This window comes from Cnephaeus nilssonii, assembly GCF_951640355.1.
Source record: "Cnephaeus nilssonii genome assembly, chromosome: 15".
Classification (NCBI taxonomy): domain Eukaryota; kingdom Metazoa; phylum Chordata; class Mammalia; order Chiroptera; family Vespertilionidae; genus Cnephaeus; species Cnephaeus nilssonii.
In genome coordinates, this window is record NC_137086.1 from 42,311,586 (window position 1) to 42,455,764 (window position 144,179).

At 46.5% G+C, this 144,179-nt stretch overlaps 3 protein-coding genes across 4 annotated transcripts; all 3 read right to left on the minus strand.

Annotated features, from left to right (window-relative positions):
* Nucleotides 1–29,122: 29,122 nt before the first annotated feature.
* ADD2 (adducin 2) lies at nt 29,123–69,782 on the minus strand. 2 transcript variants are annotated; one of them, XR_013814645.1, is made up of 15 exons: nt 69,572–69,782; nt 67,300–67,438; nt 61,005–61,156; nt 60,480–60,560; nt 56,758–56,907; nt 55,188–55,331; nt 53,204–53,302; nt 48,530–48,706; nt 46,726–46,983; nt 45,568–45,687; nt 44,604–44,693; nt 42,549–42,696; nt 41,076–41,201; nt 35,130–36,144; nt 29,123–30,363 (listed from the first exon to the last, which is right to left on the minus strand). XR_013814645.1 is itself a non-coding variant. In XM_079792206.1 (14 exons), the coding sequence occupies exons 1-14, from the start codon at nt 69,752–69,754 to the stop codon at nt 35,837–35,839; spliced, it is 2,175 nt and encodes a 724-aa protein (XP_079648332.1). In that variant the 5' UTR covers nt 69,755–69,782; the 3' UTR covers nt 33,783–35,836. The 2 variants fall into 2 exon arrangements, 1 of the variants encoding a protein (XP_079648332.1); XM_079792206.1 differs by lacking the exon at nt 29,123–30,363 and having other exon boundaries at nt 33,783–36,144.
* Nucleotides 69,783–102,599: 32,817 nt separating this feature from the next.
* Nucleotides 102,600–103,817, minus strand: LOC307111672 (aurora kinase A-like; the record flags this gene model as incomplete). Its single annotated transcript, XM_079791650.1, is given in 2 exon segments — nt 102,600–103,712; nt 103,716–103,817. Coding segments are annotated over 2 exon segments (1,215 nt in total).
* Nucleotides 103,818–137,901: 34,084 nt separating this feature from the next.
* On the minus strand, nt 137,902–143,327 carry FIGLA (folliculogenesis specific bHLH transcription factor; the record flags this gene model as incomplete). The annotated part of the gene is made up of 3 exons (XM_079792216.1): nt 137,902–138,129; nt 140,009–140,161; nt 143,127–143,327. The coding sequence occupies 3 exons, from the start codon at nt 143,325–143,327 to the stop codon at nt 137,902–137,904; spliced, it is 582 nt and encodes a 193-aa protein (XP_079648342.1).
* Nucleotides 143,328–144,179: the final 852 nt, after the last annotated feature.

Here is a 144,179-nt window from a genome sequence, read left to right on the forward strand (position 1 = left end):
CTTCTCTCCAGCAGCCAGATGGGGGTTCCAAACATGTCCAGTCATGCCTGCCATTGACCTCCTCATCCATGAAATATTACAGTATCTGCAGAAATTGTGTGTTTTATATACTGATGCCCAGTATGAGCTAACACTAATTCCCAGCCTGTACCTTCTATTTTTTATTGATTTCAGAGAGGAAGGGAGAGGGATAGAGAGAAACATCAATGAGGAGAGAGAATCATTGATTGGCTGCCTCCTGCAGGCCCCACACTGGGGATCGATCCCACAACCCGGGCATGTGCCCTGACTGGGAATCAAACCATGTCCTCCTGGTTCATAGGTCAACACTCAACCTCTGAGCCACACCGGCCAGGCCCCAGCCTATTACCTTTTGGTTGACTTTCTTAGATTCTCTCAGCTTAGCTTACATAAAGCCACATAAGGGTGGTTTACCATTTCACACATCTGGGCCCTAAAAGTCCATATCCTTCCATGGTTCTGATTCTGATTTCAGAATAGGCCCCACCTTTCCTCTCGTTTTGAAGGAGGCTTTCTGAGGATTGTACAACTTCTTTTGGGCCAAGCTTTGCTCCCTTGCACTATAAGCATAACAACTGGATGGTCATTGTGAAAGCTGATTCTTGTCACAGTTCTAGGGAGGTAATTTACCAAAAGTGTGAAAACCCAGACAAGCCACCAAATATGATTTGAACATTCCAGGCTGCCTAGCATACAATTGTCATGATGCAACATTCAAATAAATACAAATCCCCCCCACACAAAAGATTGATAAGTACTGCAGGTCTTACTGAGGTTTTCTTCTAGACCCAAAAGAGAGGGTCACATAGCACATAATTCAAAAATACTTCTAAAATCCTCTCTACACAATTCTTCTTATGCCCAAACTTTGATTTCTTATCAATTTCTTATGGCAAGTGCTCTAAATCGATATATCTCCAGTTTTTCTTCCTATTCTCTGCCTCTTCAGCCCTTGCTAGCCTTTTTTCTGCTTTTCTCTCTCTTTCTTTCCCTCTCTCCCTCTGTTCTGTTATTCCGTTTCCTTAGCATTTCATCAGATCCGCTTCTCTGATCAACAAATCAAAAACCATCTTCCTTGAGGTGATTTAGAGCAGAAAAGACAAATGTTTTTCTGCAATTACTTTTTCAATTAATCCTTTTATTTGAAAACAATCATAGATTCACATGCAGTTGTAAGAAATAATGAAGAAAGATCCCCTGTACCTTTACCCATTTCCCCCAATGGTGACATCTGGCCAAACTATAGTGCAAGTTCACAACCATGATATTGTCATTGACAGTCTAGATACAAAACACTTCCTTCACCACAAGGATCCTTCCTGTTCCCTTTTCAAAGCACCCTCGTTAGCCCCTGACAACCACTAGTCTGTTCTCCATTTCTGTCATGGTGCCATTTCAAGGCTGTTATATAAATGGAATAATTTAGTATTTAACTTTTTGGGATCTTTTTTTTTCACTTTGCATAATATACCTTGGAGATTCACACAGGTTGGTGCATGTATCTGTATTAATAATTCCTTTTATAATGGTGAATAGTTATCTTAGTTAATTTGTGCTGCTATAACAAAATGTCACAGACTGCATAGCTTATAGCTGAAATTTACTTCCCACAGTTTTGGAGGCTGGAAGTCCAAGGTCAGAATGCCAGCACGGTTGTGTTCTTGTGAGGGCCCACTCTCATTTATGGGGTTTCACCTTCATTGTTTCAGTACCCCCTAAAGGCTTCACCTGCTAATCCCCATCACCTCTTGGTATTAGGATTTTAACATATAAATTTTGGGGGCACACAAACATTCAGACAGTGGCAGTAGTATTCCATGGTAAGGGTGTACCAGTTTGTTTAAGCATTCATCCTTTGAAAGACAACTGGGTTGTTTCCAGTTTGGGGCTATTACAAATAAAGCAGCTATAAATATTTGTGTACATGTTTTTTGTATGAATATAAATAATCATTTCTCTGGGATAAATACCTAGGAGTGTAATTGCTGAGTCGTATGGTAGTTGCATGTTTAATTTTTAAAGAAACTGACAAACATTTTTCTAAAGTAGCTATACCATTTTCCATTCCCATAAGCAATGCATTCAGTTTCTCTGCATCCTTGTCAGCATTTTATGGAGTTACTATGTTTTATTTTAGCCATTCTGATAGGTGTATAGGGACATCTGGCTTCACAGGAAAGGCGGAAGCTGGGAAAACAGCTAGATGGTGGGATCTTGTACTCATTTTTTTTAAAGGTAGAAGTGACTTCAGCATTCTTATGGGGTGAAGGGAAAGAGTCAGTAGAGAGGGGGAGTTAGAAAATACAGGAGCGAGAGAGGGGTAGATTAGTGAACCATGCTCCCAGGTGCAAGGGGCAAACAACCAATCAGGAATGTAGTTGGAGGGTTGGCTTTGAGCCCCAGTTCAGACACCTGGTCCTCTTTGAGTCTGGAGGTAAAGAAGGGGGCTATCTAGGAATAAGTTCACAGATAGGAAGCAGGGAAGGGAAGTAGTTTATAGGTGTCTACCCCAATGATCTTGGTCAAGTAGGTGGTGGGTTCTCTGCTGGCATAACACCTAGGTGGTTGATTGAATATGGAGACAGTGCTGAAGACTTGGAAAGAGAGAAGGTGCTGACCATGGACGAGGTAAAGGGTCATCAGTTATTCTACAGACTCAGCTCAGGCTGGACACATGGAGCCTGCAGTGGCAGCCCCACTGATAAGAACTAAGGTGATTTCCAACTGAACTCACAGGCCAATTTTCACTGTATTTTAATTTGTGACATGTGGGCTAGGACTGATATAAACTCTTGGCAAAAAGAAGAAATGAATAAGACATTTGGTGATGGCCTTTCAACACAGAAAAAATGTTAATGTGAAATTTGGTCTGTAAGACATTTATTTGCAAATACCACTGGTAGCAAGCATGCTTGTATAGCTTGTGTTGTGTAATTATTGAGAAAGAAGGAGAGAAAGAATTCCATGAATTGCCTATATTTCGTTTTTTTGGGCACAGAACCAACTGAGGTCAGGTAATGATACGCTGTTCTAATGCCAGCCTTATTCATCCAATCATCTCTTATGTTTCCAGGACAATGCTCCTCTTTATGCCACGTGGAGGCTGAACTCTGTGATTGTAGAAACTTCTGCCAACTCAGCACATGGCTTGGTGACCCAAGGGTTCTCAGGCCACATAATCAGAGACAGCTGGTGCCATGGACACATCCGCTGTCTTGCTCCCCACGCGATGGCCATTGAAAACCCCCGGGGTAGGGATTCACTGCAGAACCCCTATTCAGTCTGTGCAGAGCCCCCAGGAGAACAGAAATGACGTCAGCCTGGGACCTGAAAGGCCCAGACCCAGAGAAGGCAGGCTGTGTTCCAGGACGTGACAGTTTCCACCGAGAGAAGATCTATGGCCTGCATTCTGCTGGAGCGTGGCTCCGGCCAGAGGAGCAATGAAGATAGCCTTCTGAGGAGTTCATGCATTTATTCAGGCAGCTGCTGAGAGAGGCTGAGATGGCAGAGGGAGAGGGAAACAAATTGTATATTTTCAAGCTGAAGGCTCTATTGTGTAATGAAATTCTACTTAGATGAAGCTCTGGGAGTGGCCATCCAAATAAATCCAGGAGTAAGAGGAGCCCAGGGTGGTCAGCCTGTGCCTAGGCAGTGTGAAGAGTCCTCTATTGGTCCTAAATTGGCTTGCGTCATCTCCTCCTCCCACTAAAGAATAAAAAAGAACAGCATTTGCTTAATAATTTGCCATGGACACATTCTTGAATAGGCCTTTTCTAATCTTCACAACACCTGTGAAGCAGGTCTGAGCATTCACCTTTTAAAGATGGGAAAGTGGGAGTCAAGTTGGTTAAGGAACTTACCTGTAGGCCAGTGATGGTGAACCTATGACACGCGTGTCAGCACTGACACGCGTAGCCATTTCTGATGACACGCGGCGGCCGCATGCCGAGGATGAAACATTTGCGAAATAATGTTTTTTCCTCAAAGTGACACACTACCCGAGTTATGCTCAGTTTTTTGGCGAAGTTTGACACACCAAGCTCAAAAGGTTGCCCATCACTGCTGTAGGCCCACAAATCCCAGTGGTGGAGGTGGGATAAGGACCTACACTTTATGACATGGAAGCCTATTAATACTCTTCCCATTGTATCCAAAGACATCCATAAAGCATGTGCTTTGTGTTTCCTTCTGCTCAGAGTACCTATTTAGACATCATAAAATTTTGCAGTTCAAGACTGAGTGACCTCAGAGGGCAAGTGGGTATCGGCCCAGTGGCCTAGGGGTTGGGAGGAACTTTTTTCACTTTTATAGTTTTGGACTAGGTGTAGCTCACTGTCTTTGAACTTATGATGCTCACTGCCAATAGCATCCATGATTACACTTGTTCCTGCCCAGACTCGGGTGAGACCCTGGAGACTGGGCCTCAGTTCTTACATCATTTATATAGCAGGGTGTTGAAGTATTTGGTCTTTTCTGAATCAAAACTCAGGACACATGATCTGACCAAGGCCTTTGTCTAATTTATAAATGTGTATGAATAAAAGGAATAACAACTCAACTCACTTACTTGCACATTTAATCAAGGATTTTTATGGGAGGATTCACAATTATGAGTCATCTTGGCTGCGTCGACAGTGATAACATCATGCTGAGAATAAGGGAGTCCTTGAGACATCTATGCTTAATAGAACTACTTTGAATTGAGCTGCACCACTGCCTGCCACATGGGAATGCCCTCGCTGGCTTTTCAAGTGGACTTCCTGCTCCTTCTGCAGTTGAAAGATGGAGGTCTAAAACCAGTTTCTATGAATAACCATGAGTGGGTGATATCCTGGAAGTTTTTCTTCAGAAATGTTGCTTATTCTCTCAGGAAGTGAGCCTCTTTGCAGCTTCTGAACCTCGTCTCCCAATCCCCAGGGTCTGGTACTGGTGCCCTTGGCACAAGGTCTCCAGGTATATCTCTTTGGGGGACCAGCCTGACCATCCCCTGAAAGCTGCTGTAACCCTGAGCAAAGACTTCATGCTGCTCACCAGGCCCGTGGCCCACGAGCCTTAGCAGGTCTCTGCTACTCCGGCCTATCCACAGCCTTGATGCTCCTTCATCAGCCTTCTCCCTGCCATGGTCCAGTCTCCTTTGCCAACAAAACATTCACTCCTGTCCCTCCCACATCACTCTGATTTCTTCCCTGATTCTACCTACCCTCCATGGATGATGTCCTTTTCAACCCTTTCCAATAATGGGAATAATCCCTTAGAATACTGATCCATAATAAATTGCCTTCCCCTACTCCCATGTCTTCAGGCGCTTCACAGAATCTACACTAATAAAAGAGTAAGATGCAAATTGACCGTACCTTCACGACACTCACCAGCCAACCAGGAATGAGTATGCAAATTAACCCAACAAAGCTGGCAGGTTAATTTGCATACTCAGGCACTGAGCAGCTGGGGCGGTGCGGGACGCTTGCATTCTGCACTGCCCCAGCTGCTCCGGGCCTCTGGGCAGCGTGGAAAGGCTGAAAGGCAGCTCTGGCCAGAGCAAAGGCGGTGCCGGCAGCCAGGGGAAGGAAGGCCCATTCTTGCACGAATCTTTGTGCATCGGGCCTCTAGTATTTCTATATTCTTCCTTGAAAAGCTATCTTTCTCTGAGAAAGCTGGGGCCAGGCACCTCCAGGTGTAGCCTGGGAGGTTGAAAGACCTACCTCCAACATGGTACCTGGGAAGTGCTGTGTTCATGAAAGTGCTGTGAGGCATCTTGGTGTGTGGACTTGAGGACAGTTTCACAGAGGGATATGCCCTCAGTGTGGTTCAGGGAGGTAGGCTAAAGGGTCAGCAGACCCAAAGAGGCCCAGTCCTTGAACAGGGAGTATAAAGGTAATGTGAACCTGACAACTGGTAGCTTCACAACTCAGTAGCAGATGCAGCTGGGAAGCAAGAGGATGTCAAGACCTCATGGACAAGTTTCCTTCTGTTATTGACTTCTAATTTAGTTTCATTGTGGTCAGAGAACATACTTCGTATGATTTTAATCCTTTTAAATTTGTTGAGCTTTTTATGGCCAGACACATGGCTCATCCTAGAGAATGTTCCATGTGCATTTAAGAAGAGTTTATATTCTGCTGTTGTTGGGTGGTGTGTACTACACATGTCTGTTAAGTCTAGTTGGTTAATAGTATGTTCAAGTCTTCTATGTCCTTGATGATCTCCTATCTAGTTGTTCTATCCATTTCTGGAATGTTTTCCAACACCACTAAGGGATTCTTCAATTCTCAGTAGACACTGACTAGGTATCCCACAAATTCAACTCAATTCTGAAATTTTCTATCTGGAAATAATGGCAGATTCCACAGGTTAAGGGCTTAGTCCCTCAAGACTGCTCTCACTTCAGATGCCAATCGCAAGTCCAGGTTGTTACCCGTCCTTCTGACCAACCAGCTATAAATGAGAAGTTCTCATGTCTTCCTCCTCCAGTTCGATTAATTTGCTAGAACGGCTCACAGAACACAGAGAAACATTTACTTACATTTAGCAGTTTCTTATAAAGGATGTAGATGAACAGCTAGAGGAAGAGGTGCACAGGGAAAGGTCTAGAAGGATCCCGAGTGCAGGAGGTTCATTCTACATAGAACTGGAGTGTGCCACTCTCCTAAATGCGGATGCATTCACCAACTCAGAAGCTCATCAAATCTTGTTCAGAATTATTTATAAAACTTTAAACTCTAGCATGCACCTCCTTCCCTGAGATTGGTGAATGGGGTCCAAGTTCCAACCCTATAACAACTTGGTCTTTCTGATGGCCAGTGCCATCCTGAGAAAGGCTATGTAGGGACCCTACCATAAGCTACTTTGTTAACATAAATTCAAGTGTTCTTAAATCATGCGCCTTATGAACAAGAAATGACACTGCTATCACTCAGGAAACTCCAAGGATTTTACTAGCTTTGTGCCAAAACTGAGACAAAACCAAATATATTTCTTATTATACTACACCATTATAAAAAATGGGGGTTTGAAATCTCTAAGTATTATTACTGAATAGCCTATTCTTCCCTTCAATTTAATCACTTTTTGCTTCATGTATTTTGGGACTCAGTTGTTAGGTTCATATGTGTATATAAGTGTTATTTCTTCTTGATGGATTATCCTTTTGATCACTATAAAATGTCATTCTTTGTCTCTAATAACAATTTTGGCCTTAAAGTCCATTTTTTCTGATATTGGTATAGCCACTCAGGCTCTCTTTGGTTACTGTTTGCATGATATACCTTTCCCATCCTGGTACTTTGAGCCTATTTGTGTCTTTGAATCTAAAATGAATCTTGTTTAGACAGCATATAGACACATCTCTAGGTTGTTGTTTTTTAATGCTCACCCGAGGATATTTTTTTCCATTGCTTTTTAGAGAAAGTGGAAGGGAGAGACAGAGGGGGAGAGAGAAACATTGATGTGAGAAAGACACATCGATTGGTTGCCTCCCACACACATCCCAACCAGGGACAGGAATTGAACCTGCAACCCAGATACATGCCCTTGTGGAATCAAACCCACAAGCCCCCAGTGCACAGGCTAATGCTCTAAGCACTGAGCACATCAGCCAAGGATACATCTCTGTCTTTTAATTGGGGAGTTAATCCTTTTACATTTAACATAACTACTGATAAGGTAGAATTTATGTCTGTCACTTTGCTATTTCTTTTTTATATATCTTACGTCATTTTGTTCTTTTTTCCTGTTACTGCCTTTATTTGTGTCAGGTATTTTTTAGTGTAGCACTTTACTTCCCTTGGCATTTCTTTTACAATATATATTTTTTGTATTTTCTTAGTAGTTGCCTTGAGAATTATAATTATCATTTTAATATATAACAATCTAGTTCAGATTAATACTAATTTAATTTCTCTTTTTGCTTTGATTTTTTTTTATTGTGGTAATAGATAGTGACCCTGCCCAATAACACACAAGGCCTGGCCACATTCCGGGGTTTTGACCAGTCAAATTAGAACTTTTCCTTTCTGGAGGAAATAGTTTCGTAAACAGGTTGGCAGAAAAGTGGGTGGGAGTGCAGATAACAATGATGCTCCTGTAATTTGTAGCTGGAGATTGTAAAACAATGGTACAGACCTGGACTGGATATAGGCATGAATATTCGAAAGGAGTAGAGAAAATTGTATTCCTATATGTGACTAGACTCTCTAGGAGAATTAATGGAAAAGCTATTACATTAAGTAGTCATTCTCTGTCCACATTTCAGTTGTTTTTTACAGTAAATTTCAGAGGCTTCAAATGTGTGTTGTTTTTTTATCACAGAAACACAGTTGTTGACTCAAAGTGTGGGATGCAAGGATTTCCAGAGGGCTTGGACTCATGATTATGTGAGACTGGCTTTTCCATAGTAAATGTCCTTTTTAAAAACTTTGCCAAATATGATAGCTAAAGATTAGCATTTCATTGTTTTTATTTGGTGTGTGTGTGTGTGTGTGTGTGTGTGTGTGTGTGTGTGTCTGAGCAAGTGAAGTGAACAGAAGAGGGATTAAGAGCAAGGGCTTCAGAGCTAGAGCTGGCCAGGGCCTGGCTGCCATTCTTCTGCCTTGACTCATCTTTACCCCTGAGTGAAGCAGGGCCTTCCTCCCAGGACTGTGAGGGTAAAGGATGCAACACCTGGGAAGCGCTGAGGAGGGCTCTGAGCTATCAGCCATGCTGGGTAACAGACACTCACAATGAGCACTCCCTTCCCAGCCTCTGGAAAGCACAGTACCGCTTGAGCTGTCTCAGTCCTTCCATTCTGACACCACCTCTGCAAGCTGCCATTAGATGTCTTGTCTCCATTCTCCCTCCCACCTGTATATGCACCCAACTTTGAGAAGTCCTGCCCAGAGGGGAGTTTGGTCTCCCTCCCTCCCTCACTCCCTCCCTTCCTCACTCCTTCCCTCCCTTCTGGTTCTGTAGCCCTTCATTTCATACTGCAGCTAAGCAGTGACCCTGGTGGGCTGTCCTGGCCCTGGACACTCTGGTCACCAGTGCAGTGTTGGCCACTATGCGCATCTGATGAGATCAGCCCATCGGCCTTAGTACTCAGCACCATTCCCTTACAGGTGGTCCAAGCACAGTGGACATCGCTATAGTCCATGTTTCTAGACTCCACCACCACAAGCTTTCCCTCAGGGTCTTTGCCTCTTCACTTAAGATGTTTGTGCCCAGAGCCACTCCTTTTGAGGGCCAGGCATATGGAACAGTACCAACTGCTAGGGAACAGGTTGGAACTGAGTTGGGTGAGCCAGTCTGCAGTGTCTCCCATGTCATCCATCATATTGATGCAGAATTATTGAAGACCCAATAATTCAGACTATACCTATCCTGTATCATTGTGTTCTAACATGACTGTCTGCTCAGGGCTCACTGCACAAGACCACACCCTTTGGTATGATATAAGATTTTTCCCTAAAGGGAACAGCATTTTCTATTGTCAACCATCTTGGAGTAGGAAATGAGGAATAGGGAAGTAGACCTCAGAGGGAAGAGATTTAAAAACCCATTCCTCTCTGATTCTTGTGAGAGTTGGTTTGAACTTGAAGGTTCAAGTGCAGGACTGTGGTGGAGAGAAGCTGCCTCTGCCACACAGAGGCATGATTCTGAGCCTGGGCCATAATTGGGGGCAGTTGTCCACTACTCTCTACATTGTCTCCCCCATCTGCCACATCCTACAATATCTGAAACTGTAGTTCCTGGCTTAGCCACTACTCCAAGGAATGAAGGGATGGCTGTATTCTCACACTTGGGAAAGAGTGGTTCAGGCAAGAGCAGGAACAGATTTGGGGAAATACCAGCCAGTGAGCAGTGTGCTGTGGAAGGATCGTCTGCATCAGCTGACTGGAACGAGACTCGGGCTTGCAGCAATCAGCACCCGGGAGAGCTCTGTGAAACATAATTATTGCTGCTTGAGCCTCGGAAGTCCTTGGGGGAAGAAGGACAGCCAGATAAACCCTGAACTTCCTGCAGTAAAGCATCATGGGGACGGAGGACCATTTTAATTTTGAGGATCAACAGAAATATTGTCTCATGGGCTGAGAATGTCTGGGACATACCAGGTACAATGATAAAAGGGATACTTGGAAAATGGATTTTTAAAGTGGTATATTCAAACAGACAAAACACGTTTGCAGCCAAACCTATTCAAAACCTCAAAAATTAATTTCTGGTAATGTGGAAAACTAGATATCCTGAAAAATTCTCGTGGTATATTCACAGTAGTGTTGAAAAATATTAAGTCCCTAGGAATAAATCCAACCAAAGGTATGAAGATATCTATGGAGAAGGTTATTAAATTTTATAGAAAGACATTAAAAAAGACCTAAAGAAATGAGGATTTAAAACACATTCATGGATGAGAAAACTCAAAATCATAAAGATTTCATATGCCTACCTAGATTCTATTATTAATGTTTTATTATATGCATTTTGTGCTTGTCTCTGCATCTATACATCTCTCTATCCATCCATCAATCCATCTTATTTTTTGGATGCACTGCAAAGTAAGTTGCAGGCATCCCTCTATATACTTCACCCTAAATACTATGCATATCATTACTTAGGGAGGCTTGAGTATCTTTGAACCAACCATATGGATAGTGTGATTTCAGGCCCCAAACTATATTCAGGCCAACTTTTATTTATAAATTCTTAGGGGAGAGAAAGTCCTTTTTTCTTTTTCTTTTTCTTTCCCCTCTACCTAGAGCCAAGGCTGACAGACTTATGTTCTTGCTGCCTTCTTTTTTGTGGAATCAAAATTTTCTCTGGTTCTTTCTGTAACTGATGGTATGGCCCTTGGAAGTCACTCCTTTATTTGGATCTCCAACACGATGTCCCAGCACGGGGACATTCTGTCCTACATGTGGCCACAGAAATGAAGTTCCAGGTCACAGGGAATTGTCATATAAGCCCTGGGGCCGCCATAACGTGGATTTCTCACCTCCCTGGATTCCTGCTCCTGTTCGTTTGGGGCCTCTAGGGGCGTTCCTGACTTTCTTGACAGCATGCATTTGAAAACATTTTAAATCCAGCATTTCATGGCGATTTGCATTGTGCTTTGTGTTATACAGCAAATTTGATAGTAAATTCATACACACTATCCATACAGCTGGGTCTATCCTAGGGACTGACCCTGGATCTGTCATTATTTCCATCTGATGCCATCACGAGATTGCCAAGCTCAAGATGTCAACATTGTGTTTAACCAAATTCTAGAAGCCTCTCTTTTCCTTTCCTGCTTCTCTGTCTCTTCCCTCTTTCTTCATGTTGGTCCAACACACAGTAGCAGAATGAAAGAAACACATTCCAACCCTCTGCATAACTAACACTCACAGAACCCTTAGCTCCAGAAAGAGTTATGGGGTCAATCAAGTGATACAATGTCACCAAAACTTTCTCCTAATTTGTGTGGAGGAAGGTATCTGGCCCTTGAGCTGGTGTCCAATGACCTCCACAATGAGTTCACTCAATCATTCAAACTGTACACTTCAGTCCAGCCCCTGCCTATATAGACACTCACAGAGTGTGCTAACTACTTCACATCTTCAGCAAGGCTCAGGCATCCAGTGGTAGGAAGTACCCCAAGAATCCTTCCCTACCTGCATGTTCTGCTGATGACTCAAGAAACCCATACAGGGTATCGCCCAAGGCTCCCCAAACCCATAAAGCATATTTACACACCTGAGCTGCTTCAGCTAAATGCTCTAATTCCACATTAGCTGGAGTCTGGTGATGAAGTTCATGAAGGGTTCTGCTCTGCCTTAAGAAAGTAAGGAAAGAATGAGAGCAGGTGAAAGGAAGCTAACAGGAAGCACGTGGCTTCCCATGAAGGTGAAATCTCTTCTCAGGTAGGCAGCCCTTGCTGAGCATCAGGCTGGAGGTCAGGGTTCCCTTGAGACTTCCCCTTGCTTCACTAACTAAAGGTAGAGGGGTCCTCATGGGGCACTTTCCTGGGGAAGGAGCCAGGTGTGAGCTCTACCTGGCTAGCCACATCCTGAGGTCATGCGATTCATCTGGTGTGAAACCTCTTCTGGGAATATTCTACGAACTCAGCAGAGTGGAATGAGTAGCTTGCTCTCAGATGCCTGCCACAGCTGGACAGGTCAGCCTGACATCACATCTGGAAGCCGGGCAGTAAAGTGCAGGGCGTGTTGCAGCCTCCAGGTTTGCAGCTGCAGCACGTGTCCCGTGTCCCGGTAGACAGAACGGAAGTGCTGAGCCCGATACTCTGCATGGCTCACTCCCCGAAGCCAGGCTGGCCTCTGGGCATGGGAGGTGGTTTCACCCTCTTCTCTACGAAACTGGCCAAGCCTGCCTGTCAGCCACTGCACCCCAGGCAGGGCAGAGCATAAACAGGTGGCCTTGGGCACACCATCATGGAATGCATGGGGGAACTCCTTGGTTTGGGACCCCTGTGCTATTTGTTCTCTGAGAATAGATGATTCAGAAAGTCAAACAGAGCCCTGTACTTTTTACAGAGCGTGGGCATTTCCCAGGTCTGAGCACCACGCTCTATGGGCCAGAACCTGGGCCCCACTAGGATAGAAAGACCAAGCCTCCCTTTTCAAAGAGACATTAGATGCTGGAAAGAATGGCCTTATAGTGTAGTAGTTACTGCAAAATGTCCAGGCTAAGTCTGGGCATCAAATGTGAACCACTCTCTTCAAGATCACATTTTCTGAAACAGAAATCAGCAGATAAGAACTGACAGGTTATAATGTATCAATAGGTCAAGAGGGCAGGACTCAGTACATCAGCACCATCCTGGAAAATTCTGATGCTATAGTAGCTGGCAAAGGAACTTTCTTGTCCACTGAAAGATAACTTGCTAGAGAGATCTGGGGAAAAGGGTGCACCTGGGTGCTAACTTGAGGTAAGTCACAGACTGGCTTAGGGCATCTGTTTTCCACCACTTGGAAGAGGGCTTGATGATACCAACTACTTGGATGTGCACTGAAGTATTTAATTAATGTTTGCAAATCGCTTTGAGATGCAGTTGTAGGGACCACAGCCAAAACCAAGGCCAGCTTGTTTAGATTGGCAGTAAAAAAAGTTAAGCGTGCTTTACTAATTAACACCCTATTAGTATAACAGCAATACCCATGTAGAGTTACTCAAGATCATGTTTATTCTCAACACGCTGTTTAGGTTGGTTTCCAAGCTAAGGAAATCTGAACTTACCTGATGGCATGAGGTAATGAATAACTGAAACCTCGCTTCAAGCCAAATTCAACCAACAAAGAAATATGCTAAGATGGGTGCTTGCCAGGAAATGCCAGTCAAACAGGTGCCTGTTGGGGAAATATGATAACCAGAAATCACAGGCTAATGTTTCTCAAACCAAAGTTCCCCTGGACTCCCGGAATGCACTTCCCAGAGAAGAGTGAACACAATGAGGGCGCCCTCTGCTGGAATAAAAAAGTATTTTCAATTATTTGCTTGCCAACTTGACTGGTGTACAGGAATAGAATCTGAGAGGATTAGAAAAGTTCAAAGGAAGATTATTAGACCTGCCTTCATTTTTATAAATGGTAATTAAATCCATCCATGATGATGAAGTAAAATGTACAAATATAGGTCTCTGTTCTGTAGTGTACCTGGAAAAGTTTAGAGGGGAGCAGAGGTTGCTGTTTGAGGCTAAAAATCTAGCACCAGCAATGGCACATGGATCAGTTGTACTTAATTTGGCACTTATGTTCTCATCTCATTCTATTTAGCAGGTAAATGTATCTTAATTTAAGGCATTGACCAACTAGAAATGTCTACTCTGGATTTGGCAGAGTAATAAATTCTGCTTACATTCATTTTCATCCAAATCCAATTTGGTGGCTTAAAACACTTTTTTTTTGATATAAGATAAACCCTAAAGAATTTATAAGATTGAAGGGAGAACTGTCAACATAGGCATAATCCAATAAGCAAGTAGCTAATCATTGCTGGACAACAAATATATAAATAACCAAGCATTAAGATTAGCGACACACACACACACACACACACCTCTCTGAATCAATCCATTCTCAACCAAGTCAAAGAAGGTGAGGAAGTGAGCCAGGCAGATACTTGAGAGAAAAATGCTCAAGTCAGAAGGCACAGACATGCAAAGGCCATAAGGAGGAAGCACTCTTGACATGTTGAGAAAGAGCAGGGAGGCCAATGTGACTATAGCAGAGTGAGCAAGAAACACACGGAGCAATCCTGAACCCAAACCCAACCAGAAGTCTGCAGTCCAACCAGGCCCAGCTGACCCTTGCCAAACCATAGCCACTCTATAGACTTGAGCGCAGAAATAAATTACTGTGGTTGTAAGTCACAGCAAGAATTGTTATGGCAATAGCTGACAAATGGATTAATCAAGTAATCACACAATTAAGTGTAGTAGCATATGGATCAGATCGGTAATGAGGGGCCAGATTGTGTAAGATTTTACAGCCAATAATGGGGGAGAACAATAGGAGAATGGTATCTAGAGCCAAAGGAAGAAAGTGTGTGTTAAGAAAGAGCAACAAATGAACAAACCAGAAAAACAAACAAACAAACAAACAAACAAACTCATAGACACAGACAACACTATGGTGGTTACCAGAGGGAAGGAGGTGGAAGAGGTAGTAAAGGGTAAAGGGAGTCAAATACATCGTGACAGAAAAAGATTTGACTTTGGGTAGTAAATACACACTGCAACATACAGATCATGTATCATAGAAATGTACACTTGAAACCTGTATAATTTGATTAACCAATGTCACCAAAATAAATTTAATTTAAACAATTGAAAAAAAATGTAAATGGAGTGGTCTTGGGAAATAAATAATTATTTTAAAATATTTTTTAAAATATTGAAAGAAAAAAGCTGTTGATCCAGAATTCTACCAGTGAAAATGTCTTTCAAAGACAAAGTCAAAGTAAAAACTTTTTAAAGAAAAACAACAGCTGAGAGATTCATTGCCAACAGATCTGTAGAAATGTTAGAAAGTTCTTCAGTTAGAAAGAATGTGATACCAGACAGAAACTCAGACCCATAAAAAAAGAAACAAAGAGCTCCAGAAATGCTAAAAAGGAAGCTAAAGTTATTCTTCTTAATTGCTCTAAAAGGTAGTTTTCTAGAGCAAGGGTCAGCTAATGTTTTGTTAAAGGGCTAGATGTTAAATATTTTAGGTTTGCGGGCTATCTGGTCTAGGTTGTAACTACTTAGCTCTGCCATGGCAGCATGAAAGTAGCCACGGACAATATGTAAACAAGTGGGCATGGCTGTGTTCCAATAAAATGTTGTTTACAAAAATGTGTGGCTGACCTGAGAGTTATAGTTTGCTGACCTCTGTATTGTGGGGTTTACAAAATATGTAAGAGTAGAATGTAAGACAAAAATAGCACAAGGGTAAGAGGAAGGAATTGGACGTACACTGTTGTAAGGCGCTACATCATTCATGCAGTAGCATAATATTACTTAGAGGTAGACTGCAATGAATTAAAAACATACATTGCAAACACTAGGACAACCATTAAATATTTATTAAGAAGAGGTATATAACTAATAAGCCAATAGTGGAGATAAAATTAACTCATTAAAATACTCAGTCTCAAAGCAGACAGGAAAAGATGGGGGAAAAGGAACGAAGCACAGATGGGACAAACAGGAAACAACTGTCAAGATGGCCAAGTCAAACCTAACCATACCATACCAATAATTAGATTAGATATAAGTAGTCTAAACACCTCTACTAAAAAGCAGATTTTGTCAGATGGCTGTCCACAGGAAGTCCACTTTTAATGTGAACATATAGATGAGATAAAAGTAAAAGGACGGAAAAAGATATACCAGGCAAACACTAATCAAAAGAAAACCTGTGACTATATTAATACCGAAGAATTCAGAGTAAAGAATATAAGTAGGGACAATAAAGGGAAACATTGCATAATGATAAAGAGTCAATTCACCGTGAAGACATAACAATCCCCAATGTGTGTGCACCTAACAACAGGATTTCAAAGGATACGACAAGAAACTCGAGCCCTGAAAGGAGAAATGGACAAATCCACAATTACAGTTGGAGACTTGAACACTCCACTCTCCGTCACTGATGGAAAAAATGAGCAGAAAATCACTGACAGTCTAGAAGACCTGATCAACACAAACACCAAACTTGATCTAATTGACACTGATAGGAAACTCCATCTGGCAACAGCAAAATACGCATTCTTTTTGAATGACAGGGAACGTTCATCGAGTTATAACATAATCTGGACTGTTGAACACACTTCAACAAATGTAAAAGAATCAAAATTATAAATGCAACCTAAGTCAGCATGGTTTTCTGTTTATATCCAGCCTAAATCTGGTTTAGGTAAAGTAGGCAGAGAATTGGGTTTAATTAGGTTTGGGATTTTTCCAGGTGAACAATGTGAAGAGATAGAGGGTAAGGGAGTTTTAAGGGATTTTAGCATTAGATCATGACATTTACACCAGGTAAGACACAAATTAAGAATATGAGGAGCAGTGAAAAGATAGTATGATCTGTCAAATTTAATACTCTAACAACAATCTTATTTTACCCTGTAAATATTAGTGGAAAGGATTATTTGCCTTCTTGAGTAGGCCCTGAGCATTCCTGGTGGTAGGCTGGATTTAGATATCAAAAACCCACTTCCCCACACCATGGGTACAAGACAACTCAAACAAGTCTTGTTGCAGTGAGAGGACAGCTGCTGTCGGCCAAGTCTCTGTCTGTTACCTGGGTCCCGATTTGAGCTGGGCATGGGAAGCGAAGCAGCCATGGGGGCAGGAGACCTCCCTCAGAAGGGGTGAGGGTTCAGGCCCCTGCAAAGTTGGAGGGGTGAGGGTCTGTGCCCCACCTCTGTTGACCCCCAAGTTCTCTCCTGATGGCATTTGAATGCTAGAAGTAAACTAGATATTTAGATGGTGGTCAAAGAGTAAATTTATATTGTAAAAGTAAGTGAGAAAAGGACCATTGGTAGGAGAGAGGTTTGACAAGTTTCTTGTAGATGAAAAGAGAATGTAAATGGAGTGAAACAAAGCATCCCAGAATATGCAGGAGGAAACAGCAGCAAAGGAGAAAGCCAATGGCTATGAGAAACCCCAGAGAGGCTCCAGGAAGAGGCCAGAGCTGGCAGATATGATGGAGGGCAGGGATAAGAAGGAGATTCCCAATGTGAAAGGGTTAATTCAAAGTGGTCCCTTCTACCTTCCCCTTTTCAGCTCTACTGCCAAGAAATAGATTGTAGGAAGCCCAGCATTTTCCTTCAGGCCAAAAACAATATGCCTCTTCTCTAAAACCATTGAACTTACTTCCAGGGGCCAAATAGGACTGCCAGGGTGGGTCTAAGCACTGGAGAGTAAAGCCCTCCACTGATCATTAGGGGAGTCCCAGCTTAAAGTCTGACAATGTACATGCTAATCCAGTGAGTCTGCAGCTGAGCCTGCCAACACTACAGAGCAGCCAGGTAGCATATCTACTCCTAGGAGACACCTAGGGAGAAAAATAACACACCTCTGCATAAGCAAGGAAACCCATAACAGCTCCGGAGAAAAATCAACACCATTCCCCATTATTAAGTAGGAGTTGACAATCATCAGGTAGAAGACAAACATCTGAGCATGAAATGACAAAGATATGCAAATAGAACAAATCATTTCAAAAGAATCAGGTAACTCAGTGAAGAGAATTAAATATAAAAACAAACAACTCTCTTCACTGAGTTACCTGTTTCCTTTGAAGTTGAGCATTGACCCAGGAAACAAGAGGTCACTGGTTCAATTCCCGGTCAGTGCACATGCCAAGGTTGCAGACTCAATCTTCAGTAGGGGGCATGCAGGAGGCAGCCAATCAATTATGTTTCTCTTTGATGTTTCTATCTCTCTATCCCTCTCCCTTCCTCTCTCTCTAAAAATCAATAAAAGACATATTTAAAAAAAAAACCTCTCTAGTAACTATCCTCAGAGTTTTTGAGATATTGTTTAGATGTGGATAAAAAAAAAGAGCTGGATGCTATTATCAAAAAACAATCAGAAAATTAATTAGAAAAAACTTAATAGAGTAGCTGGAAGATAAAGACAAAGAAATTTCCCAGGACATAAGTAAAAGAAATGGAAACTTGTGGGGGAAAAGATAAAAAGCCTTAAAGGATCAGTCCGGAAAGTGAGTTATGTAATTCAAGTTCCAGAGGAAAAAACAGAGAAAAGTGGATCAAACAAATAATATGAAAACTTTTCGAGGGCTCTAAGGAAAGCATGGTTGTCAGATTTAAGAAGTTCACATAGCACTGACAGCCAAACACATCTTTAACACATTTCTACACACTGAGGATTGGGTATATCCTAAAACAGAGAAAGGGAGAAGAGAAGGGGAATGGAGAGAGGGAGAATGAGAGAGGGAGAGAGAAGGCAGGGGAGAGAAAGTGACATGCTTTAAAAATCCAAATCAGATTGACACCAGACTTCTCATCAACAACTGGATTCTAGAAGACAATTGATCCAATTCCTTAAAAATTCTAAGGGAAAATGATTTTGAATCTAGAATTCTATATCTTGCTAAACTATCAATCAAATATCAGGCTGAAATAAAATGTTTTCATAAATGCAAAGCAAAGAGAGTGTGTCTGTCACAAGAATGCATCTTGTACAGCTCTGATTATGGGAAGTATAACTGACGTGGACCCCACTTTTGTGCCTAAAATCCATCGACACATTTGTGAGCCAGTGACTGAATGTAGCAGAGATACGAAGGCAGATCTGTTTCTATAAGACAGGGAACTCTCCAATATTTCTGCTAAACCTATCCGTTGACTAAATGGCAGCCTGGAACATTTCTACCCAACCTTCTCTCCCTCTCTCCATCACTCAAGGTTCAAACTGCATCGTGGTTTGATAGCTCTCCAGGCCTTACCCAACTTCTTCCCCAGTTTTCCTTATTCAGGAACATTTAATTCTACCTTAAAATCCACTTCTCAGTGGACCCAGACTAATAGAAAGTTTACCTCTTATGCACACTTCTTGAGGAAAAACTAGCAACAACAAGGAGAAAAAGGAAAAGAAAAAAATCAGAATGAGCAATACATGAGATATAAATGGAAGACTAACCAGAGTTCAGTAAATATGAAGTTGTGCAACAGGCCTGGAAAAGGTCTTGTTTGAAGATGGTTGCTCAAAGATACCTTTCCCCCTCTTTCCTCCTGGCATTTATCCAAAAACAGCAAGGAGAATGAGAAACAAAGGTGTAAACTCCATTTAAAGGGAGACTTGGAGACAACTAAACCACCAGGCCATATGATAGGTGAAAGGACTGCCATCACAGGGAGCGCGAGGAGGGTGTTTGGGATGCTGCAGAGAGAAGGTGCCTTGGCCACAGCTCTCAGGAAAAGCCAGCAAAGCACCCTTCTAACGAAGACAGGCACCCTTGACAGTCAATCTCAGGAAACAGCTATGCAGCAGGTCTAGAGAGCAACCAGCCCAGATATGAGAAAACAGGTCTTCATGAAGGATGGTTTCAACAGCAAAAAAGAACAAGCAATTAAGTACCCCCCCCCAAAAAAAAAGTAAATAAAAAATCAAGACAATTATTATCTACAGATAAAACAAAAATTAAGAAAGGAAACATATCTCAGGGCACTACAATGCTCAGCTGTGAATAATATTTGTGTACGCATATCATGTCAACAGCAAATATCGGTCTAAGAACTGTAAGCTAACTCCATGGGGAGGTGCATTGGACAGGAAACAGGCATGGGATGGTGGTGTAAAAGATCTAGATCCTCATCTACCATCAGAGGAAGCCAGTAGACAGCATCTAAAATTGATAAAGTAAAATATAACAGCAAATACTTGTCATTCAGAAACATGGAGATAAACAAGGAAAACAGCAGTTGACAGAAGAGGCCTTTGGGGAGGGAAGCATGTGGAATGGGGGACGTGGAACAGGGAATCATATTTTATTATAAATATTTTAGTCAATTTGATGTTTGAAACTATGTGTACTGTTAAAACAAAAATTAAATTAAAAAACTGATTAATTTCTCCTGGCACCTTTGCTTACAACTCTTGTGGCTGCCTCTCTATGCTGTGATACCTTTTCCTGGCTGCCCTGAACCAATGATAAGTCTTAGAAAAAATAACAATCCCACCTCCCTATCCCCCCCCCCCAAAAAAAAAACAACCCCACACACCTATTTTTCTATATGTGCATGTATCTTAAAGTGTGATGTTATTTCAAAGAACTATGCCTTATATACAATATATGGGAGAATGAAGAAAGGGATCACAGACAAGAAAATTATAAATATAATTATTAAGTGTTTGAAGGAAACACTTACATGCAAGTTAAACACCTTCCTGAACATCAATCTTAATTTATCATGTAGCTAATTTTCTTTAAGTTTTCCCCACTCGCATCTCCTGGGCAGAAGTCCAGCTCTCAGTCTGTTGATGGCCTCCCATCTCCTCAGGACCTGCTCTGGGGAGTTCGCGGGGCCCAGGGTCCTCCTGGCTTTAGCCCATGTCCAGTCCGTTCTAATATACTCATATTCTCTTGGAGAGACAAGGTCATACCATCCCTGAGAGCAGTGGCCTGTTCACCACCCAAAGCGAGCAGATGGGGCTCCAGACATGAAAGCCCACGGTCCATATCAGTTCTGAGCAGAGTTGGTGGGGGGCTAACTGGAAGCCCTCCCACTCCCCCAAATTGCCTTCTTTGTACAAAAGGCTTCGTCCTCCTATGCCCCTCTCATTGCTTTGTTCTTTAATAGTGCAAAGGCCCCTGGGAGGGGTGACAGCAGATAACACAAAGGCGTGGGCTATTGCTTTTTTTAAAATTTATTTTTATTGATTTCAGAGAGGGAGAGAGAGATAGAGACATCAGTGATGAGAGAGAATCATTGATCAGTTGCCTCCTGCATGCCCCACAATGGGGATTGAGCCCGCCACCCGGGCATGTGCCCTGACCAGGAATCAAACTGTGACCTCCTGGTTCATAAGTTGACACTCAACCACTGAGCTACACCGGCTGGTCATGGGCTATTGCTTTCAGAAGGACGGTGCAACTTATGACACCGGGGAAGAAAAAGAGAGAGGAGGGGGAAGTGAATGCCTCAAGACAAATTTCTCCTCCCTCACAATTATGGGGAAGGCTGAATCATTAAAGATGTGAATCAGATTTGTTCTCGTGGCTTTAAAAATAAACACCAAAGGGCCAGCATGACCTGACAGCCTGTTCTTACCCACAGAGGCCTGTGGTCTCAATTTAAAAAAAGACAGCACGTTTCAGCCCCAAACATTATGTCATTCTGAAAGGGTGAGTCCATCATCCTTGCTCTGCCATGGCAAGAGAAGGACCCATGACCCTGGGCTCCTGATTCTGTGTCTCTGTGGGCCTGGTTGGGTCATAGTGGTAACTGGTGGGGAACAGGCCATTGGTGCAGGCCAGGGAGGCCCCAAATGATAGGACGAAGGTGAGCATTATGGGAATGTTGTATTGCCACCTGCTTTTTCCAACCTCCCAGGCATAGCTGGGACCCTGAGATAGTGGGGATGCTGAGGTATGGAAAACATACCTGTGCTCTTAGATGCAGATGAGTGTTTCTATCCTCCAATACCTGCCTTCACGTCTGAACTCATGAGTCGAGGATGGAAACTCACGAAGTGTGATGGAGGGATTTCAGGGGCACCTGTCTTCCACACTGCCCTTCACTGAATTTGAAACTCTATCTCTCATTTATCACTCATTCCATTTATTTCACTCTCAAAGGGAAGGGGCGGCCTGGGGGCCAGCAAGAGCCATGGTGAGGCCAGGACCCAAAGGCTGGCCCCCTGGACTAGATATAGGGAAACCATCGTGTTCTTCCATCATAACAAACTTCAAAGGCAGCGATAAGACAAAAATGCTGGGTAATGACATGTCTGAGCTTCCTTTCATCTAAGCATCTGGAATCTACTAAAAGCATTAATTACGCCCTTCTGGCGGAGAAGGACCCATGTGGTTGTCCCCATGGCAGGACATCTCAGCTCACTGGGAAAGAGCCCTGGGCTGACTGGAGCCAGGAGATGGCCTCTGTCCTGTCAAGGTCGTGGTTTTTAGGCAGATTCCTTCACCGGAATCTTGGTTTCATGAGAAAAATAATAATAATAAATAAATAAAATAATAATAGTAATAAATAGTCGTTTTTATGAAGCACTTGCTGGTACCAGGTATTATGCAAGAGCTGCCTTATCCCGGGGCAGGTACTGCAGTGGAGCCCATTGTGCTGATGAGAAAGCCAAGGCCTGGAGAGAAAGATGGACTTTGCTGGGAAGCTGAGATGCTGCTATGGGAAAGCCAGGGCTGACAGGCTGATAAGAAAACCTAATGAGACACAGTGTGTAGAAGTGTCTGGGAAAGTTCCACGTCGCACAGAGGTGGTGAAAGGGAGTTTCAGGCCCGGCGTTCGGCCTCGGGCTGCCCTCCTGCCTTCCATCCCAGACCGCAGGCTGTTGTATCTGTGGGCCCAGCTTCCCTGCTGCTGGTGCTTGTGCAAGATTTAGTCAGACGTCCAGTGGCTTATGTGGGAGGAACAGCCTAGAACGTCCTAGATTAAAATGTTTTGTTCCTTTCAAAGCCCTCCATATGGCTTCTGAACCCTTCAGTCAAGGAAAGCCAACCCATTGTAGCCTTAATCAGTTCTGGAAAAGCAAGCGTCAAAGTGGGAAGATAACCGAAGAGTATTAGTATGCTGTGTGTTGCTTCCTCCCCCTTCCCAGGGCTTGAGACACATTATCTGAAAGTGGAAAAAATCGGGGGTGGGATGCGAAATGTCTTTTCTGCTTTTGTTCTTGAAAAGATGGTTGACTGTGTAATTAACGATCTTTAAATTAGTGACACCCAGATTCCACAGTACCTGGGCATTAGTTCTCAGCTGAATGCCTACGAATAACCAGCTAGGAGAAACGTCTCCAGGGCCCATCGCACCCCCTGCAATGGAAAAGGCGCACCTCTAAGCACCCCGGGCTCTCAGATCTTCCTCCCTCCACACAGGTTCCCTGGGCACTGTGCTGGGTGCTGCAGTTACAGGGCAAGGAGGATGGGGAGACCCCTGCTTTGGGTGGTGAAGCATAGAAGCACACATTTGCTCTGAGTGTTGAAGGACAAGGTGAAGAGTAGGTGAGGGGCCACAGGATGGTGTCCTGGAACCCAGCAGGTGATGTGAAGACTCTGTTCGGGCCAGATCCAAAAGGTATACTTGTAAGTCATGTGAAACAAGTGGTGTGATCCATGCGGAAAGGGCAGTCTCTCTCAAGCAAGAATGTGAATGAAGGAACTGGATCCATGTGTGGTAGGGCGCCCCCTGGAGACCGCTGGGCAGTACAGCGAGCCCGGGAGGGGTGGGCTGCTTCTCCCAACCTGGGTGACAGGTCTTACCCAACTCACCTGGGACCCAGATGCCTATGCTATTTTTAACATTTTTGTCCAACTTTCTGCAAAAGCAACTGCTGCCTAGTGAATAGTCTATGTAGTTAGTGAGAATTTAGGACATGAAGCAAGATTTCTTCAAAAGTAAGACATGCCCAGCCTGTGTGGCTCAGTGGTTGAGTATTGACCTATGAACCAGGACGTCAAGGTTCAATTCCTGGTGAGGGCACAAGTCCACGTTTTGGGCTCGATCCCAGTGGGGGGCATGTAGGAGAAGCCAATTGATGATCCTCTCTCATTATTGATGTTTCTCCCTCTCTCTTTCTCTCTGAAATCAATAAAAAAAAATACATGTTTATTCAAAGTAAGTCATTTGTGATTGCTATTAGGGTCTTGAATTGCAAACTTGAATAGATGAAATCAAACATTCTTCATGGGATTTTAAAATAATTTTTAAAACATATTGTTGATGCTGTTGTTCTTCATTTAGTGGTTCACTTGGTGATAAAATGACAACAGTGGATACTTATAGAGAGCACTTACTACATGTCCTGCTGAGTCCTAGGCGATTTCAACAAACCACTCATTTAATATTCACAACAGCCTATGAGGTGGCACCATTATTATCTCCAGTTGACAAGTGAGGACATTAATAACCACACAGATAGTAAATGAAAGAGCTGGGACTTGGACCCAAGCAGTCTGGCTCCAGAGCCACCTCTCAGCCACTTAACTGCCGGCTAATCACCTGACATGTTCAACACAGACCAGCATTTAGGGGCACTAAATACAGGTGTGTTCTTTACCTGGGAGCAAATACGCAAGGTTTTGTGTATATGCATTTTTCTGGAGAGAGTCTTTACCCTTGGCACCTTCTGGATCTCCATCACTGAGTAGCCATGTGACCTTGGGCAAGCTGCTTCTCTGTGCCTCAGTTTCCTCATCTGTAGAATGAGGGAGGGGCAGTAAACTATGAGACCTTAGGGGCTTCTTCCAGCTCCGATATTCTACTGCTCTGAGTTAGTTTGAGGGGTATCTGAACCTACATTACATGGGCTGGGCTGCCTTGGGGAGCCCTCGATCTCTGCAGGGATTGGGCCAGTGTCAGAACACCTCTGCAGCTGTGGTCAGGCGTCCATGGGATCGTGTGGGAGCTGTTTCACAGCCACCCTGAGCCTCAGTAAAGTCACAACAGCAGAAGTGGATTCAAGCCTGTCTTCCTAGTGTTTGAATGCTGGGTTCAGCCTAGTCCTCCCCTAGGGGCTGGGACAATTCTAGAGACAGCTGGCAGAGGCCTGAAGACCAGAATGCTGGCCTTTCTGCCAACATGGTCCTAAGTAGACCTAAAAATCAATGGGAAAAAATAAGAGGCGTGATCACATCTGTACCCCGAGCTCAGCTGTGGTTCATGGGTGGTATTTACAGACAATACAGTAAGGCTACCGGCCCAGTACTAGAGGCCAGGTCAGCAAATGCCATGGTCAGGAGTGACACTAACGAGACTTGTGATGCCGAGGCTGGGATTGGAGGCCTGCAGTGTTCTCCCTGGAGCAGCCTCAGTGCTTGGGAGATGGTGCCTCCCTTCGTGTCACCAGGGAGTGGCCACCTAACAGTGCCATCTGTGGGAATAAGCTGTCCTCTTCGCCGGATCACTCCTGGGTGATCTGACAAAGTGAGTTTTCTGGCCCTACAACGGGGGGAGCCAGATGGATGGTGAACTAACCAACAGGCCAGTTTCCTGCCTGTATTTATCATGTTTCAGTGGCCAAGAATGAGGGGGATAGACTAGATATGGCTCACCATTAAGATATTAACACCGTGAGTGGGTTCCATGTCCCGCTCCATTCAGTATCACTGAAAGGCTCCTCCGGTGTTTAGACCCCAGAGAAGGCAAGAGGAGGCGTTGGTTTCTTTCTGCCCCCACTAACTCGGCAAACCAGCCAGCCATCCAGGACCAGATCTTGTTAAGTGTTTGTCTCTCCTGGTTATAACAAAACATGTCCCACCCAAAGCCATGGTGAGCGTTTGCTTCTTAGTTATTGTACTCAGGAACTCCACAGAGGGGAGCCACTGCTTTCCAGCTCCTCCTTCAGACTTAGGACAGCAATACAGCCCTGGGCGCTGCACCACAGAGGGTCCTGCTCTGACCCTTTCTCTGGCCACACCTCCATGGGGATGGAGTTAGCAGGGCCAAGGGGACATGCCCACCTGGTGCTGCCCCACGCTCTGGCTATCCAGGACCCCAGGATGCCCTGCCCAAACAGCCCCTCACCTGCTTCTAGTATCTGTACAGGCTCTTCTTGGTGTTGATATTCCCAAGGACCCAGAGTGGCCCAAGGACAGCTGTTTGTATTGGGGGGATGGACAGAGCCTGGACATGAGTGCTGTCCATGCAGGTGCACACAAGGCCACTTGTGGTTGGGATGGACCCCGCATCAGCAAGAGAAGGGTAATAGGACTCAGGCTACTGGTTAAAGCCCAGGGATCAGCTCTCCCGACATTGCTACTCTCGTCTGTGGAACTCCAATGAGACTGAGAATTCTAAATTTGAACCTGGCCTTCCACCTTCTTATGAATATACTAGAAGCCTGGTGCACGAATTTGTGCACATTGAAAGGAAATTAATTAGAGGAAATATTTTAGAGGCTGGGGAGGGACCATGGGAGGTTGGCTCCACGGCGTGTCCAGCCCATCTCGCCCAGTCCCAATTGGCTGGACTCCAGCAGCAAGCTAAACTACCAGTTGGAGCGTCTGCCCCTGGTGGTCAGTGCGCCTCATAGCGACTGGTTGAGTGGTCGACTGAACAGTCAATTGATCCTTTGGATACTTAGCATATTAGGCTTTTATATATAGAAATATTTGTAAAGGCAGGAGGATAGAACATACTTAAAACATTTAACTTGATTTAAAATGTGTCAGTGTTTAGAGATACAGTATGTGAGCTTCCAAGTATACTCTGGTCCTGCACCCCCAAAGGTTTAGGCAGTCATGTTGGTCAGGGCAAGCTTTGCTGCAGGCTGAGATTGTACAAGGCAAAGACCCCCTTCTAGAGGGAGACTTCTGCGCTTGCTTTGAAGACAGGATCTTTTGAACAGATCAAACATTGGAAAAGGAGATAATAAATTTTAAGTTGTTTTAGAATGATGCTGGGAGTGCATGAGTGTGACTGTCTGTGTCTGGGGATGCATGTGGTTCTGTGTATGTTGATATGTGTGGGTGTGACTGTGTGTATGTTTGGTTATATGTTAAGCATTCATTTTAAGAATTGACATCTGAAGCAGTGAAAATTTGTATGGTGTCCTCCCCAATGTACAATCCAAAAATCTTAAATAATAAAAAATTAGTCCCCCAAGTTCTGATTTTTCCCTGATTATTGATTATTTCCTTATTTTACAGCGGAGGAAACTATCTTGGAGATGTTAAGTGACTTACCCCAGGGCACAAAGCTCACAAACCCGGGCCAGAAGTCAGCCCAAGCAGCATGGCTCCAGAGCCCTGGGACCCTGCTCACTATCACGTATGACCTCTTGGCCAGGGGAACAGATCCCAACGGGCTGGCCCTGGGGCAGGTTGCCCAAAGATGGGGACTCTGGAAACCAGGTAGGGAGTGATGATATAAGTGTTAAGGCATTTGGATAGGTTCCTGGTCTTGGAGGAGTAAGGGGCTCACTGCTCATCCTTGACCGCTTTGCTAGTGAATAAAAGAGAGGAAGGTCCATGACAGCACTGCTGGGGCCATAAAATAGAACCAGGGCTGCTTGGGACTCTTTCTGCAAAGTGGAAGCAGAGAAGGGAAATGCCGCCTCCTGGTGGAAATCCTTGGTAGTGGCAGTAGGGTTCCTGCAGCGTGAATCCTGGCACCTTGCTCTTCAGTCCAGGATAGGTGCCCACCACATTTTCCCAGTGTCCCTGCCCCCTGCACCGCAGCCCACCCACTGCTGCCAGCTGGCTCTGAGTGTCCAAGTGGGAGCTGGTCTCCACTACACTATATACTCAGAAGAAATTCCTCAGTGTTTCTGGCAGGCAGAGGGCACCCTGCTCCCATGTTTACATCGCCACCTTCCACTGCAGCGAGCTTTACAAAGGGCGTCAGTACACTGCCTGGTCGTTGGCCTGGTCAGTGAACACAGCTGTGAGACTGCAGAGCTGGGAAGTGCTGTTTACAGGCAGTTTTCTCCATGACTTCAGGAGAGAAAAGACATGGCTTTGGGGCAGGGGAGGGCCTGGGATCCTTGCCGTTAGGCCCACAGGAGCCGGGGAGCTTCAGGGTCTCTGGGTGCAGGGTCTCTGGGTGTAGGGTCCCTGGGTGTAGGGTCCCTGGGTGCAGGGTCTCTGGGTGCAGGGTCTCTGGGTCAGGGCCTCTGGGTGTAGGGTCTCTGGGTGCAGGGTCTCTGGGTGCAGGGTCTCTGGGTCAGGGCCTCTGGGTGTAGGGTCTCTGGGTGCAGGGTCTCTGGGTGTAGGGTCTCCAGGTGCAGGGTCTCTGGGTCAGGGCCTCTGGGTCAGGGCCTCTGGGTGTAGGGTCTCCGGGTGCAGGGTCTCTGGGTGTAGGGTCTCCAGGTGCAGGGTCTCTGGGTCAGGGCCTCTGGGTCAGGGCCTCTGGGTGTAGGGTCTCTGGGTACAGGGTCTCTGGGTGCAGGGTCTCTGGGTCAGGGCCTCTGGGTGTAGGGTCTCTGGGTGCAGGGTCTCTGGGTGCAGGGTCTCTGGGTGCAGGGTCTCTGGGTCAGGGCCTCTGGGTGTAGGGTCTCCGGGTGCAGGGTCTCTGGGTCAGGGCCTCTGGGTGTAGGGTCTCTGGGTACAGGGTCTCTGGGTGTAGGGTCTCTGGGTCAGGGCCTCTGGGTGCAGGGTCCCTGGGTGCAGGGTCTCTGGGTGTAGAGAACAGGTCACCTGGAAGCAGTGGGCTGGGGGTGATGATCGGGACTACGCCTGTGGAGCAGTGAGTGGGAAGAGGTGGAAAGAGTAAGGGGCTTGGTTTCCTGGAAGATTTGGGTTTGAATTTGGGCGTCACCACACGTTAACCTGTGGCACACGAACTCCTAGGACAGAGCCTTAACTGTGAAGCGGGTGATAATGATAGGACCACCCGCAGGGTTTCAGCGGGATTGAAATGAAGTGCTGTGTATAAGACACCAACGCCTGACCTATATGTGTGGATCCGCAAGAAGTCCTGGGCTCCTTATTTGTGAAGAGCTGAGAGGGGCAAAATGGGCTCTTTCTTCTTTTTTCTCTCCCCAGTATCTCCATTCTGGGGGAGAGAGACAACCCCTTGAGGGCTCTCCCAGGCCCCCTGATTATGGCCTGACACCCCTTCCCTTTCCAACCCCTGCCCCCCCAGTCTGCCCCTGCTGCTTCCCCTCCGGACCTGCATGTATGTTTTTGCAACTCCTCCCACCCCCCACCCCCACCCCCTCATCTAAATCCTCCTCCTCCACAGAGCTGTTTGCAAACCCACGTGCCTGACCTTCTCAGGGGTCTGGAGCATTTTGTTGCCTCTCTCCCCCCTCGGAACTCAATTCACATGTTCAGCTTTCCATGTGCAAGGAATGGTTTCAAGGATAAAGGTGCGATCGGATGTTTCCATAAATGGACCCCCTCTCTGGTTTCTGCTGCCCTGGGAGCTGGCAGAACTCGTGGCCGACAGAGACGGGTCACACACAAGGAAGCCAAGCAAAGTAGATTTACTCGGGTCATATCTGCGGGTGAGATAACAGCACGTACATACAGAAGTCCACGGGCAGAGGCACCACCCGGCACCACAAACACCAGAGCGGAGGTGGGGGTGGGGGTGGGGGTGGGGGTCGGAAGTGGCTTTGGGGCATTCTCTTGAAAATCCAAGGGCAGCTTTGGTGCTCAGAGATTCGAACAGAAGACGATACAAAACCAACCCATAAATATATATATATTATATATGTGTGTTTTATATATATATATAAAATTGCAAAATAAAAGCCCAAGAAACGAATCATCAGTCTGCACATCAGTGGCTCAAAAAGTGTTAGCGCAGAGAAAGGCAAACCCATCCGCGGAGCTGCTGCGTGACCGGGGCTGGCATTTCAGTAGCAGGAAGGGCATTTACATGGAACCCTATTGGAAACGTCACAATACGAGGACAAGCTAAACACACACAATGTATGTACACAGGAGACGATTGTCAGACACAGACATTTCACCAAAACCATCCACAGCTTTAGAGAACACCAAAACCATCCACAGCTTTAGAGAACACCAAACCATCCACAGCTTTAGAGAACACCAAACCATCCACAGCTTTAGAGAACACCAAACCATCCACAGCTTTAGAGAACGCCGCACTCTCTATCCAGACCCCACGCGCCGGCCAGGCCAGCCCAGGCTCTCCCTGTCCCTTCTGCCGTGGGAGGGTGGCCATTACGCCCACAGGACTGGGCAGCTGTAGCACAGATCCGGGGAATTTAAAGGCAGAGCCGATCCCCAACATCAAACAATCACTCACCAAAGCAGGCCCTAGAGGAGTTGAAATGTGGGGGTGGGGTCCCCAAAATATAGTTCCCTTTTTGGTAAGGGCTTTGATGTAGTATTTAAATGTGGCCCCTCCGTCCATGGTCCAACTGTGGTCCTCTGTCTGATCCACTTTGAAAGGAAAGATGTGGCCTTTGAGCTTCTAAACGTTATACAAGGTGATTTGCTAGAGGGGAGAAGGGGTTAGCGTTCTTCTATTGTTACTCCCCACCACCACCACCTAAACCCTCACATTTTCTTTACACGACTCAGAGACGTGGCAGCTGGCCTCATCCTGCCGCTGGGGAAACGGGTGAGCCAGGAGCCAGGACTTTCTCACACCGAGGTTCTGGCTGCCCCTGAATCCCTCCCTAAGTCAGTAACAGCGACCATTTCTCCTTCATCTTCAGGCCCCAATTTCTCAAAGCCATGATCCAACTTTTGGGAACATCTAGAAGGAAAATGGCACCAATCATCATTTTGACAAAACCTGATTCCACCTAAGTATGAATCAATAAGAACCATTACCTCCGTATTTTTTTTTTCCAACTGGGGGTTCTTTCTAACTGTTCCTAAAAAGAGAAGGCAGTCTTGATAACAATGATGAGAGGAGCTTTCTCCACTGAAGAATGACTCCCCACCCAAAATCCCCATGCTGACTCCTGGCTGAGGGTGGTTTCTCACTGTGAGAGGCTCAGGAGGGTTGGGTATGCCTTGGTGACAGGGCTCTACATGTGGGCTCTTATTTCTGGCTATATATATATATATATATATATATATATATATCTCCCATCCAAGTGGATGTAGGTTGGTTAACAGGACATTTGAAATGAACACTCTACAGTGTATGCTTTTTGTATTGTAGCGTGAGTGGACCCGTGCAGATAAATAACCAAAGAGCACATTTTATTAGAGTCAGTTCAAGGCCTCTGACTTAATCTCACATTACATTATCCCTTTCGGGATAGATGGGGGACACTGGCAGTAAGATGTCCCAGCAGGTTTTGAGTTGTGAGGTGCCCTGTCCTTTCTGTGGGTGTGCAGGGCATGGCTTTATCTCCCCTCTCATTTCTTCTCAGACTCTTTGAGTTCTGTTGTCTTAGTTTGCTTGGGCTCTATCTACTCTACGCTCAAAGTCAGCTGCAGCTGTGCCAGGCCAGCTCACGGGCTCTGCTGACCCGCATGAAAGAAACAGGTGCTATGCATTTTCTCACTTGTCCAATAGTCAGAAACGGAACACTCTCGGCCTGGAACTAGAACATAAACATCACACTTGTGCAAAAGATGGCAGACATGTGGGCCATGTGTCCATCTATCCCTATGCGTATCTGCCTGGAAAAACCCACACTTCTTTTTCATCTTTCAGACTTTCCAAAGTGAATTGTGCTCCTGGGCAAATGGTTCTTTCAAGTCCATGTAATCAGAGAAGTGGCTTTCTAGCAGTTCCACCGCCCCCCCCCCCGCCGCCCTCCCCCGTGCTGACAAAAGTGGTAGCCATCTGTTATGACACTGACAAATGACAGCTGAATGACTATATTGCCATATTCAGGAATGAGTGACCCAGTATTAGACACAGGAAGCAGGCTTCTGGGCCCAGTATATATGCATGTCAGTGGTATAAGGACAATGCTTTCCAATGGGGTTCATCCAAACACACCAAGTCCTTCAAAAGTAACATCTCTGTTTGCAGAGGAACCCTGTTTTTGTTACAGGAGGGTCAAGGAAGGTTACTCTTATCTGTGTGTAACCTGGCCAAAGTAGGACAGGTCCTTGCGCCACCTGCAGGCCAAGGGGCTCCTATGGAGCCCAGATCTGGGCTGTGGCTGTATCTAGGCTGCACTTTTTGCAGTTTGAGGAAAGGTCACCGGGTGTGGATGGTATTCCCACAGCACTGCTGGGTGCCAGCACCGTGCACGGAGAGTGGCTGGGACTACGCTTGTCTCTCTGTATCTCCCCTCCCTCTGCTCCCCTCCCCCTCCTGCCCATCTTTCCGTGGAAATAGCCTCAAAACCTCTCCACTTCCCAGCTCAGCAGGCCACAGCACAGCAGACTGGTTCCATCGTCTCATTCCTTTTCTGCGGCATATCCAGCTTGAAATGAACTATTGCCTACTGATTCTGAGCTCTCCGTACATACATTTTCTCCAGACAGATTCTGGTCCAAGTTTTCAGCCAGCCTTTAACCAGAGCCAAAGACAACGTCCCCACCTCTCACCCTAAAAGCCTTTGGTCCTGTTTGGACTGAACATCTGCTTCAACAGCATCCAGTGCACGGCCTCAGGCCTGGAGCTAAGTGCGCCACATTCAATACAGACAAGGGAAGAGCAACTCTACACAAGCCAAAATAGAACTGGAAACCGAGTTAATTATTTGAATACTAGAGGCCTGGTGCACAAAATCGTGCACAGGTACGGTCCCTGGCCTGGCCGGTGATCAGGGCCAATCTGTGGGGCAACTGGAGGGGCAATTGGGGGGCCGCCGCTGGCACCTGCCTTGGCCGGCCTGGCACCACTTGCTCGCCAGCCCTGCCCCCCGCTGCTGGTCACCTCCTTCTGTGGGAGGCAACCGGTGGGGTGATGCGGGGGGTGGGGGGCAGCACCAGTCCGCTCGCCGGCCAGCCCCACCTCCCAATTGCCCTGCTGCTGCCACCGGTTCCCTCCCCATGCGGGGCAACCAGTGGGACTATAGGGAGGGCCCCCGCTGGCACCCGCCTTGGCTGGCCTGGGGCCTGCGGGCTGGGGGTAGCTCCTGCATTGAGCGCCTGCACCCTGGTGGTCAGTGTGCATCATAGCGACCAGTCGTTCCACCAATTGTACTGCCGTTCGGTCGACTTGCATATTAGGCTTTTATTATATAGGATTTCCTTCTTTTTGTCGAAAATCTTTCTTAAGATGCCTTATCCAAATCACTTGATGGAAATGAATTCTGTGCTGGAAGCTCACTTTTTGCTCTAAGGGAAAATGTGTGAGGCAGGTCACCTAACATGGTTTAGTAGTGACGTTCAGAAAGGCCCCCTTATAAGAAGATTGTCCATGCCTCCAGCCCACTCCTCTTTAAGTCTATTCTCCACTCAGCCACCAAAGGTTTCCTAAAATCCAGGGCTGATCACAACTCTACCCTGATTACAAGTCCTGAGTGGCTCCAAACAGCTTACATGATAGAGTCTAGTTCCTCCATACTTTCTACAATTTCTTTATGCTTCAGTCCTGTCCACCTGTGAAACGAACACCCCATCCCTGCCTCCCACCTTACACCTTGTGCTCAATGCGCGCATCATGGAGTTTTATGCTTCTGGGCCTTTACACATGCTCTTCCCTCATCCTGGAATGGCCTGCCTACCCCTTTGTCCCCTAGGAAATTCCTCTTTGTTTTGAAAATCTAACTCAACTACCATTCCTTTCAGGAAGGTTTCTCTGGCCCAGAGGACAATAAATCATTGCTTCCCAATGCCACCTCTGCACCCTTGCCTGTTTGTAACTTGTCTATGTGCCTCCTTTACTTATGAGGTGCCCTCAGGCCTGGCCCATAATCCAAGCTCATGTGTGTGTGTTTTTTAATGTACAAATATGAGGTGGACCCATGGCATAAAGTCCAAGGACAATGCCCAAATTCCAACAAGCTCTGGCATATTCATCTGAATGAGGCCTCCCTGATGTAAAGAGAATTTGTTGAATGTAGAGTCAATCAACATATCTCTGAGCTACAACCACTCAAACATAAAAAGCTGCATCAATGGTTGTGTCCACTCCACCCTTTTCTTAATATTGCTTGCCACTTATTATTCTAGTCACAATGATTGTTTTCTTTAAATGTCAGCATAATGCCTGACATTTAGTGGGTGCTTAACAAATATTGTGAAGGGACCAATGAATGAATGTGAAGTCTACTTTTATAAAGAAGGCATCAAAGGATTGGCTTTTAAAGGCATTTCCTATATCACAGACTTTTCTGAGGCATCAGTGCCCCTGATCATTGGGTTGTCCATCACAAGACCCAATCAGAAAGCAGAATGGGGGGTGGAGGGGGACATGGGGGTCTCAGGGGAGGAGAACGGGAGTAGCAGTTGGGAATCTGCATTGGAGAGACACAGCATTGGGTTTTCCTTAGTCATGTCAGTTTTCTTTGTTCTCAAGAAATAGTCCAACTATGAATGGTATTTCCTGCCCCAACCAGAAATCCCCTGCATCTCCTTTGTCAGAGGTCCACACTGGCCTGGCCACAGTCAACGTTAACCAGGAACTTAACATGCACAGATGAGGGTGAACCCAGGTTATTTCCTGCCTTCATTTCCAAAACTGACATTATGCAGTGGAGACCAGTCACAAAAATGGGGCCTGGACTAAAACCACCATCCCTGGGGATTAGAGATTTTTTGATCACCACAGCTGTTAAGAGCAAAGGCTCTGGACTCAGGCTGACTTGGATTTAAGTCCAGGCTATGAATCTTTCTAGCCAAGCCACCTGGAACATGTCAATTTTCCTTTTGGGGGCTCCATTTCCTTTCCCATAAAATGGGACTAATCTTACCCATATTACGTGAGGGTTAAAGGATGTAATGTATATAAAGTCTGCACAGTGTCTCTATATACAGTAAGTGCTCAAACATGGAAAACTATGATTAAGAACTTTCAAAAATACTTTTACAATAATCAGGACAAAGGGGGGAAATATCCTTTGAAGACACTGTGCTTTAAAGAGAATGGATTGTCTATTTTTTAGGAGCCAACAATGCTCACTAATCAATACCCCATGGAAGAATATGAAAAGACAGTGTTATCATTTAAAACAATAGCTGTGGCCATTTCTAGGCCCCAGGATGGACATAGTGACAGGGCCAAGGACACCTAAGCCTCTCTGATTAATCCTGAAAGGTTCATCACCAGAGTGACTGAGTTGGAATCCAAAGGACCCAAGGCCAAGGTGCGTAGGGTAAGAGGCCAGTTCTAGTCCATGAACCAGTGCTTCTGGGTTTGAGGGAAAGTCAGGGGACACCCCACTGCTGGGCAGAGTGAGGTGGGTAGAGCTCCATGTGTCATGCAAAGCTAGAAAGGGATAGCATTTTTTATCATCCTCATATAACCCAAAGCCAACAGAGGACCTACATTTCCCCAAATGTCTGCCCTGAGCATGAGACAACTGTTTTCTAACCTAAATTTGGTTTTACTTTGGAAGCTCCTGAGATACACAATTTGAATGGATCAAGCTCCTGGCATCTTACATTGATTAAATTATCTCCCATTCCATGGATAGCTTGGCTTGCCCTGTGTCTGCCAACTTTTACAATTCTTCCATCCATAATTCAGGAGGTTCCATGAAGAAAGCTCAAGGTTAGTGGTTGGGGAAGCACAAGCTAAGCCATCAGTCCTTGGGAACAAAGATTAACTTCTGGTGGAGGGGACAGGTCAGTTTGTCTGGTTACTGTGAGCAGCAAGGCAGGGACCCTATGAAAAGAGAAGAGAGATTTCTAAACATAGTGGTAGCTCCGTCAGTAGGAGATTGGGTTCCCATGAGGAAAAGGACCTTGTTCAGGGGAAGCCTTGACCTGATTTTTAGTCTGAGCCTGTGAGAGCTGGTGGCCCACTCTTGCCCTCTTGCCCGAGGTTCAGCTCAGTGGGCAGCACCCTCACAAAGGCAGCCCACAATTAGGCAGTGTTGGGTAGTGGAAAGAGCACTGGACTGGGAGCCAGGAGACCTGAATTCCAGTGCAGGCTCTGCCACTAACTAGCTGTGTGACCTTGGGAAAGTCACCTGATTTCTCTGGGGCAATTGTAAATGAGGGGTTGGTCGGGCGATCTCTATGTTCCCCATCAGGGTGTGGTCCAGGGTCCTACTCTATCCCTCCTTGGCCCTGTGCTTCCAGGGGTGGAGATGGGAGAAGGGAAGGTGGGAGAGAGGATACAGATGGGAGCCCCAGGGTGCTATGAATCAGGACTCCACTTTCTCCTTCTTTTTGCTCTTTTTCAGGAAGGATGGGGTTCGGAATTTCTTTTTCTTCTTTGAGGGAGATTTGGAAGGTGAGCCCTCTGGGGACATGGGGCCGCTGGTGACCGACTCAGTTTTGTCCTTAGAGGTGTCAACTTCCGTGTCAGCATTGGTGGTCATCTGGCTCAAGCCTTTGCTGAGAATTTCCTCTGCGGTCTGCTCGTCCTCCCTCCCGTTGACCACCACCCCTTCTGGCTGCGTTGTTTCGGGCTCTGTGGTGGCTTTGCTTGTTTCTGTCTCTTTAGCACCTTCTGAAAAAAGATCAAAAGACATAACCCATAAGATGTCATCCAGGTGAGAGCTTCCACCTGGGGTTACCAGAACCTCTTCTAGGCAATTCTACAAAGTAAGTCCAGAGCAGTGAAAGAGCAGGCTGATGTTGTAGGAGCAGAGGGTAGGCAGGGCTCTCATCCAAGCCTGCACCCTTTCCACACGGCCTGCCCTGGGAACAAGCCCTTGGCAGGTCAGTGACTCTGGGCTCTTGTTGACAAATGCACACAAGTAATGGTGTCCAAATATGGCCCAGCTAGGGGCCTTTCTAGGCACAGATGGAGGAAACAGACACAGGCAAGGACAGAGGCTGTAGGAGCGGGGAGAGCAGTGTCCTGTACAACTCAGTGGAGGCATCTAAGAATTGTAACTGGTGCAGTTTCATCAGTAAATATATAGAAATTATATTTTTTCATACCCATTTTACTTCCTATACGACGGAGGAACTTTTAGAAGAATGGAGAGTTACCTTCTCTGTAGACAGAGAGGGGAAGGCAGAAGGAGGATGGAATTCCTGAGTGACATGAACCCTGTGTTTCTAAGATAAGGATTAACCAAAAGGGGAAGAAACTTGGTTGGCCCAGTCTAGCAGCCATTGCCCCACTCTGCACCCCAGTTCTTTAACCTGCCTGGAGGGAGCCTGTTAGGATTGGCACCATCTTCTAGGCCAGAACTGCTCAGACCCCATAAACAAAACCCTTCTGTGGCCCTTTCTCCACCCTCCCACTCTCACTCCACCCTGCTTCCATTGGGGCTCTGAAATGCCTTGATGGGGAGGCAGGAGGGAAAATTACAAAACCATGGCAGGAGGGAAGTAGATCATATAGGAGTCAAGAGCATTGGGGAACTCGGTAGTTATATGATGACTGAACGTGGGCTGGACTGTAGGAATGGGAGCTGATGGCCAAGGTCTTTGCTACTAAAAGAGAGGCAGTTCTTAGAAGTTACCTGGCAGCAAACCAGCAGACACAACCTTCTCCCCATCCACTTTCCTTACTTTATCTGTTATTCGGCCTTATCAATCTCTGGTCCCTTGACCCCTCTCTGTCACCCTGGCCTTGTTTCCCTCTGTCTATGAGGGCCTTCTCTCTCCTGTGCCCCCAACCTTCGCCCCATACAATGAATCAACTTGAGTGTTATCTTTTCCTTCAAGTCTTTCCTGATCCCTCCATACTTCCAAGTAGAATTGATCACTTTCTCTTTTCTTCCCCCACTATATAAACTTCCATCATAGACACTGTAAAACAACCACACTTCCTTTTTTATGTCTATCTCCCCCTCAAAACTGAAATAAATTAGGGCAAGGTGGTGTCTAAATTATCTATGTAACTAGCTCATAGAAGGTACTCAAAAAATGTGGAACCCATGAATGGTCAAATGCATGAGCTAACAAATGAAGGTGTGAATGATTTTATTCTAACCAAGCCAGCACTGTACCTCCTCTTCTTTCTTGTCTGTTCCAGCCTGAGCCTTCTAAGCTGATTTGGACCAAGCCATGTGCACAAACAGCCCTGAGTGCTGGCCTTTGTCTCCTGTACCTAGTTCCCTGCCCCCACTCCTCCTCCTGAGCTCATGTTCTCCCATGGTTCTGCAACTTCAATCCAGTTTCTCGCTATAGTCCAGTTTTTTTTGATGACCCATTAGGACATGTTTCTCAAGCCCGACCCTCTCAGATGACTTTGATACTTGCCTTCCAGCTCCATGAACATAACTGTGAATAAGAGGGACTCCCACTTCCTGTCCACGTGTGCTTTTCTTCCCTGGTGGATGGGTATCCTCACGCCCTTCATCCATGCCCTTCACCCATACCCACCTTACTGTCCACCTCATCTATAGCCTCAGCCCCTGGTTTGTGTCTTGGGTTAGGAGAGTGGCACTCAAACTTCTCACTATCCAGAAAATGAGGCCACGCCAAGTGCACCCATCAGGATCTCAGAGCGCCCACGTTATCAATTGTTTAGTAAATGAAAGGGGGGCTCGTGGAGGCACAGTGGGCCTTGGAGGAGCCAGACTCCAAACTGAGGTCCCCAGTCCCTTAGCTACAAGGGACAGAGACCATTGGAGAGTTTGGTTGGCCAAGAGAAGGTACGACAGGTCAGGGCTCCAGAAATAAGCACTTATTGGGCTCCTGGAAAGTATCAAGGACCAGCTCTGAGAGCCTAGACTCCTCCTCTGTTAACATCTCCAAAGAGTTAAGGCTGGAACTACACAGAGCTCTCAATTGGTCTTCAGAGAATTGAGGACCAGGCTGGGAAGAGCCCCTAGAAGGAGGGGCAGATAGGAGCTTGTCTTCTAAGATCCCCTAACAACAAGCACTGGCTTTCTCTCTTGGGTGAGACACTTAGAGCTCTGGGAGTAGGAGACAGATGTGAGGGTGGGTGGAGTGCAGCAGAGGCTGAAAACTGGAGGCTCGGTCCAAGGATGGTGTCCCCAGGAAGCAGGGGTGGGGAAGGGGGATCCAGAGAGTGGGTAATTTGGAATAAGACTCAAGTTGGAGGCCAAGGTCCACATCCAGACTCTGTGAATGCGGAGACAAAGGGCTGAAAGGATTGCAGAGGATGGAGGAGGGAAAGAGGTGCTTCTATAGGGAGGTCCTGAGCGTGTTTGGACATTCCATCTCTCACACCTGGTTTCTAACCATCCCTCAGCTTCCAACTACTCATTGTCTCTTGATCTTCCAGTGTCTCTCCCAGGATGTTCACTTCCCCAGCTTTCTAACCACAACCCCTGGATAGTCCACTCTACTCCTGTCCTCCAGTCAAGTATACATCGTCCCAAGGTCAGGCTCAAGCCCCTCTTGACATTTGACAATGATCTTGCCCTCCTCTAAACCTACTGCCAATATATTCATTCTATACTTGCATGCCATTTATCTTTTTTTAAGAGCCCACACTTGAGTGTGGTCCCTTCCCACACTACATCTGGGCTGGCCCTGTGGCTTGCAGTAACCAACAGAATGCAGAGAAAGTGCCACTGAGCCAGCCTCTCGCTGAAGACGTGAAAAAGCCCAGCAGCATCTGCTTTTATAAGTTGGGAGGCCAGAGCCAACATGTATAAATTCTGACTATCCTGATGGAAACACATATGGCCTACAACCACATGGAGAGAGACAGAGACAGTAGGTATGCATGCCCTGAGGGATGCTGAAGACAGAAGTCAAGCCAGGTGCTCTATGCATCCCTATAAGGTCCCTAGAGTCATGCAGACTCTGGCCCAGAACCCAAAAGAGGCCATGGCTCCTTAGGGGTGCCATGCATTCAGAACCAGGATATAAATGTACTCCTGAGGGCCAAAAGCACTCTATCTACTACATGGAATGGCCAGGAGCTGACCCCACTGCCCATTCACTGTGGGGGCTGTTTTTTTCTGGGTGGCATGCTCTGTATAAGTATCGGTGTGTGTTTTTGCACGTGTGTCCTATGTATGTATATCCTTCAGGGAAGTCTTGTGTATGCATAGGACATATGAAATCGGTCATGAATTTTATAGCCAGGAAACCTCCCAAAGGCAGGGTTGTGAGTTGCAAAAAAAAAAAAAGGGGGGGGGGATAGATTTCTTTTGAAAAAGTCCTCCCTCCCCCATTGCAAGTGTGGAGTGAGTTAGTAAGCAGCCTCTCTATACTTACTACAGAGACAAGTATTCAGAATCGGAGGAAACTCCTTTGATGAAGGCACAAATGGGAAGAGAAAGGAAGACATTGTGGAGACAGGTTGACAACACCACGATGAGACACAACGAACACAAACAGTTGGGGGACATCCACTTGGGACTCTGGCCTCAAGCAGATGGGTTTCCTCTGGCAACCCTGGGCCTACACTTGGGCAGCAATTTGCCTATAGAGGGTGCTAAGGGGTTGGGGCATTCTAGCAGCTTCCATAATGTGGACATTCTACCCAGGAGGGAGCAGATTCCAGCTGGCCACCAAGCTGCTACTCCCTGCATGGTGGTCCAGCCCTCTGTGGTGAGGACTCTGGGGGTTCAGGGAAGAGTGTTCATGCCCAGGTGTGATTCCGGGAGCTCATTAAACACACTTAGATAACCTAGGTGGTATGGACTGTAATACTATTATTATCTGTCATATATATTATTAATCACAACCACAATTAAATCTTACATGTCAATCATGTCTACAACTTCCCTTATACATATAAGAACCTTAAAAAAGGAAAATAGTAGTCCCATTTGACAGACAAGGAGACTGAGGCACAGAGATTATCTGATTTTCTAAAATGAGTAGTTGAATTATTATTAGTTAGCATTGGAGTTGGGCCTAGAACTCACTTCTCTGAACTAGTAGCTAGTGAAGTGGTTCTCGACCTGGGCTACACATTAGATTCACCTGGGGGATCTTAAAATCCCAGGCTTCCCTCCTTCCCACCCCCAAACTATTTAACTCAGAACCTAGGTTGGGACTCAAGCAGGCATCAGGAATGTTAAAGTTCCCCAGAACCCCTGTGATTCCTAAGTGCAGACAAGGTTGAAAATGACCTCATGAGCCTCACCTGGGAGCTCCTTGAAAATGCAGAGTTTCAGGGCCCACCCCAGGTTTGCTGCACCAGGGTCTTCATTTTCACAAGATCCCTGAGCCCTGGGCTGGTGCATCTAGAGAGGCCCATCCGCCAACCCAGTCTGAGTTAGAAGTGAGAAGGCTCCGAGTCGGTCATGAACTTATTCATCATTGCTTAAACTGGAAGCTGTATGGTCACAGCTTGTGAATGGAACAAGCTTCCATTAGTAACCCCTATTTCAGATTCCCTAGAAACGGCAGAGGGGAAAGCTTTCCGGGTAGGGGGGGCAACACCTGTTGAAAGGCAGGTGCCTGTAGTGTGCATGCCTGCCCCGCCTTCCATGCAGATACACTTCTCCGCCTGTGGATGCACCTCCCTCCCTCCTGGCTGCTCAGCTGACTCACCGTCTAAAGACTTGGAGGGAGAGACCACGGGGCTCTTTGTCTCCGACTTCACTGGACTCTGTGCTGGAGACGCAGGTGCAGACTTAACAGGTGAGCCCGGCTCCTCTGCAGTGGTTTCTTTCTCTCCTGAAAATACAGAAAACCACCTCAGGATAGGGGTCAAGCAGAGGAAAGATGGAGAGATGGAGAGATGGAGAGATGGAGAGAGAGAGAGAGAGAGAGAGAATGTTTAAAAAAATTGCTTTCTTCTACTTGGTCCTCATTCCTCTCGGCTGGAGTTCGCTGCTCTCCTAACCTTTTGTTATTTCTGCTACATCCTGGGGGAGTCAGAGTCATGTTCTGCTTCCTCCATCAAAGCACACCCACCTATTGACTATGTTGCCCGTGGCGTAGACAGCAAGCTGCCGGAGAGTTCCCACCATGACTGGGTGGCATGTAGCTCATTTTTATTTATTGAATTTACAAGTTCAGTGCAAACAATGCCTAGGGATAGAAAGCACCATATTTTTCCACCTACTCTTTCAGTTGGCACATTAGAACTCCGAGCAAGCCAGCAAGGTCTTTCTGGTGCCTGCCTGGCGCCTGGGAAGATGTCTGACGCTGGGTGGGGAGGGGACGGTGGAGGAAGACCCTGCCCTGAGGGAAAGAAAGCCTAGCTGGTGGACAAAACCAAGACTTGAGTTCTGGGTCTCAGACCCCAAGTGCCCCTGAAGCAAAGAGAAGGGACAGCTCCGTGTGTGTGTGTGTGTGTGGGGGGGGGGGGGGGGAGGCAGAGCAGGCTTCCTGGCAGGAGGGAGTTTGAGATGGAGCCTGAACTGTAGATAACTTTGGATCAGGCTGGCCTGGAAGGGCAGCCATGCCAGGAAGGGACAAGGGCATACAAACTATCATGAGAATGAATATCTATCTAAGTCAACAGAGAGAGTTGGGCTTAACTAAAGATTCTGGAAAAAAACGAGTGAGAGAAAGACAGAAAGAAGTCAGCTAGTGGAGAGTTTTGATTGCCTAAGTTTATGCCAGATCTGAAAGAGAACTGACAATTGCCACTGTTATAATGACCTATTATAGCTAACATGTATCTGGTGGTTACAAACCTATGCCGTATCCACAGGCACTATTCTAAGCATTCTGCAAGGATTAACTCTCTACCCAGCAGAGAGGATCAGATGAAGTCCTGAGGACAACGTGTAACTGTTAGGCATTGAACAATGAGGGTCATTATTGTGATTAATAGTAATGCTAATAAGAATATTATTTGGTGATTGGGCGGGCAGATCGAGTTGAGGATATGATGAGAAGAAAGAGAGAGAAACAAGTGAGGATTAAAAATGAAACCAGAGGCTAGATTGAGCCGGGGCCCTGCCGGGGGAGGCCTGGGTTCCAGGGCTGCCGGTTGCTCTGCTCCCTCTCTGGGCTTCCCCAAGCTCTCCCCTCCCCTTCGCCTGGAAGAGCCTGAAGCACTGGGTTCTTTACCTTCCAGTTCTAGTTTCTTCCTCTCCACCTCTTTCTTGTATTCCTCCAGCTCCTGGTCAGTGAGTTGGCTGAAGGGGTTGGGCACCGTCTCTTCTGACTCATCTTTGGTGTCCGCGTCGCCCTGGGCCATCAGCTGGCTGTCTGTAGACTGAAAGTTAACCACAGAGTGTGTGTTGCTCTCTGAACGCCGGGGCCGGGGCCCGGGCCCGAGCTTCCTTTCAGACTCATGTGGCTGCCAGCGGTCTGGCTAGGGACAGCGTGGCATGCAGCTCCTTGGACACAGCACAGGGCCTCAGGGTAGGACTTGTTCACTCCTCCTTACAGCTACCCCCGGACCCAGATTCTTTGCCACTGCCTAGATGAATGCAGGGGATCCACCCGCTTCCCAGGAAATAAAATCAAAGGATGCTCCCAAGCAGAAGGAAGACACACCTTTATTGCAATCGTTCCTGTGGACGCTTGCAAGCCATCCCTATGCAAGTACAGTCAGCGGCCCAAAGTCAGTCAGCCAAATCCAGCAAGCAAAGCTTGGCTCAACCCGCTTCATGCCAGCTGTTCCCACCATCCCGCCCCCCCGCCCCCGCCCCCCTCCCTCCCGCAAAGCAGCACAAGCTGCAGCACACAGCAGTGAAACACACAGCGGCTCCAGCGTTCTCGGTCCAAAGTGATGGTCCTGTTTTGCACACAGTCATAAATGACAGGGGGACCAAGGTCCTGAATCTCGCCTCTTCCACGGCCTGTACTGAGGTCCCTGTGGGGACATTGGCAAAAGCACCGTTTCGCCACCTCTGGGGAGCCCCTTGCCCTGGGGAGCTCACCAGCTGGGTAAGCTTGTGTAAGCTTCAGGAACCCTTTGTCCCCACTGGCTCAGGACAGGGACTAAAGTCCAGGCTCCACGCTCCTTTTTCCTAAAGCCAGCATCCTCACCTTGGCCTTCGTGACCGCAATGCTGTGTCGCTAAGGAGGAGCCAAAGGAAGGAAAGCCCAGGGGAGGGGAGCCCTGAGCAGCTGGCCTGCACCACGCACGTCAGGCCATCCTTCCCATGAGCTCCTTCCAACAGAGGGCAGCCCTGGCCAATCTTATGGAATCGTGGGGTTCCAAAGAGAGGCCAGGACAGGACTCCAAGAAGAGGGACTTCATGGAGAGCACTTAATATAAATGGCAGAGTTTTTCACAATTTTGCTCATTGTCTTAAACTCTCACCTCCCCGCAGCGTCATGCAGTATTTCTATCCTCAACCCTGTGGCGCATTTGGTGTTCCTCATCTTGGCTGAGTTGAGGGGAGAGTGGGGGTGGAGATGCTATGATGACACAACCTTCACATCTTTGCCAAGGGGCACCCACCTTATGGGCTGCAGCCTGATCAGAAATCATTGCCTCACCTGTTTGCTCAGCAGGGAGGAATGATTCCTGTATTTCCCCCTTTCTTCCTGCTAAGGAAGATGCCGTGCCCACCGCTAGTTTGCAATGAGCAGCAATGATTTCCAACATGAGCCAGAATTCTGACCGTCACCCCTTTTGCTAAGCACTACACAAACACTGTTCTACCTCAAGCATGGAAACGACGACTTTATACTTTCTCACTCTATGTGGGTGTGTGAGCAACTACCTGCCCCCTCCCTTCCGAAGGAGCACTGGTCCGTATATACACGCCTCCCCTCTGAGAGCATATGAGCATCGTCCCAAAGCTACAATCTCATGATGCCGTATCCATGCAGAGGCCAGAAAAGCTCAGGGCAGGCAGGTCTGAGAGCTGCCAGCCACCTTTCTGTGATCCCCACTTTGCAAGATACTAATAGAGGGCAGAGAGGAGTTCCATGGGGGAAGCATGGACGTCAGCAGGCCGGGCAGGTGCTGCCCCACCCAAGGCCCACAGGGTGGGGCAGGCACTGTCCCTGGTCCTCACAGCATCTGTTTTGCAGCAAAAGCACCAGCACCCAAGATCACAGGGGAGTGGGCATGAGGACTCAGAGGTCCTGCTGCCCAGCCCCAGGCACCGAAGACTCGGAAGGCAAACTCGTCTCCCCTCCAGACAGGGGCTGCCTCTGCTGTACCGGGCTTCTGCTCTTCTCAGCGATGACGCTCGCCAGGAGCTGGGACTGGGGCCCTGCCGACTTCACGTCTTGTCGGTTTTGTTCTCGAATCTATGTGGAGAGGGAGGGGGAGAGAAGCTCAGTGTGCAGTCAGGCTGGGGAGTTTGGGAGGGGCATCCCCAGGGCATACTGGTGTCCAGTGTCCAGTGGTGTTGGGTCTAAACAGGTCCTCCAGCTGTGTGGGAGCCCGTGTCCCCTATTTCTAACACAGCCTGTCCACTCTGACACAGTCTCCTTATCTGTTTCAGCAGGTTAGGTACAACACCCGTCTCATTGACTCAGAGAGGGTAACTGTAGGAGGTGAAGAGTAAAAGGAGCCATACTCAACTCTGGAGGGAGATTCTCAAATTTTAATATTCCTATGAAGCCCCTGAGGGATTTGTTTTAAATGCAGAATCCTGGGGCCAGCCCACACCTACAAGATCTGAATCTCTTTGGGGGGCGGGGGGTGGTGACCCAGGAATCTGCATTTTAGATAAGCACTGCTGAGAGGCCTCGCCCACACACTGAAACACAGATGTGGGAGCATATCTGACCTACTGGGGCTGGTCAGCCACAACTGCAGTTCTTAAAGTGCCATTAGGAATGTAAGTGAACTGTAACGCAAAGGTGGGGAAATAAATACCAAGGATTTTGAAATCTTGGCCAAAAGGATGACAGCATACATAGTATAAACTTAATAAAGATTCAATTTGTGGGCAGATCTCTTAGACACATCTAATGCCTGAGGCAAGCACCTCTCCTGTAAGAGGGTCCGGCAGGGCCACATAAGTACAGCACTCGGCACAGTGCCTGGGACAGAGCCAACAAACAGCAGTTTCTTCCCTGTGAGCGGCATGAGGGGTGTTGGTAAGTCAGGTGCATCCTCACCCCACCCCCACTCTTGAGGGAGAAGGGATGGAGAGACAACTAGCTAGCACCCTACCTTGTTCCGCATGTCCAGCACTTCTTGGGGGTCGGTATAGAGAGGCACAAATTGGTTTGGGTTTTCGATCCGTATTGGCATGCCACTGCTGGATTTCTCCACCTCGTCAGCCTTCATCCACTGAACACACACAAGGCCGGGTGGGTGAGCAAAGAACAAGGCCCACGTGTCCTCCCCAGGGGTCCGCCCCATTCACCGGCCTACATGGAAGGTCAGCAAGCCTATACATACATGTTATCTCCCCTCTGTGACGACTGTCTCCCAGAGCAGGAGGGCAAAGAAGGCCCCAGGTCAAGAGCCATAAAGAACACGTAAGAGTAGGGGTCAGCCCCTTGGTAACCAGCGCTGACAGACAGGTGGCCACTGGAGCTTACGTATTAGATGACTCCATGTTAGTTTGCAGGGCTTCTTCTTCTTCTTCTTTTTTTTTTTTTAAATGAAAAGCTCTTCTATTTGGCTGCCAGCTACTTTAATGTTAATGAAAAATCAAATTAAGAGTTAGGATGTGGCCCTGACCGGTTTGGCTCAGTGGATAGAGCGTCGGTCTGCGGACTCAAGGGTCCTAGGTTCGATTCCGGTCAAGGGCATGTACCTTGGTTGCGGGACGTGCAGGAGGCAGCTGATCGATGTTTCTCTCTCATCGATGTTTCTAACTCTCTCTCCCTCTCCCTTCTTCTCTGTAAAAAATCAATAAAATATATTTTAAAAAAGAAAGAAAGAAAAAGAGGATGTGTGTGTGGTGGGGAGGACAACGTAATAGAAATGAATATGCCACCCACCTACTGGGGTTGCATCAGATGTGCACTTCAAATGTCGGATACACATCCTTGAACTTCCCAGAATTCCCTTCTTGATGTAGGAGCAAGAAGCAAAAATTAATTGCTCCTCGCTTTTGTGCTGCTGGGGGTGACCTGGTCCAGCCATCCTCTGGATCCCAAAACTCAGTGCAGAGGTGCAAGAAACAGGTGATCAGAGGCTCCATGGGCACGAACAACTGCTCCAGATAGGAAACCCTAAGGGGGGCTTGTACTAACACATGCCCAGGGGAGACCTGTTCTGTTCCCCTACTTTAAAGCTGCATAGCCCATAAATGTAACCAGGCACTCTCCCCCCCCCCCTCCCGTCTCCCCCAGCGGGGCCTCCCTCTGCCCGCCTTACTGTGGTCTTGGGCCGGGGGCTGCCCATGCTCCTCTGGACCTCGTCAGCCACGTTGACCCGCAGGTAGGTGTTGGGCGTGTTGAGCCAGCGGGTCTTCTCCTTTTGCTGCTTCTGGGCGTGCTGCCGCAGGGCGGGCACCGGGGTGCCGTCCTCCTCGAACACGAAGGCTGTGACGGTCGCCGGAATCTCCACCTCACTTTTGTGTTTGGTTTTCTCTTGAACAAAGGGGTGGCGGTATGTGTAGCCTGTTCTGTAGCCCTGAAAGGGACAAAAAGAGAACCACTTCATGTGGGGAAAATGGTCTGTGTGCACCTGCGTGCCTTCCCACACCCCCTCCCCCAAGGCACATCACCCCCTTCTATCTAAAGACCGGGTTTAAACCTAAATCTCCACAGCACAGCCTGGACCTTGCTGCTTCTCTGGTGGGTCTCGGAATTGGTCCTTTCTTGGTGCCCCAACCTCTCCCTTCCTCCACCCCAATGAGTCGTCCTCTGATCAGGGCTGAGAAAACTCCTGGAACCTTCTGAGCGTGACAGGACTCCTTACCTAAACACAGCACCAACTCTGCAGCTGCTGCAGGGGGTCCCAAGCCTGGCTGCACATTGGAACCACGTGGGAGCTTTAAAAATGCGGGTGCTGGGCCCACCTCAGCCCTGCCCGTTTCGTTGGATGTGGTACCATCTGGGCTACAGGATTTTTAAGTTTCCCAGCGGATTCTGACAGCCAGCCCTCCCTTCCTCAACTCTAAGGCTCCTGAACTATTTCCCTCTTAGAACCCCAAAATCTGACTATAGGACATTCCTGTCTCCCAAGCAAGACCACGTCCCACGGAGGCGGAACCGAGTGCCGCTCAGTGAGAACGAACATCCTGGGAACCTTGGCGGCCGACGGAGCAATTCTTAGCTCTGCCTGTCTTCTCTAACTCTGTTTTGCTCTTTTTTGGATTACTAGTAAAACCGGATGTTTTAAATTACATTTAATGGCCACTCGGATCTCTTCCTTTGTAAATTGTTTGTGTTCTTGCTTCATTTTTCTGCTGAGATGTTTTTTCTTTTTCACACTGATTTGTACTAACTCTTTATAGTGCATTGACTATCACCGGTGTTGCAGATATTTACCCAGTAGTTTGTCTTGTAGCTCTGCTTATGGTGGGGGGAGTGGTTTAAAAAACACAAATTTTGAATTGTAATATAATCATAACAGTCAGTACTTGTCATCATGACTTCAGACTTTCCTGCCATCCTTGACAAAGTCTGCTCAGTACAAGAGCATCATGAATATTAATCTGTTTTTTAATACCTGTAGGAGTTTTTTACGTTTTAATTTTTGATAAATCGGAAATTCGTCTTGTTGAACGGAAAGTGGTAGCAATCCACCTAAGTTTTCTTCTCCAAGTGGCTAGCAGTCTACGTTTTCCCTCTGCTTTATGAGATACCCGTTTGTCCTGTGTTAAATGCTTGTAAGCTTGGGATCTACTTCTGGATTCTCGAAGCTGCTGCACTGACTTGCCTGGCCATTCTGCACTACGGCTTCTCTGTTTAGTTACACTTTCCCATGTGGTGGGACGAGTATCCCTAATTTCTTATTTTATAGGATTTTCCTAGACATTCTGAATTTCACTTGGAAGACCATTTTGCTAAATTCCCTGTTCTTAAAGGAATTATACTGAGTTTATTGGTTAATTCAGAAAAGTGACCTCTTTTCCCTATGGAAGCCTTCTAACCAAAAATAAATTATACTCTTCACTGGTCCTGGGGCTAAGCCTCAACAGACTGGCCTCAGAGGACCATGGCAGGAGACTCACCAAGTTGTCCAGCATCCTCATGAGGGCCTCGAACTCATGTTCCCCCAGCCGGCTCTTCTGCATGGGCCCGAAGGTGCTCCCCGCCCACTGCACAGAGCCCACCTCATGGGGGCGGTGTTTCTCCTGCTCCAGGAGGATGAGGTTCTCCACGCCCCCGGCGCTGGACAGAGCGGACACCTGAGGCAAAGAGCAGAGGGCCCTCAATCGTGTGTGTGCACGCACATGTGTACACACACACACACACACACACACACACACACACACACACCTCTGCGCACTTACCTAAGCTCATGTGTGTAACGGAGAGTGGGGATAAGGGAAGATCAGGAACAGAAATGGGCTGGAAAGCTGAGCTGTATTGTTTTTTTCCTCCCAGAGGAAATTTCACCCCAAATTTGTTGGGCATGCACCCATTCCAGGGAAAGAGCTATTAGAAGTTCCTTTCTTAATGCCACTTCTTAGAGATTATAGAGGACATAGCAAGTGCTAAACCTTAAGTATAAAACAGTATAGAAAACTGAGGGTGACCTGGGTTACAGACCAACTTCAGACTGTGATGATTTCTGGGGAAAGTGGGAGCACGGAATTAAAAAGGGCTCTAACGATGACGTAAAGTCTTGTCTGTAATATTTTATTTCACCCTACCTTAAGAGGAAAAGACCTGAAGCAAAAAGGCTGTTAATATTTGTAAATCTGAGTGGTGGGTAGCAGGTATATGCTATTATATCATTCTCTGCATTTTTCTGAGCATTTGAAATATCTCCCATTAAAAAAAAAAAAGTCACTTGAGAGAAATAGGCTGGCTTCCAGGCCATGAAATACGAGTGCAGCTTGATGGACTGAATTAACCGGGCAAAGGAAGAATGTGTCATCCATGAGGGGATCAGCCAGTCAAGGAAACCCAGAGGAGATGAGGGAATGCTGACGGTGCACAGCCGGGCGCTGTGTAGGGGGACGCAGCTTTCACCGGACTCAGAGTGTTTGTCCCACTGTTAAGGCTCCGTGAGGAGGGGATGATACAGGTGGTCACAGGCAGCAGACTTTGAGTATCAGGGCAAGAGGTGTGTGTATACAGCAGGCGATTTTAGGATGATCCTAAAACACATTATCGATCTAACTAATTCCCTTATTTCTAAGTCCATGCTCATCTAATAGTACATTCTGTTTACTCCTCATATCTGCCACTCGGATATAATTGGTTATGATTTGGCTTCCTGGGCAAGTTCAGCTACAGAAAGTAGCCGAGCCAGGAGTTTCGTGCTGTGTATCAATACACTAGCATTCTAATTAATATTTGCTATTCCGTGCAAGCCTGCTTATTACAGAGGCGCAGCTCCTACTATATAAGCCTTCAGAGTTTCAGTTTTGGTGACAGTTGTATTTTTTTTACTGAAAATGAAAGGAAACAGCTTGCTGATAAACACAGGTCTATGATCCCATGAGGATCCAGACATGCCCTGGAATGTTAAATTCACCAGTGTAACAAATGAGATTTCTTGGCAGTCAACCAGGCCACCTTCCCAAGGAGACGCCATTAATTTTCCACGCCCTTTTTATCCAAGATGTGTGTCCAACGGAAGGCTCTATTTTTAACCCTGGGAAGATAGAGACCTTACAGGTCATTTATTCCATCCTCCCATCAACAGTAAGTCACTGTCTGATTTCCCGAGAAGGTGGCCAGCTCCATGCTTGGGAGGCACCTATTACTGTCCAAGCTGTCCAAGTGTTAGAGGGTCGCAGTGAATTGACATAGGTTACAGTGAGCTGAAATCTACTAGTCCCAGTTCCGCCCTCTGCTGCCATGTTTGCTAGTTCTGAAGTCCCTCACGCCCAGCACTCAGGCTCAGCACATGAACGAGCTCTCACAGGTGGTGCATTCCACCTGGCTATTAAATTTACCTGGTTTCTCCTGGACCCCATCTTGCCCAGGTGCCAGCTCCCTGAAGAGAGGTCCTGTCAGCCGACCTTTCCCACCAACCCTTACTGCCCCCAGAGGCAGTGCAAGGCAGGAGAGTGTTTGAGAACACAGACTCAGACCCCAGGCTGCCTGGGTTTGAATCCTGGCTCTGCCACTTACTTACTGTGTAACTGTGGGCTGTGATTTGCCCTCTCTGTGCCTCCGTTTTTTCATCTATAAAATGCAAATAGTACTACCTATCTCACGAGGTTGATTGAAGGTAATATTTGTAAAGCACTTAGAATAACACCTGGTACATATGGAATGCAATGTAAGTATTTGTGACAAATAAAGTTGGAGGTTTTAACATGGAAGGTTGAGAAGCAATATCCCCTGGGTACTTGTCGTTCATGGAGGAAAAGAGAACTGCCCACATCCTTGCAAGAGCTGCCTCCTCCCACCTCTCTTATCCTCCATTGGTTTCCATGGCGATGGGTAGCAGCTGGAGAACTGCCTGAGCTTCTCCCCACTGCCTGTAAGCAGAGGAGGGAGCTGCCTCTCTCAGCTGGGGATGACCCAGTTTCCTGGAACCTCAAACTAATGGGGAGCAAAGAGAATACCATCCCAATAGAACAAAATAGGCTCTGAGTCTTGAACCACTAAAATGACCACAATCACAGTTGCTTGTTTGCCAAAGTCACTGAGGGAGAAAACTAGACCCACAATGGAAAGAGTTTCCATGCTGGCTGTTCAACCAGAAATGACCCGACCAGATGCTGGGATCCCAACAACATCTGCAAATTGCCGGTACCCGGGATCTCCATGCCTAAACCTCTGGGCTAACCTTGCTGGGCTCCCTTCCGCACTTTCCAGCTCATTTCTCCCCCTAGAAGCCTCCCTGCCCCACCAGTTAAAGAAGCCACTGGAGCTTTTCCAAGGTTATCTGCCTTCATCGCCTGATGCACGTAAACAAGGTCACATCAAACCAGTCTTGACTGAAAAGAAAGTGACAGCTGGCAGAGCCAAGAGAAGCAGCTAGTGAGCTGCCAACAGTGCCATCCTGCCTTTGGCTAAATTGCACAGTGCCCATTTCTGAGGGCCCGGAGCCTGGAAGAGACACCCTTCACCATGCGGGGAGAGGGTGGTTAACATGAACATCTCTCTCCATTCATTCTTAGGGCTGCTGTCTTTGCAAAGAGATAAGAACTGTTCCTCATGGCAGCCTCTTCTTCAGAAGGAAGGTAGAGAACTCATTTAATGAGCTCGGGTGTGGAGTAGGGAAAGTGAGCATATCAGAGGCTCTGCTGGGTTCCTGCACCTGTCAAGGTTCAGAGCTCAGGGCCAGTGTCTCCAGTTAGGGAGCAGGGGGGCCACCACATCAGAAAGTACTGCTTTGGCCCTATTCCACCTTCTCCTGTTCTGACCACTGTAGGGTTTTGTTCTTTTTTTGGGGGGGGGGGGGTGTTAATCTCATACCACCTCCTCTAACACCTCTTCATCACTGTCTTAACAACTATCCTCTCAACATATTCCTTTACAAACCACTGAGAAAGGAAGCACTTGTTCCTTTCACTATCGATGCCTCTGGAATAATCCCCTTCCCTGAAACTCCCAAGAGAAAGGCAGGCCTTCTTCCCCGGGCGCTGCTCTGCCCGGACCAGCCAGGAGAGGGCAGACGGGACACCAAAAGGGCCCTATGGAGAATTGACTCATCCTGGAGCAGCAAGACTCCTCTGCTGTCAATAGAGTCCCTCAAATGCCACCAGCAACACCTCTCCTTTGTCTGAAAGGCTGTCCTCACAAGGCCTCTGTGGCCCCACACCTGCAGTTGAGAAAACAGAGGGTCACAGAGGGTGAGTCCCCAACCCAAGGGCACACAGCCCAGAGCTGGGGAGGATGGATCCCAGTTAGCTGTGCAAAATCCCCTACACACCCCTCACATCTTACCACACTGAAAGGAGTGTGTGGCGAGGAGTTGCTTATCCAGCACCACCGATCTGATAAAGCCATAGGATGTGTGTCTGTTTTCCTACTGCTTCTTCACCAATCCTCTAGGGGGTCCCATAACCACTGACAACCAGCCCCCCTCCACCTCATCTCTCACTGGTTAGAAGGACTTCATGATGGGCTCCCTGCACATCCCTGTAGGGGTTCCCTGGTGTTTAGCCTACCATGTCAACATTCCACCTTGTCCTATACTCCACTTCTCGTTCTGGAAAAGACTATGTTCATAGTCTTTGCAAACTAGCCCCCTCAAAAGGAAGGAGGGAGGGAGGAAACAAGGAAAGAGAAGAAAGAATAGAAGAGAAGGGAAGAGAAGAGAAGAGAAGAGAAGAGAAGAGAAGAGAAGAGAAGAGAAGAGAAGAGAAGAGAGAAAAGAAAACCTACATGTGTGTTGTCTACTGGGCATAGCCAGATGTAACAGGTATACCCTAGCCTAGGCAATATATGAGCATGGTAAGAACTTTTATCTGTCCTATTATGGTTTCTCCTCCTGTCCCACTCATGAGCCCAGGCAGCTCCCCATTCTGGACTATGACCCCCAGGAGTTGGGTGTTGGTTGTTAGACAATGGTGATACATTTTTTTAAAGCTACAAAATTGCTTCTAAGTGTGAAACTTAAGACGAATAAGGTGGTGCCAAAGCAAAGAAAAGGGCCAGGCTTTTAGATGGCTAGGCTCACAAACCTCCCTGGACCACAGCTAATGGCGGGGGTGAGGGGTGGCCTTTGCCCACTGTCAGAGTCGCTCCCCAGAGTCCCCAGAGGACTTGCTCACCTGTATCTCACATGCAGCCTGCAGGTGGAAGATCTTGTAAAATGCCTCCTCCACAGTGTCACCGAGAGCAACCACGCCATGGTTTCTTAGCACCAGGATCTGTAGAGGAGCAAATTGCCAATTAAAACTTTAAGCCTTCTAGTTAAGAGGGAGAGAGTTTCATTTTATTCAGATCAATTTCCATATCCAATCCCGGAGCACACACGGCTGCAATTCCTTGTTCCTTCTTCCTACACAAACATCCAAATGTAAAATCACTGAACAATCACCCTAAGAAGCAGATGTTTTTTAATACTGAGACTAAGTAATTTGGTCGATTTCTTTGGGCACAATCTTTGGGGCTTTAGGCCTTGGAGAGCTTAGAAGTCTAAGAACTAGTATTTGTGTTAAAGTAAATGAAATTATATGATGTCCAATATGAGGATCCAACCTCAAAAGCAACTGTGAGTTAGTCAACCTGGGAGTCAAAACCCAAGGGGATGGCTCTCTAAGAGGTAGCTCTGCAGAAACAGGTGGGGAAACTGAATCCCTGATGGCCAGTCACGTGACCTCTCTGGACATTGGCTTTCCTCTCCATAAACTCAGTGAGACCTGAGCAGCTCTAAGGTCCTACAGTTCTATAAATGAGGCCATAGTGATCATCTAATCTAACCCACTGGCTTTATGAGAAGAAATAGAAGCCTAAAGAAATGAAAAGTTTCCCAGCTAGTTAGGGGCAGAATGGGAGCTAGAACCCAGGCCTTCTCACTGTTGGTGCGATGTTTCTGACTCAGCTGGGGGCAGGCAGATAAAAGGAGGGGAAAACCCCCAAAGTAAATTTATTCCAAGAGCTTGACTCTCCAAGGTCCAGGTGCCAAAAATTCTTCTTGGTTGGCATTATGCTTGAGAACTCTCTGCAACTAGCTGATGCCCTTCTGGGAGCTGGGGCACAGACCCACGTATCAGATCTGTCCCTGCAGACCTGGGCTGAGGCCTGATCATCACATCCTCTCTTCTGAAAACAGCTGGAGGTTTCCCTCTCAAGTGCCAGAGAAATGGAAAGAGATGATGGCTCTGGCCCACAAAAGATGCTGTAGAGAACAAATGCCCATCATTCACACTCTTGTAGCAGTTCATGGGGGTGAGCATCTCATCCCTCCCCGAGCGCTGCTCATGAGGCTTTAGAGAATGTCAAGAAAGAGTGGCAGGGCTTTCTCCTCTGCATCAGAGATGGGAAGATGGGGACTCTCAGATGGGAAATGACAGTGAATGCCTTTTGAGGATGGGAGCAGGCGTCAACAACCCAAGTTCAGCTCCTAAACTTCCTATACTAAGCTGACCACCCCAAATATGTACTGTTATAAAATAGGTCTTTAGACTTCAACCAAACAATGAGATTCTGTTTTTCTCTATCAAGTTAGAAAAAATGTGATAATAGTCAAGTCTGGGGAGACCACAGAGAAGCAGCATTCTTATATACTAGACATTGTAGGGCAAACAGAAAAATTTGGCCAACGTGATTTGGGAATTTTAAAAGGTGCATATGTAGAAATTTACCCTAAGGAAATAATATACAAAGATAGAGGGGAAAGGATGTTCAGAACAGTGTTGTTTATATCAAGAGAAAATTCAGAGGAAAAAAACCCTTCCAATGTTCAATCATAAAGGACTGTTCAGGTAAATGGTGGCACAGTCATTCATTCAATGCAATATATTCTAATCATTTAAAATAGTGATGTAGAAAATAGGTAATAGCATACAAAGGTGTTTACTATATATTGCTAAGGGAAAAAAAAGGAGGATATATTTTATGATCCTAGTTTTGTAAATATATGTGACCATAATCGGGGAGTGTACCAAATTCTCAGGGTAGTGCAATAGAGAGAATTTTATTTCATTTTTTATGTATAATTTGTAAACATCATCCAGTAAACATGTGTCACTTGTAACATCAGCTTTTGCTAAACTCCCCCTGAAACATCTTCCCGGAACCGCTGAGCCAAACCTTGCAGGTGGGTCCAAGGCACTTCTGCAGGTTGATCCGATCCGCTTCCTGCTCCATTTCACCATTGAAGTCATAATAGGCCATGTCCCCCACCAGCAGGGCATTGTGGGAGACAGGCAGGAGGCCCCACTTCATGGCTGACACCTTCAGTGAGACAACACAAGGTTAGCGCCTGGAGCTCCCCCAGCGCCTTCCCTCAGAGTGGCACAGTCAACTCTACTCTGGGGGTGGGTGTGGAGACCCTTTGACTCTCCACCTGGCTGGGGTCTTGCTTTCTGGCTGCTTCCTCTAACATCCTTCCATCACAATTTTCACAGCAACCACATCAATATATCACCTTCTAAAACTGCTGCAAAGAATGCACCCGAGAGAGCTATTACTGCTGCCAGCCCCCTGCGTTGCTCTTGTCCAAGGACTCTGGGAAAAGGCAGGGGGGGCGGGGTGGAGTTGGCAGCAGGCTGGGGTAAAGCAGGGCCCAGGGTTCCCTGGGGTGGGTTGGTGGAGATCCTCAGCCTTGAGGTCAGTGCAGAAACAGCCACAACTCCTCACTCACAGGGACGCCCATTGTAAAGCCGCATTTTACTAGCAACGAGGCAGCAAGAGTGCCAGGGGACAGGGTTAAAACCCTATTGCAACCCCATGCCCCATGCTCTGCCTTTTATTAAAAGCAAGAGGTCTGAAGAGCCTCTTGGCCTCTTTCACTCATTTTGCCCCAGGAGTAAGCCCAGGCTTGGCACACTTGGCACAAACACATCATCCAGTCTTGGTCCAAATTCCGGAAGGCCTCTGCTCATAATGAATGGGTTTTGCTGAGAAAACCCAAAACCAAAAACCACAGGCCAGTAACAAGCCTGCTCTGCCCTGTAGGTATGAGGCCTGGGGGCTGGGCACGATGGGGTAAAGGCTGAGACAACCAAAACTGCTTGCCTGCTGTCTTTCCAAGCAACATTGCAGTGTCTTAGGCATACGTGGAGAAATTACCCAGAGACCCTGAGGGAACAACCTGCTTCTTGGGCAGAGGGGGGAGGGGCAGGGAGGGGGCAGGGGAGGTGTCTTTATTCTACTCTCTCCCATTTTCCTTGCCCCCATCCCCAGATCTCAGCCCACCCAGGCTATGAACAGTGGGAAAGTCCAGGCTCCCAACATCTTATCTTCTATTGCGACCTCTCCTCACCAGAGCCTGGGCTGGGGAAAAGGAGTGGGGGGCAGGCCAATAGGACTGCCCTGAATAGAGAGACTGAAGAGGTGGCATCACCTGGTGTGTGGTGCCAGTTTGCGTAAGTGGCAGGGTGGGGGGTGCAATGGGACAGACATCACACGTCTTAACCTTCTTTCCCCAAACCAAGACTTCTGTAGTTAGAAAGGTGGAGAGGATGAGGAGCCCCACACTGGGTGGTCCTTGTCCTCACTTTGGTGTGAGTCCCAGGACATCTCTCCAGATTAAATGACGGGATTGTTACTAGCTGGGGGTCTTGTGTCTTAACTCAGGGAGGCATCTCAGAGAAGCAGGTCCCATGGGTCTGCTGCCGGCCTCAGGGAGCGAAATGCTGGCTGGAGAGCCGACACTCACCGCGGCCGTGGCCGGCGTGTGCAGGTGGATGATGCAGCGCACGTCGGGTCTGGCTGCGTAGATGGCCGAGTGCAGACAGAAGCCCGTGGTGTCCACCGGGAAGCAGCTGCTGCCCTTCTCCACCACCTCTCCCAGGATGTTCACCTTGATCTGGGCCAGGAGAGAAGAGAGACTTAACAGCCACAGGACAGGCAGAGGCCCCGCACTCCCCACCCCCCCCCCCCACACACACACACAGAGATAAGCCAGCACATGGCTACCCACTCGAGTTCATCCATCCACCACACCTGAGCAAAGCTGTGCTTGGTGGTAGGGGAGAGACCAGCTCCTGGTCCCAGTGACTGCCCAGGCTAACGGGGGACACGGGGGATATAATTCAGCATAAAAAACGCTACAGCAGTTTCAAACTTTACTGTGCGCCAGAATCACCCAGAGATCCTGTCAAAATGCAGATTCTGACTCCGCAGGCCCAGGATGGGGCTGAGCGCCTCCTTTAACAAGCGACCAAGTGACACTTGGGCTGCTGGTCCGCAGACCACACTTCGAGTAGCGTGCACAACTGCTGATGGCTCTGGCTGGCCTGGCACACAATTAGGCTGTGGTGTCCCCTGCTTAACCTAAACAATCTCACAAAACATCACCATCAGAGAAGGTCACTTTTGACTGTGACACAGCAAGACAAAAGACTGCTCCTTATTCATGTCTAAGCACAGACGAAAACAACACTGCAGAAGCACAAAAATGACTGACACCTCCCTCCTGGAGACCCTGGAGCTTCTTTACCAATAGCAGCTTCAGCCTCCTTCATTCCTCCTATCACCCCTCGCCCCTTCCCTGCATCAGACAGTATACTAGCTAAGGCAACACCTCCTTCTCAGAACACTCCCCAAATCACCCAACACAAACCCAAATCCTGAAATGAGTCCCCTCCTAACACCCTCTTACTGAACACGCCCCCAGGTCCCCAGGGTGCAATCTCCCTGCAGCTGGTATAGCCTAACTCAGTGGTCGGCAAACCGCGGCTCGCAAGCTACATGTGGCTCTTTGGCCCCTTGAGTGAGGCTCTTCCACAAAATACCACGGCCTGGGCGAGTCTATTTTGAAGAAGTGGCGTTAGAAGAAGTTTAAGTTTAAAAAAATTTGGCTCTCAAAAGAAATTTCAATCTTGGTACTGTTGATATTTGGCTCTGCTGACTAATGAGTTTGCCGACCACTGGCCTAACTCATCGACAACAGGTGTGCCTGGCATTATTAACAAGCTAGAGTTTAGTTTCTAAAAATCATGACAGCGTTGGCCCTTGAAATTGTACCACCATGACATTCCGAATGCAGCACACTGGGCAGTTCCACAAACTTCCCACCTTCCCCATTCCAGAAGACCCCGCAGACAAGGTGGTACCAAAGGAAGGGACAGACTCGTGTGGGGAAGGGACAGGCTATTGACATCATTTGTTTAAGCAGAACCATCAGGAGGATGTTCAACAATCCCCTCTTACAAAATTCGATTTAAGTGAGTTCTACAGAATGAACGTGACTTCAGAGCGGCTGGCCGCTGGAAGTGGCAGCCACACTCCCATCTCAGGTACCTCCCTTCAGCCAGCTCCCCCATTTCCTCAGAGGTGTGGCCTGCTCAGAGTTCCCTCTGATCTCAATCCTTATATCCGCCTTGGATGTGTGATCTGTTGTCACTTTAAGAATCTCTATAGCCTTTCCTTGGCCAGGTGGCTCAGTTGATTGGAGCGTCATCCCATACCCCAAAAGGTTGTGGGTTCGATTCCCGGTCAGGGCACATACCTAGGTTGTGGCTTTGATCCCTGATTGGGGCATGTATGAGAGACAACTGATTAATGTTTTTTTCTCTCTAACCTCAATAAAACCATATCCTCAGGTAAGGATTTGAAAGAAAAGAATCTCAGCCTACTACAATAGCCACTATCCCATATAGTGCCTTTGTCCAAATGAGAACAGCTGACCAGGGGCACAGGTCTTGGTGTGTGGATGGCTTCCATTGAACAAATTTGAAACACAAGCCCAGTGGAGCACAGGCTGGTTTTCACCCTTCCCCTCTCTCACCAGCCACGCTCTCTTGTGCAGTGCATGAGCTGTACAACCATACACAACAGCACTAAGTCTACACACTCACCCTGAACATCTCATGCCCATGACTCTCAAACCTGTGTCTCTAGGCCATAGTTCTTCTGAGCTGGGATAACCAAATGCCAACTGACTTCTTTCCTGAACATGCCACCAGCTCAAACTCAGTCCCACACCCCCAATCCAGCTGTTTGCCAGGCCCACTAAGGCTGCTGGACCAAAATTTCCTCCCTGGCTGATTGTCACAGCCCTCACTGGGGGTTGTCATGATGTCCGTTTGCCTCCACACAGTTGTCAGAGGGCAATTTATACAATGGAAACCTGATTGCATCACTCGCCTGCTGACAATGCTTGAGAGGTCCTGCATGTCCAGCAGAATAAAGCTGAAGTGCCATAAGAGGCCTGCAGTGCCATTTATCATCGGGTCCCTATCACCTTCCCTGCCTTACCTCCAGACATTAACGATGGGAGCCAGACTCAGCCACTCACCTGTCCTCCAAGTGCACTGGGATGTGGTGTGCATTTGGGCTTGGTGCATGATGCCCTCCTGCTGAGGACATGGTCCCCTCTGCCCAGCCCTCCCCTGCTGCCCTGGTCTGAATCTGCTTATCCATGGTGAGCTCCTGAGGACTCCTTCATCATCATTTCAACCCAGAAGTTCCTCCTTTGCCACCTCTACCTCCTACAGCACCCAGTGAGCCCGGTGCCTCTTCCCTAGGTTCCCCAAGCTTCCTTCGTCTCAGGGCGCTTTTCAGTTGGAGTTTAGTCACTGATTGCCTGCCCTCATCCCCTGACTCAATCGTGAATGCCTTAAAGACAGATCCCATGCTGTCCTTGTATTCACGGTCCCTGTCTGACCCTTCCATGGCCTCCTTGGGTGGCCCTGCGCAAGTCACTTACCCTCACTGGGCACCAGGGCTCTCTCCTGCCTGTAAGGTGACCTTGGAAGTCCTCGAGGTCCAGCCCTGCCCAGAAATTCTGTGACTTTGTTTGTGCTCTTTAAACTGAGACCTGGACTCAACATCTGAGTGTCTCAAGCCTGGCAGCATCTGAGTAGCATGCTCCTCCCCCAGGTGCAACAGCTGGTACATCAGCGGTCGCTCACGTATCTAAGAAACTTGGGACCTTTTTCTGCTTCTAAGACAGTCCTTTCTACTGCTTTCCCTCTCACACCCAGAAATCTTTCTTGCTTAAAACCAGCTTCTGGAAGTTTCTCCCTACCACACGTAAAGAAGCAGAACTGAAAGAGGTCCAGAAGCTGTCTCTAATGGCACCAGCACTAGCCAGGTCTTGCATTGCTTTGGGACAAAGCATTGGCTGCCATTCTAATGTATCTCCCATGCAGAAAGGCCTTCCCACTCCCTGCCTTTGTGGTATAACCCCAGGCTCAGAGGACAAGGCCGATCTCTTCCTCCTACTGCACTTGCTGCCTGCACCTCACATTTGGTCTCGTGGTGGCATCATGCTCTGGGCACTCCATTTGTTTTGGTGCCCATGTGTCTTCTTGTCCCACCAGATTGTAAGCTCAACAAGGGACAGGACAGCAGTGGATAATTTGGAGATGACCTATCACTGTAGGAGCGGTCATTTCAATGGGAATGAGCAGTGAGACGCTGGACTGTACTCACCAGGCTGGATGCTGTGACTTCACTGCAGGAAACTCCCTTAGGGCTAATGAGGAAGTGGTCCTGCTCCTTGCTGACTCTCATCTGGAGGAAAGACACGTGTTCTCAGCGGCAAGAAGGGAGCGGGTCATTTCCAATGGCATTCTGCTTGGATCCTCTCTTTCCCTGAATCTGCTATACCCAAATCTTCCTCTCAAGAATCTTTATCTCCCCACCCCCCACCTCGAGTCATGAGAGAACTTGGTTTTTATTTGGAACTAAAGAAATGGAGCTACAAGAAGAATCTCTTGATGGTCAAGGGTAGCCCTAGAAATAGGATCCCGGAGTTCCCAGCTCCTCATCCAGAGACATGTCCATTGGCCAGGTTATTTCCGGTGACCACAGTGGTTAGAACCCTTGGAAGGGCTCAGCATTTTGGCCAAAGGCCACCAGCAATGCCATGTCCATGCCAACAGTCAGGAGTTCTCCCTTTGGATTTTGTGGGGGCCACACACAGTGCCCCACCCCACTCTAAGACGCTCTCCTCACCGTGACATAGGTGTCGCTCAGCTGGGCCCAGCCATAGAGGTCCAGAAGTCGGTAGACACTGCTGATCTTGCACCGCATGAGCCGCTCCCCCTTGGCCAGGTTCAAGGAGTCGGCTGTGTGGAGGTCATTGATGGGCGTCATCATGGAGAAGTCTGCACGGGGAGAGGGTGGGGACACGGTAGCTCTCAGGGTCAGGGGTGCCCATCTGCCCCTCCTTCCTAGCCTTAGTCCTTTCCAAATTCTCACTGGCACCCCAACTGCACAAGATACTTCAACAGGCAGGGAATTCAGCATTCTTTCACCTTTACCCAGGTGAGAAAATCCGAAAGTCCTCTGCTTACTTGGGTAAGAATGGTATTGCTTAAGGTCACAGAATGAAGGGTTCTCAGAAAGCCAAGCTTACCATAAATCCTAAAGATGGGCATTAAATAAAAGCAAGAATAAGTCTTCAGATCCAGAGTTCTTTGGATCCTTCTCTTACAAATAACGATGGAATCCCACTGATGCTCAGGAGGCCAGAATGGGTTTTAACACACCCTATCGCATCCTCCACATCCTGTATCAGAGGCTCCCCTCAACACCCGTCTGTTAAGATTATTCTACCTACAGTCTTGAGGGCAGGAGAAGAGAATAGAGGGCTCCACAGGAGTCCCCATCCTCTGCTTCCAGGGTCTTAATAAAAAGAATGCTTATTCTGACTAAGCATTTATTCACAAAAGTTAGGGTGGCTGCACACCAGGTTATGACTCAGATCTAGTGGAGCCATTTATTCAAATTACTTAAGAAAACATAGAAAAAGATGCAAAACCCACCAAACCTCCTGAAAGCTAAAACTAAAAGGCATACTATTGCATTAAAAAAGAAAGAAAGGAAGGAAGAAAGAAAGAAAAGAACTTCTAAGGCAAATGGAGTGGGACAAAGAACAACCTCTCTAAGCTTGAACTCGTGACTGCGATTTCCCTTCTCTGCATTCCCTGACTCAGACACCTGGATGCACCACTAATCAAATTTCCTGTCTTCCAACTGTCTTCCTGACAGACAACAAGAATGCTGGTCAGCCCGGATTCTCTTTCAAATGGAAGAGTATAAGGACAGAGACATGAAAATGATGAGAGAAAATATGATGGATATGGTAGACAAATACCAGAGAGATAGCATATAGATAATCAGTACTAATCTTATAGAAAAAACTTCTGGACTGGAAAACAGCATATGTATATACATTATAAAGATTTACTGTATTTGGGAAGGGGGTGGAGTCAATAAAAAGAAGCATAGCCCTGGCCAGTTTTGTTCAGTGGTTAGAGCATTGGCCCATGGACCAAAGGATCTTGGGTTCCATTCCCAGTCCAGGGCACATACCTCAGTTGCAGGCTCCCCAGCCCCAGTAGGGGTATGTGTGGGAGGCAACCAATCAATGTGTTTCTCTCACATTGATGTTTCTCTCTCTTTCTCCCCCTCCTCCCTTCCTTCCACTCCCTCCAGAAATCAATGGAAAAAAATATCCTCCAGTGAGGACTAAGAAAAAGAAGAAGAAGAAGAAGCAGCCTACAATTATATGCTTCCTGACAACATTTCTGGAATACCAAGATAAGGGGAAAATCCACATACATCTAGAAAAAAAATTTCTGGTTGCCTACAAAAGAACAAAAAATAGATTGTTTCAGATTTCTCTACTATAGCAATAGATGCCAGGAGACAATGCTATAGGAGTTTTACAAAAAACAAACACTAAAATAAAGTAACATAAAACTGGTTAAAATAAAAGAATCATTAGAAGTATGTCAGGCCAATATAAACAAGAATTAAAGAGAGGTCATATTATTATCAAAGTAGAAGTCAAGGGAAAACAATATTCTTTTGGACAGAGGGCTATTTTGTAGGTCATTTTACATAGAATAAAGGTTTAATCCAAAATGAGGCTATAGCTATAAAGAACACTTGTGCCTTCAATAACATTTCATCAAGATGTCCAAAGCAAAAGCTATCAGAAAAACAAATAGCAATGAACAAAATTCAAATACAGTGGAAGGCAACACAACTCTCATTTATTACAAAACCAAAATAATAAATGAAGATATAGACTAAATACTATGCCCTAGAGATAGAGTCTATATTCATATATCATTTTTAAAAAATATTTTTATTGAATTTTTACAGAAAGGAAGGGAGAAGGTAGAGAGTTAGAAACATTGATGAGAGAGAAACATTGATCAGCTGCCTCCTGCACACCCCCTACTGGGGATCAAGCCTGCAACCAAGGTACATGCCTTCGACCAGAATCGAACCCGGGACCTTTCAGTCCACAGCCCAATGCTCTATTCACTGAGCCAAACCGGTCGGGGCCCACATATCATTTTTTTAATGATATTATTAGGCCACAAAGAAAATCTCAATAAATCCCCAACACAGACATTAAATAGGCCACATTTTCTAAACATAATGCAATAAAACTAGACATTATCAACAAATCTTTAAAAGAATGCAAATTCAACCATCTGAAAATGAGAAAATACATTCCCAGAGAGCTCTTTGAATAAAAATAAAATTATAATAGTAATCTCCTACCTAGAAATTAGCAATAAAGGAAATACAATGTGCCAAAATTCATGGGATAAGACCAAACTTATACTCAGAGAAAAAGAATTCATAGCCTTAAATATATTTATTATTGGATTAAATATGAAAATAAATCATCCATTTTATTCTTCTCTAGAAAAAATATAATCAACAAAATAAACTAAAATAAAATTATGGAAAAGAATTACTGAATATAAAAACAAAAGCAATAAACTGGGAACAAGAAAATCAGTAGAACCAATATGAAATCCAAGAATTGGCTTATGTGAGAAGATCTATGAATAAACCAATATCTGGATTGGCCAATAAAGAGAAAGTGTTAATACACAGCACCAGGAATGAGAATGGGAGTCATCTCATTCACAGCAGAAAGTTTAAATGATAAAAATAATGTTGTAAATCACGCTAATAATTTTGAAAAGCTCCACAAAATGGATTATTTTATACAGAATATAGGACCAAAATTTACTCAAGAACTAAGCAAATAGAATTTTTTAAAAACCACAGATGAAACAGAAATAAAAAGTTTATAAAAATATTTCAGATTAGATGGCTTTCCAAGAGAATAATAACTATTCAAAAAATGAGACTTCCTATCTCCATTAGGTCAAAGAAAATAAAGATTGCCCAAAAAGTGAACTGCTGACTAATCTCATGTATGAATATGGATGCAAAAATCCTTGATAAAAGTCCAACGAATCAAATCCAGAAGAGTCTTTTTAAAAGAATATATCAAGACCAGGTATGATTTATTTTAGGAATGAAAAAGTAGTTCAATATACAGAAATCTATTAATATAATTCATCTCATCAATAGTTCAAGGAAAGGAAAATCAATAAATGCTCACAATGTATAAAATTCTACATCCATTGCTGAGAAAAACCCGATCAAACCAGAATAAAAATATATTTCCTGAACATAATAAAGAACAACCATCTCAAGCTCTTGTGGTAAAAGAATTTCCATGAAAGTCTGAAACAAGACCAGAATGATTACTCTCTAACCTATTACTGAACATCTTCTGAGAGCTCTAACAGATGCAATGAAAAAACTGGAAATATAAACCAAAGAGTAGATGTTGGAATGAAGGATGCAAAATGACCATTACTTGCAAATTATGTGATTTTTCTATATACAAAACCCAAAAATTGAATGAGATGATACTAAAATTTAAGAATTTGATAAGGGGCTAGTTTAAAATATATATATATCCAATGATTCCCCTGGATACAGCAAAAAACAGAAAGAAAATTAAATGGAGGATCTTTTGAAATAACAAAGTTACATAAAATTGTCAGGATAAACTTAACAAAAAATTAATAGCAACTATATGAAAATAATTCCTAAATGTTTTTGATGCACATTAAAGAAAAAGTAAATAGATAGAAGGCATATATCATCTATGAAAAAATTTAAAATTCATTCATGCAAATATTTTTATGGGTTTTTAAAATTGATTTTAGAGAGAGAGGAAAGGAGAGAGAGAGAGATAGAAACATTGATGAGAGAGAAACATTGATTGGCTGCCTCCTACATGCTCCCTAGTAGGGATAGAGCCCGAAACCTGGGCATGTGCCCTGACTGGGAATCAAACCGGTGACCTCTTGATGCATAGGTCAATGCTTAACCAGTGAGCAACACTGGCTGAGCCATGCAAATATTTTTTAAGCACTTACTATGTTCAGAAATGTACCTAAGTCCAGGACATTATGTTCTAGGACATATCAAGGAATAAGACATACAAATACTAGTACTTTTCCCCCTGTGGAGCTTACATTCTAATATAAAATTATAAATTTAAAATTTCTCCACCAATTTAATCTATCCATTTAAAGTAATTCAATCAACATCCCAAGAGAAAATTTTGAGGTGAAGGGGAGACTTGACAAATACTTCTAAAGTTATATTAAAGAATCAACTGATACAAATAGTTGAAAAAAATTGGCAAATGAGTAATTAAGGGTATTTTACTAAATGATAAACCATAGGAAGGTGTTCTAAGAATGCAATCAAAAGCGGAAAACTAATGAAAATAACAATGGATTCAACTATGTGGAAATTAAAGTGCTCAACAAGACAAAAACATCTTAAACAAAATTAAAAGGCAAGCAAGACACTGGAAAAAATCTGCAATGTGTTTGACAGATAATAGAGAAACAGTTTTACTTTATAAAGATTTGAAAATCTGTAAGAAAAGAATACATGAGTAGTAAAATTGGCAAAGGATGTGACAATTAATTTACTACAAAAGGAAAATCATGTTCAATAAGTGTATGAAAATACATCCAATTTCGTTAGTAATTGCACATTAAAACACAAATAAAGGATTTTTCATCATCTGTCAAATCATGAGGATGAAACAAATGTAATACATATTGTGGATCAGTGGAGTAAATGGGCACTCTAGTGCATGGCTTCGGGGAATGTAAATTGGTTCCATCTTTCTCCAGGGTAATTTGGCATTATGCATTAAAGTCTATAAAACATGCATATACTTCAATCTAGCAATTCAACTCCTAGTGCTTTATCTTAAGAAAAGAATCATAGATGTAATCAGATTTATTTACAAGGTTGTATATTGCATTGTTGCTCATAATAGCAAAAAGTTGGAAACAACCTAAACATTCAAAAAATGGGAAACTGACTAAACTATGTCATATTTAGCCACACCATAAAATAGCATTCATCTACTCAAAATTATATTATAGAACCATAATTTATTATGTGAAAATTAGTCAAGGCATGTTAAGGCTATTAAATGTGTATGGTTAATGTGATTCCATTTTTGTTTGCATATTCTATATATGTTAAGAGAAAAGGCTGAAGAATATATATATATATAATAGTAGTTTCCTGGTTGTAAAAACACAGGACAGCAATTCCTCTTTCTTAAATATTTTCCTAATTTTCCACCATAATCCTGTATTCATCTTGTTGAGGGGAAGTATTTTTTGATGTTTGTTTCTTAGAGGTTATAGGCAGAGTTTCAGAGCCCAGGAAGATGGATTCATGCCCAGCCCTGGCTGCTGCTGGCCTTGATCTATCTAGTCAGGTTGGCCTTTCCCTTAGGGCCTGGAGGCACTGTGTTCAATGGCCTCCTCCCATCCCCCTACTCCATCTCCAAGGGAGTGGCTCCATGGGATTAGGGAAGAGCAGCCTGAGTCAGGGGATGCTGCTAGCATAGAAAGATTTTTCTTTGGTTCTGTACGCAGAGCTGAAGTTCTCAGGGAGCAGAATCCTCTCTCTCTCCACTCTCCACTCCTGGGCCTTCAAGCAGAGGCCATGTAAGGCACCCTGAATTGCAAAGCTCTTCCCTTCATGCTAATCCACTGATGAGGTGTGTGTGTGTGGGGGGGGGGGGGGGAGGCCCCTATATAGACTGCCCTGCCTCTCAGAGAAGAGACATCGTATTATCACATCCCCTCCACGCAGAAGAACTAGAACCAGGTTCTTCCTTGAGTCACTACAACCACCCCCCCCCTCCTATTTCTGGGTATCAGGGATAATTCTCTTGTGGGTCTTTAAATCGCAGCAGCATCAGAAGCAGAGCCAGGTACCTCTCTGGGGGCTGCTCAGCTCCCCCAGGTCTACTAATACAACTGCAGCACTCACCCCGTAGCCTGGCAACCAAGCTGCTTCTTGCTGCTCCTTTCTATCTTCCCCATCCCACTTCCCCAACCCGCTGCTCCTGGCAGCTCCCCTGCTCCCCACATACTCATGGAAGATGTTGGGAAGACTGCGTGGGAGGTGCTGGCCATGAAGTCCGCGATCTGCCGCAGGGCCCAGATGTTGGAGGAATTGTTCCCCTTCTTCATCTGCTCCTGGATGAGGCCTTCCAGCTCCTCCCTGAAAGACTAAAAGCAGGCCCAGAGGCGCTGGTCCCCCAGTGCATCTCAGGCAGGAGACCAAGGGACCTTCTTCCAAGTGCCCACCCCACCCAGGTCAGCAAGGCCAGGGCCACACTTGGGATTCCTGGGCCCCAGAAGACATTGGGCAATTTCACTGGGATTTAGGATCCTCCCAAACTGCTCTTGGGGGAGCAACAAGGAGATGCTGAGAATGAATCCTGCTCACTTTGACCTGTGGGCCGTACTCCGGATTCCAGGTAACTTCCTGTGTCTAAGCGATAGTCAAGGTTGGCAGGACTTCAATTTAGTAACTGAGACACTTTAAAAAGCAGAACCGAATGAAAAAGCATGCCCATCTTCCATTAGCGGTGCCTATGGATTTTTTGAGCCTCTCGGTTTCAGAAGGATTTGATGACTTCTGAGTTCCCCACTTCCGGTTTCCCCGCTACAGTACTCTAAGCCTGGCTTTTCAGAACCCTCAGGCTATGAACAAAGCATGTCTGTCCACCAGGTGGCAGCAGGGAACACGCGTGTTGGTGAATCTATAAAAGGAGAGAAGCAGCCGGAGCTCCTCCCATCCCCATCTCCTGCCTGAGAATAGAGTCCCATCCTGTCAGGCTGGAAACCTGCCCCTTCTCCTCCCACACCCGCCACCCCTCCTAGTCACACTCTGGGGTTTTTCCACCAGGTTCTCCCTTGAGTCACTCCAACCCCCCCTCCTATGCTTTTAGCACCTGCCATATTCCTTCAGGCTCCCCAACACAGGGTCACCTGTCACCAAGACCGCAGGCCCATCCCTCGGTGCTCCTCTGTGAGGCCTGAGCACTCACGGTGTGCTCTCAGCTAGGGTCACACGTGGCCCATGTAATGCCCTGGCTCCCCAAAGCAGTGGGGGCTGAGGCAGAGCCCATCCTGGCAAGCACCTGGAGATACCAGCTCCATCCCTGAGCTTCCCAGCCCTTGGGATCATGCACTGCTTTCTGAGGACCCCTCAGCTCGACCGCCCTCAGACTCCCATGCTCTTCCTCCCCCGGGTCCAAGAGCGTGTGCCCCCCGCCCCCTCAACCGTCCACTTCAGTGGTCCACTGGGCCCACATTATGTCCTTGCCTCAAGGATGAGCTGAGTCCATGCCAGGCAGACACCAACTGACCTCCTCTGGAGCTTTGCTGGGATGATCCTGACTTGCTCTCCCTTCCGGGTCCCCTGTCGCATAATCCCCTGAATTCTCGATTCCCCCCACCTCCTGGTCCCTCCCCCGGCTCTCTTCACCCCTGCCCCAGGCATGTCAGCCTTATTGCCCCAACAGTGAGTCCTTTCTGGTGTTCAGGAAGGGGAGTCCCAAGTCTTCCACGCGGCGCCCTCTGCTGGCCTCCAGTTTATGCACATTTGTTCATTGTTAACAGCTTTTGGTGAGGAAGGAAGGCTGGAAACGGAGGCTCAGAAGGGGCGCTGCAAACTGAGGTGGGGCTCTTGTCTCTCAGGCTCACCGAACCAAACCACCTACCCATAAACCAGGTTGTGCCATCCACCAGTGACCAGAGAGAATCAAACACCCTCGTCTAGCTCAGCTTGAACTTGCTAGGACCCTGAGCGAGTGAAAGAGGAATTCTCTTTCAGGTTCACCCAGTCCCGTGGTCGGCAAACTGCGGCTCGCGAGCCACATGTGGCTCTTTGGCCTCTTGAGTGTGGCTCTTCCACAAAGTACCACGGCCTGGGCAAGTCTATTTTGAAGAAGTGGCGTTATAAAAAGTTTAAGTTTAAAAAATTTGGCTCTTGCCGAAACCGGTTTGGCTCAGTGGGTAGAGCGTTGGCCTGGGGACTGAAGGGTCCCAGGTTCGATTCCTGTCAAGGGCATGTACCTTGGTTGAGGGCACATCCCCGGTAGGGGGTGTGCAGGAGGCAGCTGGTCGATGTTTCCGGCTCTCTATCCCTCTCCCTTCCTCTCTGTAAAAATTCAATAAAATACATTTAAAAAATATATAAAATAAATAAAAAATTTGGCTCTCAAAAGAAATTTCAATCGTTGTACTTTTGATATTTGGCTCTGTTGACTAATGAGTTTGCCGACCACTGACCCAGACGAAGCAGCACAAGCCCCTCGCACCTCCGCAGGGCGGCCTGGGTCAGACCCCACTCACCGGGCTCTGCAGGATCATGGTCACGCGCTTCTTCTGCTCCATCAGGTTGAAGTCCTGCCGCAGGCCGGCCCCGCGGTTGCGAAGGCGCAGGTACTCGGGGTCGTCCTCAGAGAAGCGGTCAAAGTAGTGCGGCCCCTGCGGGGGCGGCGGGGAGGCGGCCTCGGGGACGGGCTCCTCGCTCATTGTCCTGTGGGTTCACAATCCGCCCCTGGAACCCTGCGGAGAAGGGAAGAGGGGCGGACAGGTTGGAGCTCCCGGTCGGGGTACTCGTGTCCTAAAGCAGAATTCACAGTGGGATACAGCTATTCCCAGGAGGCTGTAGGCGGGGCCGCGGATTATAGGGCGGGGCACGCCGACAAGGGCCGGTCCTTAGGGGGCGCTCCTGCATCACTGGACTAAGTGAAAACAAGGCACCCGCCCAGGTGTCCACCACCCCTCCCTGACTAACCCGCCAGCCTTGCATGGCCACCCTCCGGTTGCAGTAGGCAGTCCCCCCAGTGCCGGCGAGGGTTTCTGTGATGCCCACCTCACACAGAGTAAAGCTATTTACAGGGAATTAGTACTTCATCTAAAATGTCAAGCCCCTAAGACGCCTCCTAAAAAATGTTGGCGGGAAATTCACTAAAGAAAACTGAAAAGAGAGGAGGAACATGGAAAGGTGGGAATGCTTTTCTGCACAACTTTGACTTGCCCTGGCCTCTGTAAAGGATGGAGGATGCAGGGTTCCTGGAGCAAGAGACCTTCTTCCTGCCTCTCCCTCCACCCCCCACCCCCAGTGCCTCTCCCTCAAGCCAAACGCCTGAAGAGAAACATCTGCAAAGAACACAGGTGACCTACTGACAGTTGCCTTGTGGGTTCAAGCCAATCCCAGGTGGTGGGGTGAGTTAAGAATGTTTCACCTTAGTCTCATCCCTGGAACTTGGGGCGTAAGAGGAGACTGCAAGGTCAAACATAATGGGAACGCATCAGAGCCATGCAGACAGGCAGTCACCACCCAATTCTTCTGGGCAGAGGGTGCTGCAGACCAAAATTCTTCCAGAGGCATTGCCCACGGCACCCCACCCCCTTTAATACTCCTTGGCCTTTTCACAGCCTCAGATCCTTTTTAACAATAGCAACAAGCAACTCCCCCACCGGTAGGTGCATTGGATGTGAACCTAGAGACCCCTGGGCTCCTTATGACTGCAGGTCCCACCAGCTGCAGAACCACCTGAACTCTGCTTCTCTGGGACTAGGATTTGGACCAGCACAGACTAGTCCGGAGCCTTCCTGGCCTGGGTCCTTTCCATCCTGGCAGGAAAGGCTGATTCTCTCGGCTCCCCTTTGGAGTGGCTGCAGTTCCCAGGAATGGGTCTGCGAGGCTCTGAAGTAGCTCTCCACTCCCTGAAGCACCAAGAACAATGGCCCGCACCACCCTGCCCCCAGGCCTGCCTTCCCCTCGCAGAGCTCAGCCCAGCGGTGCTCTGGTGGGTGTGGGGTAGGAAATGGAAGCACGGACTCTCACCATGACAACAGGGGCCTGCTCAAACCCTTTGACTTTGGGAACCAGAGGTGTCCTGTTTTGCTCCTCCCTTCCCTCCCCTTCCCACAATGCTTCCTTGGGGATCAGAGTTGTGTGCCGAGTGGCTTAGTGGTTAAAAGCCTGGACTCTGGAGTTCAGATTCCAGCTATGCCAGTTATCATCTGGGTGATCTTGGGCAAATTACCTAACCCCGTGGCCGGCAAACTGCGGCTCGAGAGCCACATGCGGCTCTTTGGCCCCTTGAGTGTGTCTCTTCCACAAAATACCACGGCCTGGGAGAGTCTATTTTGAAGAAGTGGCGTTAGAAGAAGTTTAAGTTTAAAAAATTTGGCTCTCAAAAGAAATTTCAATCGTTGTACTGTTGATATTTGGCTCTGTTGACTAATGAGTTTGCCGACCACTGGCCTAACCTCCTTGTGCTTGTTTCCCCATAGATAAAACTGGGATTGCAACTACTTAGCTACCCCTTTATGTTGTGTGACGATTAGATTAGTTAATGTATATGAAACACATACTTGAAATAGTGTCTGGTGCATAGCAAGTGGTATTAAGCATTCATTTAGAGGCTACATCACATCATAGCATTAAGAACTCGGGCAATGAGAGGCTATAATTCGAGTGTAAACAAGTGCACACTAAATAACTGTAATTATATGTTTTAGTCCAAAAATAATTCGATCTTGAGCTATCTGAACAAAAAGAAGAGCACACAGAAAAGACTGGTGAGGATGCCTCGTTCTCTGACCAGACAGGGGGTCATGTCCACCTGGAGATCACAGGGAAGAGTGAGCAGGATGCTGAAGATCGGAGGAGCCAGCATTTGTTGTACAGGCGGGACAACGTAAAGGGTATATCTGGTGTTTGCCCCAGTTTCTGGGACAGAGCTCCAAAAACCCTTGGGACTTCTGAAATGTCCGAAGACATTGGGAATGTCTTCTGTTATTCATAATGAGCCCCTTTCGCCAAACCTGAGTTTATGCTCATGAGGTGACTTACAGTGGGCCCTTAGTTTCAAGGGAGGGACTGGCCACCGGGAAAAAACCAAACCCTTAATTGGAGTGTTGCAACTTCAGCCCCAACCACACGGGGGGGGGGGGGGGGGGGGGGACGGGGGGGCTGGAGGTTGAGTTCAATCAAGTGGCAAACGATTTAAACCATTATGCCTTGTAAAGTCCCCTTCCCCAATATTGACCCCGCCCCCCATTAAAAATCTCTGGGCACAGGCTTCCTGGTTGGTGAGCACATGGTTGGGCTGGGCTGGTGAGACACCGGATTCCACAAGGAGAGGGTACGAGGCTCTGCACCACATCGCCAAGCCCCAGAGCCTGCCCTATGCCTCGCTTCCATTCGCTGTTCCTGAGTTGGATCCCTTATACTAAAACTGTCATCAGAATCACAGTGCCTTCGGTGAATTCTGTAATTTTCTGTAATTGTTCTACTGAGTTCTAGAAACCAAAGGGGAGATATGGACACCCCCAAATTTACATTCTAGCCAGTCAGAAGTGTGGGTGACCTCTGAAGCAGGGGCCATCTCGTGGGCAACCTTGCCCTTCAGCTTGTGGCAGTGACCTTGTAGTGTCAGAACTGAGTGGCTCTGTAGGATGCCCAGTGAGTGTCAGAGAACTGGTGTCAAAACGGCACCAGGCCCCTTCTAGCCATGATTTATTTTCATTCCCAGAACCGCTCTATGAGACAGACGTTATTGTCCCAGTTTCAAAGGTAAAGAAGCTGAATCAGAGAGGTTAACTAACTTGCCCAGGATCACAGAGATAACAGTGGAGCCCGGGTTTCAACCAGGCCTGCCTCTGGCTCCAGATCCGTGCTCCTCCGCTCCAATGGTCCCAGGCACCTGCTGGGCTGCCAGGTGGAAGAGATTTAGGCTGATTCCTTGGAGCCTCAGGAGCCAGAACCAGAAAAGCCAGTGGTTGCTGCAGGCAGGCAGGTTCTAGCTGAGGGCGGGAGGGAGCACTTCCCACCAGCACGAGTTGCTCAGTGACGGGATGATGGGATAGGCGGCCTTCTCACAGGGGAGCTCTCTCCTTGCATGGGGGTGACTCTGGAAGCTGTAGAGGGGCTTCTGCCCTGGCTGGAGGGTTGGCCTAGTGACCTCTAAGGCCCGTCAGATTCCCTGGCAGCTCTTGAGTGAGCAGGATTGGGGGAGTTCACACAAGGACCTGAGTGTCCGGAAGCTCAGGCTGGTCAGAGAGCCCCCAGCTAAAAGTGTGTCCCGCCCTCATCACCACCAAAAGCCACCGACTCATTACCGGAGGCGGGACCAGCCTTGGCCCAGGCTGCGTCTTCTCAGCGGTCAGCCTGTGCACCCTGCTCCGCTCTCAGCGACGCCGTCCACATCTACAGGATTTCAGACGTCTGGGTGGAAACTGAAACACACAGAGATGACACATATGACTCTTGTGCCTGATTTCGCAGCACCATTAGCTGTGGGTTTATTTTAAGGACTGCTGGGAAATTCTTTAAAATGAACTTGAAATGGATTTTTATTTTAAAAGCAAATTATGTCCATAAAAAGCTAAAGAAAGCTTCATTGTATAACTGAGGTCAAAATTCCTTTCAGAGAGAGGAAATGAAAAATCCCTTTGCTGAGGGTCAGCCAGGGAGGCCCAGTGGAGGGAGTGGAAGGTGAGCCCAAGAGACAGAAGAAGCCTGAAGAATGTCACACCCCAGGCAAGTGGGAGGGGTTTGGTGTTGCCCAGGCCAGGAACTGGTGGATTCAAGGCAAACCAAGGGCCCCCAGCTAACACCGGGGGAAGAGGTTCTGAAGAACTACTGAAGGAGGAATGTAAAGTTGTTAATATCTTATAAACAAGGGCGACTTACTACTCCAAAAATCCTGGGAATCAAGGTCTTCAAACAGTCAATCATAGAAAAAATATTTTTAAGGCAAGTGACAGTTGTCCATTTTCACTTGTTGTTCAGACCCATAGATGCTTGTATCATCCCTGACCTCACTCTCACCCCACCATGGCCCTGCCTGTCCTGCCTCAGTGGCCAGATCAGCTCCATCCCTGACCTGGTGCTGCCCAGAGCAGAACACCTGGAAAGACTTGTCTCGCCAATGAGGGGCAAGGAGAATTCATCTTGGTAGGTATGTTGTGCCTGAGGGAGTCCAGGACACCGGGACACCCAGGGCTCAGCATTTCTGTACCTAGAGCCCAGTCCCGATGCTTGGGCCTCTAGTTAGGGACTCTAGATAGAGACCTCCAAAAGCTATTCCCTATGCTCTGCATGTCAGTGGCCAGAAGACCTTCCATTGGTTTTATTTTTAGTTAGAACAGCGTCATGGCCACGGCTTAATGCTGCTTCTGTTCAATGTCCACCAACGTGGGAGCCCTCCCTTCCAGGCTGGCTGGCTCCAGGGTGGGGTTGCTGATATACCTCTGGATGCTATTCTTTGGATGGGTGGCCATTGATAGGAACAATCCTGCAGCCAGGTAAGTTGTCTTACCTGAAGCACAGCTTCCTCCCCTACCCCAGGTAGCCCTTTCCACAGAAGTGTGAGGTTGACCCTTAACCTGCTAAGGTTTTACTTTTTAGAGTCTGAGCTATTTCTTATGTCCACTGAAAGAATTAATCCTCTGCCCCCAGAAGTGATTTGTACCATTCATGTAAGAAGACAGACATCTGACCCTCAGATAAGTACACAAAAGTTCCCACCCCAATCTCCCAGTGTTGAAGTTCCACTATTAGAGTTTCATTCCTTGGTTGATGGGTTTTCCCCTGATGAAAATGAAAACAGCCCTGAGAGTTATTATAGGCAAATGTGTTATTTGTAAAACACTCTCCAGTGGTGCCCAAACTGTCAAATCTCTGGTCTCAGGGTCAGGCTGAGCAGTGGCAGGACAGGCACTGGATCAGCAAGTCTCACTAGGGAAAAGGGAAGAGGAAGAGCGTGATGCCAGGGCCGCTCAGGAGGGTCCAGCATCTCGGGCAGGGCTGTTATCCTAAGTGAGCCTCTGGGGACTCCATCCTGCCAACCCTCAAGGCCAGCATCGCCACCCATTTAGCCTTTGGTTTCCCCAGCATGTGCTTCCCAAGCCTAGCTTGCCCCAGCTTCCAGCCACCCAGGCCATGTGGGCAGAGCTGAGAAGCAAGGGGAGGGCACCCCATGCAGTGAGAACAGCAGCATCCACCCCCAGGGTGCCTGACCCCTCCTGGAAGGCAAGCCCCTGGGCTGCCTGCTCTCAGTGTGCAGTCCAGCTGGGCTGGAGATGGGAGAGTTAGGACATGGGATTCCAATTCTAAGTGGCTGTCCACTAGACTGTAAACCTGGACAAGTCACAGGTGCTTAGGGGCTTGTGCCCACCTGGATGTCCCACTGCTACCTTGAAATTGACCTGTGGCCAACCCTGCACCAGCCAGCCCTTGGGATGGGTGGCCACTGACCCTCCTTCACCCAGATGGACAATCCTGCAGCCTCCCTTCCCAGCCAGCCCCTCCTCTCTGCCCCTCACCCAGCTAGCCACCCACCAAGGGTCCCTGAAGGCAGCCTTTGACTCTTCCCTCTTCTCACCCTGCGCACCCCCACTGTCACTAAGTTCTCTGGATTTATGTCCTAAATATCTCCCCATCCAGAGCACCACATCCTGAACCAAGCCCACATCCCTCCATCCTTTCGTGGTCTCTACCCAGTCTTTCCTCTCTCGTACCCCCATCCAATTGGTAGCCAGAGTTACTGCTCTACATATGCAAAGATGGCCCATGCCTATCACTGCCCTACTAAGTACTCATCAGGGGCCCCCATCACCTTTACCTTTTTACTTTTACAAAACAAACACATGTTCCATGTTGAAAATTCTACACCTCTCCTCCCACCCCCACCCCCAATTCTGACCATGGGACTAGGGGGCTGTGGCTCTTGCTCTGGCCACTCCCTTCCTCTTGAGAACCGCCACACTGTAGAATGAGGTCTAAGCTCTTAGCTGGCACACCAAGCTCCGTGGGCCTCTCAGTGCCCGCCCCCACCCTCCCAGCCTGTCATTGGTTCTCCAGGGCTATTCCCAGGACCTGGAAGGCACCAGGATGGTTCCCACCTTGTGGGTGGTCCATGCTGATCACCTGAAGCCCTCTCCTCTTTGCCTCTCCCTTCAGCTCGAATTGTTCTCTCCCAGAGTCTTCCCCCGACAACCCCTGCCCCTTAGGCTCTCAGGTCACTGACACTCCCTCTTCATTCCACCTATAGTCCAATAGTAACAACCTACTACCAGGAGCTCCTAGTGGGCAAGGCCTGTGCCTTCAGCATTTCCCTATTCCCCGTGTCGCCATAGGACCTGGTGCCAGGTCAGTCCCAAATAAATGGAAGTGGAACTAAAACTCAACTAACAGTGAATTGGGAGAAGTTAGGCTGGTTCAGCAAAGCAGCACAGCCAGGCCCTGGGGTATCAGAGGTGAGCAAGGCCCAAGGGGGGCTCATAGCAGCCCCTTTCAGGGTAAGGTGCTGAGTGTTAGTGGAGGCTGCACGGCAGGTGCCCTAGTGACTAAATCAGCTCCTCCAAAACAAAACATTCTTTTCTTATATAACCCATTCTTCTTGCCTATTTTGAAGCAAAATTCCAGCAATTGATTACAACGCTCAAACTACCACATCCAACTCCACAGTATAACATTGATTATGGGGAGACAAGAGAAGATAATATTATATACCAACATCATGCGCCACAACCCTCTTGAATCTACCCGGTTCAGCCCTGCCCTTTATCTATCTCCCCTCTTCCCTCCAACAGCCCTCCCCTGTCCCTGCCCCAGGACCCCCCGCTCTTTGCTCAGGGGAGCCCTGGAGCTTCCTCTCAGCCTCTCAGTTTGCTTCCTCACACTCTTGACCCTACTCGGCAAGGATTCTGTTTGGGATTCGCCGTCCTCAGAGAGCAGCTGGGGATTGCAAATCATGAAAGACGTCCCTGTCACAGGTCATTTTCTTCCCTGTCCCTCTGAAGACCAGGTATATGGAATCACTGGAGTATGACAGTGCATTTCTATGGGTCATTCCTTGTAGCTGTAAAAGAAACAGAAGGTCTAGGAGGGGAATAACAGATGCCCAAGTTGCCTGACTTTTTGTTAAACTCCGTTTAAGCTTGTGAGCACCAAGGAAAGGCGGGTGCCTGTCTCCTGCCACATCAGCCAGAGGTGTCCGGGCAGAAGCAGACAGGCTATCACCCAGCAGCCTGAGTCCCATGTGGAAATATGCGCCAAGTTGTCATTTCCCAGCTGCTCCCACCACTGCCCTGGGCATCCACCATCCATCCAGGCCCTAGTCCCCAGTCCCCTTGTCAGCTCCAGACAAGGGCAGCACAGAGTTTGCTCCAAGCTTTTCTCTGGAAGTCAGAGCCCAGACTCACCGATCCCTGAATGACACTTCCAAACCTGAGGGCGGAGCTGGTCTCGGCCTTGCTGCTGCGACCTTGCAGCGTAAATGAAGACTGTTGAATAAAGGACTGGACCACACCCTGCCTGCTCTGTTCAGATAAAGAGAAAGCTCGAACCTCTGGGTGGTGGGATTATGGGTGAAGCTTATCATCAGCTTCTTCACACCCTTCTGGCTTTTTCAAAGTTCTACACTAGGTATTAATTGCTGTAACCATGTAGGACAGAACTAGTTTGAAAGAAGAAAGGGAGAAGGAGAGTGATGGTCAAGCCTCCCTCTGCCCATCTCTGGAAACGCCCTTGGCTGGAAGAATCCTTTAAACCCCTGACTGCTGCAAGCCCAAGAAACACTCATTTCTGAGCATCTCAGATGCACACTTTCCTATCAAAGGCCAGTGAATGTTGATAGCCTTCTAGCAAAAAACCCCAAACCTAATGGTTGGTAGGCAATTTTTCCCCATTCTTCTGTTCTCCAGGAATTGTAGGCCCAGCATTCCTTCTCACCACTTGGAATCAGCTCCTTCCCTCTCGCCGGCCAAGTACAATCATCTGCTGAGTATCTACTGGTGCCCAGGAGTAAGAACTGGAATTGAGCACAAGAAAGAAGATTGCCAAAAGAAAGGAGATTTGGCCTCTGCCTGCTAGAGGCCCACAATCTGTTAAGGTGAAAAAAATATATATTTCCAACAAGCATTGAATACATTCATTTCAGAAGACCTCTCACATTCATTTTCAGATATATATATATATATATATATATATATATATATATATATATACACTAATAAAAGCCTAGGTGGTCGTTACACCCTCAAACTGTCACAATCCATCACCAGGGTGGGTGGGGCTTGACGCTGCATGTGCACCGTGGGGGCGGTTCCTGGCTGCTGCTCCACACGGCTTCCACTGGGGGTCCCGTGGTCCCACACCCACCGTGGAGGCGGGAACCCGGGCTCCGGCCTACCTCTTTGGGGCAATCCATCAAGGAGCCCCAGATGGGTGGGCGGGGCCTACCTCTTTGGGGCAATCGATCACAGGGCTCCCGCATTGTGAGAGGGCACAGGCCAGCCTGGGGGACCCTTCCCCCCCCAAAGTGCACGGATTTCGTGCACCAGGCCACTAGTGTGTGTGTGTGTGTGTGTGTGTGTGTATATATATATATATATATATATATATATATATATATATATATATATATATCTGTTAAGTTCAACACAATATAGGAAACTGAAAATAAATGAAACTGCTCAATGTTTTTTAGAATAGGAGACCAGAAACCTTGGGTCCACATTTATGAGGGCCACAGTCCTGAGTTAGACTCTTAATGAAGATATTATTTAATCAATGAAATGTAGGCTGCTAAACCCAAATAGGTGTTGGTGCTGAGCTGGGCCCTTCCTGTCTGTGCTGCAGTGAAGGGCTCCTCATCCTGGTTTTCAGGGGAGGAAAGTGAGGCTCCAGGAAATGGGGTGGTTTGATCAGGGCCACAGAACTAGTGAAGGGCAGGGTCTGGTGTGATCCCACCTGGTTCCAGAACCTGTTTTCTCTTTTTACCTCACCACACTTTCCTCTCATCCAAATGAAGGTGAGCAGATGGAAATCATGGAGGGTTTCCATGGAAGGCAGATGGGAGGTGGCGAATGGAAATCAGTAAATGGCCAGAGCCCAAGGCCCAGGCACCATAGTCCTGGAAGAAGCTCCAAGGATTTAGCCAGCTCCTTAAACAAGAATTCTGGTTTTATTTCTGGCACAGGGACACGAAAGGATGTAATTCACAATATCTGCTCTCAAAAGGCCCACGATGGAGTTGGGGCAGGAGGAGCTCATAGAGAGATCATTGCAATACTGGGGCGGGGGTGGGAGGGTGGGGGGAGAGGGTGGGGGGAGGGGAGAGAGACAGTGCTTCAGTAGAGGCTCATGAATGGTGGGTTCCATGGAGCTCTCAATCTTAGGCTCCAGCATTAAGCTTCAACCCACTGGTCAGATACTTCTGCCACCAATCATAAAACCATGCGGACTTTGTGCCTTCAATGAAGGGGAAAGAAAGAGGGATTCAGGAAGCCCTGGTGATGCAGAGACAGTGCTGAGCTAGCAGGATGGCCAGGCTCAGCCATCAAATACTCAGTCCCTTCAGTGAAAAGGTCAGCCAAACTCGCACACAATGTGGGTAAAAGCTCATCAAAAAGGCTGTCTAATTGAACTGACAGGTTCTCTGATCCACTGCTCCACACCTCAGGCCGTCCTAGAATCTAGCTAGTCACAGATACTTTTAAGGGTTATCTTACCAGTATCTACCTTTTTCCTTCAGGCACACTATACCTACAGCCAATGGAGCTACATTTTGGAAAGTTTCACCTTGCTCAAGTTCAAACATAAAACAGTTGATTCTGCTTTTGGGCCTAAACTGTGAGCATATGTCATCACAGTATAATCCACTGAATCATGTGGCAGAACTACCCTTGTCCCCATCCCCATCCCTAGCCAACAAAGTCAGGAAATAGCTATTGGATGACATGGACTTATATGTCTAATAGGATAAGCCACATCCTAGGCCATAGAGGTAGAAATAAATGCTCTTTTAGCACCTTAAGGTTAAAGTTGTTTTGTTGCTTTTGTTTTGTTGGGAGATTTTTCTCACTAAATGGGAATACAAGAATATTGGAAGAACATCTTGCATCTAGGACTGGTGAGGGATCTGAGGCCATCCCTCCCCTCTCCAGATTGAGAAAACTAAAAATTTACAACTCCAATGAGCCCTGGACTTGCTGACTTGGGGGAGAGAAGGAAGGCAAGTCAGTAGGCCCAGGAAGGAGGGAAGGTGGGAACTGGGGAAAATATGTTAAAGGGCAATGACGTCTACAGGCTCACAAGGGAACTCTCCTGGCCTCTGGAACATCTATGTGGAGACACCCCAAAAGCCTGACAAGTGAGGCTCAGACTGTCACAGAGTGTCAGGAACAAGATGGAAAAGATAGGAAGCATGTTGTTATACTTTCCACTCCTCTCTGTGATCCTATGATGTTGTTTGGCTTGGATTTTATCATGAAGATATTAAGGTAAGAACTATTTCAACCTCTCTGTATCCGTATGCGTGTTTGCATATCCATGTGTCAGGAACAATGCCATGTGTTCACCAAACCCACTTCCTGTTCTTCCTGGGCACCCACATTTCCCAGCCCCGCTTCCATCTGGATAGGGCCACGTGGAATGTAAGCCAATGAAATGTAAGCAGAAGTGATGTGTGTCACTTGTAGCCAGGTAATTGACAGCAGAGGTGCATTTTCCACACTTCCTCCTTTTTTGCCTCCCTGTTGGATACAGAGGATTCAGTGGAAACACTGGGACCCTTGAGTTGATGCACCAAATGGAAGGAGCTGGGTGTGGCCGAAGGCAGCCCAATGATGGGAGATTCTGAAGTTGTTACAGCAGGTAGCCTGTCCTGAAAACATATTCACACTTTTTCTTTAGCTCAAGATAGTCTTCTAGTAACTCTATGTCTGTTTTTACATTTCACTTATTCCAGAGTCTCCTTCAGGATCACATGTTGAATCTCTGTTCTCTACTATTTTCATTTTTTCCTCTCATTAAAAAAAATATACTTAACATACCATATTATATTGGTTTCTAGTCCTCTCATTAGTTTTATTATTGACATGTTCCTTGCATTCTGACAGTTGGTCAATGGTATTTCCAACTTCACTCATTTTAATTCGGCAGAGTAATGTGGATTTTAATTATAATATTGAACATTTTATCTCTTGCATACTTTCCTTATTGTATCTCCATTTCCACCTCAGATCTTTTCATCTTAGTCCATTCTTTCCTATGTCTGCCCTCCCATTTCTTAGAAGCCATGTATTAAGGATACCAAATAGTTTTAACTTTATTAAGGATACCAAATAGTTTTTTGACATTTTTCTTCTGGTTCCTAAAGCAGATTATTATAAGAGGTAAGTGCTTCTTTTGACTCTTTCAGATCATTTATCTTTCCATCAAGTGTCTTTTCTCAAGACAGTTCTAATTGTTTTTCTTTTCCTTTATTCTTAAATTAGATGAAATCAAGTCCCCTAAAATACAACCTCCAGGGAAAATAGCTTCTAGCGAAAGGTGATCAGGATACACATGACTTCTGGAAATCAAATGTAGTCCACACACAATGAATGGTGACTTTTAATACCTCCGGGCAATGTGTGCCCTAGGCTGACCATAGCAATTACCTCAATAATCAGTCCACTTAAGATCAGAGATTTAAAAGGACAGCTATCCTGGAAACCAGCTGGATTTCACATCCAGGTTATAAAGTGGGTGTTCCTTTTATAGAAAACTGAATGAAGTTCAATCAAACTCATTTCAAGGTAGTGGGGAAATTGGTCTATTAACATCAGACTCAAGGATATAAATACTTACGTGAACCCACATATATTAAAATATGACCCTCTGCTTAATAACTTCCTGAGATTCCATAAAACTCCATTTAGAAATGAGAGAATGAAAGTAACCATCATGGTAACAATTTGAGGGCTATCAGTTAGCCCTGTTCCGGGCATCTTCTGCTTGAAGAAATCACATGGGAGGCTAATCACATAGGGGAGTAAAGGTCACAGAGGTGAATTCAGAGAGATGTCAGCCCAGGTATTGAGTTGATAGTGAGGGTAAAAATGAAAGTAAACATTGGCATCATTGTATTTCTTCAAATCTAAGATGTATTGATTGATTGATACATCATTATTTTAAACTAGAAGCCTGGTGCACGAATTCATGCACTAGTGGGGTCCCTTGGCCTGGCTGCGGGATTGGGCTGAAACTGGCTTTCCGACATCCCCCGAGAGAGGTCCCAGATTACAAGAGGGCACAGGCCAGGCTGAGGAACCCCACTGGTGCACGATCGGGGCCAGGGAGGGACCGAGGGAGGGCTCCTGGACATGTCTGGCCCGTCTTGCTCAGTCCCAATCAGCCAGCCCCCAGCAGCAAGCTAACCTACAGGTCAGAGCATTTGCCCCCTGGTGGTCAGTGCACGTCATAGCGAGCAGTTGAGCGGTCTTAGCATATTATTAGCATATTACGCTTTGATTGGTTAAATGGCCGACAGGTCAACTGGACACTTAGCATATTAGGCTTTTATTATATAGGATATTACTAATGTGGACCAAAAAAGGGGGATTCTATGGAAAGTAATGTGACAGGGGGATATGATCATAAATTCCTAACTTGACAGGTCATGGTGGGTGGTCATGCTCCAGGACAATACCTTCCTTAGTGAAAGGTTTTAAGTCAGCCCTGCCCATTATTCTTGCACACCTGGGTTTACACATCTTTGAAATATCAGAAGCAATCCCCTTTAAGGGGTATTAGCCCTCAAGAGATCATATAATCTTAACTATCCTGTAATCCTTGCTTTCTCCAATCTTTCATGCATCTCCTCCTTAATTTCAAATGCACAAAAGAAGCTGTAAAACTTATTCTCCAGAGCATTTGAGATCTTGTTCCCTAGCACCTGTCGTCAGTTTGGCTCAACTAAACTTATAAAAATTCTCTACAGGTTTGGATGTTTCTCATGTTGACACTAAGAAAGGAAAATTACTGCCAAGTATAATTATAAGTCATCATTAATTGGAAGACATATCCCATTTTTAGAGATGTTGACATGTTGCGGGGGGGTGGGGGTGGGATGTGTGCCTTAGAATGAATGAAGTATGGGAACCCAACTTAGAAGTGAGTGTCATCAACTTTGGGACTTCCTTTCACAGGGTAGGGAGGGTGCAGGTCATCCACTGAGTCAGAACGCCGAGGGATGAGACAGGAGAAACAGGCCATGGGCTTTAGGAGGGTCTCTTGACACCCTGGCTCAGGGCTTATCAGAAGACAAGCTTTGCTGGCTGACAGTCCTGCTTCTTCTAGGTACAGTGTCCTGAGATCTATAAAGCAAGACATACTGATGTGCCCAACTTCCAGAAGGTTTCACTCAGGAGCACAATCTCCTAAGGCAGTGGTCGGCAAACTCATTAGTCAACCGAGCCAAATATCAACAGTACAACGATTGAAATTTCTTTTGAGAGCCAAATTTTTAAAACTTAAACTTCTTCTAACGCCACTTCTTCAAAATAGACTCACCCAGGCCGTGGTATTTTGTGGAAGAGCCACACTCAAGAGGCCAAAGAGCCGCATGTGGCTCGCGAGCCACAGTTTGCCGACCATGATCCTAAGGCAAGAGCAGACTAGGATAAAATACAACATGCTGAGATGAAAATGGAGAAGGATCCACTACCTGGATTTCTGATTCGCTGAGCTGATGAAAACCATGACAAGAAGTATTCTCCAAGACTAGCACATAGTAAGTGCTTAACAAATGCTAGTTCCCATCCCTTACACCCTCCTTCCAAGAACCCTCCCATATTTGCCATTTGGATATGCCCTGCATTTTTCCAATGTCAGGAGTAGAGAGATTTGAGGCAAGCAAAGGGAAAATTAAGAACTATTGTGGAGGGCAGGGCTGGCAGAGGTGAATAACTCAGTAGGAGTTCAAAGCTATCTCATTACAGTAAGGGCCCAGGGAATTAGCTCCCCCATAGAACACTGTGTCTAAGAATCCAGGCTCTGGTGACCAGTAAGGGCCCAGGATGGAATTCCAGCTCTGCATATTTCTAGCTGTGTGACATTGTGCAAGTTATTTAATTTCTCTAGACCTCAGTTTCTTCATCTGTACAATGGAGAGAGAAAGAGTCCTTCCTCCAAGGATTATGAGGTAATATACAAAGGCACAGGCCTGATAAATAATAAGGGCTCAATAAATGTTAGTTGCTATTATTAAATCATTCTTCATGTAGTCTGTTGACATTGTAACAATTGCATTTTACAAATCACAGTCTGGATTCCATCTGACCAGCAAGTATACAGCTGGGCTGACTGCCTCATCAAATGTTCTCAAGGGAATGCCAATGAATCTGTAAATCTGACTTTAATAAAATTAGGCCGGTTATGTTTGCTGCTAACTTTCTGTATTAAAGACACAGGTAGATTTTTGGCTGATATGCAGTTTTAAATGGTGGGTTCCTTTTTTTTTTTTTTTCATCTGAGCAGGGAATCTGGAGCTTCCAGTGCTGGTCACAGCGCTAATTGCGTCTCTAGTGAAAATGTCTGGACTGGGCTGCAGGCTTTTCCAGCTAATTCCCTGACCCCCTTGACCTGATCATTTATTATGTGAACAAAAGGTTGTGCCCAGCCAGCTGACACGTTTGTGCCTCTGGAAGGGCTTCTCGCTCTTCTTGGCAGTCAAGCTTGCAATTTAAGAGACGGTGTGAGATTCTCAATCTGGGAAACAGGAAGGTGGCAAAGGACTGCAAACCAAAATCACGAATCAAGGGGAGATCCCACTCCGCACCACTCAAAACAAGGGCATTGAAAGCAAATTGAATGAGGTTTTGTGTACTGGTTAGTAACTATGTGGAATGGGTTAGCCCAGTGGTCGGCAAACCGCGGCTTTCGAGCCACATGCGGCTCTTTGGCCCCTTGAGTGTTCTAACGCCACTTCTTCAAAATAGACTCGCCCAGGCCGAAAACCGACTTCTGCGCAAGGGCCACGAAGTTTCAATCGCACTGTATGTGCGTGCCCACACGTGGTATTTTGTGGAAGAGCTACACTCAAGGGGCCAAAGAGCTGCATGTGGCTCGCGAGGCACGGTTTGCCGACCACTGGGTTAGCCCAAGGCATGGTACAAACTGAAAAAATCCAATGTAGGAACGGGCAGAAGAAGGCACAAACGTTCCTTGGCCTGAGTCCTCACTACATTCATTTTCCCACTGATTTCTTTCCTCAGCGCCCTCCTCCAATCCAATCCACACACATGGCTAATTTCTAAAACGCTTCACAAGAGCATCCACGACTTCTTGTTGTCTGTAGCCAAGGTCACCGGGCTTTGTATTGCACACCCCCTCCAATGCACGGGTGGCGCTGCCTGCGGAGAGCGTGAGTCCTCTCTGCATTCCGTCGGAAAGAACATGGGGATGGATTTCCAGTGAGAGCCATGGGCTTGGGGAGGGGCCGTGGCACCGTGCCATTTCTTTCTAGACAACAGGATAAAGTCATCTTGGCTATGAAGCTCTCAAACTAGCACTGAAGTGCCCACCCCAGACAGACAGGACCGCCCTTCCCACCCCACACCAGCCCCCAATTCCTCACGTGACCTGGCTCAGGCCAGACTTCTCCGTGTCCCCTGGTCAAGGTCTTTCCATTCTCCAGCGGCTAATTCACACCCTCTTCTCAGTTCCAGGACCTCTTGTTTGTCACCAAACTGGCACCATTTTTTTTTTTTTTTTTTTGCTATTACTCATCTCTGTATGTGAGTCAGGACCAAGAGCATGAGTGTCCCCAGCTTCCCCTCCCCACAGGCCTCTCCCTACCTGAACTCCAAGAAGAACCTGCCGCATCGGTTCTTTGTGGCTTCATAATGCAGAATTGACAGGGAGGGGAGAGGGGAAAAGAACAAAAGGATGCGACCTTCAAGGAAACTGGTGGGTTTTTAAAACCTTGTGTTGAGAGAGGAGCAGTTATATGAAGTGCGAGGTCCGTGGGTGGCGGAGAAAATGGGCTTAAAGAAGATGTTGCTGTGGTTTACGTACGCCCCATTCATAGTCAAGGAATGCAAGGCACGGAGTTATTACAAAGAGCTTCTGGTTACTTAAGTCCATCCTTGATGCCAACGTCTCTTGCTCAGAAGGGATCTCCTGGTACATGGCCCAGGAAGTGTCTCTTCTCTGCCTCGCATGCTGTCTCCTGGCTTGAAGGGCTGTGTCCTGCACCTGTCTGCCAGGGCCTGGGGTGGGTCCCTGTGTGGCAGAGCTGGGAAGGCCCTTGGAAGCACACCCAACCCCCCGCACTTTACAGATAAAGAGCCTGAAGCTCAGGGAAGGAGGGTCCATTAGCACCTCGAATTCTGTGCCTGATAAATGCCTGCCTGTGTGAGAAGAGCTGTCTTGAGCTGAGGACGGAGTGTGACTACTAACACCACTTCCCCTCCTTCAGGAGGAGGCACCTGAGGTGGGGGGATCTCGAACCCATCCAGTTGGACAGGTATTGATTGAAGACACTTTATGTAAAAACACGTTAAACATTCTAGGGAAGCCTGCTAGGGCCACTGCCCTGTTGTGAATTCCTATATGATGAAAGGCATCCTTACACAGACACTAACCTCTGGTCACGGGGGAAGCCCTCTTCCTGTCTCCTCTTTCTCATCTTCCCCCTTCTTGTACCATCTCCTCACCCACAAACAGCATCCCTGCAGGCTTGCCTGTCTTCCCTGCACAGAGGCAAGCCCGGTGCAGAAAAGGGTAGGTGCACCTTGGGAATGTCTGTTTCTGGTGGTGGGAGTAGCAGAGCCTCATTAAAGACCACCCTGGCCTTGTTGGCCTGATTTTCCCATTGGCAAGGACACATGCAACATCTTGCTTTCATCGACTGTCAGGGTCACAAGGTACTTGAAAGACAGCCTGGCCTGAGCTGCTCTCAGCCTAACCATTCCTCAGCCTTCCTTGCCGCCCCCTGCAGGATCCATGGCGCTGGTTTCCTGCTGCGTTGGGGTCAATAGGAGGCACCGACCCAAGATGCAGGGGGACAGCGGGCGTTTCCTCCCTCCCTCTCTGCCTCAAGTGGCATCTCCTCCATTGCCCCAGCTCCTGCCAGAGAGGCCCATGTTCCAGCTCCCACAGTGACCCTGGCCCCTGTGCTAGGATGATATCCACCCCTTCTCCCTGAGACCAAGGGGGTATGTGCTTTGTCCAAAAAAGATACACTGATACTTAGTTGTCAGTGACTGGACCGGGTTTCCTGGCTCTGCCCTCCTCATCTCTGCAGGAAGTGCTTTGCACTTTTAAGCCAAAAGAGTTACAAGACATTGGGATCAACAAGTTTGAAATACATGACTTCTGAGGAACAACCACAGTCACAGAAACACAATCCTTTCATGGCTAAGCATGCCCGCTGGGCATGGGGAGCAATTTAAACCTTCTCTCTGGGAGGTGGAGGTACACCAATTAGAGTAGCTCAGGGGGTGACCATAACTAGGTCACTGCCTGCTTCTGTGCCTCAGTTTCTGCATCTAAGGAAATAAAAGTGACACAGAATTACCATTTCTAGAAGCAGTTAAACATCTCTTAAAATACTCAGCAAATTCAACTCCTCAGATTTTGGGGCCAGATGGTTTCTCAACTCCGCAAAGTCGGTTTAATTTAATATTTAAACACGCCGTATATTTTAAACACACAGTGCTTCTGCTAATTAACACTTCATCATTTCTCGGGAGTCCCGCAGGCAATTGTTAACAATTTGTAGCTGGTGAAAGATGGTGTCAAGAAAATGAATCCTATTTCTTTCCCAAATTGCAGCCCTGGGGTAGCATATATGCAGCACCTCGTCTCTCCCACCCTGTGTGAATGGAGCGGTGGGAGGATGGGGTGACTCCCCTGGGGTTGGATGATGGGGACGTGTGAGCATAGCACCACCTCGGGCCCTCCAACAGGGCCAGCGGGCCAAGATTAGTTACACAGGTGCACGTAAGTGAAACAGTGACCTAACAAGAAGACATGGACAGATGTGCACACATATATGCACACACAGCTCTTGTAAGCAAAAGCCAGTCAGTGGGGCAAAGTGACCTGAGTGTGTGTGTGAGCCTGAAAAGCAAGGCCAACCAAGCCACAGGTGCAGAGTAGGGGCTGGGGCCGCTCTGCCCCCATCTCACTAGGCTGCCTCCACACCCTCACCCCACTCCTCTGAGCCTGAAGTTTGACCATTTAGAGGTTCCTTTGGCTAATATGCCTTCTCTGTTTCAGGGCCAGCACTCCTGGGAGAGTTGATGAGATATTTGTTAATCCTGCCTACCTCAGCGTGACCTAAGGAGACAGCTTTTTTCCTGGAGTTTTACAGACAGCAGGGGCTGATGGTTTGGGGAGCCAAAGAGATCATGGAGCATTCGGGAGATGCACTGTGAGGATACAGCTGCCTTACTTTATTGTCCAGGGGGCCCTGGACACCTGGGAGTGGAGGAAAGGGGTACTGAGAGGCTGATGGGGCACTAAAGTGGGAGGAGGGGGGAACATCTGCTTACCCAGGGTTCTGCCTAAGACAACCCTGGGTGGACGGGCTCCCACCGTGCACACCACTACAGCCTCAGGATGCTTCTTTTTTGGGGGGGAAGAAGGAGACTGAGCAAAAGGTTGACACGGAGCCAGGAGACAAAAATGACAGGAAAGACTGAGAGTGATTGGGAGAAAGCTCATTGTGTGGAACCTCCTTCCTCAAAATGGTAAAAACAAGTAGATTGCAAGTTCTAAAAGAGAAGGGTCCTGTCTGTCTTTGCTCATTACTCTCTCCCTGGCCTCTAGAAAAATAGGCAGTCCTCAGTAAGAATTGAAGGAGTGGGTACAGACAAAGTACAATGAGATGACACCTCGAGGCCCTTCTAATAGACTCATTTGACATCCGTGGCTACACAAGCTCTTGCTGGCGTTATGGAGGGGCCTCTAGGGAAAGGAAAACCCCTCTGAGACCCTTACAGAGCTGTGCCCTGAGCTCTGCTGGCTTTCTGCTGTTCCCCTGGGTCGCTGCCTTCCTTAGGCAGCATCTGGTACTTGGCCAGCCCGCATGTCACATCAGGCAGCCCAGACATCTTCCCTGGTGACGCCCATTATAGGAAGTAGATGCCACACCATCCGACCTTAAGTTTCCCTCAACCAAACCTGGTGCTCAACAGGCAACAGGCTCTGTGCCAGAAGACACTGAAGGGGGATTCTTTGGGGGCCTTTCCCCCCTTCGTTTTCAAGGCACCACAGGCAAAACGAAACTGCTGGTCTTCTGTTGGACCCAATGCCCCAAGGTGATGTTTGTGGCCATATTTTCAACCCTCCCCTCCCCTTTCATTGGGTTCAGAGGATTAAACGGCACAGGCAGCAGGTGACAGCCTAGCCAGGACGCTGTAGAAGCTAGAACAAAGCTAGTGTTTTGTAACCAAACCAAGAAGCAGTAGAAAAACATGTATGCAGCCTATGGATCTTTACAGTTTGCAAAACCATACTGTCAACCAATCAAAACCAGCCCTGGATTTAGCCAGCGACACTCCTACCTAAAGCCCGTCTACAGGAATCCAGTTCCTCACAGAAGCACCTCACACAATGCTAATTCCTCAATGAGTTTCTTTCCAATTGAGAATCATTTGAATGTCATGTGTATCTGGACCAATCAAGATCCTATATGTATGAGACAGAAAGCTTTCCTGATCCCTAGATATACTTGAACCACACACCATACTGAGACATCAGGGCCCTCAGAGGGCATTCATGGGAAAGAGCTGGGCAGACTCCAGAGGCCAGCTAGCTGGGTCTCGAGCTAACTCACTGTGTGATCGACAGCAAGCCACCGACCCTCTCTGGGCTTCCGTTTCCCCGTCTGTGAAACACAGGGTGGGACCAGGCAGCCTCTGAAGTTCCTTCCAGGTCAGAGGTGCCCTTTGACTGACGGTGAGTCTGTGATTTGAACAGGTCCACGCGGGAAACACAGCCCCTGGACCCACCTTCTCCACAGCTGTCCTCAAATGGTCCTCAGGGCCCTAGCTGGTTTGGCTCAGTGGATACAGCATCAGCCTGTGGACTGAAGGGTCCCGGGTTCGATTCCGGTCAAGGGCACATGCCCGGGTTCCTGGCTCAATCCTCAGTGTGGGGCGTGCATGCAGGAGGCTGTCCATCAGGGATTCTCTCTCATCGTTGATATTTCTATCTGTCTCTCCCTCTCCCTTTCCCTTCCTCTCTGAAATCAATAAAAAAATATATATGTTTTTTAAATGGTCCTCAGGGATGTGGGAGTTGGGGATGGAGAGGAGGATCCTTTGCCAGCCAGAGTCAGAGAGTCAAGGTCCGGGGAGCAGGGAGGTTGCCTCTGAACAAAGAACTCAGCCTAGAAGCCTCTCTAAGGGAGCCCACTGTTTGCCTGGGGGAGTCAGTATCTTTCTTCTGGGGAGATAAACAAAGGGACTCACGGAGGGTTTTATCCCTGGTGACTGGGGAGGGGGCATGCAGGAGCTCAGTGTGAGACACACTGCCATGATCTTCACAAGACGAAAGAGTCACTGAAACGTCTCTTGGAAGGTAGCGGGTTCTGGCCTCCATCTGTCTGTTCATACGTGTCTGAGTGCACCTTCGCCTGCTTCTTAATTCCCGTCTCATCACAGTCACTCTTGGCACATGAGTCCCACAGACAATTTCCAATCTATGTTACCTAGCATGCAAGAATTCCGTGCACTGACATAGACACACATACAAATTAGCTGCTTATAATTTATAAGCTCCTGGTCCAGGGGCCATCTTTATTAGATATACAATAGGCTGCAATTTTGCAGGATCTTTTTTCTGTGCTTTTCCAGCAGCAGATGCTGCTTCTTGCAGGAGACGGGAAATCACTGCTGGCACGTCCTCTCCCCTGTGATCCCATCTGATCCGTGGGCTGCTCTATAAGGAGGCTTTAATAATGCATAGGAAGGAAAGGGCTGTACAGCCCATGAATTAAACACCAAGCCACGGCTCAGACCTGCTGCCTTGAAATCAGGGCTGGTGGGCAAAGCACATGGACCAGCTTCCAGCCTGGAGTCCCCTGGTTTGCATCGAGGATGAGGGTTTGGACCCCAAAGCCTTTTCTGAAGATGCCATCTGACGAGTGCAGGCCTGAGCCATCACCGTGTCAGGTGCCGATTTTCACTTCCTCCCAGCAGCCTGGCCGCACGAGCCACTGCTCACCGACGGAGGAAGAGATGCCTTCCATTCAGCCTTCGGGAGTGAGCATGCATTTGACTGACATCTTACAACATGTTGTCACAGAGGTGTTGCAGGTCTGCTAAAACACATCCAGGGTCAGAGGCAATGCAGGTGGGAAGGAAAGGCAGACGCTGCACCTGGGTTCCCAGTGTGCAGGTTACATAACTGATGCCCCTGTGCCACCTGGGAAGCCTTCAACGTTGCTAATAACACAGTGAGGCTGGCGAGTTTTCAGAAATGGGTTGCTGCTCTGATAAAGAAAGGATCGCGTTTCTCGTCCCCAAGTCCCTGTGCTTTCCACAGGCACACAAAGCCCCCCTCCCCGGGAGCAGATGAGCAGACTCCGTCTCTGTTGTCAAGGAAACCAGTCTGTTCTTAGCTCCAGAATTGGAAAGCCTGGGCCGGGCCTCAGCAGTGCCTTCTGCCCACTCCTGACGGGCCCTGCCATCTCTTCCCCACCAGGGACACTGAGGGCCCTTTCACAGAGTCCCTAGCCTGGCCAGTGGAGTGGGGTTCCATCGACAGGAGCCAACCAGGGGGCAGGTGCACAGGCTGCATGAACAGACCCATAAACAAAAAATTAGCTCCTCCACATGAAAAGGGAGAGGACAACTGGCCAGAGCCTGGGACAAGTGCCAAGTGACTGATCCATGTTACTGGGAACGGCTGAGGGAAGCAGGCTTGACCACCCAAAGCCAGACCAGCACTTTTTCCTCTAAGACATCCACCCTCACCTTTCTCCAAACGGGAGTCAGCCCCCTGGCCTCCACCAATGGCTCTCTACCTGAGGAGGGGCGGGGCCCAGGGAAGACTTTGGGGGTAAAGGGCGGGGTTAAAGGCTCCCTTTGGGTGGGGGTATTTGGAGAATCCGGGGTAGAACAAGGTCTGGGATAAGGGAAGAGGAGAACCTCAATATTGCAGCCATCTGAGATGGAAAGGAAACTGGGAAAGACAGAGGAGTGAACCGGCTGCTGGCAGGAGAGGGGAGAGGACACCCCGCGTCTTCAGAGATCTGATGCTCTGTGAAAGCCAGGCAAGGGGAGCAAGTGAAGGGGCCCTGAGGCGACGCCTGATAAAGACAGTCTCACTAAAAACAAACAAACAAAACCAGTCCATGTGCTTGATCCTGTGAACTCCCTGAGCCCGCGTTGTGTCAGTAACCCTTTCAGAGGTTACCTGTTTCATCTGCCCTTTCAAACCAAGAGCCCAGGGGATCCATGTCGGACTCATCTCTCTATCCGCCTCAGCCCTGGAAGAACAGCTTGCACATACCAGGACTGAGGACGGTCTGCCGAGTTTTCGTGAACGAATAAATTCTTATTCTAGACATTGTGAAGTTACCTACAAAAAGTGCTCACCATTGTGATGTGATTATGAGAAAGAATTTTAAGATTTCTATCTCTAGAACTCGGAGTATTAGTTGGGTTTTCATGTTTAACAGTGCTTTATCCGACTGTCACAATTATTATTGTTATTATTATGAATGATGGTATTGATTTTGTCAGCCCAGGGAAGCTGAACAGAAAAATGGGGGAATTAAGAGTGCCCTCTGCATTAAACCCTGAGCGATGTGCATAATGATTGGCTGAAAGAGAAAATGACCTCTGGGCCAGTAGGACTAGACTTTAATCTGACCATGTAATTGCACAGCAAAACTCTGTCACACACCTGGGTCCGTCCTGGAGGGATGTCACAATCCCCGGGACCTAATTCACGTGACACAAAGTCAAAATAGCTCAAATCCTTTACTTGAACTTCTCAAACACCATGAAGAACAGAGTTTCCGTCCATGCTTTTGAAAACCCTCCTTTTCCTTTCTGATCCATTGCACCCACATACACAGCCCCTACGTGCCTTTTCCTCAAGCCTCAACCTTCCCCCCCCCCCCAAAAAAAAATCTCCTCTGCCCCAGCCAGCTTTGCCTTATTCCTACTTCCCTCATCCCCCTTCCTCTCACTCTTTCACAGGCAGCCTCACCTTTATTGTGCAAATTTAAAAGTTCATTCAATTTGTCTTTCCTATACCCCAACCTGCCCATCTCTTCTCTCAAAACCTGTCTCTATCCCCCACCCCCACCCCCCATTTCATCCCAGAAGCCAGAACAGGCCTGACTAGTCCTAGTCCTCCTTCTCCGTCCCCCCACCACCAGGGTACAACTTGGCAAGGGAAGGAGCTGTGTACACAAAACCTGTCTTCTTCACCTGCCAGGGGAGCAGAGAGGCTGAGAACAGTCGGTAGATGGTAATGACTTTCATCCCATCCCCTAAGGAAAGACTGTGTCCGGAGAAGGAGAACTGGACAGGCATGAAGGCAAGAAAGAGACTCGCGGGGGCAGTAGCTGGTTGCAGCTGGGTTAAAGGCGGCCAGCTGGGCAGACGTCGGGAGCACGCGCCATCAGGCAGCACTGAGCTATCCCTGGCACAGTTAACTCCAGTTTATGCAGAAATGCAGGATCAGTTAACCAGGTTTCCATAGCAACAGCATGAGTTAACTCAGGTTTCCACACACAACTCCTCACTTTATGATAAAATTGAAACTGGTCCTGCTCCCATAGAGTAGACAGAAACCTTCTGATGGCTCCTTGACTGTGCTGACCTACAATTTTTATGTATTTTTGCAAAATGCTCCTCTAGGTTTCATGGTGTATGCATGGCAGACCCCTGAAGTCTGCCACCACATTCAGTTGAAATTTCTAAACCGTATAGGTGCTGTGTACTGAGATCAGTTATTTAGCTTATTATATAACTACTAGAACTTTCCACATGCCTTTCAAGAAGCTGCCTAGTTCAGAAAATCTTATTCTCTCCTTACTTTGGACACAACGAGAATCTATTTCTTCCCACTCCTGCTTTTTTTTAAAAAAAAAAAAAAGTTGAATGGATACTTAAATCTCAGCTTGGAGGGAGGCAGAATCATTAGTCCACCCAGGATGCTCATTAAAGCACAGTTCAGGAGAGAGCGAGACCATACTTATTATAAAAAGGATACTTCAGGCTTGATACTGTTTTGAAACATTCAATTCAGATTCCATCGCCCCAAGAATTCTTCAGAGTCTGATTCAGCTTCTCACCTCCATGGGAGGCCAAAAGGGAGCAAGCCCGGCAAACACACCGCAGATTGCCTCTGATGCTCACTCCCACCCTTTAGAGTGAAAATTATTATCCCCATTTTACAGAAAAGGAAACTGAGGCCCAGAGAGTTTGAGTAACTTGCTCAGGTACAGACGGCTAATAAATGGCAGCGCTGAGCACTGGACCTGGGTTCATCTGGTTCCAAAGTCCAGGTACTATGAGGCCTCCAGCTGTTCTGTAGCTTGTTTATTAAAAAATAAAATAAAAAAAATTAAACACTACTCGGGAGACTTATTTATAAATAAAAACCAAAACCCAGTATGGAATGGCCAGAATGTTTTAAATGATTACAAATATTATAAGAAATTCTAGTTTAGGATAGTGTCTGGCCAGCGATTTATAACCGCCCCCCTCCTCTTTCAACTTTTCACCACAAACCAATGTCAGCTCACTCACAAAATCAGATCATACCTCATAAGCGCTCCAGGAATGAAGACTGACAACCCGACCAGAGCCAGTATGGTGAAGAAACATTTGCTCATCACAACACTTATGAGATTGAAAGGAGAGGCACCAATAGTGATTGACGCAGGCACGGGTCTTCGTCACGCATCAGCTGGAAAGCGAGGCCTTCTTGCTCCCCTCCGCCGGGCCCCGGCTCAGGCTCTGTACCCTCCAGAAATTCAGCAACCTTCCCGCTACGGTGTGGGAAGCCCATACTTGCCGATGGTATCTGTGGTGGGGGCAGCATTGCAGGACCGAGCCCTTGACTTACAGGATCTGACTCAAACTCCTAGAGAGTGTCCGCATGACACAGGATGCCCAGCTGGTAGCTGGTGTTAGAGAACTGGTCAGCGTGGAGAACAACTCACACATTTGTTTCAGAAACATTGTGAGTAGAATAAATGAAACGTGTTTTCCTTTTACTCGCCAACCCTCACCACCAGCCTTGATGTGGAAGAAGATGGTGAAACAAAGGGATAAATTGCCCTGCAGAGAAGTAACAAAAAATCAGAAGTGGGGGTGGGGTGGGGGGTAGGTGCAAGGACAGGCAGGGGCACTGGGGCGAGAGCACAGCAAAGAACAGAGGCCAAAGACACAGCCAGTGAGCAATGCCCAGCAATGGAGAACGGCCAATCCATTTTGAGAATCACTGACGTCTGACATTGAATTTAAAAGTGGTTTCTGGCACCACACCATAAATACCTTCTGTTTGCCTAATCCTCTGATTAAAAGTCTGACATGCAGAAGAGCCTCGTGTTAGTGGTGCTTTGGGAGAATAAAGGGGAAAGGACAGTGTTCAGTGAGGGCAAATGTATTAACTAGGAGGGCAGCTCCGCTGGGAGGCAAGCTCTCAAATTTGTCGGACGCCGCTCTTCACCAGTAGGTACCTGCTTCCTCTCCACCTTTGGGGATAGAGGAGGAGGGTAATTTCCCACCCTCTTCCAGTTCAGCACTGTCATGTGATCAATGAAATATGAGCAGGAGTTCATCTAGGAAGAAGCATTTTAGATCCATCCCACCCTACTACCACTAGCAATTTGCAGGTGATGACAACTCCATCAGCCTAAGTCTCTGAGCAAGGAAGACATAGGACAGGGTCTCCCCTCCCCCCCCCAAAAAAAACAAAACAACAAAACAAAACAAAAAACCAATGGACGTGTAGCAGGAGCAAAATGTATAAAACATATTAAAAAACTTCTCATTAAGTGTGTAAAATCTCAAATTTTGATTTACAAATAAGCTTGTAAAATTCAGAAAGATTTGTCAGTCTTACTTTTAAATTAATCTGGTTAAAAAACAAACAAACAGAAAAACAGTAGAGGCCTCCCCGAAGCCATGGCTGTAGCTTACTTAAAGTCATCCTGGAACGTGGCAAAGACAACACAGCTGTTAAGAATGGGACAATGTCTTTCAAACCAAGGTTTTAATTTGCCAGGCAAATTGAGACATTGTCTTTAAATACCCACTTCTCAGAATTACTGGTATACTTTGGGGAGTGAATTCCAGAATATTCATTTTTCATTACAGTTTATTGGCTATTCTAAGGCAAGGAGTTGGTATAAATATTTCAAATGAAGCAAGAAATTATTCTGAGTTTATTTTTCTGATAAGAAACTTAGCTAAATACCGCAGAAACATAATACAAGCACCTCACTTGCATGTGGATATTTTTAATAAATCAAAATGAGCTTAATCTGGCAATTTAGGGTCACAATATTACCTGCTTATAAATCATTCAACATTGAAAATGAAGGCATTTGGACTGAACATTCCAAACAAAATGCATTTGACCATTTGAAGACCCTGAGTAAATATCTGAGGGAAGGAAAGGCTAAAGAAAATTTTAATAGCATTGTTAAACATTTTGTGAAACTAAAAGCACACTGAGAATAATTTTCTACCCAACACTGATCTAAATTGCTGAGCTGCTCACTCAATCATCTTCATCGAAATTGAACACTTGGAGAAAAGAAATGAATGCTGTTGTTAGCTGTTGCCAGTGGTTCAACTGAAGGAAAAAAAACATTCAGCAAACAGTATGTAGAAAGTGGAATGGTGAGCAAAACCAGGCAACATCCCAGCGAGCATGGAAGTTATGATTTGGTGCAGGGAACAGGCCTTGACCAGTAATCACAAAAACTATTGTACCTGTACCTGCGGTCACTGCCTTGAAGGAGAGACACAACTGTGCTAGGAACACCTACACAGGCAGGCCGCAAAGATACGATGGGTTCAGTTCCAGACCCCTGCAATCAAGTGATTATTGCCATAAAGTGAGTCATAATCTTTTTGCTGATGGAAAGTCATGCCTTCAGTTTGTAAAAAAAAAAAAAAGCAACCTCTGTGAAATGCAATAAAGCAAACAAAGCACAATAAATAGTGTATGCCTGTAGCTGGAGAATTTGGCCTCTTGGTAAAGCAGGTCAGAGACAGCTTTCTTGAGGAGGTGATACTTGAAGAGCTGACACTGTAGGGAAGAACAAGTGTCAACAGTGAAGCAGGGAGGAGGAAGTCTCCCAGGCCAGGCACCAGCATGTACACAGGGCCAGTGGCACACCAGAGCATGGCAAGCATGAGGAATCAAAGAGAGGCCAGTGGGGGTGACACGTGGGAGCCAAACAGTGCTGGGTGGTATCCATTCATTCAGCCATTTACTCACTCATTCATTCATTAAACATTTATGAGATGAGAGTCTTCTATGTGTCCCAGGCACCAGGGGAGATAGAGCAGTGAACAAGACAGGTAAGGATCCTGTTTTCATGGGTTGTACATTCTAGATGGATAATACATCACATACTTTTAAAAACTCAAAGTGGTAAGAGCGATGAAGAGAATTAAAAGAGAACAACCACTACACTTACATTTAAAAATGGGTAAGATGGTATGTATGTGTATTTTACCACAATAAAAAATATTGAAAAAAATAAACTAAACAAATGAATTTAAAAAAATGTGGTTGATGTATTCACCATTTGGCAACCCACATGATAATAATTATTTCAAGCAAGAAACCTCATTGGATGCTAAAACTATTGGGCAAAACTAGGCTGAGAAACAGGGTGTTTTGCACAGTCTCAGAGTGTATTCCCACAAGATACTTGGTAATTGCAAGAGATAAACAGGAACTTCACAGACACCACCTTAACCAAGTCAAATCCATGTGGGCCTCCTGAGAGGATGCTGGAGGAGAACAAGCATCACCTCTCTGGCATGCCTGCCAAGAATGCATCATCTGAGCCTCATCATGAGATCACATCAGACAAATCCAATTGAAGAACATGCAGCCAAACAACTTGGCCTGGATCCTTGGGAAATGTCAAGGTTACGAAAGTTAAAGAAAGAGTTGGGAATAGTTGTTCCAGACTGAAGGAATCCAAAGAGACATGATCCTGTATAAAATAAAATGGACCAGAAAAATTTTATTTTATTTTGCTATAGAGAATATTAGTGGAACAACTGGCAAAATTTGAAGGAAGTAGATTAGATAATTGGGTTGTACCAATGTAAATTGCCTAGTTATGATCATTGTATTTGATCATGTAAGAGAATGTCTTTCTTTGCTTTTAGGAAACACACACTGAAGTTATTTAGGAGTAAATGGGCAACATCATGTCTGCACTTTACCCTCAAACAATTCATAAAAAATTATATATGTGTGTGTTAGATGTCTATTACACATGTATATTATGAGTGAATATATATATATATACTAGTGGCCTGGTGCATGAAATTTGGGGATGGGGGAGTCCCTCAGCCCAGCCTGCACCCTCTCCAATCGGGGACCCCTTGGGGGATGTCCGACTGGGACTGCTGGCTCCTAACCACTCACCTGCCTGCCTGCCTGATCGCCCCTAACTGCCCTCCCCTGCCGACCTGATCTCGCCCTCAACTGCCCTCCTCTGCCGGCCTGATCTCACCCCCAACTGCCCTCCCCTGCCAACCTGATCTCACCCCCAATGGCCCTCCCCTGCTGGCCTGGTTGTCCCCAACTGCCCTCCCCTGCCGGCCTGATCTCGCCCCCAACTGCCCTCCCCTGCCAGCCTGATTGCCCCTAACCTCCTATCAGCCTGATCTTGCCCCCAGTTGCCCTCCCCTGCTGGCCTGATCACCCCTAACTGCCTCTGCCTTGGCTCCCACCACCATAGCTTCGTCCGAAAGGAAGTCAGACGGAAGATGGCCGGTTGACCTGGTCTAATTAGCATATTACCCTTTTATTAGTATAGATAGATTATATAGGATAGGATTGCTTAAATTGGGGGGGGGGGGAGAGCCTTTTTCAGCAGGAGGAGATGCTCTTGGCTGACAAAAATACATAATCCTTATATCTGGACTGATAGCCAGCCATTTGCACTATACTGCCAAACCGATCATTAAAAAATTGAACCACTTTCTTACACCTTACACCAAACAGCTATTGCCCTTAAAACTCCTCCTCTGTCCCCACCTTAGGTTCTGCCTTCAAAGTTCTCCCAGATTAGGTTCTGATTGGTTGGTTTCTATGCCAGTCAATGTCAAAAGTTCTACCTCCTAGGTAGCCATTGGCTCTTCTCAATTCACCAAGATTTGGTTCTGATTGGTCAGTTTCTATGCCAGTCAGTGTCTCCGGGCCTATCTCCGGGCCTAATCAGAGAGGCAGGGCTGATCAGCAGCCACCCCAGGATGCTAGTGAGAGAGAGGTGTGGCTGCTGGTGAGGCCTGAAGAAAGAGAGAGGCAAGGGCTGATAAGCAGCTGCCACAGAGGCTGCAGATCAGACCCTGCTTCTCTCTCTCTCTGAGAGGTCAGCAGTTCAGCCCACTTGCCAGTCCCTGCCCACCTGAGCCTGCTACACGAGCTGCCTGGTGTTCAGTCATCCCTTTAGTCATTTTGGATATTACGGATCCTGGCTCTTTTTATACACACACACACACACACACACACACACACACACACATATATATATATATATATATATATATATATATATATATATATATATATATATATAGAGAGAGAGAGAGAGAGAGAGAGAGAGGGAGAATGCCCTCTGAAGAAGCGATACTTAGGTTGAGCTATTAGTGACAAGGAAGAGCAGTTGGGGCAGAGGAACAGCTAGTGCAAAGGCCCTGAGGCTGAAAAGCACTTGGTGGGTGTGAGGAGCAGAAAGAAGTCCAGTGTGGCTGAAGCTGAGTGGGCAGAGAGGATTTTTGCCTTTTTTCTCAGAATAATAGGAAGCATTAATCAATTCTTTAAAGGAAAATAGCAAGGTCCAATTTGCATATTGAAAGCCCACACTGGCTTCAGCATAAACAACAGAGCATTGGGTGGGGCGGTGGGCATGGGGAGACCAATTAGAGGCCTTATACACATCCAGATGGGGTGATGGGGCTTGGACACCACGGCACACCAGAGCACGAGAGAGACAGGAAAAGTGCATGGGTGTGGGGATGTTCAGGAGACAAAAAATGAAGTGGAACTTGGTGGTGACTTGAATGTGCCCTCTGGTCCTCTTCTTTCAAGCTTTGGATCAGTTAATGGAACTGAACCTAAGATTTCAAGGTGAATTATTCAACCCCATCCTTGCTATAGGTTTGGGTTTTGTTTGTTTCTTATGCCTGCATTCCTTTTCCAGACAATTCCTCAAAATACAGAACTAGAAACGGAGCAAGTTTGCACTTTGGGGAGGCCTTATGTGTATGGAAATGGTACTTAGACACAAAGGGGCGGGGACACAGGCCACATCTCTGAGGTTAACACCGGTTTCTAATGGCCCTGCACAAAGCAGGGAAATGCCATGTGCTGGGGGCCAGATCCCCTTCCATTCCACAGCCAGACCACAGCCTCAGAACCCCTTCCCCCGGGGAGAGCAGCTGTCTGTGCCGCCTCGAAGATGGCCTGCCCCTCCCTCATGAGAAAGCACAGCAGATGCTCTGCTATAATGTCCCATCACTCCAGGGAACGGCACCATTTTTGTGATTAATCAGTTGCATATTCTCAGGGACATATGTGAGGTGAGTATCCAAGGACAACAAAAGACCCTGCAGAGAGAAGATAAATTGAGCCCAGCCCCTATAGCTGAGAGTTAGAGAAACAGATTGATTGTATATATTACATAAATATCTCTCCATGCAGACTACTGCCAAAACAAGGACCATTTTCATCTAAATTCACCAGGAAACAATTTTTTAAAAACCCACAAGTTATGTAAATGGTGGGGGAAAGTTGTCAATAATAAATATCTCCTTGACAGACGTCAAATAATAAGGAGCTAGTGAGCCTGCAACCGTGATTATCACTTATAAAGTAGCACCCAATAAATTAACCAAAAATAAAAGCTTTTGTGCTCAAAAGCATTCTCCCAAGAAGGGATCAAATCAAGCGGGAGTGTTCCAAGTTGCTTTGCAAAGCCCTGCTCAGATGTCAGCCCCTGTGTGAGGTTTTCTGATCTCTCAAGCTGAATTAATAGGCCTGTCCTCTGAGCACTCTCGCACTGCTCAGTGGGTAGTGGAATTATTCATCAGGGTAAGTCTCTCTGATGATTCTCATCCATCTCAGCACCTCGCATACTGCTCAGCTACCTTCTCACTCCGGGCCTCAAAGAAGATGCAAATATGGAAAGCATTCGTAGTTATTGAGCTGGCAGCTGCTAACACGGAAGAATTAATTCATGGGGCCAGGCACTCACTTTAGGCGCTCATTCCTTTAATTCCCACCATACCCTTAATGAGGCCGGTACCTCAGGATGAGGAAACTGAGCAAGAAAGGCAAAGAGATGTGTCCATGGTCACATTGCTGGGCAGTGGGGACGATCAGGACTCTAATTCAGGCAGTCTGACTGCCATCTCCCAGAAGAGTTGGAAACTCGCTGGCCTGGGAGTCAAAACACCTGGGTCACCTATGTATTTGGTAGTGTATTAGCTGTGGCCCTGGGATACTCACTGAGCCCCCCTGGCCTCCGGGATTTCCCAGTAATCCTAGAGGGCCAGTCTCATCCACAATCACCGGCAAGTCAGCAACTGTCCCCCGACTGGACTTCACGCCACTGAGCACACCCTGGGGCTGTGGGATTGGCATTTTAGCCAAATGTTTCTGATGAGATAAATGTTTTTGGATGGATTTACTTGGGCATCACTGCTTTCCGGATGCCTTTACTCATCTCATAGCGTTTAAAGACTAGGGGCACTGGGCTAAGTGCTTAAAGACAACAAAGACTTAGCAAAGGGCCCCTGCACTCTAGGAACTAAGAGTCCAACAATGAATTCAAACAAGGGAGCAGTCTGGAGATTAAAGTCCACAGCTCTATGCCACGTGCTCTCCCTTCAGGCCACATGTTTTCCCATCATGCCACCTGTTTTCCCATTCATGCCACAGCACAGTCACCTGGGCAAGAGAAACTCGTCTTTTGCTGCATCCTCCTTTTCCTTCTGCTTTCTAAACACATTTTTTTATGTTGTTTGTTGTTGTTATTGTTGTTGTTGTTTTTGTCTATGCACATCTCTTTATTTTAACGTTTCAAAGAATCACATGTTCATTCTGACAACTTTACCAGGTGTGGCCACCCAGTAAGTTACACACCCACTCAGGTACCTCGGAGGTTATTGCACAGCACGATTCTCGTGGCTACTTGCGCTTCAGTGTCACGTTTATTGAAGTTGAACTTTCCATACTTTTCCATAGCGCTGCAGATTGGAGCAGGCAGTGGGTAGTAAGATTCTGTCAGGAGTGTGTTTCTGATCAATGACACAGCAGCCTTGGCTCAGAGGCTCTCCCCCTGCAAGAGTCTTAAGACTGCTGACTGGTTGATTCTTTGGAGTTTTGGCTACTTGATGGTTTTGAGGAATTTGCTGTGATCCAGGGGTGTTCCAGGACTTCTTTCAGGGTCAGCCTTTGGTTGGGGTTATGCATCAACAGTCTTGAAGTCAGGTCCCTCGCCACCTCTGGTACAAAGTCAGGGAATGTGAATTCAACCCGAGATATTCTTTTGTAGGTCTCTTGGTATGCGCTTGCCTCAAAAGGAGGCTTCCCAACTAAAAATTCATAGCAAAGAACTCCAAGGCTCCAGAGATGCACCGTCTCACCGTGCATTCGGCCTTCAGTCATCTCTGGGGGCAGGTAATCCAGGGTGCCACAGAGGGTGGTTCTCCTGGAGGATGGGGCGTGTACAGACCACCCAAAATCTGCAATCTTAAGCTCTCCAGCTGATCCAAGGAGCAGATTCTCTGGCCTGATGTCTCTATGAATAACTCTCTTTGAGTGGCAGTATGACAGGGCAGTTGTCAATTCTGTGATATAAGTAGCAGTTCTCTGCTCATCAAACCTGGACAGTTTCTGAAGTTCTTTATAGACAGTTCCAAGAGGTGCATATTCCAAAATTAGGCACACTCTGGTGGCATCCTGGAAATAACCGTACAGCCTGAGAACATTTGGATGCCTAAGGTGGGACTGTGTTTCTACTTCTCTTCTTATCTGATGCTCCACGCCTGCTTCCTCCAGCTGGGCTTTGAATAAGACTTTCAGAGCCAGGATGAACTTGCTCTGTTTTTCCCTCGCCAGGTACACATTTCCAAACTTTCCTTTGCCCAGATGGTGACCAATTTCAAAATCTTCCAAAGTCCATTGCCTATTTTTTGATTCTTCGTTTTTCTGTTTTGAAGCCACTTCCTTTTCAGAATTCTTTCCAGGGGCCGGTGGCTGGGGCTGCTCACTCTTTTGCATATAATTCAGTGGTCTAGACACAGGGCGAGGGCCACTGGTTGCCTGCAATTGCTTCTGCTTCAGATTCAGAACCGGTTTATGGCTGGAGACAAGCTTTTGTGCTTGTGAAGGAACTTGCTGGGAGGAATTTGAAGGACACAAGACCTGCTGAGCCTGGCCACTATTTGCAGGTAACGAATACTAAGAAGGAAATTGCTGAGTCACCAGAACACGTTTTGGACAGTCACCAGATGGAATTGTAGTCTTAACCAGCCCTGAAATGCCATTTTCTTTAGATTTGTCCATGATGCCGAGCTGCCCCTCTCCCCGCCCTCCCCCCCCCCCCCCACCACCACCTGGCCTGGACACCTGCTAGCTCCGGCCTCCGACCCAAGGCTGCTGAGTCCTCTGGAGAGCCAAGCCATTAGAACGCAGAGTCATCTATATATATACAAGACTAATATGCAAAGTGTTCCCTGGGTAGTTTGACCAGGAGACTAGGAGTTCAATCTCTCGCTATGACATGCGCTGACCACCAGGGGGTGGCGCAGAGCAAAGGAAGGCCCCGGCCAGCAGCCAGCAGCTGGGGAAGGATCTAAACCAGCGGTCGGACATCCCCTGAGGGGTCTCAGATTGTGAGAGGGCACAGGTCAGGCTGAGGGACCGCCCCCCTACCCCCCTCCCCTACACAAATTTTGTGCACTGGGCCTCTAGTTTTACCGTAAATAGGAGTTAAACTCTCTAGTCTGAAAGCTGATTGGCCTGGGCTAGAGAGGTGCTGCCTTTTCATTGGTTCACAGCCAGCACAACGGCCCAGTCAGGTCCAAGCAAGGCAGACACGGCACGCAGGCGCACTTGCTCTGTAAGGCCCGCTGGACCCATCCAGTTCTAGCTCCAGCGCTGCTCTCCGGGAGGTCTCTAAACACATTTTGTATTCCAGGGACACTACCTCTTGATGGTTCAGTGGGTTGGGAACCATTTACAATTTTCATACTGACCTTTCTGAAACATTAGTCAGTGATAAGCAAAGCATTTCCTTTGCACTAAGGGGGATTACAATTTGAAATTCAACTTTGTTTTGTACAGTAGGTCAACTACCAAAATGGTACAAAGGCATTTGCTCCTTTCAGCTGCTGCCTTTGCGTGTGACCTATGCTTCTTTGGAAAATTATAAATGCATAAAATTTTAATAGTTTAAAAAAATCTTGACATGTTTTGCTGATAGAGAAAAAAACAACAACAGGTGTTTTGACATCCTAGATTGGTTACCTCCACCCGGAACTAAGAAAAGAGCTTATATTCATAGCTGAGAATGGAGAATGGCACAATCTCTACGGTTGTTTTTCCCACAGGCCTCTGGGCTCTCACTTTGAAGGACATGCCTCAGGTGTGATGACCTGATTGCCTTCTATGTGGGCCCTTTCCTCCTCCTCCCCCATCTCCAGCGGTGAGATTAGAAGTGTCACATACTCACGCAGAGATCAAAAGGAACCTTTTTTTTTTTTTTTAAAAAAAAGGAACCTTTTCTGGAATCTGTCATACATCCCTCTATCTTTGAGGTTATTACGTGCTGCATTCGTCAGACTCAGCTAGTATTACGCTGCACTAACTAACCTCCCTTCCCCTGGCTTGTGTGCTCTCCCTGACCAAGCAAAGTAAAAGAGGGAGAACCAAAAGGAGAGGGAGACCTGGTTGGCTCCTTCTCCTTCAATAGGCTCCTCATTGCAGGTCCTACCTGGGAATGGAGGCCGCACTTTGGCTCTCCTGCCGATTAGAGCGTGTGACCACAGCAGTGACCCTTGCAGATCCCCGTGACTGGCAAGGTCTCCTGAGCCACTCAGGCAGCATCCATGGTCTCTGAGAAGGTGGGAGCCTCTGCCTTTCCATTGCTTGAAAAGTTGGCCGGAAGAAGCAGTGATGCCTCTACAATGCATTCTGAGTGTATTACTTTAAATAGGGCAACTCTATAGTTAGGGAATTGGTGTTGTAGAGAAGAAAGCTCCCAATTCCATTAAAGCACATTAAAGAAAATGAAATTAGCTTGGGAGTGCAAACACACATCAAGCCATTAAATCATTTAAGAGGCACTTAGTGTAGCATGGTGCCATACAAGTATGGACACTCAACTGCTTGAGTTGTACTGAGCTCAAGCATTTGGCAGGATTAAACTTGGAGGCTGATGCTAAAAACCTGCCGTTGTCTAGGAAGCACTCTTGTGAAGGACAACGGAAACACATTTTTAACAAGGGCGATCTCCTGGTCACTAATGCTATGGGGAATTGTGTGTGTGGCAGTCACTGCCAACACCTAGGCAAAATTCGCCTTCCCTTCTTCCTTCCTAACAGAACCTCACTTTTGTCCAAAATACGTGCCCAATGATAACAACAAAAAAACAACCCTGCATTTTTCAGCCTTCCCTGCTGTTAGACGCAACCATTTGATATAGTCTTAGTAATGTGCAAGCAGAAATCTTTTGGGAATTTCTGGGAAAGTCTAATTTCCTGATAGAACTGCTATCCCTTCTCCCTCACCATGTCCTCCTCCTTCTCTCTGTTTAGAAGGAATTTGGGATATTGGAAGGGAAGTAGCTGGTCTTTCAAGAGAATGAACATGACCAGCTAAGCATGTAGAGCAGAGAGACAAAAGGAGTCTGGCATGTTGGTGCCATCATGAGCTGCTGTGCCAACCCCAGACTGCTGACCTCTGAACTTTCTAGGTGCCTTTACTCATCTGAACTTTCTAGGTGAGGGAAATAAACCCCTATGGGACGAAGCTACTGTGATTGGGTGTCTGTTTTGTGAAGCTGGAGACAATCCTAATCAATATAGTGTGTTCCCTGTCCAATAAACTTTGGAATTGGTAGAGCAAGTACAGGTCCTAGTTACAAGGACCTTTCCCAACCTTTTGTATCCTAGATGCTTGATGATGCTTCAAGAGAAGGGTAGATACAGTGTCTCCCAAATTCTATTGACCATGGAAACATTTATTTCATATTACATTTCTTGAGAATAGTGTTCTGCCAAATATAGTTTGGGAAGCTCCTCTCCTCTCCTCTCCTCTCCTCTCCTCTCCTCTCCTCTCCTCTCCTCTCCTCTCCTCTCCTCTCCTCTCTCACTCTCTCTCTCTCTCTCTCTCCTGGGTCCCCAGGAAACAACATGCCTTTCTAGCATGTACAAGTATAAATTCTTAGCAAAAGTTAAAACATAAAATCATTACAACTTTGCATACTGCGCTGAATTGTGTCTCCCCGAAATTCATGTCCAACTGGAACCTATGACTGTGACCTTATTTAGAAATATGGTCTTTGCAGAAAGTTAAGGCAAAGTCATAGGTGGGTTGGGATGGGCCCTAAATCCATTGGTGGTGGTCCTTATAAGGAGAAGGAGATTTGGACATCGAGAAGCACAGAGGACACACAGACTTGGATGAGAAGGCCATGTGACTAAGGAGGCAGAGACTGGAGTGGTGCAGCTGAGAGCCAAAAACAACCAAGGATCGCTGGCACCACCGGAAGGCAGGACAAGGCCAGGTAGGATTCTTCCCTAGAGCCTGCAGAGCGAGCACGGCCCTGCCCACACTTGATTTCAGACGTCTAGCCTCCAGAGCTGTGAGAGAATACATTTCTATTTCTATGCATTTAAGGGAATAAATTTCCATCTGTCATATTTTGTTAAGGCAGCCCTAGGAAGCTAATATGCTTGGTAAAATTGTGACGAAGTTTAAATTCTAATTCTTCCCCTGTATCCAGGGATGAAAATTAAGGATGAACATGGAGCCAGGCCATCTAGGGCGCCTGCCTCAGTCCCACCCATCTCTCTCATCATATTTTAGATTCTCGTAAGGAACTTTTCCTCCTGTCTTTTTTTCCATGACATCAAATGATATCCTGAAAACTCTGACATTAAACAATGAAGACGTTGACATTTAGAAAGAAATGCCCCGAAGAGCAGCTTTTCAGGAACTCGGGGTTTGCCAGTGATTCTGTGCCCCCCCTGGGCCGGTGCCTGGTCTTCTCTCGGCTCCATTGGTCTGAGCTCTGTAACTCCGGGCTGGACTGGAAGATCCCTACGCTCCCTTCGGCTTGGACATGCTGGGATCCCAGGGGGAATGTCTCCCACAGGTGACATCTGACGCATGTTCCTCAGAAACATAAAGACAGAAAGGCCCTTGCTAACGCTTAGGGCTCCTTTTGAGCTTTTGGGAGTTCATTTCTATATAAGAATCTCCCTTCCTAGGGTAGTTCTTTGAACCGAACTAGTGTTGTGTTTGGTGCAGTGTTTGCCTTGGCATATTGAAAGTTCTAGAAGAGAGGAGGCTGTAATGGAAATCAGGAGGACAATAGTGAATGTGCGTCACCCCTTCCCACCCTTCAGAGAAACTCACACTTATAAAACTAGCCAATTGTTCACATTACAAAAGACGTCCTCATTTTATAAGCAAGGTTACTAAAGATTTCCTTTAAAATAAACAACACAGCAAACGAATGGCTTAACCTGCTCTTCTTAACCTAAACAACCCAAGTTCCTTCAGATGTCTCTGTACGAACGAGCATCCATCTACCTGGCCATGTGGGTTGCTGTTTCCTGAACCCCAGCCGCTTGTAAGTGTGATGTCCAACACGGAGCACAATACTAGTGCTTTCAAAACTGACACACACAAAGGAAGCTTAGGAAAGGAATATATCTTGGAGCTCAAATGTCATTATCTCACTATATCCCACAAGTTACAGAAAATGCAGTGACGTCATGAGAAAAGTGTCCCTGCTTTTTGCAAGGACACACTAGACCCAATGTCTTTATAGGGTACATCACAATATTGTAATTATCAGACATAAATAATTTTAATGTTTTAGATGCTTGTAACCCTGTCAAAGGTGGTTTGAGGAAGCCAAAGAGACTATAAATTCTGTGACACGCACACCCTGTGGACATTTGCAACTAATTTGTGCTTAGCAAGGACACAGAAACTTTAAAATAAGATACTGTCTCCATAATTCTCTGTATATCAATACACTATTGACTATTATAGTTAAAACAAAGGAAAAAATAACCAAAATAATGAATTAGATTTTTTAAAGACATAAGCTACGCAGGGTTATAAGTTATAAAGTTTGTTTACTCAAGCCACAAAGATTTGTTTATTGCCTATTATGTGTCTACCTTTGTAATCCAAAAAATTAAATTAATAATATCATGTGTCTTACAGGGTTGTCCTAATATTTAGACTTTAAATACATAAATATACAAATGTATATTGTTGTCTTAATCAGCTTGGGCGGCTATAACAAAATACCATTTCTGGCTTATAAACAGCAGAAATTTATTTCCCACAGTTCCAGCGACTGAAAATCCAAGACCAAGGAGCTGACAGTCAGTGCCTGGTGAGGGCCCATTCATAGACAGCCATCTTCTCACTGTGTCCTCACATGGGGAAGAGGCAAGGGAGCTCTCTGTGGTCTCCTTTAGACGCCACTAATTCCAAATGCCATCACAATGGGGATAGGCTTCAACATATACATTCTCGGGGGATATGAACATTCAATCTATAGCAAACGTTAACACACGCTGACATGTAGGAAGAACTCAGTAAATGTCGGCTACTACTATCCTTATGGAGCTAAGTAGAAAGATTTGGGATATATATATGGGAGGACTGAGCCAATAGAATTTGCTGATGGATTGGATGGGAAAGGAAAGGAAAGAGAAATCAAAGACAATTTCAAGATTTTTGGCATGAGCAACCGGGAGGATGATGTAATGCAAAGAAAAGTGGGTTTGAAGAAAGAAGTTAAGAACGCTAATAGGGTCATTTTAAGTTTGGTCTGAGATGCCTGTAATACATCCATGTGGAAATGTTAAGGAGACAGTTGTGTATACACATCTGCAGGCTCACCCCTCAACACTACTCAGAATAAGATCCCAAGACCAGCAGTATCAGCATCACCTAGGAGCTTGTAGGAAATGCAGAATCTTAGACCAATGGAACCAGAATCTGCATTTTAACAAGGTCCCCATTTGATCTGTATGCATGTTAAAGTGTGAGAAGCATTGAGCTAAGGTTCTGGAGAGACAGATGCTTTATACTCCTCAGGATATAAATGAAGTTAAAGCTAAAGCCTGAATGAACTCCCATAGGGAACTGGGTGGCCCAGGTGGAGTCATGAAGCTCTCCCACACTTAAGAGGTCTGGTAGGGAAAAGGGAACCCCACAGAGGAAGAGGGGGAACATCCAGTGAAGCAAAGGAAAAACCAGGAGAGTGAAGGGTCCCAGAAGCCAGACAACAAAAGAAGTGGTCCCCCATGTTAAATGTTGCTGATGGGTTAAGTAAGATAAGAACAGGGAAGAGGCCATCAGATTTGGCAACATAGAGATCACCAATGACTTTGACAAGAGCAGTCTCAGTAGCATAGAGAGGACAGTGGGGAAAAGGAAGTGAGACGGTGAGCAAAGGCAAGGAGTTTTGCTGAGAGCATAAGAGTGAAATGGGTTAGTATCTGAGAGGCATAGGTAGGGGATACTGGAGCATGCCTGAATGCCAATCGGAATGTTGTAGTTGAGAGAGGGAGAGAGAGAGAGAGAGAGAGGAAGGAGGAGGATGAGGAGGAGGAGGAAGGGGCTGCAAAAGAGACCAATTGCTGGAGTGTTGTTTTTGAGAAGATGAACAGGAAGGGGGCCTGAAGCCCAAAGGATGACCCCTGATAGAGGCAGGGCCACTCTGCTCATTGCTTCTGTTTCTCAATGAAGTCCAAGGCACATAGCAAGGTGGATGGGGGTGGGGAGAGAAGATTTAAAGAACGAGAGACTGAATTAGTTAATTTGGAGAGTGAGAAAGTCAACACCTTAGGATTGCCAGGTAGTGCAGGGAGCTTTTTTGAGATATTTGGCCAGGTGTTTGAGAAATCCCATGCTTTCCCATCACATGCTTCATTTCTCCAAAAATGTTCTGTTCTAATGCATGAGCCATGACTTATGAGAAAGTGCATCTTCTCCATCAATCCTCACTATTCCTGCAAGCAGTTATTATGTTAAAGGTCACCATCAGCAGAGCAAGGCTAGACAAGGGGGTCATCGAAGAGCCACATCAAGATGATAAGAAAGGACAGAAGCCTTCTGTCTCCTCCAGGAGATTTATGGCTGGCGGTAATGCAGGACTTCTAATGACATGAAAACACAAGATATCTCCAGAGAGGAAGTTTTTCCTTCTCACAATTCACAAGAACTGCTGGGTCTCTCATGAGACTAGTACTTTGGTAAACAACACCACATACTGTTAATTGCCTTTAAGTGAATTTTGAACAAGCCCAAAGTCAATAACGCCTCCTTGGTTACCTTCCTTGCAGCTTGGAAACCAATGTCATTGAACAATCACACAATTCTTCGCAGCGTCCCCTAATTCTGCTACATAAAGCCCATTTCTGTGATCCAAAAATCAAAAATCTAAAGCCTGGCTCTCCCCTGAGCTCACTGTTCTCTCACAACACCCCCCCCCCCACACACACACACACACACATACTCAGGGCCTGAGTGCAGTGTAGACACCCTCTTTGTGCCCTATACCCACCTCCATTTCCACTGCTTCAAAAACCTAATTGTCTTGGGAGCACACATCTAATATAGACTTCCCATCAGCCCCCTCCCCTCGTGGCTGTCCCCTACCACTCTCCTGGTCTCTCCCCTCATGCACTGATAACTCCACCATCTTTCCCTCTATCATTACCTTTTCTCATTCCCGATGACTTCAAATACACACCACACAGGCACCCATGCAACACCCAGCCTCACATTTCCTTGGCTTCTAACACCAATCATCTCTCCATTCACCCCAGCCCCAGCCACCCACTCCTGTGGTCATATATCCTAGGTCTTGATGTCACCAATAAGATCACCACCTCCAACATCTGGATTTCACATCCTACTCCTGGACCATCCCCTTCCAGCCCACCTACTCTGATACCACCCCTCTAGAGGCAAATCTCCAATGCCTCTGAGACCTTCTGTTCACTTTTTCACTATCTACCCCCAAACTTTACTCTTTAATATATATATATATATATATATATATATATATATATATAATTGATTTTTTTTACAGAGAAGAAAGGAGAGGGATAGAGAGTTAGAAACATCAATGAGAGAGAAACATCGATTCAACTGCCTCCTGCACACTCCCCACTGTGGATGCGCCCGCAACCAAGGTACATGCCCTTGACCGGAATCGAACCTGGGACCCTTCAGTCCACAGGCCGACGCTCTATCCACTGAGCCAAACCGGTTAGGGCCAAACTTCACTCTTCACACCCCTCCTTGTCTAGACTAAATTAGTTAGTCCAGCTGGGTAACCATGCCCTTGCAAAACACCTCTGACTCCTCTGTCCCTCTCTCCTCCACTGTTTTCACCTCACTGAGCCCCACCTTTGGTTAAATGTTACATGACCTTACTCCACGTGTGCATCTGAGCAGTTGACCCCTGCACACAACTGTGTGGACAGGACTTATTTCAGAACTCCCTGTACACCTTTCGAATGGTTTCTTACCATTACCAGGCAACCTGCCCTTCCTTGGTGTAGACTCTTTAAGAAGATCAGTTCCCACCTTCTCAACTCTCCTCAAATCTCCCCCACACCCTCCTCACCCCTACTCTCAGCCAATGATGTTGTTTCCAATGGTGTAATGAAATGCTTCAAATCAGCCAGCACTACCTCAGTCTCTGACCCAGTCCCACCAACCCACCTGTGTCAGCTGTATGTCACGTCCCACTCTGCTCACTCTCCCTCTTGTTACCTGAATTTACCTTTTGCATAACAAGTACCAGTGCCTGGCACTGTCTGTGTGTTTGTATGTTTAGCATCTTTCTCTCCTTACTAGAGTGTGACCTCCTGGCTCACCAGGGCATCCCCAGCACCTGGAACAGTAGTTGCTCATAAAGGATGGTCAGTAAACACTGTTGACTGACTAATTGGCTGATATGCATAGGCAAACCTTACAAACTTACCTACCACTGCGATATAGCGCTCATCATTGCGAGTATACCTCAATCACATTTTTAAAAGTTCTCATTATTGTAAAGCACACATAACATGAAATTTACCACCTTAAACCTTTTTATGTGTACAGGCCAGTGAGATTAAATACATTCATAATGCTCTACAACCATCAGCCCCATTCATCTCCATAACTCTTTTCACCTGGTAAAACTGAAACTCTATACCATTAAACAATGATTCCATGTGTACCCACTCCAGCCCCTGGCAACCACCATTCTACTTTGTCTCCATGAACTTGACTACTCTAAGTACCTTATGTAAGAGGAATCATAGAGTATTTGTCTTTCTGTGACTGGATTATTTCACTTAGTGCATGTCCTCAATGTTCATTCAGGCTGTAGCATATGTCAGAACTTATTTTCTAATCCTGAATAATATTCCATTGTATGCACATACCACATTTTCCTCATCCACACTTGAGTCGCTTCTGGGTTTTAGCCATTGTGAATAGTGCTGCTGTTAACGTGGCTGTACAAACATCTCTTCGAATCCCTACATCAGTTAAATTTAAATAGACGTTTTCTTAAACATATTTTACTAGAGGCCCGGTGCATGAAAATTCATGTACTGGAGGGGGGGAGGGTCCCTCAGCCCGGCCTGCCCCCTCTCACAGTTAGGGAGCCCTTAGGGGAGGGAGGCAACCCGGCGATCAGGGGAAGGTGACGCCCCCATCACACCTCTGCTGCTGCCACTGCCAGCAGCGCAAGCCTTGGCCCACCCTGGTTACCTGAGCCTTGGGCGGCCCTGGGCGGCTGGGCAGCTGCCATCTGAGGCTTTCCTGTGCCTCGGGCCAGCCCTGGGGGGTTGGAGGCTGAGGGGACTGGGGGACTCTGGAAGCAGGCGCGGAGCAGCTGGACCCGCCTGGGGGGACTGGGCACCGTCATCTTGTGGCTGTGGGCACTGCCATCTTTGAGGGCATGGCAGTCAATTAGCATATTCCCTCCTTATTCGCTGTGGGCGCTGCCATCTTTGTGAGGGCATGATGGTCAATTAGCATATTCCCTCTTTATTTTATTTATTTATTTTTAAAAAATATATTTTATTGATTTCTTATAGAGAGGAAGGGAGAGGTATAGAGAGCTAGAAACATCGATGAGAGAGAAACATCGACAAGCTGCCTCCTGCACACCCCCTACCGGGGATGTGCCCGCAACCAAGGTACATGCCCTTGACCGGAATCGAACCTGGGACCTTTCAGTCCGCAGGCCGACACTCTAGCCACTGAGCCAAACCGGTTTCGGCGACATATTCCCTCTTTATTAGATAGAATGTAACCTCCTTTTCACACACACACCCCAAAATTAGCAGTAGGGCTGCTCTCTGGGCCAAATTTATCTATTTGAGAGAGATATTACTGAACTAAAAGTATAAAGACCAGAATTTGGAGTAAGCAAATAAAAAATAATGGAATCAATATTACAGCTGTCTTCCTCTGTTCCTCCCTCTGTCCCTAAGGAGCAGCCTCTCATAATACAAACCACAAAACCCTCCAGAGAAGAGCTCCAGAAGCAGCCTGTGCAGGAGGGAAGGATCAGATACCCCAGCGCCTGACTTCGCCCTCCTGACATCCTCTTGGGCAGCTCTCCCCATGTCCCCTCATTCTGCTCACCCTGCCCACCCTCTGCTATGCTTTCACTCCCCCTTTGAGATTAAGAAAACATGCTTCCCCTGTTTGCCTGAGCATGGCAGAGCCTCGCTGACATTTAAAAGACAAGAAACAACCGAAGAAGAGATATGTGACATTCAAACACATGAAACAATGCTCAGTGTCATTGATCATTGGGGAAATGCAAATTAAAACCACAATGAGATAATACCCCACACCCATCACAATGGTTAAAGTAAACACACACACACACACACACACACACACACACACACACACGCACACACACACGCACACACAAGCAATACCCAGTGCAGAGTAATTACAACTCCCATACATGGCTGGTAGGAATGCAAAATGATGCATACAGTCATTTTGGAAACCTTTGGCAGTTTCTTACAAGTTAAGCATACATAGGACAGAGAATTACAATCTTGTGTTTACACAAAAGCTTGCATGTCAATATACACAGTACCTTTATTCATAGTTGTCAAAAGTGGAAATAACTCAAATGTCCTTTAATGGGTGAATGGCTAAACAAATTGTGGTACAGCCATCCAAAAGAATACTATTCAGCAATCAAAATAAGTGAACTATTAGTATCGTAACAACGTGGATGAATCTCAAAAATATTATGCAAAGTGAAAGAAATCAGACACAAAAGACTATACTATATGATTCCATTTATATGACATTCTAGAAAAGGCTAGACCAAAACAGGTGGGCAGTTTTCAGGGGTTGTGTGTGAACAGAGGAGATTTCCTACAAAGGGGCACGAGGGAACTGTTTTCTATCTTGATTGTGGTGGAGGTTACACGACTGTATTTATTTGCCAAAATTCATAGAACTATACATCTAAGGAAGGTGAATTTTACTATATGTATATTATATCTCAATAAGCTTGACTTACATAAAACACAAATAAATAAATTTTAAAATAACCTTTTAGACCTACCCCCGAGTCTCTGTGCAGAGGGCCCAGGCTCCAGCTGTGGTCACTTGAATATTTCTTCCATGAGGCTACTAAAAAATGACCTCTGTATAATACTGGGGGAATACAATGGTAAATAGACCAGCAACATGAACAGCATAAGAATAAGTCATTTTCTAAAACCTAGTTTCTGATCCTGTGGTAGCCTTCTCGCCTTGAAGGACCCCGTATGAGGCAGTACCTTGCCTGGTGACCCCAGGCTCCTTCCAAGGTGCCATCTGGGAGCTGGGCCCACATCCATCTCAGCCCCTCCTTGAATAGAGCACAAAGGACCTTACTCCAAATCCACAGCCACCTGATTGGCAGAATTGAAATGAGTGACATCCTGAAAGGCAGAGCCCACCCTTGCTGCCTTGTCGAAGAGCCTCACCCACACCACCTCACAAGTAGGGCAGCAAAAGCATCATGAAACTGTGTGCTGACAGACACTGGGAATGACCACATGGGAATGGAGACCTTGTCCTCTAAGTCTGACTAAATGAAAGTGGGGAACTTCAAAGAGGAGGGACACCCAGGTAATTTCAGATCAGCATGGGGGCCTGCTATGCAAATAGAAGCCTCCCTTTCTTGGCCTGCTCCTCATTTCCTGGCAGACTCGATCTTTCTGTAAAATCCTGATGAGCCCAATTCACAACAATAAAACAAGGCTTCATTGCCTAACTACAGCTATAGATCTGCTTTATAACATTGTCAACTTAATTAAGTATTGCTTCCTGGGTGTCCCAGTTGCAAGAACTATGAGTTTTTGTCCTGTTATTATAAATCAACCTAACAGATGTGTCCTTTGACAATATTCTCCAGCTATTTTTGTTTGGGGTTTGAAGTTGACTAATGTTTAACATCATGGTTAAGAGGAAAATCTCCAATTTTAATAAAACAGAACAAAACAGAAGAAAAATTTTAATTATGGAAAAATTTGAAAGTATACAAAATTAGAGAGCACACTATAATATACTCTTAGTACCCACCATCTAGCTTCCGAGTAGACTGCAGTTTGCCCGAGAGAGTCCGGGTTATGCCTCTTATTCCAATGTAATTGCTAATGGCACCTCCTTGCACTCTAAAAAGTGCCAGTTTAGATGATAGATAATAATTCCCAACTCAATAATTATCAGCTTATGGATTTATCTTAATTCACCTCTAACCCTACTTATCCCCCAATAAAAGTGACGATTTTGAGATAAATCCTAGATATTATATCATTTCATCCATAAATATAATAGACTTTTTTAAAAAGATTTTGGGAGATATTAATTGGGGAACTTATCTACATATATGCATAGCCCATGGACACAGACAATAGTGTGGTGAAGGCCTGGTGAGCAGGGTAGAAGGGGTCAATGGAGAAAAAAGGGAGGACATCTGTAATACTTTCAATAATAAAGATGGATAAATAAATAAATAAATAAAGTCTTTGACATCCTTAATCTTGGTAGATCTCCAGTTCAGAACTAAATATAACAAGTACATGCTTCAAAGCTGACAACCGTTTTTACAGCCTGTGACTTTAACGGAGTTAAGCTATATATAGCAAGATCCCAAAACTGTTTCAGTCTTGATGATGATTGCTAACGCTGAAAAATGAAGCAACAATCTCCAAATTAGATGGAAACATAGAGGCAAAGGAAATTTCTTGTGCATTTGGCCCCCTCAGATCCCTCCTTCTCATCCAGGTAAAGAAAGCCAGCAGCCCTCCCCCATGAGGACTCACTCTGTTCGCTCCCTTACTCTCTCTGGTAGGCCCTCACTTTCTCGGTAAATCAAGTATTGGCAGCTCTGCCATAAGATCTTCCAAAGCACCTGGGCAGTAACTGTGACCCAGGTCCCTAGGAGCACCGTCATCTTCCCTTAATCCTCATTTTTATCCCAATCTCTTTTAGACTATTAGCCAACTCTTCTTTCTAACTTGCCACTTCCACTTCTCTGGAGTCTCTGAAGAGACACAACTGAGCTTATCAGAATTAATGTAAAGTAGAAGTCCGTCATCTTTGAGTGGGGTAGAAGGTTTCAATGTCTCTGGACTTCTCTAGCTGGGAGAAGATATTGGACTGAGTTGATAGTATAGCGGCTACTGGAAGGCATTTTCATAACAAAGAAAAGCAAACTTCACGAGGGTTTGAATTTAAATCATGGCCATGCCAGTAGTTTGTTTTATCACTACCATGCATTACTTGATTGAAAATTAATGCCGTTGGCTTCCAATTCAAGATGGCAGGCCTAACCCACCTATCCCTAGGCTTCATTTTTTCCTTTGTCCCCATTCAATTGATTATAAGGGAATACAAATATATAATCCCACAATAACAAATTGAAGTCGTTTATTACCAGAGGAGAGATTTCAAGAAGTTTCTGGAGGACAAAAAGCAGATGAGGAGCTGGTGACTAATGTTTGAAGCCTCACCCTGGATTTCAGGCAGAGGATGCTGGAGCCAAGGAGGCAGGTGATGTGTCTGGCAGAGCCCTAAAGATGTCCCAGCCTCAGGGATGGCAGGTATTATGGAGGACAGGAAATAAAGAGACAGAACATAGGGGCACACCTTGCAGGTCTCTATATGGAGCAGTAGACCCTTCCCACTCCCTCTCTTACCTCCACATGCAGTGGTCCATAGCCAAGCACTCAGCTGTCATTACCTCTGTATCTGAAAATAGTCTGTGCATTTGCTGCTGGTTCTGGACTTACCAACTTGACCACTGGATGGATCTTCTTAGAGAAGCTGCTCGCTGTGAAGGTGAACTAGAACAGCTGAGATGGTGCTGGTGCCCCCAGCGAAACAGAAACCTTAGGACTTCACCCTGGGAGCCTTTTTCATGTACTGGCCCAAGGGATGGGATAATGGAGTCCTGAGAAGGATATGAAATCCTAGCCTGTATGACGGACTAGGATTGTGCAGCAAACAATTGTGCAGCAAACAATTGTGCAGTAAACAATTTCAACCCGTTAGATAATGAACACTTTAAGGGTTTTCAGCTTTTAGAATTACCTTCTAGACAGATCATGGAAACCTACTATAACCATGGAACAGAATGAATGTTTTATCAATGTTGATAATGCAAAGGAGAGTTCAGCTAGAGGAAAGGAGGAATCGGGCAAGGAGAGGTGGTGGTAAGAGCCTATCTTACGGAGTTGAGAGTTAAATGGCCCAATCAACAGTCCATGGAATGAAAATCTGGTTTTAATAAATGCCTTGTCTGGAAGAGCAAGGATGGAAGGTGGTGAGGAGATGTGAGGTGTAAATAAGCTACATCCTTGACTTCCATGGCAGAAAGTCACTTAGTGATGATCGAAGCTGATAAATTCATAACAGCAGTATCATCTGCATATTATTTGAGATACAGAGGGAACTCTAGCAGAATAGAAAACAGCTAAAAGTGGTTTGCCTGTGGCTAAAGGATTTGGGGTGGGGCAGGAATTGCTGCTTTTTGTTAGCATCTCCCAGTCCTATTTGATGGGAACAGAAGAAGAATAAAGAAAACTAACTGTATGTTTTATGAAATACGAGAAAGGAAGTCTCCTGCACAGGACTGTTGGAAGAGCATGGAATGGGTTAAGCTGGATACTGCATAACTATGGTAACAGATGTAGCTAATTTAGGACACAAATGAGGGTGTGGGAAGGTTCTAAGAGAAATGTGCGAGGGAAGGAGAATAAGTTCTCAGATAATCTGTATGGATGCTCTGCCATCTGACACAAGTAAAGGAGGAAAGAACCGAACCCGCCCTCACTTTTCTGGTGTCTTTTCACCACAGATTTTTAAAAGCAAACGTCAAGAAATCCTTATAGGGGCTCCATGCTGAGCCAAAACAGCAAACATGATGAAATTCATACTCAGTAAAATCATATGGGTGGGAAATTGTGTCCATTGTTAAATGAAATCCTGCCTTCATTAAGGCCCCATGCATTTCAAAGTTTAATAACTTCATTTGTTCCTGGAGAAAAACAATTCACAAATGACATTCAGATGCACGTGTATCGACTTCCCCGTCCATAAACTGATTCACAATTCAGCACCAGCACTTAACTACCCTTTCAAAGCGCCACAGAACATGATCAAAGGACCATGAAAATGGGAACAAATCTGCATCACTCCGGGTCACCAGGAAGGCAGCCATCCCCACCGCAGAATCCGTGAGGAGTCGATGTCTTTGCAACATCAATTCTCCCATCCAGGAACATGACATTTGATTTCTGGAGTAAATATTGGCAGTTCAGCTTTTCTGTGAAAATGGTCCATTTGCTCAAGATTTTCACATATGTTAGTATACAACAATGCATAGTGTTCTTACGATTTCAGATCTCTTCTTCTCCCCTTTCCTTTGTTCCACATATCCTTTCTAGTATTGTTAAAATTTTTAAATCTTAATTAGGCTTGCCAGCAGTCTGTCTATTTGGTGAGCTTTTTTGAAGGACCAACTTGCCGACAAGAAGTGGGAGGAGGGAGTATAAGGTGAAGAAAAGAGCCTGTGAACGGTGTGGAGGCTGACGGGGGAAGGCAGGGGGCTGGGGGGGGGGGGGGGGGGAGGGGTATTAATGTCCAAAAAGCAGTCTATCTAGCGGGTAGAGTGAGAGGAAGGATGATGTGAGCAGTAGAGGTAGGTAAGGAGTTTGGGCTTTATCCTGAGGGTAGAGGAATGAGGAGATTCAATGTTTGTTTAGGAAGGGCTGCTGTGGATGGATGGAGGGAGGTCGGGCTCCATGTCAGACGAGAAGGGGGAGGCTCTGGAACAATCCGGAGTTCCAGCCAGCAGTAGCCTGGCTGTGAGAAACAGAAACCCAGGGAAACTGGCCCAGACAGGATAGAGGGCGGCCTCATCAACATAGGCACCAAAGTCTCTGGGCCCATGGAACCTGCTAGAACTGGAATCACTGTGGCCAGTGCAAGGGAGCCAGTGGCTTCTTCTCTAAATCGGCCAGGGAAGTTTCCCCTCATGTCTGGTGTTGGTTGGGGGTGTGTGTGTGTCATTTTTTTTTAGTCTCCTCACCCTGTTCTCCTCCCCTATTGGGTCTGATAGACCAAAGATTCCAAGTCCTCACAGGTCCATGCCTGCTCCAATCAGTATGTATGTTTGGATGGGCTGCAGCATGTCAAATGGTCCTTAGAGCTGCCACTCACAGAAGCCAGAGGGATTTGCTACTTTGTCTTGGTAAGTTTTTCCAGCCACTTCAAGGCTGGGCCTAGAAAAGACCACGCCAGATATCACCCGGAGCCCTGAAACTGGTTTTCTGGCAACCACATCCTAAACCCCCTGGCTTCTCGGTCCTGTCTGGGCTACTGGGGGTGAGGTCCTGCATCATATCAAATACATTAGGAATGTTTACTGCTGGGCAAGCGGCATTTATTTATGTATTCATGTATCTTTATTTTTAGCTGCAACTGTTGGGGTAATCAGAAATGACGTGACTTGAAGCTGGCTATGTTAAAGCCCTACTTTCCTGGGGGCTCCCTTAGCACATGTTCAGATCGGGGGTCCAGACACTCAAGGTGGAGGTGCTGATAGAGTTCCTAGAGCCCTCCCCCTTCCTGTCCCCACCAATCATGCCACAACCCATCCAGGCCTGGTGCAGTGAGCCTGCGGAATAGTCTAGGACTCAACTGGGAGAGCATCCTTGCTCCTGCCCAGGAGGGATCCTTGTTGAATCGTGGGTTGGCTGGTGTTGGTTGGCACCATCTGTACCATATCTTCCAGAGAGTCCTTAAAGAATCTGGGCCCATTGTTCTCGCCCTGTCTTCTGAAACTAGAATGGATCTGTCTTGATCTTGCTCTGCCTGGCACTGTCTTGGTTTTAGTACTGCAGGTCCCTCATCCCAGGAAACCCATCAGTCCTGGGCAATCAAATATAAATGTCTGTGTGACGTACATATGTTTATGTCTATGATAGGTATATATTAAAATCTACCAAAAACACTATTATAATGGGAGACTAACATATATCTTATAATCTTAGATCACTGAGCTACAAAGAAAAATTTTTAAATAGATTTGAATAAAATCAATAAACGTGTTTTAATCCATACAGCTAAACATTGTACTACACAGAGAGTAGACTTTTCTTTCCTCCTCATTTCATAAGATTGGCTAACCTTTCATGGGTAGTTTATCTTGCTGAAGACAGAGGCAGGTTTGAGTATTACTGCCTTAAAATCTTTTCAGGGCACAACTATGGCGGTCAAGGTACATGGAGTCAACTATTGGGCTGCAGTTTCTCTTCTAGATATTCAAATTTATAATCCAAGAATCTTAGTTATGGCCTGGTACACAGTTCAAGATGCCAAAAAACTGCGTAGAAATCACTTTGAAAGAAAAAATTTTCTCATGGGCCAAGGCTTACCCTAACTCACTTTTATTAAAATGTAACTTAAATATTACACTCTAAAGGCCAGTTCTAAATACTTATACTTTATAGCTTTTACATAGCTAAAATGGCAAAACAAAGATGTAAATAAATACAACTATCAAACTTTAAAATGTCAAATTAATAAAATGAATTCACTGCAACACCATTTGGGGTTTAACAATAGAAAGATGTAGCCTCAGGTCAACTTACTACATGTTATCATTTTCTGGATTTTGACTTCAACAATCCAAATGCAGACAACACATAAGCATGCTGTGCAAAACAATATTAGTAACATCAAAAATGTGTCTAATTTAAGAGGATACTATCAAAACCATCCTGGAGTGACTACATAAATGAGGTGCCATTTCATACTAATAAAAATAATAATCATCTCTAACATTTGTTGAACCTTGCTATATGCTCCAAGCCTTTCACATGTAATACTTCTAATCCTCACAATATCATATGAAACAAATACCACATATTTATCCACATATTATCATAAGAAGAAACTGAGGGACAGAGAGGTTGACTAACTCGCCCAAAGTCTCACAGCTAGTAAGTAGAGAAGTGGATCTGAAGTCGGTCAGTCTGGCTCCACTTAACCATTGCACCAAATTACCTATGTCACTGCTTTGGATTATCAGAGGGTTACTAACTCTGCATTAAACAGAGATCTAATCCAATTAGTGCTGGAACCAGCAGCAGTAACTTTTTCATTTTTTTACTGCAACACCTGCTGCTAATAAATTGCTGAGACACTGTCCATATGCGGGCGGATCTGGCAGGAGAGCTGTTTTCCTTGCCAGTGCAGCAGTGGTCGCCAGGAACAGTTCTTTTGAGTTTGGCAAGCCTGTGCCCTATGCAGGCTCACCTCTCTCTCCACATGCCCCGTTTCCATTCCCCTCCTCATCCGTGCGGGGACCTGGCTCACAAGGGAAGATACCGAGGGTCAGGCCCAGCATTGGTTTGGGGGTGGCTGTCAAGATGACCCAGAACACATTTTTATTATTCATTATGTAAGATTATCATTGAAATGAAACCACTAATTTTAGAGAAGACACAGATCCCTCAAAAGACATATATCCTCAGAGCCTTAGGGGCCTGACCCTGGTGTGATACCATGAGCTCACATGGAGGGACACTATGAAAACACAGCTGAAGGCAACCCACCCTTGTGTTTGACAGAGACATGATTGAAGATCATTCCAAACACTGTATCATATTTGGAAAAAAATTTGTTATTTTGTTGTTATTTTGTGTTTTTGTTCTGGCATTGTGATGTTTTGTGTTTGTATTTTTGCTGCACAGCTCTTAACACAATATGTAATTGCATATTTATTGGAGAGATTTATCATGAATGTCTCTTTCGTGCATTTGTAAGTGCCATCAGGGCAGAGACCATGTCTGTGTCTTACAGAACGTGGAATGTTTGTTGAGTGAACAAGTGAGTGAATGAGTCAAAAAATAAATAAAACACAAGCCATGGGCTGGTCAATTTCCCTTTATGCATCAGCTACTATAAAATGGACAGTTGGGTTTGTTTCCCCCTCATGAAAGGCATAGAGGGTCTTATGCTTGTACTTTTGTATTCGTCTCATTCTTAACACCATTTTATGTCTCTACCCTTAGTTTCCTGTTTTTCTTTCCCATCTACTTCTTAGTTTATGTTTTATGAATTCCTGTAAACTGTCTTAAATCCCTTGTGGAACAAGGTAGGTAATAACTATATTTACCAAAGCCTTTATATATATATATATATATATATATATATATATATATATATATATATATATATATATTTAAAAATTTAACATTAAACTCTGCCAACAAACACATTTATCACCTGTGAACTCTTAAGAACAGCGGAGGTTTGCTAATTCCAGCATTATACTAATATTTAAAGCAAATTCAGCCCCAGCCTAGAAACTACATGTGGTGTGTCCTCTCAGGCCATGTTGTGCAGTGTGCTTGTGACAAGTACATTTCTAACAGGGCTAAGCAATTTGGTGGAGAAGAAAGAACACAGGGCTTGCTACAGAAATGTTATGGATTTTGGATCAAAGAATGATTTATTGTTAGTGGTGCTCCAAGATGTACTGACAGCATACTAATACTGAGAAGTTTGCTTTCACTGCGCCCTATTGGGGTGGGGCTTTGGGCAAGATCCAGGTCCACAGGCAATGAGAAATGTCTGGTCATGTTTCGGAATGAAGGTACAACATTATACAGTGAACACATTAAGTGGTCTAACCCCCTTTTTAAAAATCTCCAACGTTTAGTATTCATTTGCTAGTGGGCAGACGGCTGCAAGGCTGAAACTTCAGTCACCTTCTCTGGTCGTATTCATTTAAAGTACTTTCACTTCAAATGTTGACCAACGATTTTCCCCTTACAATGAAACATCATTTTCAAACCCCATTCCCCGAGGACACCCCTCACTGCCCAAGGTAAATATCCCCGGTATCCCAGCTGGATCCACATGCCAAAGCAGAAAGGAGGGGAGTCCGCCCCCTCCGATCATTTGCTCCCCTCCTTTAAGGTGACTCACAGAACACAAAATGTGCATTTTGGAAACTGAGATTTGATTTCTGATCTTTATAAGGCTCCTTTGAGTCAGTTGAATTTTAGATGACAAACTGCTAGAGGAGGGAAGAGTGGGTGTAAAGAAAACAGACGGGTAATAATCATGTGTCACAGATAAATGACAATTTAAAAAAAAGAGTTTGATAGGGTGTGGGCTGGTGCTTTTTCTTTCTCTTCCCCTTCCATTTGGGGGGGGGGGAGGGTGATTAGAGAAGAAAAGGAAGGGGGAGTAAAGGCAAGACAATAGGCTAGACCCCAGTGCCTGATCAGCATCCTAAAGCAGTCTGCCCCTCCCAGCCTCCCCGCAACACCAGGTAGGCTTTGGTCGAGATTTCAAAACAAGCAGACGCTCGTCCCCCGCCCTCCGGACCCAGGGTGGCCTCCACCAGGGTGCAGGAGGGAGGAGAGGCGAGGGAAGATGGAAGCTAAGAGATGAACAGACTGGCAAGACCTCCGGGAGGCGCGTAAAAATCCAAGCCCACGGGCACCCACTCACTCGCCAGCCCCCCCCCCCCCCCCCCCCCCCCGCTCCAAATGCAGGCGGCTGCCGACGCCCCACCTGCTCCCCGCAGCGGAGGCGTGCGGCGCCCAGCCCCTCCGAGAGGCCCCGCAAGGCTACCCGGGGAGGGTGGCGGCCGAGCGGGAAGGGGAAGGAGGGGCGACGGGCTCCGCGAGGCCAGCACCCGCCCGCCCCGCGCAGAAGGCAGCCCCACCTGTCAGGCGCGGTGCTCCGGACCCGCAGGTCCCACAGTCCCCGCGCAGAGGCCAGCGCTCGGCAGCCCCGCTTTCCAAAGAACCTCCAATGTTACATCAGCAGCAGACACCTTGAGGCACAAAACACAGCCGCGGGGGAGCAGACGCGCTCCCTCCCCGCTCGCCGGGCTGGACCAGTCGGGGCGGAAGGATGCTGAGGGGGCTCGGGTTCCATTGACGTCCACCGGACCCCGGCGAGCCGCGGCGCCCCTTCCAGAGGCGGGCTTACCTGCTGCACGGCTTTGCATCCATCTCTGGGCTTCCACCGGAGGCTGTTGTTTCTGTTTTGTTTCGTTGGTTTTTTATTTTTATTTTGGGTCTGCTTACTAAACGCACCCGGCTAATGTGCAGAGCAGCGTTTTCTCGCCATCCTGCAGCCCCGCGCCGTCAGGGCCGCCGGCCTGGAGTCCCACCAGCAATGCAGCTTCTGGCGTCACCGGCGACTGCCGACCATCGAGGCCGCCACTCCCTGACAAAAGGCGCTCGTTCCCGCGCGTCCCTCACAGCCCCGCCACCAGAATTAAATCCCTTCCCCGCGCGCGGCTGGGAGGAAATGCGAGCTCTCCGGCGGGGCGCGCTGACAAAAGGACGCCTGGCGGTGCCCACAGCGCCCCCTCCAGCGGGCCGGGCCGGGCCGCCGGGCTGCGGTGCTGCAGTGCCCCCGCCCGCAGTGCCCCCGCCCGCGCTGCCGCAGTCCTGCCGCCGGGCCTCTGCCCACGTCCACACCCACACCGCCGACTGCCCCAACGGCCAAGAGCCAAGATGAGGATGTTGTTACTAGGAAGAAAATCTGAAACGGGAGCTCCCTGAGAGCACACCTCCCTGGGATTTAGAAAAAAAAAAAGAAAAAAAAGTCTTACACTTGGACTGTTTCTTGTCTAGGAGGGACAGCTTGCCTTCAGAAGATAACACTACTAATGATCGTAATAGCAATTGTCTGGCCATTTGAATCCCAGGCCGAAATTACCCCTATCCTAAGTCGGACTGTTTCTGAAGAGAACAAAATTGTTGCCCTACCCTCTCAGGCTATGGGCCCAGCTCCCTCCAGTTCTCACTACCTCCTCTTCTCCCCTGGCTCCCCTCCCCACCCCAGAGGAAACAGGTATTTAGTGAATGGGGGACTGGATGGAGAACCAGAACACTGGGTCACAGTCTCAAACCTGCCATTAACTAGCTGTGTGACTTCAATAAAGTCACTGAACCTCTCTGGGCCTTATTGTCTTCCTCTGTAAAAATGACAGCACTTAAAAGGCATCTCACATTTCTAGTGCTCCTGGCAGTATTTCTCAGAGAGTAGGGGCATCAAGTGGCAGCTTGGGACTTTAGACCCCAATAATCGCCACCAGCTCCCCAAAGCTCCCCTAAATCAACATTCACTGCAAGTGTTTCTAAAAATGTGATTTCTGGGCAAGTTCAACTTCCAGAAAAGCCCGTGGTCACTGCCCCCAACAAGTTCCCTCTGCTCCTTCTAGGTTCTGGGACACCACAGTCCTTAGACACCCCCATAAAAACCACCAGACTCCCCCAAAGTGCTGCTGCAGAACCAGAATCGCTGGAGGTGAGCCCAGGAATCGGTATTAGTGACAAGCATCCCTAGTGATTCCTTTGCATGCTAACACTCTATGCAAGCTGCTGCTGATGAGAGAGAGAGAGAGGAGAGAGAGAGAGAGAGAGAGAGAGAGAGAGAGAGAGAGAGAGAGAGAGAGAGAGAGAGAGAGAGAGAGAGAGCCTGGCACAGCAACCCTAGAACAACTGGCAGGCATTCCATTTCAGATACCAGAGTAAACTGTGTCTTTCTGCTCTAGCTCCTCCAATTCCTCCATCCCCCAGTCTCTACTCCTCCTCTCAGAGCTGCTCACTCATTCTCATTTCATCTTCAGAATCACTAAGTCCACAAGGTCTCTCCCCATTCTCATGTCAAAATCTGCTAGAATTACAAGCAACTCACCCACCAGGACCCGAAGTCTGTCTGGCCAGAACCAGGAAGAGATGCATTTATTGACACATTTTAGTTAGCTGTGCATTATCATTATGGACTGATAATATCTGGGGAGTCAGGAACCCCTTCACCAGAGCCCCCAAATCACAGGTATGGTGGGCCCTTTTCTGGAAATAAAACCCCAAAAAGGGAGTAGGGAATTTTTGTTTAGTCCACAAATAGCAGGTTTCATAAATTACCATCACTCAAAAATGTATTTTCCCGGTGTACAATTTCATTTTCAAACTAATAATAGCAAACTCTTGTTGGCTCCTGCCACTGTTCTCAGGGCTTTGCATGCATTTTTATTCACTTACTCTTCTGAGGGTGGTACTATTACTGCCCCATTTTATAGATGAAGAGACTGAGGCACAGAGAGGTTAGGTAACTTGCCCAAGGTTGCACAACTAGTGGGTGGCTGAGCCAGGATTCAAACTCAAGTACTATGGCTTCAGAGTTTATGAGCCCTAATCACTACCCCACACATGGCCTCTTGGAGGAGACAAAATACTGACTTTTAAAAGCCAAACTAGTTTAAAACACTGATAAAGTTGATAAGGCCAAAATACTCTCCTTTCCCCAAAAAGTTATTCTGCTCCTCTAGCCAATAGAGTCTAAAAAATAAAATATACCGCCCCCCCACCCCCCCGCCAGCTTCTCCCAGATGCCATCTGAATACAACTTCTGAATATTCTGAGTGCTGGGAAGAGTAGCACCATCCTGTACCTTCAGGAATCGTTCAAGTGCCAGGCAGAAAACAAGACTTCATTATATTAATTTCCATATTAATTGCCTAGATGGAGTTTTAGTTGATGTTCCTGAAGTTCTCTCTCATTCAAGTCCGAACTCACTCTGAAACCCAATGAAAGAAACTGTCACTGTAGTTGGCTCCACCGAAGGTGCTGGGAAGATCCCTGGTATTCGGAGTCCCCACTGCTTGGCTTTTAACTAGGGGCAGGACAGCATCGGAGACTCCATGTCAGACCCAGAAAACCACATTTGGCTAGCCCCCAGTGGCCAGTTTAAAATCAGATTTTCTGACTGATTTGCAATAAAATTATTCCTAATCTCTTTACAAAACTGTTTCTGGCCAGCAATAATTTGTAAAGAGAGAAGATGGCAGTGTAACAGACACCCACAGTGTTCCCGCCTCTTGGTGTTCATGCCCTGTGTAATTCCCTTCCCTTAGGTGCTGGCAGGGTCCGTGACTTGCTCCTAATAGAATACAGCAAAGGGGATGGGATGTCACTTGTGATTGTGCTACAGAAGATTCTTGACCTTGCTAGCAGACTCTCTTGATTGCTTTCTTGGCTTGAATGCTTTAAGCAAATAACCATGTTAGGAAAACTTAAGTGTCAAGGAACTGAGGGTGATATCTGGCCAGATCCTTCCCCAGCCAAGCTTTCAGCTGAGACCCCAGCCCAGACTGCCACCTTGATTTCTGCTTGAGAGAGACCTTGAAGGAGAGGATCCAACCAAACCATGCTCAGGTTCAAGTCCTGCCCGATAGAAATTGAGAAAATAAATGTGTTGTTTTAAGTTGCTAAGTTTGAGGTAATTTGTTACACAGCAGTAGATAATGGAGTGTCTTAGCACTTGCCAGGCCCAGCCATACTTATCTACGGCTTTCCCCTGGGTGTGCCGAAGGAACTGACACTCTAGGGCAGTGATCGGCAAACGGAGGCTCGCGAGCCACATGCGGCTCTTTGGCTCCTTGAGTGTGGCTCTTCCACAAAATACCATGGCCTGGACGAGTCTATTTTGAAGAAGTGGTGTTAGAAGAAGTTTAAAAAATTGGGCTCTCAAATGAAATTTCAATCATTGTACTGTTGATATTTGTCTCTGTTGACTAATGAGTTTGCCGACCACTGCTCTAGGGGGTCAGCTCTCAACCAATGACCATCAGGAGTCCATGGATAAAGAGCCTGGGTCCATGATCCAAGGTGTTGGAAGGACACATCTGGGGCATGTGCCTTCATAGGACTGAGCCTCAGCTGCCCACAGCAGTAACCTGCTCAGTCATGCATCTTTCATAGGCTGCTTCCTTCCCGGCATCACTTTCCCACACCCCTGTTGATGTTTCCTTTCCTCAAATAATCTATAAATCATGGCCTACTTTTAGGGGAATCCAATTTAAGACAGGAGATGGGGCCCAGCCAGCGTCACTCAATGGTTGAGCATCAACCTATGAACCAGAAGGTCATAGTTTTATTCCAGGTCAGGGCACATGCCCAGATTTCAGGCTCTATCTCCAGTGTGGGATGTGCAGGAGACAGCTGATCAATGATTCTCATCGTTGATGTTTCTATCTCTCTCCCCCTCTCCCTTCCTCTCCGAAAAAAAAAAAAGAAGACAGGAGATGCGGGAGACAATGCTTTCAGAGCAAGAACAATGATAAATTCTAAGTCTAGATCTCCTGAAGACCCCACTCTCAGCCATCTCAAAAGAGGCCAGGAATGGAGATGGGATTATACCAGCTAAGACACTGTCAGTTTGAACTAAAGGGGACAGAGAAAACAGGACAGGATGAAGGCAGGTGTTGGACTTCCTGGATTCTACAGAACCAGACCATAGAATTATCTGGTTGTAAACTTTACATGCACTACTCTTCAAGGAGGCAATTCAGAGATCATCAGGGTTGCCACTCTGACCACAGGCCCAGGAGGCAGGTCTATCTCCTCCAGGTTTCAGAGGGCAGGGCCATCACTGCAAAGAGCTCTGTGTGTATGTGTGTGTGGTGGAGAGGGGGGGAGACGGGGGGTAGCGGGGGAGTAGGAGGGGAGTGATGCTGCTAACCCAGGGCTCCTGGGAGGTGGGATATTGAGCCAAAGAGGGTTATTGTGAAGTCATAAGATCTAATGGAACTTGCCTTGCTAGTTTTAAGGCCTGCATGGGACCCATCATCCTTTATTCTTTCCTATTCCCCTTTTGGAATGGGAATGCCTATCCTATGCATTTTCACCATTGCATTTGGAAACACATAGCTTGTCTGCTTTCCCAGGGTCACAGCTGGAGAGGAGTTTGCCTCTGGATGAATCATACCCAGAGTCGTACCCACAGTGATATTCTTAGATGAGACTTTGGACCTCAGACTTTAGAGTTGATGCCGGAATGAGTTAAGACTTCTGGGGCTGTTGCAATGGAATGAATGTATTTTTCATGTTGTAAGAACATGAGTTTGGGGAATTAGAGACAGAATGCTATGGACTGAATTGTGTCCCCCGCCCTCCTCCCCAAATTCATATGTTGAAGCCCTAACCCCCAATGTGACTACTTGGAAACCATTAAGGTTAAATGAGGTTCTAAGGGTGGGACCTTAATCCCATAGAATCAGTGTCCTTATAAGAAGAGGAAGAGAGACCAGAGCTTGCTCACTCACACTAGCTCTCTACTATGGGAAGCCACAGAGAGAAGGCAGCTGTCTGCTATCCAGAAACCAAACCTCCTAGTCCTTGATCTTAGATTTCCCAGTCTCCAGAACTTCGAGAAATAAATTTGTTGTTTAAGCCACTCAGCCTATGGTATTATTTTTATAGCAGCCCAAGCTAACTAATACATGTTTTGTGCCTCTGTTTGCCCATCGATCAAACAGGGATCATCGTGGCTACCTATTAGGACAGTTGTGAGGAAAGCTAACATAGGAAAATATGGAGGACAGAACCCAGCATACTTCTTGAGGAACTGTCATAAAAATGAAGACTGCCTCTATGCTCAAAGTGCATGGGTGTCCAACTTGCACAAAGGTGCCATATGGCCTTAGCTAGGTATTGAGATAACCCAGAAGATTCTCACTCCCGTTGGCTAATAGTTACAATTCCACATCCTGCAAGCTGTAATTTGTATTCCTCTTAAAGGTTAATTTTCCCAGGAAAGGTAATAGTCACTTATTTCTCAGGTAATGAAAACAGATGGAATGAAAGATATTAGGCGTAGGACCTGAGAGAAGAGGACAGAGACCACTGGAGGGGTTGGAGAATAAGAATGAAGGCTGAAAGCCCTGCAGCCTTTTTCTGCAAAGCATGAAATTAAGGAGAAAGTACAGTTGAGTAGATTTGTAACAAGCAAGGCCATTTACAGGGTAATTGTAAACTTTGAATTATCACACACACAAAAAAAACTTTAAAGACTCCAAAACTGCATTTATTTGTCTGCAGAATATAGGCCTGCACCAGTTTTTTCACTTTTCATATTTGGAACCTGAAACACAGACGAGAGTTTACTGTAAATGCTGAAGATAAGAACAGACAGGTCACAAAAGAAATGTCTAAAAACTTGTTCATTTCATTAGTAAGCAAAGAAGTTTGAATTTAAAGACATCATTTTTACCCACTAAAATTCTATCATTTTAATAGCTCCCACTGTTGGCAAGGATATGAATTCAGCACTCTTACACAGATGATAGTATTATAAATTAGCACCATGCATCAAGACATAGATTGTACCTACCGTGGCTCAGGAGTTCTACTTCTGGGAATCGATCCTTTAAAAAAAAAATACAGAAAGAGTGGAACACATTTGGTTATTTGCCATGTTTATGAGAACAAAACCTGAAAACAAATGTCTGTCCATTAGAAAACTGTCCAATTTAATGAGCCATTAAAACTTGTAATAAAGACCATATATAAACCTCTAAACATGCCAATGGTAGAATAAGGAAAAACAGAACACACAATGTTATCTACCCCATGATAATTTCTTAACTCAGTTGTATAGAAAAAAATATTTGAAAGCATTTTAGAATATTTCTATCAGCGGTTTTACTAAGATCATTTTGTATCTTCTCAATTTTCTGAAATCTCAACTTGAAGAAAAAACAAATGGATGACTAAAAACATAAACTCACTCAGATGATGGTCAGGCAGTTTGTATATTGGAACTTAGATGTGTGTCATTGTGGATAATAAAATACCAAATGCTTTAACTTAGGTTAAAGTTCTTATTTATTTCCTAGTCCCCTCTCATTCACATTTCCAGGGTGAGTTTTGTTAGAATGAAAGGCTGTTAAAGGATTTAATGCTATTTCCCACATTCCACTGACTCACTGAATATTGGGCAACTTACTTAAACTTCTGTCACTTAGTTTCCTGACATGTAAAATGGATATAATTGTCTGTACATCACAAGTTGGTTACAAAACTTAATAGGCTACTAGGTACAATCTTCCAGGAACAGTGTCTGGCACAACATAAGTATCAATAACTTTTTTCCCCTGACCTTAAGCCTTTTCACTATACATGTGATCAAGCTTTCTTTTCTTGAGTTCAAATTTAGCTTTACACATTTTATTTTAAAAGTTTTTATATATCTAAGAGGTTTTAAACCTAAGAGACAAATTCATGTAATATTGTGTTTACTTGAAGGGTTCAAGGTTAATTTAATCTTACCTGCCTATGGTCTAGTATATTATATGTCATTGTCTTTGTGTTTTTTTCTTAAGAGTTTCCTGGAAATTTCCAAAAAAGGTAATATTTAAGTATCAGAATATGAAAACTTAAATTTTATTAATGTTGTCTGATTCTCACAGTTCATTAAAAAGAAAAGCCTGTTGGCCTCATCTAAGTCAATGTGTTACAGGATCAAGAAGAGTGTGGTCTGAGGAACAGAAACCCAGCTTGCTGCTCAACTCCTTTAATAAGGCAGGTGCACTCCTGTTGTTGGGTGTGTTGCTGGATAATTTGACGTATTGTCCAATGTACTTTCCCTCCAGCCACTCAGTCAAAGCTTGGGGTTGGGATGGGTGGCAGCAATAGAGGAGAATGGCAAGAATTGGATGGAAGTTTCCCTCAAAGGTAGAGGCTGGCCTTCCTTGGACAGACAGCGCTTTGGGTTAGCAAAAAACCAAATGCTCAGACTGCCTAAGCTAGTCCTTGAGGGAGGTCAATGTGTCCTTCTACCTTTTCCCCTTATTCTAATCCTGGGTTATCCAGAATAGATCAAGGCCATTACACATCAAAGAAATAAAAAAGAAAGTGTTGGCCTTCTCAAATTATGCTCACTGACGGGGTTAGGAGCACAAACCAGGTAGAGTTCTTGCCAAACACACTTCACACACATACACATGCATGCACACACAACATATAAAAATCCATTTCCATGATTGATTCGACCTCTTGTCCTCATAGAAAAATTAGAATTCCAACGAACTCCCTCTCTTATTTTTGCAAAGAAATAGAAATTTGTCTATCCTCTTAACTTTTTAAAAATCTTAATCAGATTTGGCTTTAATCTTTTGTACTCGGATGTCGAGTGTGACGGTTATTGAATGTATCAATAATCTGAAATATAAAAAAATCCAAATAAATAAGTTTGTATGAAAAGAAACTCCAGTTTTTTATTCTACTGCCGCGCTTTGTAAAATCTGGGGTATTTAAAAAATTAAATCCTGAGTAGAATAAAGGAATCTAGAAAAAAGCAAGAGAGTGCAAAGGGTTAAACATCAGGAATCCTCCACCAGAATCACTCCAGAGTCAGATGGATCCCGTCCTGCATGTCCCAAATCTCACCCTTCCAATGTTCCAGAGAGGACGACCAGCATCCGTATCATCACAGTACCAACCCCTCAGTGCCCAAAGTTCAGAAGACACAATAACACCCTAGAGCTAAATGCAACCACTGGCACAGCCTTCCCTCTGAACCTCAGTGCCCTTGGTCTGGGGCTGCAAAGTTAAAGGCCTAAACTGGTGAAGTAATAAGGGGTGGTGGGGACCCACAAACCAGAGAACACCCACCCCATCAAAAAGGAAGTTCAGTTTTTTAAATACTCTGTTGGCTAAACGTATCAGAAAATGGCCCCTAGGCTACCAGTGAATACGGGGGCGGGGCAGACAAAAGTGCTTCCCAAGGGAAAGCCTAGGCCCACCCCACTGCTATGGGTAGGGTTTTTGCTAAAACACACAGCCACTACCTGGGGGGAATGTGAGAGGGAAGACAGAAGATAGATGCTTCCGGGCTTTCCCTGGGTGATTATAAATTAATCCCAACTCGTTTCAGAGCTTAAAATGCCATTAGAAGAAATGTCTGCAGTGATTGCTTTCACCCAGAGATTACCACAGCCTGCAGAGGAAGTAGTAGAAATCTACCACCCACACAGGCTTCCTTCTCCGAGAAACTTTCCCAGGGCTGCTGCCAGGACAGGCCAAGATTTAGAAGTGGGTAGTGGGGACACATCCGGGCCTCATCATAGACACCATGTTTATCCATATATCTCTTTCCAGAGCTCTAACCCAGCACAGTTGGCATCTCTCCCAACACTGAAAGTGGCCTTTGTACAGGGACACAACCTCCACAGGATCACAGGCAATTCTGAACGAAATTCAGGGTCTTGCGCAATGTGAAATGCCCACATCATAGCCACGCATGACAAATAGAAGGAGTAAACAATGGTGGTTTATTCAACATCTTGCCACCCAGCAATGCCCAATCCCCAAACAGCAAAATCTTACACCTGCAAGTCCAATTCTAAATGAGCCTCGTCTGATGCGGAGAAAAAAGGAACCCTCGTGCACTGCTGGTGGGAATGCAGATTGGTGCAGCCACTGTGGAGAACAGTATGGAGTTTCCTCAAAAAATTGAAAATGGAACTCCCATTTGACCCAGTAATCCCACTCCTGGGAATATATCCGAAGAAACTAGAAACACCAATCAGAAAGGATATATGCACCCCTATGTTCATAGCAGCACAATTCACCATAGCTAAGATTTGGAAACAGCCTAGGTGCCCGTCAGCAGATGACTGGATCAGAAAACTGTGGTACATCTACACAATGGAATACTATGCTGCCATAAAAAAGAAGGAATTCTCATCATTTGCAGCAACCTGGATGGAATTGGAGAACATTATGTTAAGTGAAATGTCAGTCAATGAAAGAAAAATACCACATGATCTCACTCATTTATGGATAATAAAGAACATTATAAAATTGAACAAAAAGATAGATACAGAGACAGTAAAGCATCAAACAGACTGTCAAATTACAGGGGGAAGGTTAGGGAGAGATGGGGGAGATAAGAGATCAATCAAAGGACTTGTATGCATGCATATAAGCATAACCAATGGACGCAAAACTCTGGGGGGTGAGGGCATATATGGGAGTGGGGTGGGGGGGCAATGGCAAGATATGTACACATATAATACCTTAATAAAAAAAATTGGGGGAAAAAAAAAAGAAAAAAAAACATAAAAAAAAAATAAAAAATAAAAAAAATAAATGAGCCTCGTCTGGACCTTGACATGAATCCCTATCCCCACCCCGGCCAGATGCTGTGGCTTCACCTGGCCCACAGCCCTCTCCATCCACACACATACTTGCTGACTCAGTCCCCCAAGTGAACCTACCCTCGCCTGAGAAATTAATCTCCGTTCCTACCATCAGCAGATCTTATGTACTTCGTTTGGAATTTTGCCTCTCAGGAATGTTGCTGATCTTGCATAGCCTGTTCAGACACATCCCCAAATCCCAAAATATGACCATCTCTGCCAGCATCAGGAGTCCACTCCTCAAATTCTCTCCAAGGGCAAGAAGGGCTATATGGGAAATCAGGTTGGCAACGTACTTTTAAATGGGTCAGGAAAAACATTCTTTGTACTGTACTTGCAAGTTTTCTAAAAGTGGATTATTGTTTCAGAATAAATCTTTTTACTTTTAAAAATGATTTGAACATCAAAGAATAAGAAACCCTTGACAAACCTGATGAAATCCTAAAACACTTCTGAAAAAAAAAATGACTCTATATTCAGGCCTTAGAAAGCACACTTGACAGAAGTTATATGCATATATTAAAAATCTAAAATTTACTCTTTGTTTATTCTAAGAACGAGAGGTCCGATACATGAAATTTGTGGGGTGGGGGAGTGGGGGGGTCCCTCAACCCAACCCGCGCACCTCTTGCAATCTGGGACCCCTTAGGGGATGTCCAACTGCTAGTTTAGGCCTGATTGGGCCTAAACTGGCAGTCAGACATCCCTCTTGCAATCCAGTACCTAACTGCCCGCCTGCTTGCTCCTTATTGCTTGGCTCACTGCTCCTTAGCTCCTGCCATGGCCTCTCCCACCACCGCTCCCCAGCGGTGAGCCTGGCTTCTGGCTGAGCAGCACTCCAGCTGTGGGAGTGCACTGACCACTAGGGGGCAGCTCCTGCATTGAGCATCTGCCCCCTGGTGGTCAGTGCACATCATAGCAAGTGGTTGAGCGGCCTTAGCATATCATTAGCATATTATGCTTTGATTGGTTGAACGGATGACTGGACAACTGGACACTTAGCATATTAGGCTTTTATTATATAGGATTAGCATACTCTTCCAATTAAACTTGGTTAGCTAAAAGACTAAAAATGAAGTGTCTTGTTCCCTTTTTAAAAGAAATTTTCAATCAGAACTTTTGTTTCCTACTAGAAAAAGTTAATCCCTACTTTAAATCAATTTACTAGAAATGGCCTATCTCCAGGATCACTTATCCTTGGAAGACATGGGTCTCCTATACATCCTTGCTGCTGGTGTCACCAACATAGGCTTGCTCTGCTACGAGACCCAACAGGACTGGCAGAAACGAACAGTCCGTTAGCTCACCATGAGAATGGCATGGTGATGCCCACCTGATAAGCATCAGTGGGGATTAAATGCAAGTAAGATTCTAGCCTTACTATCTAGTACATATTAAAACTTACATTTGTGGAAGCATTACAGTTATTAACTTAGATAGCCAGGTTCAAGTTTCAGTTCAGGTCATATCTACATTCTTTTCTTTCATTCTCAGTCATTAGCTGTCAGCTCATGTAGTAGCAACAGGAATTCTGTCTCCTAAGGGTTGACTGGCAAGGGAAGGTTTATATCTCAAATGGCCCAGAAATTGAAAATCTAGACGAAGCATGTGCACAAATGGAGTACTTAGAAAAGAGTAATCAAATCAGACATGGTAACCAAGGCCAGCCAGTCAGCAGGAAGCCTGTAAGACCTCAAGCCTGAGTGAAGCATTGGTGAGAAGCACATGAGAAAACCCTGAACACTTGCTACAAACAGAGCTAAAGTGCCTGTGGCTCATTGTTGATTGCTCACCAATCAATGCTGATTGCTCACCAATCAATGTGATTGCTCATGTTGCATCAAGCAGACTTAATAATGTATGTCCAATTGAACATTGACATGCCAGGTACTGTGCTAGACACTTCACTGACATGATGCCATTTGAACCTCACAGTTACCTTACATACGGGGTAGGTACAATTATCCTTCCCGTTCTACAGATGAAAAAACTGAGGACTGGGGAGATTCAGATTCAGTAGCTCACCCAAGGTCACTCAGCTAGCAAGTGGTAGAATCAGGGTTTGAACCTCACATTCTACCTCTAAAACCTGCACTCAACTTCTATTCGAAATGGCCTCCCATCACCAACCATCACTTGTGACTCCACAGCCCTTTTTCCCTTATATCAGACTAAGCAACTTGCTTGGTACAGTTCATTTAGTTCTAGATTCTCACAAGCCTTTCATATTCCAACAGCAATCGTGTCATCGGATGGAGTAAGGGGTCTCATTTGTGTACCACTGAGACACAGCAAGGACCAAAAGTCCACTTTCTAGACTTGGAGAAGCAGGCTATTTCGAGTGGCTTCTTAGCTTGGCAGAGTAATAAGGGCTGTTACAATAAACTCCTTTGTTATTCCTTAGAAAATGCTGCCTTATAACAAGGCCAATCTTTTTAAGTGTATGCGTGGTGTGCACACATGAGTGTGCGTGTGTGTAAATGTTTGTATATGCTATGACCATGCAGCTTTATGTATGGCAATCTAGTACTTATTTCTTTTTCTAGAGACCTCAGAGTCCAGAAAACCTTTTGATATATTAATTAGGGTCATAAAAAAATAAGCTTAGTCTATGATAAGTGGTTCTGGAGGAGTTGGCTTCCCCTGGGGCTGCTTACCAGTTAATTTGGGGAATAATAGATCTTCCCAACTAGCAAACTCCATCTCCCAACCTAGGTGCTTTCACAAAATGATCTTGTTTCAATAATGGTTCATCATAAAAAATACCACACACCTCAAGGGAAGCATTTTGAATTTTTTTTTTTTTTACATCTATATTGCAATTTAAGAAGAAAGACTTTACCATACTCCTGGTTGGGGAGTAACTCCAGTTGTAGACATCATGCTCTGGCGACAAGTGCATGCTGATTCACCACTGCCACCATCTGCCCAGGGCCCTTCCTTCTCATTCTTCAAGCCCACATCACAGATAGCATGTTGAGTGCTGTTTCTCAATTGCTCTTTAGCCATGGATATATGTGGTTCGGAAGTATTGTTTATATAGTTCTGATGATCTGGGTTTTGTTTCTAGAAATCATATTTAGTTGTCAAACGCTATGACAGTCAGACTTTGGAGATTTAAATCAATATATTTCAAAATTGTAATGGATAATGCTTCATTTAAGTTATAAGGGCAATTCTTAAGTTATGGAGAGAAAAATCATTGCTCAATGGACTGTATTTTGTTCATCTATAACCTAAAAATGTTGTGTAATGGGCCACTGCACTTAAAATATTATAGCAACGTGGAACAGATCCTGTACTTTAATGAAAACAGCACAAAACTAAGCACTTCTGTTACACAATAAACATACAAAAAAACAAAACAAAACAAAAAAACAAACCTAAGGCAGCCACTTGTATATCTGCAAACTATGGCTGCGCTAAACCCAACTATCCAATTTGGCCAGGACGACAATCATTCCCACCACTGTAGAATGTATCCTTCCGGTCATCACCTAAGGAGGTCTAGTAGACAAGGGGGGACAAAAACCTCAAAAAGTACAATTATACACCTGGCGATTTCTGCCCTAAGTTTCTAGAACGATTGTTTCTCTAGTATCTGTCCTTCTCTTCTGTCCCTAAACATGGTCCCTCTGCTCCTTGGAAAAGACCTTTGCTGGCTCTAACAGCTTTTCTTCTCCCTTTTGTTTTTAACCTTTCTTTCCAGTCTCAGACTTCCAGGTCGAATGGACTTGAAGTTTGCCACTTCCCTCTGCTGAGACTCCAGATTTTTAGCAACAACACACCCTCAACCCCCTCCCAGCTGGCTTCCAGCCATTCCTACCCCACATCTCAAATGCTGCACCTGGTTGCCTTTCCTGAGCTCTCTGTGCTTCTCCCACTACTTCCCACCCTCAGATTTTCAAGATTCCCCCATCCCCGACTTTAGAACCCATCTTGCTTCTCCACTACCTTCCTACCACCTTCTCTCTGATGGCTCCTCCCTCTTCTCAATGATGTCACTTAGGGCTCATTTCTAAGGCCTTTCCTCTCTTCATATTTTACCTCCTCTGACGACTCATCCATTCTCAGGCTTTCAAGGTTTTCCTCTCCATGGAATGAGCCCATGAAACCAACCCCTATCTTCTACCGCCTAATGGACACTTCTGAGCCATGCATTCTGAGAACAGTGGTGACGTTATGGTGCTTCACAGATTGCAAAGAAGGTTCATTTGATTGGTATCAGCAGACTATTGTCAACCCTGTTCTCCCGCAGGGTTGTCCCTTAGGGAGGGCCTCTCCTAAGGGAGACTCCTTTGGGATAGAAATGCCTCTTTCTTTACGGGTCCTGTCCGATGTTTTTCTTTTTCTTTTTTAAATATATTTTTATTGATTTCAGAAAGAGGAAGGGAAAGGGAGAGAGAGATTAAAACATCAATGATGTGAATTACTGATCAGCTGCCTCCTGCACACCCCCACTGGGGATCAAGCCTGCAACCCAAGCATGAGCCCTTGACCGGAATCGAACCTGGGACCCTTCAGTCCGTAGGCTGACGCTCTGTCCACTGAGCCAAACCAGCTAGGGCTGATGTTTTTCTTGCTGAAGAGAAGCCACCACCACAGTGTGGGTTTATGGGAGCCTTCTCTCATGACCCAGCTGTCAAGGTCGTATGAAAGATTCAGCATTTAGGAGCTCAGGGCCCTGGGCAGTGACAGAAGGTATATAGGTGGTCAGGAACTTGCCTCCAAATCTTACACAGACTTATACACTCAATCCCTGCTCCTGACACTTCTTAACCATGTGGCCTTTAGCTGTATTTTGTGTTTTTCCTCTGTAAAACGAGGACCATAAATAACTCAGAGGGTTGTTATAAACTAACTGGAATGTATACATAAATTGCCTGGCACATAGAAGGGCTCAACAAATGATAGATCTCATTGCTCTACCTTCCTAAACCCTTACCTCAGAGTCTTTGGCTCTTTCCAAAACATCACTGAGGACTCGTATGTATTCAGTTGCACCTTTAAGAATATCAACTTTGCTGGGCTTCCTGCTTTGAGGAAGAAATGGCACCAAAGCCTTCAGTTTGGAAAACCCACGGTTGAGATTCTTTATCTGGAGAACAAAAAGGCACAGTGAGAACAGAGAAGCTCATTTGTACAGACGTCCCCCCAAACCACAGAAGGGGGCTTTGAAGGCTCACTTCCACAGCTGTCTTGTCTGGGTGGGGCATCTAAGCAGGCACATGCCACAGAGTCACCACTCCACCGACAGTAGTCCCCGGCCAGGAAGGGGAGGGGGAGCGACATAAACTCAGCACTGCGGGTGGACAGGCTAGGAGTGTCTATGTTCACCCGATGCCTTTCTGTTCCTCTGAGAACACAACCACCGCATTGTAACGTAGAGGCAGTAGGCGCAGTGGCTAAAAGCTCTGACTCCATAAAACTGGATTTAAAGCCCAGCTCTACCATTTCGCTTTACAAGAGTATTAGGATACTTCATATCACCAACACTTGGTTTGCTTATCTGCAAAATGAAAAATACCTACCTTGTAGTGTGTTTTTTTTTGTTGTTGTTATAACTCTTCAACTTCTTGCCTAGCTGAATTGATGACTTAGAGTAAGTGTTAGAGTCCAGAGAGTCTGCATGTTGGTGAGACTCGAAAGGCAGAATGAGATGCCTTCCCCACTTCCCCCCAAATCTCCAGGGTCTAATTCCTCAGCTCCAAAGCCCAAAAGTGTGACAATATCCCCCTAGGGGACACAGGCCCTGAAAGACCTGGCTCCTACTATGCCATAAAGCCAATGCACTCACATAGCAAGCCTCTCCCACCCCACATCAAAGTGGACTAAGGACAGAGTCCATTCACCATAGAATAAAATAACCAGGAAACATGAAATATTAAACTTTAATAATCAAAGAACTACAAATTATAACAGAAATAGGTGCCATTTTTCATGTGCCATGCTGGTAACATTTTTGTTTTGGTTTGTTCATCATATCCAGTATTGAGGATGGAAAAGGGAATGATCCTATATCTTGTAAAAGGGGATAAAAATTGGTAACTTCTCTAGAAAACAATTGGATAACTTGTGTCAAAAGTTTCGACTGTATGTATCCCAGTAATTCCACATCTAGTATTTTATTCTAAAGTAATGAGCAGGCATGGACATAGATTTATGTACCATAATAAGTTGCAAAGGGCACACATGTCCCACAGTAGGAGACTGGATAAGTTATGGTCCATTTCTAGGTCAGTCTATGCCATTAAAAATTGCTCTTTGAAAGCATGCTATAAAGTTCAATATTTCATGTTTCCTGGTTATTTTATTCTGTGGTGAATGGGCTGACTATGTCCTTAGTCCACTTTGATGTGGGGTGGGATATGAGGAAATGCTTTTGATAATGTTAAGTGAAAAAGATACAAATATATCTTCAATATGTGTACTAGATGGTCACAACTTTGAGAAAATTATATATGGGGTGTCCCTCAAAAATGTATACATACACTGAATAACTTCAAAGGCAGTGTTTATTAAAATGCATTTCATTTTCAAAATTGAGCTATCAAAGTGTGTACACACTGTTTGGACACTGTATATACACACATAACTAGAAAATAAAAGACTGGGAGCATGTACACAGAGAATGATAGTTCATAGACATCATGTTTGTGTTATGTGTGTTTCTGTTCCCTATATAATCATCTCTATATTTCCCAGGCATATTCATTGCATCATTATAAAGAATAAAGGTGATTCGTTTTTAAAATAGTGGATTTAACACCAGGACGAATTCTCCACAGAAAGCGAGAATTCCTGGTGGGAAGGCCCACACAAAATGCAAAATATTGGATCCGAATCTTGTTTGAGGGCCACATCATCACAGCAGATCACAGGGTTATTTTCATGACGAGTCTAGTGTCTGGTGAATTCATGCTTCTCCACTCTTGCAAGTTTCCCGATTTTCCTTTAAGTCTTTTACTCTTCCTTGGTCCTTTCTCTGCACACTCTTTCCCAGACAAAGCTCCTAGTGATTCACCGGGGCTACATTTCTAAGGGGCAGATGGCGGCCGGCTGGGGCAGCAGCCCCAACTGCTCCCACAGCAGGTCCTCCCGCACCTCGGCCGTCGGGGTGCCCAGGAACAGGCCCCAGCAGAACCTCTTCCTCGAGTCCCAGCTTAAATGTGCGCCCCTGCCTCTCACCATTCACCCTTCCCTCTCTAGGATCCTCTTCTGCTGCCACCCAACCTACAGACTGCACTGAACCAAAGGAGGCCTGATCTGACAAGTTGGGGGGCCGAGTTTAATTACAAATACCAAAAGCTACCAGTAGATGCCGCTCCTACGACGGCCCACAGGACCATTGGGGTTGGTGATTTAGCGCGAAGCCCGCCTGACTGGGAAAGGGGCACTTTCTCTATTTTGGCAGGGGGTTCACTGGGAGTCTGGTGCACACTGGGCTTGGGGGGGAAGGGGGTAGGGGCGGTGTTTGTTTGTTTTTGTTTGTTTAAAGAGTAACTTCCATTAGGCCCCACTCACCCCATTTGTGCTTGGAGACAGAGACACAGAGCACAGGGAAAAGGGGTGGCGAGAGCCCTGCACCCCAAGCGCCCACCAGCACACTTGTTTGTGAGATTTAAGCGCAACTCGGGTGCTCTAAGCGTTTAAAAGCATCTGCCAGGGGCAGACATTTATGAAGTTGCCACGGGCCTCCTCAGCTCCCCAGGCGTGTTAGCACAAGTCCAGGCGGTTAGGCGCGTGAGGTGCCCATCTCAGTGGCGGCGAGTGAGCAGCTGGACCAGGGTGGAGGGCAACAAGGCCACGGTCATGCACCCAGGCTAGGACACAGCCGGCCCTCAGGAGGCCGACGCCCCTGGGGGGTGTGTGTGGGGGGTTGGGGGGGGGGTCACGGATGGCCAGCGAATGGGTGCACTGGGGCCTGACCAGGTGGTGGGAGCTGGGTAGGGGGCATGGGGGCGAGGAGAGGGGAGGGGAGAAAGTCATTCCTGTCCTGGTGCGGGTTGTGGGGCGGCCGAGCCCGGGTGGCCTCGGGGACCCGCGCGGGGCAGGGCGCTCACCCTCTCGCGCTCCTTGGCGTTGGCCACGCGCCGTCGCTCCAGCACCAGCTGCAGGTCCTCGGTGGACGAGTAGCCGCCGGAGGGCAGCCGCTTGAGGCGGCAGATGGCGGCCAGCTGGGGCAGCGGCCCGAACTGCTCCCGCAGCAGGTCCTCCAGCACCTCGGCCTTCGGAGTGACCAGTAAGCCGGGCACGATGTCCATGGCTGCGCACTGGGCCGGAGGCCGCCCGGGCCTCTTATTGCGGGCACCTGGGCCACACCTGGGGCCGCGCGAGGCCCGGCGCCGCGGGGGCGGGGCCTGGACCACCTGCGCCCAGAACCCTGCCCGCTGCGGCACGCCAGGTCCCACTCTCTGGAAGCTACATATCTCTCTCTGTGTATGTAGATGGATAGGTATGTTTTAAAAAGCATTTCATACTATTATTTCCAATTCCAATCCAACACTTCAGGTGGTCTAGTTTCCCCCTTTCGTATTTGTAACTTCCCTCTTTCTTTAAGAAAATATGTTTTAATACATATTTATATTTTTTTAAATATATTTTTGTTTGCTCTAATTTCATTTCGAGGCAGATAGAAGGCAACAGGAGCCAAATGTGTGGGAATGAAGCTGAAAATGGAGATAGTTTACCCATTTACTTAACTTTCCTTGAGGATCAAAAAGGACTTTATTGACATTGTTCTGTTTTTATTGCCAAACCCTTGAGTGGACTAGCTGGTGTGTATCAGGAACCCAGCGTAAGAACCTTATTCTTTCACTAGAATCCTGGTGCACAAATTCGTGCACGGGTGGGGTCCCACGGGGTGGCCTGCGGAGATCAGGCCCCAGCTCATGCCCCCAGCCTCACAGCCCTGCAGCCCCGCCTGGCACCCCGCCTTGGCCTGGCACCACCCCTCACCTGCTCCACCATCCTGCCGCAGTCCCACTCTCGTCGGGGCCCATCAGTGCCCATGGGGGCCAGCAGCAACTCCACTGTCGCCCGCTGCCAGTGCCACGATGCCCACCATGTTCTGCACCGCCCCCTGGTGGTCAGCCCACGTCATAGCAAGCAGTCAA

Bases quoted from the DNA above. Each gene is read 5' to 3' on its own strand.
- ADD2 (XM_079792206.1), bottom strand. From the start codon at position 69,754: ATGAGCGAGGAGCCCGTCCCCGAGGCCGCCTCCCCGCCGCCCCCGCAG. The intron at 67,439-69,571 runs GTGAGTGGGGTC...GCCTGCTTTTAG, and splicing joins CCATGATCCTGCAGAGCCCG to TCTTTCAGGGAGGAGCTGGA. The intron at 45,688-46,725 runs GTAAGGCGGGCA...GTGTGTGTTCAG, and splicing joins GCCCCCGGCCCAAGACCACA to TGGATGAAGGCTGACGAGGT.